This window comes from Barbus barbus (genome assembly GCF_936440315.1).
Source record: "Barbus barbus genome assembly, chromosome: 30".
Classification (NCBI taxonomy): domain Eukaryota; kingdom Metazoa; phylum Chordata; class Actinopteri; order Cypriniformes; family Cyprinidae; genus Barbus; species Barbus barbus.
Genome location: NC_136758.1, coordinates 27,112,455 through 27,239,330, shown reverse-complemented (window position 1 = coordinate 27,239,330; position 126,876 = coordinate 27,112,455). Strand labels below are relative to the sequence as shown.

Sequence of the window (126,876 nt, the reverse complement as noted above, 5' to 3'; positions counted from 1 at the left end):
AGAGACTGTGGGAGGGATGGGTGGAGTCCTTCACGATGCTGTTGGTTTTGCTGGAGCATCGTGTAAGGAAGATGTCCAGGATGGAGGGGAGAGGGGCACCGATGATCTTTGCAGCTGTGTTCACTGTCCGCTGGAGGGTCTTGCGGTCAGCAGCACTGCAGTTCCCGTATCAGACAGTGATGCAGCTGGTCAGCACACTCTCAATGGTGCCCCAGAATGTGGTGAGGATGGGTGGAGGGAGACTTGCTCTGATGAAGAACATGGACGGTAAGAGTATAGAGCTGTAAAATGAATGTGAAGCAGCTCACATCATTTGATCTTAGAAGAATTTGATGTGAAGAAATGTTTGCGTTTTTATAGAGCTCTCTGCTTTTGATTGTAGACCCTAGTATCAATTCTAAGCACAATGCTAAAGGAAATATTATCTTTTCCATGTAAGATTAAGCAAACCAGTTCTTCTACTCTGATTAACCTCTGAATGTTTTGGTGTGGGTTTTGTGATGCTGGATTTATGATCATTTTCACACTGATCAGACAGCAGCACTGTCTCTCCCTTCCTGGGCATCAGAGCGTCCATGTTCTTCATCAGACACATTCCTTCAGTCAAGTAAAGACTCTGACGAGACACAATGGATTGATGCATCAGGCCGTTACTGATAACAGGTTCCTGGCTGAACTCTGGGGCAGCATTCCATCTGCTGAACTCCACTGAGTGAAAAATTGACAGAAGAAGCTGTAAACAGACCCTGGAGAACAAAGTCCTGGAGTCGACAGTATCCAAATAAATAAAGAAATAAATAATGCTAGTGAATATTACTAACAACAACAATAAATAAACAACGTATGTTTACAAAAATAGAATAAAATAAAAGTAAAATAATATATATATATATAAATGCATATGAGAATGAATTGACATGTTTTGTAAGGTAATAAAATTATTTAACCCATTAAATGTTTTCTATAATATTATAAAGTCTACTATTAATCATAATAAATACTACTACTAATGAATAAAAATTTATATTTAAAAATATATAAATTATATGAAATATATTAAACATTGTAATAAATAATATACAAAAATGTTAAACGTTTCAGAAAACAAAGATGATGATTATGCATAATAATCATAAAAAAGAAACCATATATTTAAAATAAATTAAATTATATTTTATTGTATGTATATATATATGTATACACACACACTGTATATATACCCCAAAAATAAACAAATAATTATAGAAATATATATAGTAAATGGAATGCAAGTTTTGTAAACTGACAGTCCATATTTATATAAATATTTATACTAAAATATAGAAATTATATAAAATATATTCAATATTTATATAATAATAATGTAAGGTTGCTGCTTACCTTTTGGAAAACTTTTTCACGCCTGATCTCAAAATTTAAGAACAAAAGACAAAAAAGCTGCAATTGTTAAAAACATATATATGCTAAATACATGACATGCAAAATGCTAATACTGGAGAAACAGTTACTAGTGCGGTGTGAGGTTACAGCGCGAGCATTGTCACTGGAAACACAATATTCTGTGTGGTCTAGTCAGGATATGAAATACGGCCGTTTGAATAACATGACATTGTGTTCACCCCGTCATTCATCACAAACACACGTTGTGCTCTGAGGTTTCCCTCCTGATCTTCAGTTTCACAAACACAGGACGCAGAGAAGCCGTGCTCCATTATTCCTCAAGTGATGTAAGCTTCACCGTCATGATGTTTTTCAAACCTCACATTTCACTTGATATGAAAATATATTCTGTGTAATGGGGAATTTGACCGAATTGAGCCACAAAAAGCTCGTCTTTCACTGTTTACCTTCCCCTTCAAATTATGACTGTCACCCACCTCTCCCTAGAGGTCAAGTATGAGTTATATCTCATAATATCCGTAAATAATATCTTTCTGTACATATGCTGTATTGTCATTAAAATATTTTTAGAGGTTTTGTTGATATTTTTAAATTAGATTTTATTTTTAGCTTTCACTTTAATTTTAGTTAAAATTGTAGTTTGTTTTTGTCATTTTTATATATATATATGTCCATATAGTTTTTAATTCGTTTTAGTTATTTTAGGACTTCAAATGAAAGAAAATTAAAACCTTGGCAACTATCTGAAATAAAATAAGTTAATAAATTTCATTAATAAAATGATCAAATATTGGTTTAATGCAGAGTATTGTACATTTTGCTATTATTATTATTATTTCAGTTAGTTTATTTTTTTAGGTAATAATAATAACTCTGATATTTGACTATATATTAGTATATAGTGTAAATATCAGTCAATATATACATATACATAAATTTCATATCTTGTAATACCCAAGGATTTCAAATTAGTCTTCGAAAATTTGGCTTGGAGTTCATACTTGGAACGATTATAATAATTGATATTATGAATTAACTACAGGTTTACTGCATGCTATTGTTGACTTGATATTGGTTATGTTTAAAAGGAATAATGCATACTATACAGTACATACTATATCCTGCCTGCTATTTTCTAAAAATCATTTGATAAAAAAATACACAATATGCAAAGATGTAGCAAATGTTCAAAATGTAGCATGTTCCATCGTCGTCACGATCTCATTATTTTATTATGTGCATGTTGTGTACTTATAATCCATATAAATAAATATTACTTTGCACTTTTGAACCAGTTGTGTGTAAAAGGTTCTTTTGACCAATAAAATAATAAGAAAAGAAGAGCAAAAGTGCATACTGCATTCACTATTTTGCCAGTATGCATTTTTTCTCGCAGCACAATCCTTCAATCTTCAGTATGATGAATAAACTACAAACATATCACAATTTTAATATCTCTTTCCTGACTTATGACTTACTATATTGCCACAATTTTACACAAAATATTATTACTGGATTACTATTTACTTGCAAAAACAGTAGTTAGTATGGCATTCTGAACATACCCAGTGTCTTCAATGAGATATTAGTGTGTATCTCTATTACTAACCACCATATGAGAACCAGACCTGCAATGAAAGTAAATAAAGGCATAAGCTCAGTAAAATTACAGTATAAATAAGTATTGGTCATGCAAGTATATATCTGAGTGCTACAACACTGCAGTATTTGATGCAACCACATGTTGTTTAACGCTCAGAGAAACTCAAGCTGAAGAGAACCTCTCGAATCAATACGGAGAAGCTTCACTGCGTGATCTTTGGTTTGGATGTTTCTGAATGCTTTTATGGTTTACAGAGATGACTCTTCATCAGGCTTTGCCCCACATGCTCGGGGAATATTCATCTTCACCGTGTCTGTCTCCTTCATGAGCACTTCACATAATTACAGACTGAAGCTCTTCTAGACGTTACATCAATGCCACAAACAATCATCTCGTGTCTGGCCCCTCGTGGGTCATCTGTGAGGTGGATGAAGAAGATAACAACCTTTATCACTGCTAAACACATCAGTTACACAGACCATGATGTAGCGTTTAGCTGACCGGTGGAAAACGGCAATGAGCGGTTGCTGGAAAGACCCAAAATCATTCCTAATCATTCCCAGTGTTTTGATGTGATGAAGCTACACATTTGGCATGTGTTGCAATTATCTTGAGAAGCAAAGAGGTTGACTTACTGATTAGTTCCTGAGAGATTTTACATGAGCGGTGCTTGATTTCTGAACACATTATGATCTGTAAGCACAGCGTTTCCTGTAGAAACAATCATTAGGATGAAAATAAATACATTCTATCCATGTGTTTTGCAATCAATTAATGTTTGAGACTCACTTTAAAACATAAACTGTTACATTTATGGACAAACAGCAGCTGTGGTTGCCAGAAATCGAAAATATGGTGACAATGGTTCAGGTATTATGGAAAGGCATATTGGTGCTTGGATATTTCACAATTTATACACAACAAAACACACACGACTCTAAAACAAGGCTATAAATATGAACTAAATAACTTAAAATCACAAAACACAAATGTGCATTACTGAAAAATAAGTAACAAAACCATTTATATAAAATAAAATCATATGTAATGTGACTTTTAATAATGTTCTTTTCACTGTAAATTAAATGGTAATTCATAGTTTGTTTGTTTTTTTCTTGCAAAAACTATATTGGCAGTATTTTACATTAACATCACATACAATGCAATTTTAAAGGTTTTAGATTTGCTCACAATTTACTCATCCTCAGGCCATCCAAGATGTAGATGAGTTTGTTTCTTCATCAGATTTGGAGAAATGTAGCATTGCATCACTTGCTCACAAATAATTCCTCTGCAGTGAATGGGTGCCGTCAGAATGAGAGTCCAGACAGCTGATAAAAACATCACAATAATCCACACCACTCCAGTCCATCAGTGTCTCAGCAACAGATGCTCTGCAGTGAATGGGTGCCGTCAGAATGAGAGTCCAAACAGCTGATAAAAACATCACAATAATCCACACCACTCCAGTCCATCAATTAATGTACTGTGAAGAGAAAAGCTACTTGTTTGTAAGAAACAAATCCATCATTAAGATATTTATAACTTAAAACCATAGTCCATAATACATAATAACGCTTCCTCCAGTGAAAAAGTGTTCTGGTCTGAATCGGGAGAGAAATCTGCACAGATCAAGCAACACAGCTCCAAAACAGCTCGAAACAAATATGTGGCTGGATTTTGATGTGAGAGACAAAAGGAGATGATGTTTTCACTGGAGGAAGCGTCATTATGGATTCGTATTTTGGCTGGAAGCAACGGTTTGAGGTTAAAAACTTCTTGATGGATTTGTTTCTTACAAATATGTAGCTATTGTCTTCTCATGATGTTAACTGATGGACTGGAGTGGTGTGGATTACTTGTGGATTATTATGATGTTTTTATCAGCTGTTTGGACTCATTCTGACGGCACCCATTCACTGCAGAGGATCTTTTGCTCAAAGGCCTCAGCTACATTGATTCAACCAAATACACAAAAGCGACAAAGATATAGTTCTGTTTATCATCTCAAACCATCTCGAGTCTCAAACGGTGTATGCCTTAAAGGCAATAAACTATATGTTTGTTGTGCTAAAAGCTAGTCTGACAGGATTTACACTGCGTTTATCAATAATGCAGTGATTAAAAGGAACTGCTGAAAAGCAGCAGTTATCACTTTATCTACGAGAGGCCTGCTGAACGTCATCTGCATTTCCTCTGGCTGTTTGAGCAGCATGTCTTTGGGTGATCCAGACCACAACACACTATTAACAATGTGCAGAATCCCATCAGTCATACAGTTTTGACAAAAACCTTCCCCTTCCCCTTCCTCTCAATCTGTCACCGGAGGCCTGAAACCCTCACAAAGACCTGCTGAACATATGTCATGTTATGCTGAACGCTGTCTTTGTCCTTAAAACTAAAGACAAACATCTTATTGTTAGAAATAAAAGGTGCAAACTTGTAAGGTAAAGACAACACTGTTGACCTACACATCTTACCTAGTATGCAGTAATTCTGTCATAACTGCTGGTCGAGTGGAAACTGAGTGAATAATGCAAAACTGGCAACAAATGATTTGGTTGAAACACCTTTCTGTAGCTCAAACAATGCAAAGATCATGGGCTTAATTCACAGGAAATTCTCAAACCTCTCCAAATGAGTATTATTCTGTATGCAGATGTTTATTGTTTTTTAAACTCAAATAATTGCAACATGAGCCAAATGTGTAGCTTTATCAAACAGCGGTAAGGTCATGGGTTCGGTTCACAGGAAATGCATTAACTGATAAAATGTACACCTTAAATGCAATGCAAGTCACTTCAAATGCATACATGCAAATGTAACAACTTTATCATGACTTGCTGTTTAATGCAGAACTGGGAACAATTTTTTTTTTAAACGTATGTTTGTTGCTCAAACAATGCCAAGGTCATGGGTTTGATTCCCTGGAAATTATCATTAACTCTCCAAATGAATAATATTCTGTAAGCAGACATCCTTTTTTACTCAATTAACTGCAATACATAGCAAAATGTGTAGCTTCATCAAACAGCAGCTAGGTTGTGGGTTCGATTCCCAGGAAATGCATGAACAGATCAAATGTACACCTATAGTGCAATGTAAGTCACTTTGGATAAAAGCATCTATCAAATGTAACACCTTTATCATAATTTGCTGTTTAATGCAAAACTGGGAACAACAGATTTTATTTCCTTCAGCTCAAAAAATAGCATGGCTTGATTCCCTGCAAATTCTCATAATCTCTTCAAATTATTATTATTCTACATGCACTCAATTACACTCAATTAAAAGCAACACATGCCCCCATTCTGTAGCTTTATCAAACACTGGCAAGGTCATGGATTTGATTCCCAGTGATTGCATGAACTGATAAAATGTACATCTTCAATGCAAGTCACTTTGGATAAAAGCATCTGTCAAATGCATGCATGAAAATGTAAAATCTTTATCATAACCTGATTTTTCATGCAAAACTGGGAACAACTGATTGTGTACAAAAACACGTTAATGTAGCTCAAACAATGCCATGGATATGGGGTTGAAATTCTCATGAACTTTGCAAATGATTATTATTGGACGTGCAGATTTTTTTCTTTTTTTACTCAAATAATTGCAACACATGCAAAATATGTAGCTTCATCACACAGCGGCAAGGTAATGGGTTCGATTCCTAGGAAACACATGAGCTGATAAAATGTACACCTTCAATGCAACGCAAGACACTTCGTCTGCTAAATGCATGAATGCAATTGTAAAGTTTTGTTCATTGTAATTATAATTTGTTGTTTGAACCTAGTCTTTTAGGCTTACATACATTTTTGGGATTTGTTCACAACCATGAAGAAAAATGTAGCATATGATGGGTATAAAAGCTCTATAAATACTCAAATTTATGTCCATCAAAATTTTAAACCTAAAATAAATTATAATCACATTCCAAAAATAAACGAATCATTAAATTAATAATAAGTCCTATACTTATATAATATTATGTCCATCAATATTTTATTGAATATTCATGGACATACATAATTTATCCTGTTATCCAATGTGACTAATAGTGCATTATATATTGTACCAATTTTTTATATATTGTACCAATCAAACCTATGACTGTTGCGAGCACTATGCTTTACCAAGTGAGTTACAGGAAACCTATATAAAACGGACAGAAAACGACTAAAAATCAAATAAATAGAGCAGCTGTGTAGACAGAAATAAGGCCACTAACTTATATAAGACCAGCAGTGAACAAAATGTATGCTTTTAATGTAGCAAGACATATTTTGAGTACATGTGATTAAAATTATATATATTTTTAAATAAATTAAACAGATCACCACAGGTATTCTGTACTTTTTCTATTTTGTTAACCTTTGTTGTTTGTTCAAGTGCCTTTAGCATCATTCTGAGCTATTGTAAATGTACAGTAAGTAGTTTTCTGCTGCTGGAGCAGCATTATTTCCTACACAAACTCAATGAAGATCTTTCCCGCTGTTAGCATTGTGGGTAAGGGATGGAGGGAGTTGGACAGGCGGTCTTTATTTCAGCACGCTGGCACAGACGGCGGACCCCGGCCGCATCTGTCAATGTGTGTGACATTGATCTCTGTGGCTTGAGCTCAGCCTGACCAGTGGATTTTTGTGGATTTCTGTGCAACTTCCATTTATAGTTTTCCACCAGGAGTTTAGCTTTTCTACTACGACAGTTTCAGCTTTTAAATCTGGGTTAAATTAACGGTAAAATACTGGCAGCAGGGTTTCCAGCTGTGTACCGTAATTTTACATTTTCATTACCGTAATCTAAATTACAACTTCTCTGTAAATTAACAGTAAAATATTGGCAGCAGGGTTTCCAGCTGTGTACCCTAATTTGACATTTTCATTACCGTAATCTAAATTACAACTTCTCTGTAAATTAACAGTAAAATACTGGCAGCAGGGTTTCCAGCTGTGTACCGTAATTTTACATTTTCATTACCGTAATCTAAATTACAACTTCTCTGTAAATTAACGGTAAAATACCGGCAGCAGGGTTTCCAGCTGTGTACCGTAATTTGACATTTTCATTACCGTAATCTAAATTACAACTTCTCTGTAAATTAACGGTAAAATACCGGCAGCAGGGTTTCCAGCTGTGTACTGTAATTTTACATTTTCATTTCCGTAATCTAAATTACAACAACTCTGTAATTTAAGAATAAAATACTGGCAGCAGGGTTATAAATTATTCAAATTAGGGTAAAAGGAAGTATACTGTCTGTAGTATGATACATGGTTATTTACCTCACATCTTCTGGTCTCTAGATGTGGCTCAGGTCATTTGATGTGGGTCTCAGGGTTATTACAGTTAACTAAAACAAAACTTAAAGCTAAAGCCATAAAACACACACATTTTCATTAATTGAAATCACATAAATGTTGACTAAAATACAATAAAAAAGAAAATTGTATTTTAGCTACATTTCTCATTTTTATTTAGGTTAACTTAAGTAAAATAACTAAAACAAAATAAAAATAAATTATTAATATTTATTATGTATACGTAAACATTATATATATATATATATATATATATATATATTAAACAATTATATTCCTCATTTGTAAGTCGCTTTGGATAAAAGCGTAAAAAAGTCGCTTTGGATAAAAGCGTATAAAATTATAATAAAAATTATAAATTATAAAATTATAATTTAAAAATTATAAAAATATAATAGTATACAGTCCAGCAGGTAAAAAGGGTATAGCACATGATTTGAGGAATCATTCATGTCTGGATCCCAAAAAGCCACAGGTCGAATCACACATCAAAGTTGAACACTTAATCTTAGAGGTCTGATCCCATCACTAAGATTAAGTATGAGTAACAGATATAGATACACTTGCAGAAACACATGACTAATAATGACACGATGCTCTCTAGTAGATACAGCAGCTCAAGCTCTGCTCTTCTCATTAAACCGGACAGATGTTTTTCTGCGGTCTCTTTTGGGTAGGAAATGATCACAGATGATTGTGGCTACTGCTAAGAGTATCACAGTGTGTGAATTTGTCAAACATTTGCATCGGCAGAAACTGGAATTTCCTGCTCTTAGAGGAAAAATAAGCAAGATTTAATGGCATTCGAGCATGCATTGAGCCCATAATGCACTGCAGTGTCCTAAAATGACATGCAGTTATTAAAGAGATAATCTCAGTTTTATCATTTCTCATCATAAACCACTTCCCCTTTCCAGATAAACTGCATACAGCATCTAAAAATTCAAAAGCACAGTCTAGTTTTTTTTGTGCAGTAAATTATAATTAATATATGTTCAATAAACAGAGCAATAGATCAAATATAGACCCCATAGAGCACAAAATAAAAATTTTGACATGTTTTTGTTGTTAAATTAAAGGTGAAAATACAGGTAAAAAATATACATCCAGAAAATATGTTTAAATTATATTTTAATTATTTGTCCTGATAATGTTGTTTTGCATTAGAACGTGATTAGAGGTGAAACAAGGCAACATCAATATGATTATAGGTCAATGATTAATAAAAAGTATATTAAACCCATACAGCACAAAAAAAAAAAAAATTATATATATATATATATATATATATATATATATATATATATATATATATATATATATATATATGTATAAATGGCAATAGAAATAAATTTAAAATCAGGGTTCAATAAATATTTAAACTATTAAACCCATACAGTAATCAATCAATTTTTTTATGGTAAAATACAGGTGAAATATATTAAATGCATATATAAAATTAGTGCTGTCAAACGATTAATCACATTCAAAATAAAAGTTTTTGTTTACATAATATATATGTGTGTACTGTGTATATTTATTATGTATATATAAACACACACACACATACAGTATACATATTGAAAATATTTACATGTATATACATTTAGATATTTATATTCCTATATTTTATATTATATACAAATATATTTAATATATAAACATAACATATTTGACTTAAATACATGCATGTGTTTGTATTTATATATACATAAATATACACTATAAACATACATGTAAACAAAAACTTTTATTTTGGATGCGATTAATCGTTTGACAGCACTAATAAAAATTGTATTTTATTTGGATTTTTAATTGAATATATTAAGTCTTTTTTTAGCATTTATTGTATATTTTAAATATCAATGTGCAGTGAACTTTTAAACTAAAACCATACAGAACAAACTACATTTTATTTATATTTTTATGTTAAAATACAGGTATCATTATATTTAAATTACATTTTTATAAAGCCCATTGTAGCTGTTTCTTCTGCACATTTATTTATTTACAATGTATGAAACAAAAATACTGAAGCAAGAATATAAAACAGTTCACAATATTTATGCATACAGTATGTTGTTTCAACAAATTCTAAACTTGTATCGGATTCAAGTGGTGCATTTTATCATTATGAATCAACAGATACTTTCAGTTTTATCATGTCTCATCATAAAAGCTCCAGCACTTCCCCTTTCCTGATAAACCGCAGCGCTCAGAAACACTGTCACTTGCAGCCAAAGTCCTGCCTGGTGCTTTCTGCAGTAAATTATAATTATTATCTGTTTCAAAGGCTTTGAAAGAGCAGGAGGTTAATGAGTCAGAGAGCACTTTCATGTGGTGGAGGCTGAACACACGGTGTCCGGTGGACAGTATCTGCTGCATCTGGGTCCGGTGCAGCACACAGGGGCTGCAGAAGAGCATTGCAAACATTCCCTTCTAATTGTACACTTGTTGTCTTCAAAGGACAGAAGCTGTAGTCTAGATTCATGGAATCTGGGATACAACAATAAGCCACACATCCGTCCAGCCCAAAGCCGCAGGCTATTTAAAGATAAAGTAGGCTGTAGTTTTTTGCCACTAAATGAAGCACCCACCCTTCCGCCGCGCTACATATTGGAAACAGATGCCTTCGGTTGTGATGCTCAGCTAATTTTTGTGGATTGCGATTTTGTTTTTTTATTTTTTTTGCTGGATCTAGATTACAGTTGGTTGGCTAAGCCATTATAAACAATTCATTATTAATCACAGTTTAGCACTGATATAATGTGCAACAAACAGAACAACAAACATAATGACTGTTTTCAAACAGGTTCCATTAGTCCCGCCTCCAAACTCACACCATTGGTCAATGTTAGAATTTCAGTACTTAAAAAACAAAAGACACTTTTCTGTTAAGAAACACGAATTGATTAATATATTGTTTGAATGCCACTATTGTCCTACATTTAAGAGAGAATGTTTTGCACATGACAGATTAAGTCATGATTAGATTGTAGCTGAATAAGGTGAATTGTGGCAATAGCAATATGATATATATACACATACATACACACACACACACACACACACACACACACATATATATACACATATATATTTCAAAGAAAATATAAAAAATATTGACATGAGTGAGTGCTCCACCACGTAATATAGTTAATTGGGATAATTGTAATCTGTTTATTGACATGTTACAGCGGCTTTGAACGAAGCTCATCCAGCAGGATCTGGTGAACTCTCTCCTTAATAAACTGCTCACATGCATTAAGAGCATCAGGTTGAAACGCATGAGTGATCAGTCTATCAGCAGCAGCATTTCTCTTTCATTTGAGCTGACAGTGTAAGATCGATTCTCGGTGGTGTTTGATGTCTCAGCTGTGTTGTGAGACGCTCCCTACTTATACCATAATTACTGCATCTGCTCTGTATTTAACCTGTTAACCCGCATCGGCCCGCGGGCGGGCCGGAAGGGCGTGGTCGGGCGTGGTCGGACTTTTTATTACCTTTGTTTTAGAACAATATTCAATCAATTATCATTAACTATATATCATTTGAAAGCTAAAACACTCAAGATTAACGATGTGAGCTTGTTTTTGAAATCAATACACCAGAGAGGAAAGGGTTAACAGAAATGCTGAAAGACCGGCCATTTAAAATGAACAAAGCGAACCGCAGTACTCACGTTTGATCGCCAATAGCGCTGGTCAGCTCAGACTATTCCAAGACACACCAGCATACATTTCAAGAGAAGGGTCCACTCTTCAAAATGCATCCACTTTTTAATCCAAAACAACGAAAAAATAGGGGAAAACACGATAGATCCTCCTTTGTTTACATAAGCGATTCGAGTTATAGTTATCGATAGCGTCCATTTTCCAATAAATATCGATTATAATTCGTATTCCAGCTTTGAAACGCCATCTATTTCCAGCAGAATCGTCTCTTCCGAGTAAGAATAGCCCTCCCTCGTCTCTCTCCTTCAATCGCAGGAGCTGTTATAACCCGGGACAGTAAGCGCGTCCGTGAATGGGTCAGCGAGGTGTCAATCCGGACACATCACAATAGGGGTGTTTGAACCCAGCCAATGCCTCGCCAGCACAGTTTTGATGGATGGAAGTGTTAGCCAACCACAAGGACGTTTAAAGTGATTGACAGTTTGAATAGTTTACGTAAGATTGTTTAGAGAATAGCTCGGCGTATTGTCCGTGTGTTTTCGTGCGCTCTCGGGTTACGCATGAAGCGTACACATAATGGCGTCGCAGCGCTACACAGACTGGCTATCAGCGAACAGATGTTGTCCAAAGCTCACATCTGAATCTCTCCATCATGGATCTTCGACTTGAGAAGTGTTTCTGTGGCGTTTGGTGGTGTTTTGGAGGACGTGGGGAGAAAAATGGCTAATTTAGTAGCCGAATACGCGCTGAGATCGCTGGGAAGCGTGGATAGCATTAGCACGTAAGTGTCTCCACCCTCCTCTTGAATGTTTATGTGTCTTTATCATGTATTTGCAGCTTTTGTTTCATGTTAGCTGTTTTAGATTCTAAAAATGACAACGGAGAGGGATAATATGAGGGGATTACATGAGTTTTGTTCGTGTGGGTGGGTGGGTGTGTTTGTTTGTGGGTATGTCCCGGTTATTGTGTGTGTGTGCGTGCGCGCGTGTGTGTGTGTGTGTACAAAATGTAAACAGTGTTGCAAGTTTGATTTGTTTTGCTTACACACTTTCTCACTCTTTTTCTCTCACTCTTCCCTGTCTTTTCAGAGGTCTGGTGAATCCAGATGGTCAGAAAAAAAACCATTTTAGTGGCTGCTAGAGCGTCTTCCTCCACTGTAAATACTGTAAATAGTTTTTTTTTTTTATTATTTAGTAATATTAGTAATAGTAATCTATTACTATATTAGTAAAATAGTAATATTCATAATATTCACCATATAAAATAAATAAAAAATACAAATGTTGTAAAAACAATGTATTTTGCATGTTTTGTGTTTTCACTAGTTCAAAAATGATCAAATCTGTTTTGGTTCACTGTTTTCATTATTGGAATTGTTCAGAATAAAGACTGTTTAGTTATGTTCAAAATCTGAAATAGTTTTGTGTTTTTTTGTGGTTTCATTGGTAGAGCAGTTCTGAATTGATATACATATGTAGTATGCAGTGTCTTATGGAGTCTCTAAATAGCATTTTTGAAAGGATTCCTAGACTTTTCTTGAAATAAAATATCCAAATGACTTTTCCAAAGCTTTTCTTGAAATGAAATACCATAAAGATGTACTTTCTGTAAGTCTTTACCTATAAAAAATTTATTATTTCATATTTTATTTCAGGAAATATTTAGGCGTTTTTTTTCAAAAATGCCATTTGTAGACTAACCAAATGACTAAATGAGTCAGCACTACAAATGCTGTTCAGAAATAGTTTTTTATTGTGTGTTTTGGTGGGCAGAGCAGTTCTGAATTGATATACATATATGTATTATGTAGTTTTGACTCATTTGGACATTTGTTTACAAAGTGTCTATTTGGGGTCTCCAAATGGCTTTTTTGAAAGGACGCCTAGATTTTTTTTAAATAAAAGCTTACAGAAACTACATTTTTGGGAGTATCATCCTCAAATTTGAATCAAAACATGGTCAGATGTTCAGCTTTATCTTTATGGTGTTTTCAGGCCTTTGGCATGAAAGTCTCATCCATTTTTCCCTTAGTGAGCTTCATTAAAACATATCGCGAGTCAATTTCATGTATATTTTACCTTGTTTTACTCTATTGCTATACTAATTTTGAGTTATTATGACTCTAGAGTAACAAAGGATCAAGTGTCTAGTTTCAAACAACACCAGATTTTTAAATATAGACCTTAGGGTTCAAGAGCTACAGACATTTTTATTTGGTTATATCGTTTTTTACAAAATGCTCAAAAATAGGGGCGCAGGGTAACAGGTTAAAGACCTCCAACTCAATGTTTTGACAACTTTATAGCCACACTTAACTGTCAGCGAAAGATCTGACGTGTTCAGAGAAATGTTTAGGGGGACAACAATAAGTGACTGCATGTTTAAAGGCATCATACACACTATTTCATTGCACAGTGATTAATGGAAACTTTCAGATGAGAAATAGTTGTCATTTCCTAGATAGTGGTTGATAACTTTTCAAGTTATGAATCCTCATTAGAGTTTGAATGCATGTCATCCCTGTTCTGCAGAACCATATACTTACTGATGTTTTTGCTGCTGTTTTCCCACTAAAATGATGTCACTTCCTAAACCTAGAGGATGACGTCACTGAGGTTTGTCCTAGTTTTATGATACTTTCTAAAAACAATTTGTTATATATATATATATATATATATATATATATATATATATATATATATATATATATATATATATGATTAAATAAAAGAAAATATTTTTAAAAAATAATATATTATAATATTTTAACATGTAACATTAACATTTTAACATATTTTAAGTTTTTGTCAAGACAGCATTTCTCATTTTTGACTTGACATACTAAAATACTTAAAACTGAAATAAAAATGTATAGATTTTTGTTTTTTTTTAAATGATAAAAAATGACTAAAACATATTTTGATTGATGTTATGAAGGAAAAAATAAAGAAATCAGGGTTATTATAGTTAAAATAAAATATTTACAAAATTACCCATAAAAGCATATTGTAAAATATAATAAAAAATATCAATTATAATAAAAATCGTATAATTATATCATAAATTATATACATGTCGTAATTATAACATAAAATCTAATATAATAAAACAATATTTTATTTCAACATTTCTCATTTTTATTTCACTTCATTTGATGTACTAAAATAACTAACACTGAAATAAAAAAAATAGTAATAAAAAAAATAGAAAAGCCACCTGTGACAAACACAAGGATGAATCTTAATTTCGATGTTGTCAAATAATTAAGATTCATCCTTGTGTTTACTTAACTGTCATAAAATGCTGATATAATATAATAATGAACGGTGTGAAAATAGAAAAAAAGCTAAATAAGGACATCTCCGGTCATCTCATCACAGAGCAATCCGAAAAGTGTCAGGCTAATCAACTAAACGTCTATTTTTCAGAATCGCTGCATTCCTTCACACGAGGTTTCTACAATCAGTCCAGAATTATCTTGTTGTAAAAGGTTGAAAGGGAAGATCTGAATGAAAGGCAAGGATATAATCATCGCTGCATGTGATGCAACCCATCCGAGGATTTACAGGCCGACATGTGAGGGCAAGCGTTTTACACCGACAGAAGAAAAGAAAAAGCGTGAGGAGGACATGCCGGACTCTAAAACAAAAAGACAAGCATCCATTGTGTCCAAACCAACACGTCCCAATGCATCCTGGGACACGCAATGTGGGCAAGGTGTGTAAACACATCAGGGCACGCTGTCATGGCTTTCAAGTGCTGCTGATGAATACATTATTAAAATAGCGGAGGGAAAGTACATCTCCTGAATGGGCCGCTAACATGCAGAAGCTTGAATCACGCAGTGCCACTGTACACACACGTCCCGCTTAGGACCACAGGCAGGTGTCTGCGGCCGGAGGGCTTTGGGAGAGCTGCCAGATGATTTTGTTTAGAAAGACAATAAGAGCGCTGAGGTTTCCAGTTTCTGAGGATGCAAACTAAGACACCGGCGCGTCTGAGCTGCAGAAGTTGGGAGTTTTGCCCATTGTGCCCATAAAGAATAACTGTTAGCCAAACAATACGCTTATTATGGAGAATGTGTGTGTTTTCCTGCTGCGTTCGGTCACAGCTGGTTCGCAGAGGGAAGTTATATTTAATTGTGGTGTTCTTCTCTTCCTGAAGGCTGCTTCTGAGAAATATACAGTATTGTTCAAAAGAAGTCGGTGAGACATCAAGTTATTTGATTAAAAATACAGTAAAAACAGAAAAAATGTGAAATGTTATTTACATTTAAAATAGCTGTTTTCTATTTGGATACATTTTAAGATGGAATTTATTGCTGTGATGCAAAGCTGAATTTTCAGCATCATTACTCTTAAGTGTCACATGATCTTTCAGAAATCATTCTAATATACTGATGTGCTGCTTCATATTTTTGTGGAAACCATGAATTCAAATAGAAAATAGCTATTTTAAATTGTAATCATGTTTCACAGTTCTGTTTTTATGTATTTTTGATTAAATAAATGCAACCTGAAATTTTTTTTTTCAAAAAAGTAGCACATATGAGTTGTGCATTATATTCCATGTCTTCTGAAGTCATACAATAGCTTTACATGGGAAAATTTGTCATTATTTGCAGAAATGCTTTTGAAATTCACATTTGAACATCTTAAGATGACAAGATGATGCACCAGTAACTGTCCTTCATAACAAGCACTAATTACCTGACTAATATTACAGCTGAGGTTGAAGAGTTGAAGGTGAGCGTGAACTCTGGCTCAGGTCAGGAGGTGAGCGTTTCTGCTTGTAAGCGTGTGAGTGGGCATGCAGATGTTTGTGGATGTGGTTATGATTAAGCAGGTCCAATGAGTGAGCACTGTGCAAAAAATAAAATGACCATATTCACCATAGCTACCGCCAAAACACTACAGTATTGTTTACTGTCAAACCACAAATTAAAAAGGATCTCCTTTATACCACATTAGACACATTCAGAACTTTTTGTAGGAATATTATAACCACTAATTGTGTTAGCAACTAATACACTACAGCTGAAATAATTTGATATTGACATTATGGATTAACATACACCAAAACTTATAAATCACTATGACATAAACAAATACAGTAGATTCTGCATTTACAAAAGAGCACAATTGTATTGAATGCACACAAATGTATACACAGTGAGTTAAATGAAGAAGAGAAGGTCTGCCAAAATTAAGCAAAATGAAGTGATGCTGCCCTCTGTTGAGCAAAGAACACTGACCATAAACAGACCTCCAACTGACATTACTGGATTATGAAATGAAAGTTATATAATAAAGAGCTATTGAGTTATGTTTTTATTCAAAGGGTGGACTCTTGAATTACCCTTAAATATGCCTGAACGTTTTTTTTATATAATGTAATTAATTTAATAATTATTAATTGACAGCTTTATTTGTGAAGCATTATGTTCAGTGATAAGAAAACAAAACAATATTATATTATATTATATTATTGTTACATCCCTAGGATGTATGCATTTAAAAATTCATTGTTGAAGTGTGTTTTCCCACCCCTTTGGGTGTGGTTATGTTTCCCCTGTGTGCTCTCTCTCTCTCGTTCTCTCTCTCTCTCTCTCTCTCTCTCTCTCTCACTCTCTCTCTCACTCTCTCTCTCTCTCTCTCTCTCTGATTGCTTGGCAGTTGCAAATTGCCCACAGGTGGTGATCATCAGAGAGACACTGCTGGGAGAGGTTCACTTCTTCTCTGCTCCAGATTTGTGTTGGGTGTTGTCTAAGTCTTTGTCTGTTGAGTGTGGTGCAAACTTTCATCATTTATCCTTGAAATAGCTTTTGATTGCTACAAGTATATTCCTGTTGTTTAGCAGTGTTGGACTGATACTAGACAGGTGTGTCTACATTTACTTAGGTTCTGTGTTAATTGCCTTTGTTTGTTTATTTGCTTTATGATTAAGGGGGAAGCTGTAAGGAGAGGGTGTTATTTTAGCAGGAAAAGCTTTTGTTGATTTCTTTTCTTTTACCTGAATAGGTTATTTAGTACTCCTCCTGTTAGTTATCTGCTGTTTTGTTTCTTATTTTGGCCAGGCCCTCTCCTGAAGACATTTATTGCTTCCATGATTCTTGCTTTTCTAAATAAATTGTTTATGTTTGTCAAAGCAAAGTCGTTATTGCATTTCTGGGGCAGAGGACTGGGATGATTCCTCCTCGTTTTATTCATTTCTTCCTTAATAGTTTTAGTTAAACCTGTTACTCCCACTCCCAACCCTAGACTGGGGAACGGGAACGTAACATTATATATGATATTTTTCAAATGTTATTACACTAGAAATTATGCACTATACAAATTATGCATATGATTACATACAAATTATGCATGACCTATACATGAACAAATAAGTTTTGGGCTACTGTATGCTTGTATTACTCATTAAGCGGCATTCTTTCAATGCAAGTGAATGTAAATTAATCTGAAATGTCTATAAAAACAAACAAAAAATAAATACTACTACTATTATAAATATGCATTTTTAAAGTATTTTTTATTTTGTACTGAGGATATGAAGATATATTATTTTGAATTGTAATTTTTGACAAAACTCAAAAAATTAAGGGAAGGGATGGGGGGGCGGTCTAAAACCTCAAAAATCTAACTTTACCAGAACCACATGCCTCCAAATCAGCAGCCGAAAATTATGAGTCAAACCTTTAATGCCTCTCGTTAAATCTATCATACCACTGTTTTATCAGGTGATGTAAAACTTTGCTTCATGTGCTAACATCTCAAAACTGATAAAGATTTAATATTACTACATAAAAGTACACCAAAGGTCATTTTAAGGGTCAGATCGGGTAGAAACAGCTCCTTAAGATCACAGCTGCACACTTTCACTCTTTGCATTCTATTTATACAATGACCATTTTCCCCAAAAACACGATGTAAAATCACCCACAGTGGGAAAGAGAATCCTGTCATCACAGCACTCATCAGTCAAGTGTTATCAGGGAGACTGTCAGTGAAAAATGCAGGAGGAAAGATGTCTGTGCGGGCTGAGCATGGTGCAGGGTCACACTCTCACAAAACAGCTCGATTTTAATTTCCCGATGACACCTTCAATCAAGTATTTTAATCAGTAATCTTTTACAGCTCATCAGACTTTTAACAGAAATGCAGTTGTTGAACAATGAACAGACATGAGACAGAGGGAAACTATCATCTGGTCAAACGTGTGAAACCTCATCAGATATTAGCCGAATTCAACTGGTCAACATCCTCCCACTCGATCTCTGCATTCCTCGACTCGTCCTGAGAAGCTCACGCTTAAACACGGCTGTTTCTGATGCTTTATGCATTATAAAATCCTGAATCGGAGGCTGAATTTCTCCGCTGCGAAGGATGAAGATTTGTGTGAGTAGATAGAGACTTTATCGTGTTCATATGTGCAATATAATGAATATGTAATTAATATAAAGCAATGAAGTATGTGTCTGAACTGAAGTGGATGGTGGACAGTCCCTCTATTATGCATCTGTTTTTAAAGAACATTTATGATGCTGAGAATAGAAATTACAAAGAAAACTAGGTTTTTACTGAATACAAGTGTAACTAATCTGTGAATGGCGAAAACAGAACACTTTTAAATTTTGTAACTTGCAGAAAGTTGCTTGGTTTATTAAAAAGCATCTAAATGATGCCACCTATGTTTAGATGCTCAAAAATGCATTAAATACAGTACACAGTGTTATTTATGTTTAGGTTTATTTAAAAATGTCTATAGTTTTTATTTTTATTTAAATTTAATATAAACTATTTAACTAATATATATATATATATATATATATATACACACACACACACATACAGATATACATACATATATATAAATAGTTCATTTATTTTTTATTATATTTCAAGCAAGATTTTGTTTTTATTTATTTTTACATGGTTTTAGTTTTAGGTAACTATAGGTATGCATTGTCCCAAAAGCATTATGAGAAACACAGTAAACAGCACATAGTGGCTTTCAGCTTGAAATATTGAGTCATTTTTGTCTGACTCACTGACCTTGAATTTCACACGTGAGTCATATTTCAAAGACAATGTTGGTGGCACCACTATAACCTGTGGATGAAATCAGTTAGAGAGAAAAAAAAAAAAAATTCTTAAAGAAAAAAAAAAAAAAAAAAACTTTAGTGCAGTTACTGATGAAAATGGATAAATCTGAAATAATCTGATCTGGTCAACAGATGATGCAGGTGACGTCACACTACGTTGTGATTTTGTTCTGGACTGTTGTGTGTGTGACAACGCAAGATCGTCCAGCATTAAACTCCAGCAGCGCTGAGGACATCAACACTAATGCAACACCACCACTGTGTCTTCCCATCGGAGACAACCCGGACCCTACATGCTGTATGAAAATATATGATTTCTATTCATTTATATATATATATATAGAGAGAGAGAGAGAGAGAGAGAGAGAGCTACTACTATTCAAAAGATTGAGATTAGTATGTTTGTTTGATGAATGAATGCATGCTTTTTTTTTTTTAGCAAGGACACATTATTTTGGCCAATAGACAGTAAAGGTATTTATAATGCCACAAAAGATTTATCTTTCTCATAAACGCTGTTGTTTTGAACTTCCTATTCATCCATGAATCCTGAAAAATAAGATATCAAAGTTGCCATAAAAATATGAAGCAGCACAACTGTGTTCAATGATAAGAAGAATGTTTGTTGAGCAGTAAATCGGTATATTAGAATGATTTCTGAATGATCATGTGACACTGAAGACTGGAATAATGATGATGAAAATTCAGCTTTGAATCATACACAGCAAAAAAGCCAGTGTACATTTAACTCAATTTGAGTCAAATTTAACACTCCTGAAATGTATATATGACTCCCTCCATTGTGGAGTTAAAATAACACTTTCAAAAGTGTGAAATATATGCATTACTTTCAGAGTACATTTAAACTCTTATGGTGTTAGTAATGTACATATTTCACACTTTTGAAAGTGTTATTTTAACTCCACAATGGAGGGAGTCATATATACTTCAGGAGTGTCAAATTTGACTCAAATTGAGTTCATTGTGTGGTCCGTGTTCAGGTAAAAAAAATAATCCACAAAACAATGCATGTCTACATTTATTTATTTGAATTGAAACATTGCAAATCTTGTTCCCTGCACCAAAATGTCTTCACATTCAGTGTTTTCAATAAATGTAAAGAACATGTTCTTACAACAATTAAAACGTAATGTCAGCAAATCAATGCAAAGGCACAAAATACATTCTTTTCCTGATCCATATGTATCCTGAATGTCACTGGGTTTATAGTGCTTACATTTATCTGCTTAAACAGCAGCATCTCATTCATTACCATCAACGCTGAATGTATGTTAGTGCTCACTGAACAGAGTCTGTGCCAACTGTGTTTGGACCTCCTTGGAGTGGTCTCTTTCTTATTTTCAGCACGACAAGATGTGGATCTCTGCAGTTTTCAGCCAAGCAAGAAATCCACTCCTAATTACAGCATCGCAAAAGTGCTTCTGTGAAATAGGGGAAGGGTGGGGGGCAGAATCATATCAAAACTATTAACAGGTGAAATATCAGAGACAAGTATCAATTACAATAATAGTTCACTCAAAACATTTACCAAAAAATTCTGTCTTTTTTATTTTTATCCTAATGTGATTCCAAACCTGTTTGGCATCCATGTCCTGTGGAACAGCTTGAGTATACGTAAAGAACAACTCAGATGAACAATTTGTATTTGGGATAGTTCACCCAAAAAGATCATTATTTATTTACCTTTTTTCTTGTTCTAATGCCGTGACCACCTTCCTTTTTCGGAACATGAAAAGCTACTTTTTTTTTTTTTTTTATGTCCCACATGTGCTTCTTCATATAATGGCAGTATGGCGATTAACATCAAGCTTTTTCATTTTAATTTTTTTATGTTACATTTTTATTAATCTTGATTTTTTTACAAGTTGAGCAATTCAGAGTGAACTGAAATAATAGTGTCTCATGAACACGCAGTCATGCACAGAGACCAACAATCAGGTTAGGATATTTGTTAAATAATATGTAAAATTTCAGTTTGTTCACACCACCTTATTGTATACCTGCAGCACATGATGCATAAGACCACTCTACTATACTTTTGATTCTATTTTAAAAGCTTAATGTTAATCGCCATAGACTGACATTAGATGGACAAGCACAATCGGGATATTTTATTTTACTCTCCTTTTGTGGTCCGAAAAAGAAAGAGGGACATACGTATACATATTTTTTTGTAAAAGGAAAGTCAGTCTTACTGGAAAATGGGTCGCAATTCCTGAATTTGATGCTGATCTCACTGCACTGAGGCAGGGCTCCGCCTATCAAAATTAACGCACACAAATGGGACAGCACATAAATAAATGACAGTAAAAGTACCAAAAACTCATATCTGATCAGTAGTTCATGCTACTCATGTGTCATAATCCAAGTCTTGTGATGGCACAAATTCACTTTGAATGGTGAACAATTTAACTCACTCAGTATAGAGAGTTTGAGTATGTTGAAAAGTTATATACATATGAATATATAAAACATACACATACACACAAATATGAAATATGTGGGAAAATCACTCAAATCCAATATAGTGACACATCAACATTATGAAAACTCATTCAATTAATGCTTAACATAAAATTTGGTCAGTAGACACAAGAAACAATTACTGATAACAATTACCAGTGAGAAACATTTCGGATCATTTAGGCACGCACAGCATATAAATACCATTATTAAATAATATTATTTTATAAAATACATATAGTAAATGAAGTAAAACACTTACTTTTGATGTGTTCCTTGTTTAAAACCATTGTTCCCCATCTGTTCCGCATCGTGAGTGAAAGAAAATATCTCTCTGAGGAAAGTGCAGGAGAGCACAGCACATAAATATAGCAATAAATAAATATGATGTTATAAAATACATATTAAATTAGATAAAAACACTTAGTTTCGGATTTCCCTTGTAGAAAAGAAACGACGTCCTCGTCTGTTCCGCATCAGGAGTGAAAGGAAATGTCATTTATGCGCACAGCAAATATGTTAAATATCTGTTAGCTGCTGTTAATCCTCTAAAATTCAATTATTAAGTCTCATTAGGCGCATGCCCCGACACGGTCAGCACGTGGGGGCCGTGCAAACTACTGAGTACCATTTGGACTACCCTGCTGCATCATTTTTTCACTTCGATCATTTTCATTTCCATCAAACGTTATGGCATCCTTTCATTCCTAACACATTACCCAGTCCATATCAGTATAGATATCCAGCATGATATTTTTCCCCATTGAAATCTGATGTGTTTTCCTTTCATTTTTTGAGCAGTGTATTATATTGTACCTACGGTATATATATAATAACAGGTTATGTCATTACTAACATGCACACAACAATTCAATCCATGAGTATTTTGTTTTGCTTGAAAATGAAAAAATGTAAAGCATTAAGAACAAATGGTTTGTGTTTACAGATAAAGATGACATCTTAAACTCCAGTATGATAAACACCACCATCCCAACGACATCGAGTGTAGTTACCGAATCAGTCCTGGCTACAATCTCAACCACAACAGTTTTAACTCCAACAAACTGCGCCTTTGACCCCTGCGTTGACCTCCAAGACACCTGCTTCAACCAACCCGACCCAACATGCATCTGTCCCGGGGTGACCTCAGTCTCCCAGCCTCCAGACAGACCGACCTCGCTCTCGGTCACGGCGGTCACTCACAGCGTAGTGCTGCTTAAGTGGTGTGCGCCTTACTCCCCGGTACTGGAGTACTTGTTAGTCGTCAGACATGAAGGTTTAGTGCAGAAGAACCTGAGCATCAGCTCTGCAGTCCGTCAGATGTTTATATCAGATCTGATGGCTGATCACATTTATCACATCTGCGTGCAGGCCATGAACGGCGCAGGATCATCCGGCCCTAAATGCACGTCGATCTGGATGGGTTTAAACACAGAGGTGTATTTGTACAGTTTGTTTGCGGTGTGCGGAGTCCTGATGGTGATTGTGGCAACACTGAGCTTCTGTCTGTATAAACAGTGTAAGAAAACACCAGTGGAGAACCCACATCTCACCCGCTTAATCTCCATCCCCAATCCAGCGTTCTTCAACCCATAGGAAAGATCACAAGGAATGGAGGAACTTACCTCTTCATATGCAGCTGCATGCGAGAAGACTTTTTCTTATACAGAGGAAATGAATGGAAATGCTCTCTAAATAAGAGTTTTTAGATATTTAGCTGAAATTATTTCACCTAAGTAGGCTAATAGTTCTAACAGACATTCTTAAAACTTACCTGCATAGTTGGCGGGTGACACTCTTTGAAGTATATATACATTCATACAATTTTTTTATTTTGTACTAAAATGTCAAATATATAAAAATTCTAAATATTCATTTAAAAAGCCATTTTAAAAATATATATATATATTTTAAATTCTCTCTCTCTCTCTCTCTCTATAATAATATATTATAAATATAAAAAAAAAAAAAAAAGTAATATATACAAATGTTAAAATATTAATTAAAAAGTACATATAAATCATTAAAATAACACCGTCAGTACATCAGTTAAACAGAGATGGAACACAATGGAATTAATGAAGAGTCGCATGATTTTTAAAGTATATATGATTTCCTCAAAAAGTTGAAAAAAGGATTGTAAATGTTCAAAAAATTAATAAATAACAGTAGTGCATCAAAAACTATTTGTTAGTGTGAAAAGTAGAAGTTTAATACAGTTACAAATTGCATTTAAATATTTAATGACTACTTAAATACTCATTATTTACATTTTTAAGGTCAGTCTAAATCTACTACTTCAATAGAAAAGCAGATTACTTTTCTATTTCTCTTTATTACTTCTGTTTTTTTTACTTTGCAATTCACAGTCTTATGCAATTTGGAATTTAATCTTAGCTAACATTCATAAATACTTCACCTAATCATTGTTTAGACTATTTGCTATTTTTTTAGACTTTTTTTTTTTTATTTCTCCTCAAAAGAAACAGAGTTGCACGCTGCAAATGTGTTGAATGGATTGGTAAGAAAAGAAAGAAATCTGTTGCGCCGACTGAAAAAGCTAGAAGTCTGGTCAAGTTTTTAGAAATCACATGAGCACAAATGTGTATTTTTATTCTGAAAATTTACCCAACGTTCATTAAAAGTGATTTAAAATAAGTTTCCTGTGGAGTTGAAAACCATATACTGATCAAAAATGAAACCCCATGAATTTAATATTGTAAGCAAAAAAATTATAATTTGACTTTATATAGACTAAAGTATCTTAATTACAAAAGTAAGATGTGGCATCAATTTCCATCCTGCACAGAGACTGATTATCCAAATGTCTTGGTCAAAGCTCAATCTCAGATGACTGGACAACTACTTAGTGTTGTTCAGCACCTCCACAGTCTTTTTACCGTAATGATAGTAGCTGTAACCGGATGCTGCGGTCGTCAGTGCGGTAATGTACCTGCAAACAAACACAATTCACATCCATTTAACTGGATTCAATCATTACAATATGAGTCAATGACACATGACAGATGTGTGGATGTGACTGGAGCAGTGAAACCTCACCACAGTGACTGCAGTAAAACACTGTCAGTGTAGTGAAACACAGGCGCAGCCAGAGACGCCGCCACCAGAAACAACTGCACCGCCGTGTTGATCTGAAACACGCACACATGCTTTTCCTATTTTAACAATACCTTTTTTACACAAAACAATAGATTTATAATACTAGCCATCACAATGGTTACCCTTGGCCATAAAATAAAAAATAATCTGCTATCATGCATTAATAACATTTCTATATGAATGCATTCCTAGTTCAGAGTCATTCAAATCTGATATCTATTATAAATACAAACCAAAACTTTACTAAAACTGTTAAAAATACATATTTTAGGGCCTAATAATTTATGCTGACAAAAATGTATTACTATTGTACAGTATAATGTGTTTCTTAAAGTAATAATAAAAATGATCATATTAAAACAGTTAAGGAATATCACAGAAATTAGTGTTAAATTTCATTTGATTACATTTTGACAGATTTAATTCTTAACATTTTTTTGTCTTCATTTGCCAACGTTTTTGATAATGTGTATTAAATATTAAAATCAAAACACAAAAAAACTATTTAATTAATACAATTTAACTAATAATTTATAACAAATTTGACAATAATAGGGCCCTATGAAGATGCAGCGTAACATTTTAAATAAACTTATTGTGTTAAAATAATAGCTTTTAAAGTATTAAATGTTAAAGTTCTATGAATTTAACTGATTAGACATTTTGTGATTACTTATATTTATTTAAAATGTCAAAATGAGGAAAATGAAATTCAGAAAAAAAATAATGGAAAAAAAATAAAACTACATATGGAAAAAAAACTTTTTTTTTTAAATAATATAGTGCCTTAATATATACATTACAACAAGATTTTAATGAAAAGAGAAATATTTATGGTTTGCTAAAAAGACTGAATGGTCCACCTTGCTGATGAGTGTTGGTTTCAGCCGGGCAGTGGTGTAACACGGGTTGAAGAATTTACTGAGTGTTACCTGAACAGAAAATAAGATAAATAACATGGCAATGATTCATTACACAGCAATAATAATTCAGGTGCTTTTAAGTTCTAGCATGTGAAAAATTGTTATCTCATGACCTGTAAAACACTTATATCAGAGCACACAGATCCACATAAAATAACCCTAATAATAATAAATAATAATACAAATTCAGTGGCCTTGGATGCAGAATAATATAAATATATTTTTTCTATGATTATTTAAAAATTTAGACCGATGACTTGCATGCATTTGATTTTTACTTTTGCTCTCCATTTGGGTTTCTTTTAAATAGCTGATCATAGTGTGAGAATAGTTAAAGTTGAAGACTTACTGGAGGTGGAACTGTTTTATAGCGCACATAGAAAACAGCAGCAATCAGTGCTACATCTCTGCAAATGATCAGTGCTGTCAGTGGAGCTGTGAGGAAACACAAGAGCACTCGTGAGTGAGAGACGCGTCTGATACTGCTGAATAATTATCAACAACTGATTTATTATAATATAAACAGCTATTTGATTTATCTGTTCTAATGCACTGTGTTTTCTGAGATCTTGAATTACTAAATATGGACTAGTTGTGGGCTGGTAAGCGAAAAGCTGTTCAAACCTCATAAAGGGAAATAAAAGAACACCACTAAACCAAGACTGTGACACTTAACCGCAGCTTCCTGTTCTGAGTGTATGATGTGTTCTGCTGAATTAAATATTAACATTTTCTGTTCATTTACTCACTCTCAGGTCATCCAAGATATAGGTGTTTTTTCAGTAGAACAATAAAGAAGATTTTAAGATGAAACTGCGGTCCATGGTGATTCATCAAATGCAAAAAAAAAAAAAGTGAAAAAAAAAAGCATATCAGGCAACACAGAATTAATACCCCTGACTCCTGATGATATATTTTGGAGGTCTTTGCAAAAAACTAAAAATGTTTACAACATTATTACCTGTAATCCAGAGCCTCAGGCACATGAAGAAATCTGATTCTTTCAGACAGTGTTTTAATGAACTGGTTCAAATAACAGATTCTCCAGTTTGTTTACGTAATCATGCAATGACATTGCATATACACAATTATATTATTAAATCACCTGATAATGATGTGAAACGTGGATGTTTTACATGTTTAAGGTTCAGCTCTCCTCTTTACATGAACAATGAGAAATCATAAAAACCTTCATTTAGTCCCTTCCTTTTAGTGTTGGGTTCACACATGCTCATAGGTCTCCGGTCCGAGTTGATCTGTTTGCTCAGTTCAGTCACTGTTGGAGGAACTAGAGCACTGAATGATTCATTCCTTATAGGATCAGATACGCCAATAATTTGGCTCATTTCCAGGCGTCTGAAAGCGAGTTTTGATTTAGTTCTCCAGCTGTTAACTGTTTCAGATGCTTCAGTCTGATTTGGTGAACTGGTTCAACCAGATGATTCGTTCACAAACCAGACTTCACTCCAGACCATTTGCCTCAGGCTCTGGATTACAGGTAATAATGTTGTAAAAAATGATCGGTTTCTTGCACAGACTGATCGTTTCGCTTCATAAGACCTCAATATATCGCCAGGAGTCACAGGTATTAATTTTGTGTTGCCTGATATGCTTTATTTGACTCAACTTCTGACTTGCATTTTATGAATCACCAAGGACCACAGTTTCAGCTAAAAATATTCCTTATTGTTCTACTGAAGAAAAAGTCACTTACATCTTGGGTGACCTGAGAGTGAAATTCTCATTTTTGGGTGAACTGTCCCTTTAAATCTGGGTCTTCTGGTCAATAGATAATGGCAGAAATGTAATTTTTGTATGATCTATTCATCACACCTGGGATGAGTTGTGCATATGTCAGACTGACGTAAAGAACACTGATGAGAATCTTATCAGCCAATGGATCCAGAGCGCTGCCCAGAGCTGACTTCTGATTGGGCCAATTACGTGCAATGTAGCCGTCCAACTGTAAGAGAAACCAATGATCAATAAAACAACATCAGCTTAAGGACAGATTATTAAGAACCACAGATCATGCTTTCTTTAATTTACCAAGTCTGTTGCTCCAGCCAGTACAAAAAGCCCCAGAGAGACGTGGAAGTACTGCTCCATGATTAAGTATCCCAGCACAGGAGACAGAACGATCCGGGCCACGCAGAGGTAATTAGGGATCGTCCATGGATTCTCATACTGCCAATAAATGACGTTACATGGCGTTATGAATATGCAAGAAGAAAACATTTTATTCACACTTTCCTTGGGCAACAGAAATATGAAATCAGATATTCTTTATCAGTATTTTTGTCATATTCCAGTACAAATATCTAGACAATCATGTGAACTATGAACATGATCCACTAGTATCTGACATCCACAAAGTGAAACAATTATCTTTTTCCAACAAAACATCTGTTGATTTATCATTTCAAACTGTACAAATTATTCTTGCCAAATAATTTGTGCATCTTTCACTGCAAACAAATATGCAGAATGACATAAAACACAAAGTCTTGTTTTATTAAAAAAAACATCAAAATTAAGCAGTTTTATCCTTAAAAACTTCTATACTTAGTTATATATCATATAAAATATACAATTTCGTACAAAAAAAGTAAGAAAATTATTTTTTGCAGTAAAGGTTGCACACTTTACAAACAACATATTTGGCAAAAATACATTTTTGTGATTCAAAATGATAACAGATGTTGAAAATAAAGACAAAAAGTAACTAAAATGTACTGATTTAATTGACTGATTTGGTAAACTATATATTAAACCCATTTAAAATATTTATATTTGGAGGGAAAAAAAAGTTTTGCAAGTTGGATAAAAGTTGTTTTTACTATACTGATATATTTATTTATTTATTTTTTAGTTATATTATTACATTATATTACTGTTAATTATTTATGCATTTAATTCATTTTATTATACATACATCTATTTTCACATTTTTACACTGCTCTTCTCTGACCTTGCGGACCCCTGGAGGTCCCCGGACCCCAATTTGAAAACCCTTGCTGTAATTTAATTAGACCCAAGATCAAAACAAGTGTGTAAAGGGTGTAAAAGTTTAAATAATAAGCCTGATTCACTCACCAGCTCTTTAAACTGGAAATGTCCCTCATTAGCTGCTGCTGAAGAGCCTGCTTGATCTTCACCTTGTCCCCTTGAATCCTTTTCCTCCAAAACTGGCTTTCTAGACGCTTCAGTACAAAACCCATTTGTACCATACAGACTGAAACTACTGCAGTGATGTTTAGACAGTTGTGATCTACATATAAGAGAGAAGAGAGGGTCTGATCTCTGTCTGACTTCTCTGAGAAGCTCCAGATCTGGTCTACAGCTCAGAGGTGAGGCGCTCCAGCACCTGGTCTTCAGTCTCTGAAGCCATCTGAGTTGTGAAGTAGTGTTTTTCAGCGGTAAGTCTGCAGATGTTTTGTCGTAACAGCAGGTGGAAGCAGTGCTGACTGTCAGTCTGTGTGTGTGTCCTTTAGCACAGCTCAACCAGATCTTCCTACAAGCCGCCAAAAACATGTCAGCGGCTTTATCTCAGCAAAACTAGACGATAGATAACCCTGAACTGTCTAACTGTCTCTTTCCCAATTAATTCGTTCATAATACTTTTTATTTGAGACATTCATATCTGTCGATCCACATGTTTCTGTCCTGCCGTGTTCCGATCTGGATGTTTGCGACAGTTGTCAAAAGGGGGCGGGGAATTAAAGGGAACGCGCTCTAATATGAGATATAAAAAATAAATTAAATTAATTGAACGCTGTCTACAAAATGCGACATAAGTTATATAATATATTTTTTGATGCTGGTGACAGCGCATACCAATTTACCACATTTTTACTGTAGTAAAAACATCTTTAATTGTAACATTATCTTTTATATTCACAAAACTGCAATTCAGTTTATCAGCTAATAAATATAGTTAAACCATTTGATATATAATTATATACTTTATTAGCTAATAAATGCAATATATATCATAATAGTTAATAGTAATTAACATAGGACATTTTTTTAGCATCTATCATTTTGATTGTTTTTTTTTGTTTTTAGATGGTTTTTTGCAACTTTTTTATGGAAAACAGCATTTATATGCATTTGAATGTTCTTTTATATTTAATCGATTGCAATTAAATTCATCAGCTGCACATCTGTAGGTTCTTATACGGTTACTGATAATAGTATAAACAGACATAAACGTTCAATATTGAACAGGAGAATCTGCTGAAAGGACACAGCTAACATCATAAAATACTAAACTACTTAAACATTCATTAATGTGGTTACTGTTTGATTTTGTGCATATTATATACAGGAAAATACTATTTAAAACATGTATGAGTCTATTTATGTACATGAAAACAATGTAGTTAATAACATAAATACTGAAGCATTTGTGTAAACATACATCACACTGTATGTTATAAATATAATATCTGTTGCATTAAAAAACAAACACAACAATGACACGAGAGTGTAAAACATCGTAAGAGATGGCTGATTCATATGGTTTGAAGCTGATAGGTCCTGTGCCCTTTCTTCAGAAGATAGCCCTGCTCATTGAGTGCACCGATGAAGCCCTCAAAATCCACAACCTGAGAAAGCAGAAGTGGAAAGAGCACTAAAACAAAACTGAATGCATCATCTGACAGCGTGCTCTGTAATGTAGATGATGTTCACCTGTATTTGCAGATCTTTGGCGAGCTGTCGTAGCTCCTGGAACTCAAACATGCTTTTGTTTGTGCGTTCTGAGAGTCTGTTTAGCGCTGTGACAAATTTCTTGACTTTGGAGCGGTTACTCATCCCAGAGCCCAGCTGAGAGCGGTCAAAATCCAGACGGCCAAATTCATCAGAGTAAGTGTCGGCCAAGCTGATCGTGGAAGAACATGAACACTTTTTGTTGCATGAAAGAACAATTAACCATTTTTAAATCAATTAAACTATTGAGGAAATATAATCTGAGACTGACATATAAATGTTTTTTTTTTTTTTTTTTTTTGATATACAGGTAGATACAACACAGATGTCAATGAAGACAGTTAGTTAGATTTTGTTTTCATGGGGTGTTATGATTGTTACTTAATAATGCAGATTTAGACCCATAACTACATAAAGTGCAGTGTTTGTGAGTCACCTGTGTTTCATGATCTCCACAACATCCTCCGCATCACTTTGCGTAGCTTTTTCTCTGAGCTCAACACGAGCTCTGGCCTGCAGAGATAGAGAGAGAGAGCGAGAGAGAGAGAAAAAGAGAGAGAGAGCGAGAGAGAGAGAAAAAGAGAGAGAAAAAGAGAGAGAGAGAGAGAGAGAGAAAAAAAAGACTGTCATGCAGAGACCCTGAAATTATTATTTAGACCCCATGAAATCAAAATGTTATTTATTTATCAAAGACCTTTAGTGCATGTCTATAGAAAGTTTGCAACCAAAAATATTAACACCTCTTGGAATTATTAAGATCTTATGTCTCTCTTGCTGACTAAGGCTGCATTTATTTGATCAGAAAGTAAAAACAGTAATATTGTAAAATACTTATACAATTTAAAATTACTTTTGTCTATTTGAATTCATGGTTTCCACAATAATATAAACATTTTCAACATTGGTAATAATCAGAAATGTTTCTTGAGCAGCAAATCAGTATATTAGAATGATTTCTGAAGGATCATGTGACACTAAAGACGGGAGTAATGATGCTGAAAATTCAGCTTTGCATCACAGGAATAAATTACATTTTAAATGTATTAACATAGGGAAAAAGTTATTTTAAATTGTAAAGTTTTTTTCTGTGTTTTCCACCTCTGTGAGTCGGATGAGGGACTCCAGCTGGCGGGTGGTGATGGGTGTGCTGTCGGCCGTCTGGTTCTGTTTGCGCAGCTCCAGATAGAAGTCCTGCAGCACCTGCGCAGCTTCTGCAGAGAGAGTGGGGTGAACGTAGTGCCGGGCGTAACCCACGTACTTCCGCAGGAGCTGGTGAGGGATGGGGTCAAAGGCCTCTCCAGGAACCACCTACAGACAAAAAAAGAAATCAACATTAGCATAGATGTACTTTACTGTACTGTATCAACAAGTAGTAGTAGATGCGTTAATAATATATTGCACAGCATTAACTGCCAATAATTAACATATGATGTTTAATAGATGAGTAGCTGTTGTACATTCAGACAGGTGCAATAGTAATAGAGATACTTGTTTAAACAATAACTACTAATGTTAGTTAATGTTAGGTAACAATACATTACATTTCTTAGTTGTGCATTATCTAACATGAATTTACAATGAGCAATATTTTACAGCATTTATTATTTTAATTTTTTTGTCAAAGAATATAATTATTCTTTGTTTATGCTAATTTATAGTGCATTCACTAATGTTGACGGATACAACTTTTGATTTAAAAAAATATCACTAAGATTAATAAATGCTAAAGTATTGTTCATTGTTAATAAAGTAGTTAACTCATTTTAAAAGAAATTAATTAATTGTAAAGTGTTACCAAGAGTTTATGAATAGATAAACTAAATCAAATTAAATAAACTAAAATGATGCTGAACAGATTATTTGTTACACATTCAAGAATGTAAGAGCAATAGTAAGTGATAATTGCAAACACCATAATGTTAGTTAATTTTATTAATAAAAGCTATTACAAAGTTGTTAGTTAATAAAAATACAACTAATAAAAATATGCAACTTTTGATTTTAATAATGCATTTAGTAAATGAAGAAATGAACTTTAATTGAGATAAATATATGCTTTAAAACTGTTCTTCATTGTTTGTTCATGTCAGTTTAGGCCATTAACTAATATTAAAAGATACAAATTTTGATTGTATTTAGTGAACACTGAAATTAGACCATTTTTTCATTGATAATGATAACTAACTTTAACAAATGTAAACTTATTGTTAAGTGTTATGATAAAGGGTTTTCAGTAGAATTGGTTAAGAAATAAAATCATGAACTCAGTGAAGTGGCATTACTTTGAGTGTGTCTGCGAGGGGTTTCTCTGAGGACACCTCCAGAATGGAGATGCTGGACTCCTGTGTGCTGTAGCGTGTGACAGCAGCACTGCTGACCGCACCGTTCTTTCCTGCACGCATGGCCATCACGTGTTCGGACAGCAGGTGGTCGTGGTCCTCGTTAGGGGTGTCCAACAAGATGAAGACCAGATCGAACCTGGACAGCAGCGCGCTTCCCATTCTAGAGGGACACACGCAACACTTTTAACACTGAAGGCATGTTATGGAAGCAGAAAAGCCCCCCCAAAAAAACAATAAAACAAAAAATTCGGCCTGTTGTTGTTTAAGCACATCAATCTGATGTTCGATGTTGTAAAAAAGACAAAATATGCATATCAATTATTAGACTTATAAACTATGTTACTTGGCAGAAGAAGTGTTGATTATAAATTCACTGAACATTATCATATCAGGCTTATTGGTCTGTTACACAGACTATTTGTTGCTTATTGCTGTATCTGTAATCCTCTCTATATTCAAGGTAGTAGTATATTTAGTAGTCTTTAGTAGTAGTAAAAATCATTAGTAGTATCTCAGGCATACACTCACTTCAGGTTCTCAGAGACAGTCTTGGCTTTATTGTAATGCCCTCCGACCGGATTGGCCGCTGCAATGATGGAGGTTCGAGCAGGAAGTGTGCAGACAATCCCAGCTTTAGCCAGACTGATGCTCTGCTGCTCCATGGCCTCCAGAAGAGCCTGATGCTGGCTGCCCATCTTATCAAACTCATCAATACAACAGATTCCTGGTGAAAATATTTCATATTAAACATCACATTCCCAAGAATCAGCCTTCCATGTTTGTATCCTGAATTGATTTAGATGTCGATGTTGTAGGTTAAATACCTTGATCTCCCAGCACCAGTGCTCCAGCCTCAAGAGCGTAATCTCCCGATCCGCTGTCCCGGGACAGAGATACAGTCAGTCCTGAAGTGGTGGTTGTGTTTCCACACACATATACACCCCTTGGAGCCACGTTACATACGGCCTGGACACATACAATAATAACAACAGCACACATATGTCATTTTAATAAAATTCAAATCATCTGACTGGGTGATAAATGCATTGGGACTCATGAGATCATGTACCTGTAACATCTGACTTTTACCAAGTCCAGGGTCTCCAACGATAAGAATATGTGGGTCTCCTCTTATTGGGATACGATTTTTATCATCAACATACTTCTGACAGCCACCAAACAGAGCCAGAGCCAGTCCTGCTTTGACAAGCTGAGAAATCACAGAGATATCACGGACAAATTAAAGGAGGCATATTTTGTTTGTTTATCGCTTCATTTATTAAATCTAAGCTTCAAAAACAACAAAAAAAAAAGAGCGAGAAATCACAGGAACAAATTCAAGTTACATAAGAACACAATATTTGGACACTTACCAAATGGCCATAAATGGCAGGACAAAGAGAGCTGCAATTAAACGAAAGTCAAATTAGCTTCTTCATTTGTAACATGTCATGATTGGCTTTGTGTTCACTACATGTTACTCACTTCACTATGAGTTTGAATAAGTCCTCTTGAGCTTGAATTTCTTGGATGGCGTAGAGATCTTTGATGGAGAACTCCACTGAAGGTCCCTGGCCCTCAGAATCAGCCGCCGCTTTGCTTTTCTGACCCTTCGAGTTGCTGACAGAATTCGCCTGAATGTACAAGAGGAACATACACTTGTCCTTCTTGTTTCTGCCATTTCCTGAAGAAAGAATTAATCAAAAATCAGAAACAGGAAAGAAATGTCTTGAATAAAATAAGGTTTTAATCTGTTGATCCTGAACACTATCATTATTAACTATCATTATTGGACAAAATAATATTGGACATTCTCTAATCAAAGATAGTACACTAAGTGTAAATAGCAAAAATAAAGGGTAAAAGTATTGTAAATAGTAGTTATATGCTATTTGCACTACGGCAGGATATTTGCATTTAGTGCAAATAGGCACTCCAATAAATAAATATATGGATATAGTACATTAATTTCAGTCTAAATAATTATACTATGTGAGAGCTATAACAGCTCGGCACAAAGAGCCTCTCTGCACAGTGAATGTGACCATCATGTAAAAACCGAATGAGACAGAAGGCCACCCGAGGCGGTCCTGTTTGTACAGCCCATTGGGGCCAGATGCAAAAATAGCACTAGCAGAACTTTGCCGGACTGTAATATGATTGTTTCAGTTAAGTCCTTGTTACTGAGAAGCTAAATGAATGAGAATCAATCAACTGTTAATAAAAAAAGCACCTTATCAGAATCTACCAGCTTTCTAAAGATCGTTACACTGACAGTGTGGACAATGTCTCGTACCCTCTTCATTGGACACTTTAATGACCCCTGTGATGGTGACCATGTCTCCAGGCACACAGCTGTCCACGAGGTCCTGTGTGAGCTCACATTCAATGGTGCGTGGGATTCGACCGGACTCACGCTGGTCACCTGACATCAGCTCCTGAACCCTGTGAAGAGCACAGCACAAGAAACCAATGAGGGGATCATGGTGTTCTCTAAAACATCTCACACCAGGGCTGTTACTGTTCACATTTTTTGTTGTTTTAATTTTTTTTTTTATAAAAATAGAAATAAAGCTAAAATTAAATGTTACTATTATATAAGAAATTAAACAAAAACAAATGAAAACTAGAAATGTTCCATTTGCAACTAACTGAAATTAAATTACTTTAAGTTAAAGTACTACAATTACTAAAAATAAATTAAAATAAATAATATTTCTATATAGAAATATTACAAAATAATAATGTCAAAAAACAAAAATATTAATAAAAACTAATCCAAAATATTAATACATTATATAATAGTATATAAATAATACTAAATCAACAATGGGCAAACACTCACCAGAATAATAGAAATTAATTAAAAACATAAATGCTTTAGAAAAGATAGCTGAATATATTTATTTGATGATGAGAATATTCACTGAAGCATTTACGCTGAACGCTAAAAAAAACAACTGTATAAAAAAAGGAACAAGATATTTTTCTGCTCAGATAAATGTTGTTTCATACAATTATATATTTACATACTTTATTGTCTGCCAGTCAACAGTGAGTGTTAAAGGTGAACTTCTGTTTGGAGTGAACGACCGACCACGACATTCAGTCTGTAAACACTGAAAGGGAAAAAAAATATATTAAACATCACTTAATACAGCAAACCTTTGTTACAGTTACTACTTACTATTTGCAATAAATCTAATTTTATGTGCATTGTTTACAGATTATCCTTTGTTCTATATGTAATTTGCTCTGTAGACCTAGTGAAATGAGCTTTTATTCCACTGCATTAATATATATATGGGTGAAACTGCACAAAACTTTACTAACATTATTTAGTAAACAAGTAATGCTTGTCTGAAGCTGGAAGCATGCGGTACCTTAGTGGGTATGGTGTATTTCCCATCAGGCAGTGAGATGCTCTGTGTGTCTCCACAGCTGTTACAGACGAACGCCAGCTTACCGCAGAGCGGTTTAATGTTACTCACTCTCACCACGGTGCCTCTGATCGCAACAAACTTGCCGTATAAATTCGCTCTCAGACTTTTCAAAGGAGTCAGTGGCTCGTAGTTATACACCCTAAAAGAGAGAAATAAACAAAAAACTAAATGAAAACATTTTTAGAGTTTTTTTTTTTTTTTTTTTGCAAAATGTAACTATATTAATCACCCAACTCTTAATACATAAGTATGTCCAACTTTATCCGCATGGATAAAGTTTATTGACGTAGGGCTATACAGACAATCTCAACTACTTGTTTGATTGTATTTTTGCAGAATGTAAACAATATTATCACCCATCTAATCTGCTAAATGCAATTTAAAGCATGAAAATAAATATGAATTTCTGTAAAGCTGATTTGAAAAAATGTGTATTGTGAAAAGCGTATGTAAATAAATTAGATTTGACTTTCATATAGTCAAGTTAACAGTCTCACCTGGCGCTGATATGAGGGATGTTGCTTATGGGCCGCAGACCAGCAGGAAGCTCTTCCTGTCCCTGCAGTTCTGCTGCATGTCTCTCCAGATCCACAGTCAGCACCTGTGGAGAAAAAAAAATCTATTATTTTAGCTTGATAGTTAGAGATTCTGACTTCGACTAAAAGCAGTCAGTGACAAACGCACATTTATGTAAATGCATAACACAAAACCCACCTGATGAATTGCGACACCTAAGCAGTCCAGTATCTTCTCAGGCATCTCTTTAAGATCTTTGGCAAGATCAGGTAGTGTGTGAGAAATCAGTTTGTTAGACAGAAGGTCTTTGTAGTCCACCAAAATGCTGCCTTTCCTTTCAATCTCATCCTGGGAGATGAAAAAAAATATATATAAATAAATGAAGAATTAAAATGAGGGAATTAGGGAAAACCATGCTATGAATTCTGATACCTTATCATAAAGATCAATCTGCGATGTGAAGTACTGCTCAAACACTTTAATCTTCTCAACATATGGTGAACTTTCGACAAATCCTGGAAAAGGAACGCACAGAATATTTTAAGACATGTTTTTAACAGGTCAATAACAAATGTTTAAACATAATAGGAAATGTGAAAATATCACACCTTCAGAAAAATAGAGTCGCCATCCTTTGTATGGACACATGATGTCAAGGGTTGCTTGACTAACTTGTGGAGTAAATCCTGTTCAACAAAAAAAAAACATGTAAAACATAAATAATCGACAAATAATCAAACAATAGTTTATCAAGTGGGACAGGGTTTCTGCAGTTTTATGAAGGTAAATTTAAGAAATAGATTAGATATTATTAGATATTTGAATTCAAAAACATAAATACTCAAAAAGATTTTATTTTCTGCAAAGCATGCAACATTTAATTCCTTTTGAATTGAATTGAATTGAAGTCTTTTTGAACTGAACTCTGATTCAAGACTTTTAAGGCCTTCATTTGTGGAAGTGCAAAATAAATCCCTGGTGGAAAATGTCAGTGTAACAAACAAAAATCAGTAATAGATTATCATTTCTTAAATACAAAATATATATTTCCTAGAAAACCTGACCTTGTGTGCTACGAATAGTGTAGGTTCTGTTAATAATTGCTTAGTAGCTTTGGATAAATGCATCTGCTAAATGCATAAATGTACAAGTAAACTACATAATTTATTATTTTGCCTATAAAAAAGCTATTATCTAACTGACAAGACAGTTACCATGTTGTGTATTGTTGGTGGAACGGTTCCCCCCTCCTCCTCCTCCTCCTCTGCTCCATTGACGGCCTGTCCAGCCTCTGTACTGACCATTATTCCATCCTCTTCCTCCTCTCCACCCTCCTCCTCTTCCTCCAGCTGAGTTGCTTCCACCCCTCCATGACCCTCGAGCAGAACCCTGACTGCTCATCCTTCACCCTCTGAAGATCACACAGCTATCAATGTGGCACAGAAACACAATCGTCCTGATAGAGATAAACATCAACGATATCAATACAGAGCCTCTGTTTCTTTACAGACACTCTCTCATCAGCAGGGACCGGTTACATAAACTACTTACACTAGTCTTAAAAAGTTACTCATCTTATTTGTTTTCTACAAGACTTGTCATAACTTTTTAAAACCAGTTAGAAAAAGGTAAACCGGTCTAATTTGAATCAGAAAAGCAAGACTGGTTAGCACTAACTGGTCGTCACACATAGAGGCTATGTTTATACAACTGGTTTATTAAAATAACCGAACATGAATTATATTGTACTATGTGATATTCTAATAACCTAACAATTAAGAGACTAAAATAAATCTATATCAGTGAAATATGTGCTAGAATGCGCCAAATTAATGAAGCAGATAAAGAATATCTCTCTATGTTAATGTTTCTTACTTTACAACGGCTCGAATTAACGTTATAAGAATTAACACGCAAAAAACAACATAAACTGAGAGAACTTGACACATATTTTATTAAAGAAAGATATCTTTCTGACAAAAGTACTTACTACAGCCACCGTTTGTTTACTTCCTCAGTCAGTGACATCCGGCGAGGCTTCAAGTTTGGCGCTAATATGACGCCACTTCCGTCCATGCGCAGAGCCGAAAATATCGAGTAAAGATTATTATTATTTGTTTGTTTGTTAGTTTAGCTTACTTTACTAAGCTACATTTAAATGCCATTTAATTTCAGAAAATTCATGTTATAATAATAAATTGATTTCCAATTGTATGTATACGTGTTTTACCCATTTGTTTATTTTTTCGTACTATTTTTCAAATTTGTTCATTTATATATTATATGATTTAAATATTATATGAATGTATAATTATATATTTATAGCCTATATACATTTTCGTAATTTAAATATTTCCGTATTTTTTATTTTATTTATTATTTTATTTTTTTTACAGTTTATGGTTTCTTGCTGGGTGTATGATAATAAGAGGGCGTGGCCACGTCTCTCAGCCAAATAGTGTCGCAGTTTCTCCCTGAAGAACGCGCATCATCAGCATCACCCGACAGCAGCGAGAGGAGGAGGAGGAGGAGAGCATCCTTCATGATTCTGCATTAAAGCAGCACTCTATATCAACAAACCCCGGGCCTACACGGATCCAGTCGCGGCTCTGAAGAACACCACACACTCAATCATGGATAATTCCGGGAAAGAGAAGGAAGCCATGCAGCTGATGGCAGAGGCGGACAAAAAAGTCAAATCATCGGGTTCATTTCTCGGAGGGATGTTCGGGTGAGTGATGCTGGTCACGATCTGACATTCAAAGACATCCAATATCCTGTAGTCTTTTCAAATAGCACATGTCTATATCGTGTAAATACTCTATTATTTGTCTATTCTTTACCATACAACGTTTAAAAATGAGTATATAGAGCCCGAATCCAATCAGTATCTCCAATGTCAAATATTTCCGTGATGCGACATGCGCAATGCAATCTAGTAACTGCTCTGTATGTTATGCACAGGGGCATTTATTGCACTATATTGATTTTGAAATTGCATTAAATCAGAAATGTCGATGTTTTCACAGGGGAAATCATAAGGTTGAGGATGCATGTGAAATGTATGCCAGAGCTGCCAACATGTTCAAGATGGCCAAAAACTGGAGTGGTATGCATAATCAATTCATATGTAAAACGCTAGAATACTTAATTTAATGCTGAATATTTAGTTGGACTGTTACAATATATTCAGTTAAAGGCATCATTTAAACTCATTTTTTTTAAGTGATCTAACAGCATTGCACTTTTACTGTCATCACTGTGCTTTGATTTGTATTTTGTCTATTTTAAGCATTCGCCCTGCCTCTGTGTCATTATTATGGTTGATCTAACGATGTGTTTTGTCGCTGTAGCTGCAGGCAGTGCTTTCTGCCAAGCTGCAAGACTTCACATGCAGATGCAGAACAAACTGGACTCGGCCACCAGCTTCGTTGATGCTGGAAATGCTTATAAGAAGGCAGATCCTCAAGGTGAGAGAGTTGCTTTAATCACTGCAAAAAAAAAAAGGCAATAACAATGTTATCAATTTTCGTGTTATAATCAGGGTTATTATAAAACTAAAACTATAAAATGACAAAAATAAAAAAAAATTTGTTCCTTGAAATAAAGTAAAAGTTAAATGCAATTAAAAAAGGCATCAGCTTTTTTTTTTCTAGTAAATTTCACAAAACAGCAAGGAAAACATGAAGCATTTTAAACATAAAGCAGAACAACTGAAAAAGTATTTTATGTAAAATAATTACAGCTTTGAAAAGTCATTTTTTACAGTGTTGAAGTACTAAAATATCTAACTGAAATACAAATTAATAAATACTATGTAGACAGATTTAGATGAGTTTTTTATAGATAAAAAAACACTAATAAAATGACTATAAATGACAATAAAAATAGTAAAATAACACTGACTTCAATAATAAAAAAAAAAGCTGTACTACATTGAACCCAGAATGTGAATTCCTTGCATAAAGTTTTGTTGCTTGATTTAATAATTGAGGTTATGGGTAAAGCTGACCTCCTGATGAGCTGTTTTGTAAGCATCACGTTTGGCTCACTGCTGATATTTTGTTTCCTTCTGTTTAAATGAATCACACAGAGGCTATCAACTGTTTAAACGCAGCCATCGATATTTATACAGACATGGTAAGAGGCTAGGATTTTGCTTTCATATATAAATGTACATGATGCATAAAATTAATGTATATGGTTTGTTAACCTGAATGTGCATGTTTATTAAATATGTAAATGTTACATTACATTTAATCTCTCATTTGTGTGTGTGATTGACAGGGAAGGTTCACGATCGCTGCAAAGCATCACATGACTATTGCGGAGATCTATGAATCTGAGCTAGTGGATATTGAAAAGGTGCCGTTTGCCTTCAAACATCTATTAGATGCCATTTTATGTGTTATTTTCCAAAAGTGCTATTGGATGTCATTGTAACTGGGCAGTGATGTTGTTTTAGGCCATCGCCCATTACGAGCAGGCCGCGGACTATTACAAAGGCGAAGAGTCAAACAGGTTTGTATTTTCATTGTGTGTCTGTGTACAAATCAGAATGCCATTCAATATTTATAATCTTCCGTTTCCTTTTATTGTGGGTTGTAGATGCTCATTTGTATTGCTTTATGTGTTCTCGTTAAGCTCTGCTAATAAGTGTCTGCTGAAGGTGGGCTCGTACAGCGCTCAGCTCGAGCTGTATCCCAAAGCCATCGAGATCTATGAGCAGGTTAGTGGGACACACTCAACCCTTCTTTTATTATTACTTATTTAGTTTGATTAAACATGTCAAAATAAATAATTAGTCTATTAAACAGTGTTAAACTAGAGTTTCCTTGGCAGTTAGTTGAAATAAAATATGTTTGCATTTTTGTTACATTTTATTTCAGTTAACGTTTATTTAACACAACAATATGGTTTTGGTTGCTATAATGTAAAATAAAAATTAAATTAAGAAACAAAAATGCAATAATGTAATGGAACGGAAACAAAAATGTTTTCCAAGTATTTTTTACATAATGTTTTTTACTGTATAATTATAAAAATGTGTAGTTTCCTTTTAAATGTATTAGATTTAATAATGGATTTGAAAGGTTCTAAACGAGTTTACACCATAGATTAGTGATTGCATGTGTTATTGAGTAAGTGAGTTAGCTTTTGCACAAATGTGGGAGAAATGAGAGCGAGAACAAAAAGTTAAATATCTGCTGACCAGCGACAGGTAATGAAGTGGCTTATTAACCAAAAGCAAATCGAATCATATCTTCTCCTCTCTGTAAATGAACACAGAGGGAATGAAAGTTAAAGGTCTCTTCACATTCAGGTTGCAAGCAGCACGATGGACAACCCTCTGCTGAAATACAACGCTAAAGAGTACTTCTGGAAAGCAGCTCTCTGCCACTTCATAGTGGATGAATTAAACGCAAAGGTCAGTCGTTTTCAAGTCAAATGTTTAGTCACTTACAGTAACAATCCCTCTTAATAATGTCCCTAAAGGAGTGTTTTGAGCTGGATGATATTGCAGTTTGTCTTGTCTTGCACTGACACCTAGTGGCATTAATGCAGCAAATATTCAGTTACCAATTCCATTGTAGAAATGTGCTGCTCCCAGACAGACATGATGAGTTCAGTAACAGCTCATCTCATGTGAATGTTCTGCTTGTTTTCTTTCAGCTTGCCATTGAAAAGTATGAAGGGATGTTTCCAGCATTCTCTGATTCAAGAGAATGCAAGCTGTTGAAAGTAAGTGCATTTGTTGAATTTGATTAGTAGTAAATATAAACAGTATAAGGCGGTTAGTCAGTATGCATACTAAATTGAGCAGTACATACTATGTGATTGTTGCAGCACTTGCATTGATAGTTTTGTTTTTCCGTACAGAAACTATTGGAGGCTCACGAGGAGCAGAACAGCGAGGCGTTCACTGAAGCCGTAAGTTTAATACGTTTCAAATGAACAGTGCTTTGGATGATCGTGCGGTAATCGACCGGGGCTAGTTGTCACATATTATATCTCAAAAACTGTTAGGTTCTCAATCAAAAGTCCAATTACAAAAAAAAACAAATGTTTCTATAAAAATAGATTTCTAACCCTTTAATACATTTTGGGTGATAATGATATTTGTGTCTTACCTTTTACATTATTGCCGTTGTGTTTACTAATTAGTTTGTCTTGCATAATAGTTTTAATTTTGCTGAAAAGACTGGCTTTCTTATTAATAATTTGTATAAATGTTTATATTTTCTCTTATTGTCATTTTTATAATTTTGTCATTTTTTTATTAGTTTATGATTTTAAATCTCTTTTTAAAAGTCTATTTAATTATTTTAGTTTTAGTTATTTTAGTACAAGTTGAACTAAATTAAAATTAGCTAACATAAAACTTTTTTCATTTCATTTCAATCAGTTTTTTTATTTCAAGTTAAAAAAATGTTTTTTTTTTAGGGTTTAATTTTAGCTAATAACTCTGGAACATGTGTCTCAAAATCACTATACAAATGCGTAGAAAACAAATCAAATGCAGCTCACATATTTGACTATTTTGACATTGCATCTCTAAATCTCCAGGTGAAGGAGTTTGATTCGATCTCCCGTCTCGACCAGTGGCAGACCACCATGTTGCTGCGTATCAAGAAGACCATCCAGGGTGATAGCGGGGACCTGAAGTGATGTGTCCCAGAAAAATACCGTGGCATCATATCTAGTTTAATTTCTTACCGTATCGTATGTGTGTGACAATCTGGTTGAACATTTCTGTAGTGATACTAGCTCAAATGTAAGCCGTTTCTTGGAAAGTTCAAATGCAACTTGCATTGCATTTGAGAAAACAGAAGGATATAGAATATTAATATGGATAAAGGCATTTCTCTATCCCTTTACTTCACCATGAGGAAATCTTTCCCGTACACCGTTGTTTGTACTTGTGCGTGTGGCATGCGAGACCCCATAGAGCTGTTCTCTTTCTAATGTTCACCTCAGTGTTGTCACTGGCATTGTCATGCATGATAAATGTTTAAAGTGTGTTTATGTGCTGTAGAATATCAAGTTTTTGTGAGTGCACTTTATTTCTGCTGTCTGTTTGGATTGAAAACACATCGCCTTTTGCATTTTCGTGCCATTGGCCTGTAAAATGCCTCCTCACGTCGTCTTTGTCGATATGGCAGTGTCAGTTGTGTCGGAGTATTTGCTTTAGTGGTTGAATTAAGCGTTGCACATGTTTCATAATCAGTAGAATAGCGTCTCTTGCTCGCTGATGGTGGTGAAGTGCTCAGCTCAAGTATTTTTCACAGTGTGATATTACAGACAGCTTTGATTTTCTAATGCAGATCAGGTTGTTGAATATGTAAGTTTTGATTTATTCTGGTATTAGTTGTAATTTTATGTTTAATCTGTTGTGGTTTCACATGGATACAGGGCATTTGTTGTTTTGGGCATTCATTTATGAATTATAATTTTAGTTTAAGTGCTTTATACTTGTTTTTTTGAAGTTCTTCACACTGTTGTCAATACTTTAGTGGAGAATAAAGAGCTTTACACTTTGTGTCAGCAATTATATTATGTTAATTGAATCTTATATTAAACCATCTAATATGTTGTATGACTGACAGGGAATCAAAAATGTATGATAGATGGCAAGTCTTATTGATATTGATTTTATTAAATGTTTTACCTAATTATTCAAAGAAAAATGAATAAATTATCACCCATACCATGTCTGAAGTTTTTGGTATCAGTGTCATATTTTATATGAATCTCTGGACTTATATCAGTTAAAATAGCAAAAATCTGCTCTAATATAATGTTATTTTTCTCTGACAGGTGTATTTGATTTCAAATGCTGTAAGGGGGTAAAGTAAATCTATATTGTAGTGAAGAGTGGAGAAATGTCATGCATTACAATTTTCTACAATTAAATAAATGATATAGAGATACCCTGCGTTAATGTCAGCACATATTTCCCACCAAATAACATTCAGTCCACTACACAGAAAGATTCAGCAAGAAATGATCAGAAGCAATGAAGGAATTCCCATGGAAGCCTGTATAGGACGAATACAAAAAAAATAATAATAATAATTTCACAATTCTGACATTTTCATTGTAATTCCAAGTTCATCTCTCTCTCTCTCTCACACACGCACGCGCGCACACACACACACACACACACACACACACGCACGCGCGCGCACACACACACACACACATACAAAGTCAGAGATAAAAAGTCACTATTTATTTATTCTGTGCTGGAAACAGGCTGCCATAGAATTCACATACATGTGCCTAAAATAAGTTAAGATTGAAACTAGTCAGTCAGTTTACAATCCCATTAAAGAAAGCTTTAAGAGACTTTAAGAAAAAGTTTTTGGAAAGAACGGTTTACTTTGTAAACAGGACATTTGTTGTTGCATTTTTGCTCTGTCACTTCTTGCATACAAAATTTTGTAAATACCCCTTGCCAGTTTTGAAGATCAACTCTGAATCCTTAGTTGAATTTTTTCTTACAAACACACAAGATGTTAACTGATGGACTGGAGTGGTGTGGATTATTGTGATGTTTTTATCAGCTGTTTGGACTCTCATTCTGACGGCACCCATTCACTGCAGAGCATCCATTGGTGAGACAGTGATGCAATGCTACAGTACATTTCCCCAAAACTGTTCCAATGAAGAAACTATTCCTTAAGTTTAAAGTGCACGATCCAACACGTTTTTTTTTTTTTAACTGCATTTACTCATATTGTATGGCATGCTGTGATGTTTCTCAGGAAGTTTCAGTGTGCATCCTCGTTCGAATGTCAGATATCCACTGAAGGTCGATCAGTCACCGTCAGACTCGTCTTCTGATGTCTCTAAAGAGTCTCGATCCACCACGTACTGTGTGACATCAGGTAACCCGGATATCACACAGCAGTTCACAGCACTGCGGGAAATGCTCATGCTGCAGACTTCATCCCTTTGCAGAAAAAGGTAGATAAAGTTGCATAAAGACACTTTTTTTACACAGATAAAATCCTGTCCTTTTTCTCTGATATAACATCTCCTTTGTCTAAAAAAAAAAAAAACACATTATGAAGGATAGGCATTCAAAAACAATCAAAGCTCTCCGTTTGATCAATTAAAAAAATATATATATTTCTTGTTCTTTTTTTGCACAATTAGGTCATTATTAACTTGTAGGCATAATACCATCAAGTGTAAAATGATCAGTGAGCTGCAGTGTTTGTGAATGTTACCAATCATTCGTCATCCGGTCATAACTCTCCACATCCCGGCAGGTGCCGACTCCATTAAACCCCCCGACAACAAGCAGCTGATCGTCCACCACCTGCAGTTTATCCAATTAAATAACTGTATGTATCATGGACAGTACCGATGAGGAGCTTCAAAAACAGCAATTCCAGCAGAATTCACATTAATTGTCTTTGTCTCACCTCAATGCCGAAGTTGCTGCGTGGGTTTATCATAGACCGTACATCATGCCAGGTGTCATTAAGAGGGTTGTAGGCCTCGGCACTTCGCAAACGAGCGGCACCATCAAAACCACCGACCTTTAAATATAAATGTGCATTTATCTGTTAATATGAAATGCTTCGCACCCATACATACATTTTTGAGTATGCATATTTGAAAAGTCAATATTGTGAGACATTTAAACACCATAATTTGTATTTTCATAGTTCTGTACAGGTGTGTAACCAGTGTTGGGGAAAGTTACTTTTAAAGTTAATGCATAATAATATTGAGTTACTCCCTAAAAAAGTAACTAATTACGTTACTTTTTTTATGGAAAGTAATGCGTTTCGTTACTTTAGCGTTACTGCAGGGCTTGATTGTTTTTAATACAAGAAGTTCTAATTATAGCAAATATAAAAGCCCTTTCACACCAAAAAGTGTAATGAATAAACCTCAGGCTGAAGGAAAGGTAAATTCACGTCTGTACAGTAGAACGCAGGAGAAGAAGGTTCAACACTCTTCAACAATAAAAAAAACAATGAAGCACAATTGTTAGTTTATCTAAAGTCATTTTTGCTTATTAGTATGGTTGAACTGGATCATCAAAGGTCAGCAGCAAAGACATCGGTTAATAAAATGGGATTAGATGCATTTGTGAACATATTTAATTATTGAAGGTTTGCCTCATATTCTGAGTTTGCATTTGCGTTTTAATTCATTTTGATGAATACTAAATCTGTTTTTTGAGAGTGGGATGAATTAATGCACATTCACATTTAGTCTAGAACTACAGTAACAGCATGACAGCGCACTGTCAGTCAATAAATGGGGAAAAAGTAACTGGCGTTACTCATAGGGCTTGTGTATTATAACTAAATTGAAACTTAATTAAAACCAATAACAAAAACATTTGCATTACTTCAAATCAAATGAACTGAAATACATTATAACTTTTAAAAGCAACATTTTAATTTAGTTTAAGTTTCCACCTCCGAACACCATGTTTTTATGCGTTTAATACTCAGCAGGGTTATTATAAACTAACAAAACAAAACTTAATTCAATTAAACCAATTAAAACTAAAAACTAAAACCATAAATAAAACATTTTCATTCCTTGAAATAGATTAAACATTAACTGAATGTTCATTTCTGCACGTGTTTATAATACTCGCCTGGGTTGTTACAAACTAAACTAAACCAAAAATAAAATAAAAAAACAAAATAAATATATTACATGTATACATATATATACATATTCAAAAATAAAACTAATAATAATGACACCAAAAATTACAAAGAAGTTAGCTAAAATTAAAACATACAATTTTTAAATAAAAATTTTAAAAGCAAATTAAAAAATATATAAAAGTATATCCATTGATACACAATTAACAGTGGTACTCACAGCATAAACTAGATTTCCATAAGTGATCACACCGACTCCACTGCGGCGGCTTCTCATGGGAGCGATGAGGCTCCACTGGTTCGTTTCAGGGTTAAAGCTCTCAGCTGAGAAGAGACACTCCACCCCAGTAAAACCACCACAGATATAAACCTGACAAACACACACACATACAGTATGACACACTGACAGTGTCTGACATGTTTTCTACAATACTTATTCTCAACAGTAGAGTGTGGAGAGTCATGATGTGCTTACCTTGCCCTGCAGTGAGGTGGCGTTTGCATCACTCCTCCGTTCATTCATGGGTGCCATCATTGTCCACTGGTTGGTGTTTGTATCGTAGCGTTCTGTTGTTTTTAGCCGTCCATATCCATTAAAACCTCCAATGGCATAAATGAGACCGTCCAGGACAGCAACGCTAACATAACATCGCCGTTCATACATGGGAGCCACCTGTTATCCACACATTATTTGACTGGTTATTTTTCCTACATATCATGACTGTGATCAAAACAAAGGATGCTGCCTATATTAACAGCATTATTGGGCAATACTGTAGTTAGGTAGCTCGTCAGATTTTGAAACACAGCTCATGTTTTGATAGCACTGTTATTTAAAAAGCCATGTCTTTACTCCAAATCAGTTATTTTTGTATTAAGACACTATTACAGTTTTATGAATTATTATTATTATTATCAATGATTAAAATTGTTTTTAATGTTCCATTTTCATTTTAAATTTTAGTTTTAGTATAATTTTGTTGCGTTTTGTCCTTTTGTTTTAAATAATTTTTATTCAGTATTTTTCTATTAGTTATGTTTTTTAGTACATTAAGTAAATTTAAATGATAACTCATGCCTTGGCAACTACCTGAAATAAACCAAATTAATTTACAATAGTTGTTTGAACACACAAAAAATTTTTTTTTTTTTTTGGATATTATATTGTGGTAATATACCAAGATTTTGTTGTTGTTGTTGTTAAAAATGTACCATGGTATTACCATACTTTTTCACACATCCTTAAAGTCCCTTACATTACCAATTGAATACCATATAAATAGGTTAACCAAGTGACAAGTGTATCGAAGTTCTATAGCATTGCCATCTGATACTCTGGTACCATCCCATTCATTTTGGGCTGTTCTTCAAATCCTAGTGTGCTGCTATAGCCTAAACAACTTTTTTGGTGTTCAAATGCACCCATAATGCCCAGAAATGATGTCTAGGTAGGCGACTTACTAGATTTTAAAACACCACCCAAGTTATTATAACACTTTATTCCCAACCCCATTCAGCCCAAGCACATACACCATCCATAGTCACCATAACTGTCAATGATAAAATCAAACTAACTAAATGAGAAACAATGCTCACCTCTTGCCAAGTTTGAGTGATGGGATTGAATTTCCTCACACTGCTGAAATAATTCTCGCTGTCAAATCCGCCAAGGCAGTAGACGTACCCATCCAGGACCACTGAGCCATGATAGGCTCTGGGAAGCTCATCCTCTTGAGTCACGTTGACCCAGCAGTCCGCCCTTGCATCATATGCCTCGATCTCATTGGTGGGATTGCTTATGCTCCATCCTCCGATGGCCAATAGGATCTCATAGGGCAAACGTGGGCGTGTCAGTTGATTTACGAGCTCTGAGCTGGCGGGTTCCTCCATGTGGAGGTCAAAAATGACCTTCATTGCATTGATGACAATGTCCGAACATGCTTCGCTCTCCAACACCAATGCATTGTTTCTGACGTCGGTCATGAAGTAGTCTGGTGACATCAAGCCCATTCGAACCTGGAGCAAAGTGAATGAAGAGTTAAAACCAAATGTGGCCTTTTTAATCTCTGTCTAATTATGGAAAATCTATATGCATAAACATAAAATGGGCTTTGGTCTTGGGGTCTTGGTTTAAAAAAACAGTAAAGCATAATGCACAAAGTCTATGCAAAGTTTTAATGATGTTTCATACCATTTTTTCTTTTCCTATTTGTTGTATATCTCAGCCATGTTATACTGTATTTTGATATGCAAATGATTATTATAAAGTTTATTGATTATTCTTTGATTGGCAAAAAGTACAATGGTGGAGGAAGAGAAAATTATGATTAACATGATGAATTTGAGTCTGTCTTGCCTTTGAAAGAAGCACAGCAATGTGTTTTCTCCTGTTTTCAGGTGCATGACCAATCCAGCGAACGATGGCCTCAAAAACCATCTCCTCCTGTTTGACGTTCAGCTCATCCTGAGCAATCATCTGCTCTATATGTCCCAGCGGGAGTTCCAGGAACTCCTCAGATACTCGCAGCACCTCCTCAAAGTGTTGCAGGACGTAAAGCCTTGCTTTATGATGGAGCATTGAGCAGGAGGGGAAACACTCTGTTAACATGCAGGTGCCAATGCAGTTCTCTGGGCATAAGTTTGCCTCCAGAAACCGGCAGCAGGCATCTAATAGATCTGAGATTAAAAACTGATCAGCAGCTGCTAAGAGCTCTGGCACGTTCTCTTCAGTAATGAGGACTGGTCTTGCATATGCGTATTGAATAACAAGAGATATGGTGTCTGAGGACATTCCTGGAATATCGTAGGATTGTTCCTCCATGTTGGTCCATTGGGTGGAGAAAAGCGTCCTGTGGAGCAAATTTAAAGATGAAACACTTTTCTGAAAATTATAACTATATATAAAGCATTGTTAAGTGTCTGTCCTCACCTAAAATAAGGGCTGCAGCCACAAAGGATGATCTTGTGCACTTTAAAATGTGTGTCCTGAACCTTGATGATGACGTCAGTGTGTTCGCCCTGTAAGCGAACTTCATCAAACACGTTAAAAGCTGTGTCACTTATTTTGTGCTCCATGTCCTCTAGCCCAAAATCACAGCTCAAACTCTGACTGAAGTAATCTGATGTTTAGTGAACTCTGTGGAGAGCCAGTGCTGATGAGAATTGAAGAATCTTTGTGACATCATAGTTGAGAACTTGTTGCTCAACATTCTAAATTAGAATTTCTAATCTGGATTAGTTTTTTTTTCAAATCCTCATAGCTTTTAATAAAAAGTTACTTCAAAAGTAAACAAATTATTATCTTTTCATTAGCCCACAAACCCCCTGCAGCTCCCTCATGAAACTAAACTAGATCATACACTAACTTGTATTATAACTTTCATATGCATATTTTTTTTTTTTATGAATAACAATATCACCAATGTCGAGCCATGAATAGGCTACCTAACATCGGTGATTTAAAGCAAATATGCATCGATAACGCACAGGTAACAAACACAGCAACATTTTGGCCTTATGCGTATGGCCTGCGTGTTTTTAGACATAATTACTACTATTAGGTTTTTCATTTATATATATTTATTTGTATGTGTATAACATGTACTACAAATACCAAATTTTTTACCATTCTGATGATTTTTTTTTTTAAACATATATTTTCTATTTAAAATGACTGAAGATCACCAAAGGGTTAACAACTGTAAAAGGCCTGTTTCAATGGAAAAAGTTGAAAACATCAGGAAAGAACATATGTCTGAATAAACAGAATAGTAAAGTGAATGAATTTTGTTTTTAATGTTCAGTTCTGATGCAGGGTTTATGTGGATCTTAATTTTCCCTTTTAAAAGGGCTTAAATCGGAGCAGAAAGTGCCAATAAAGGTTGAATACACTGCAAAATAATATTTTTCTCAGTGTTTTTGTCTTGTTTTCCAATACAAATATCTTAACACCCTTAAATCAAGATGTATTTACTTTAAATGTGAAATGAAGATGATAAGACTTGTTTTATGAAAAAATAAATGAAATTAATTGAGTTTCCCTTTGAATCGTTACTTAACAATTAACAATTTATAGAACATATTGACATATTGTGTTCCTAGTCAATTTATTCTATTTTTCTTTCTTTCATAAAACCAGTAAGAGTAGTGATGACCGTATGTTTGTCCTTCTACAGCATTTCTCTCTCTCTGTCTCTCTCTCTGTCACACACACACACACACATTATGAAATAATGCTCACATTACCTCTCTCTGTCTAGATGTTTCACACTTTAATGTGTACATAGAAAATGTGTTGCTTTGGCTTTGTTGATCTTATGATCTTAATTATGCTTGTCTGTCTTATTAGCAAATTTATGTCTGACAGAATAAGGTTCATTCGTCAAACATTTGTTAAACATGATCGACAGATTGGTAGTGTTTTCATGTACATACACGGAGCAGGTTTATGAGCAATAAAACAGGTGAAAGTACAAAATGGTATAGCTGCAGTATAGCCTATGTGTAGCCTGCACAGCTATGCTTGTGTTTCTCAAGTAATCTATGAAGCAAAACTCTGACATTCATAATGTGGATTCATGAACACACAACTATTCATATATTCAGTTTTTGTTGTAAAACATTGAATGTTTTGTGGCTACATCTTTCTATTATTTGAACTTTTTTTGTTGTTATTATTATTTAATGGTATTCTTCATTATGTCTTGATATGGTCACCATTCAGTCCATTTCCATTCCCTATTGGCCAGGGAAAAAGCCAGTAAATAGGCTATTAATAAATGAATATAATATTTTTTTTATGATTTCATGTTTTATTTGTTTAGGGCATTATCTGTGACTGTGTAGAATCTGTCAAGATGGCTTTGATTTCTTGATTTGATTTTCTGATGCGTCTTCCTGATGAGCACCTGAGAAATTAAAGAGCTGATGTTTGTTGGTTGATGGGTCCTAAGGTTATCTGATTTTCTTTATTTCAATATTTAATCGGAATTTAATTAGTTCTTTGCTTAGTCTTGGTTATATTATAGCTAAATGGCCCAACATTGACTTTACACTTCTGTCTGTATCTTATGGTTAAATTTTAACTGAGCAGCTTGTAAAAATGTAAACCTGTTCAGAGTCCATTTAAGAAAATCGCAAGAGAAATGTGTTAATAATGTGATCAGCTTTCAGTTAAAACGGCGCTTTCTAGAGGTTAATGCTTCTAGTAGCAGTGTTTCCAAGTATTGAACTTGGAGTTTTGTTGGACTGAAAAAGGCATCTGATTTCGACTGGTAATTATTCAAATCTTTTTTGCTTACAGATATAAAGACGCTTCTAAATAAACAGAACCATGACACTCATTCTGTATATTTAATACACAAAGGATAGTTGTTGTGGTGTGTGTGTATATTTTTGTGTTGATTAGTGTTACATGTTAACAATGCACTTTATAGGCCACCAAAGAGTTACATGTTTTTAACATTCCTTGTATATATTTTAAGTAATTTGTTACATAATCTTGTTCTGGGAGTTCCTGGACGGTTGCCTCTACAATGAGTGTCAATGAGAGAAGAGAGAGGAGGGTGCTGTTTAAAGCAGTTACTCCAAAACCCTGTCTTGAGTCTATGAAGAGCTTCGAATCCATTGGCAGTCCTCCTAATATTATTGATTCCAATTCCAGCAACGCCTTTAGTAAGAAAAGCTTGTTTATATCTTCCTTACATTCTGGGTCATATCAGGTTTTAAAGATGGCAGTAGATTGAAGTGTCCTGTGTTCTGACTGTTGTTTTCTCCATGTCTTTGTAGAAGAGGAGGGTGCTGTTCAGACACATAAAGCAGCATCTCTAAAACATGGTCTTGTGTCTATGAAGAGCTTTGAGTCCATTGGCAGCCCCCCTAATATTAGAGATTCCAACAATTCCTTTAGTAAGAAATGTTACTAAAGTTTTGCTACTTGTTACTATTGTTGTTTTATTGTTCATGTCACATTTTGGTTCATGTGAGGGATTAAAGATAGCATTACAGTAGTTTGGAGTGTCTTGGGTTCTAGGAGTTTTCACCATGTATCTTTGCAGTGGAGGAGGATGCTGTTCAGAAATGTAAAGCAGCATCTCCAGAACCCAGCTGTGTTTCTATGAAGAGTAATGAAACTGTTGGAAATCCCCCTAATATTAGCAATGGAGCAGTGAATTCTGACCCTGAGTGAGTATAAACATGATTTAATGGCTGCAGTGAATCGTTCAATGAGATATTATTTCAACTACAACAAAATACATGAGGTTTTGAGGTGAAAATATTGAAGTGGTGATGAATTAAGTTACAATTATTGTGTTTTTGTATTGTTATATTGGATTACTTGTAGTTGATCAAGTAGCCCTGGGACAACAATTCATTACACAGTTTAGGGTAATTATAGAGAAATATTTTACAGCAAAACTAAGGTGTTTAGAATTTACCTTTATTGTTTTTAATTCATTATTATTATTATTATTTATTTTATGTTTTTTATTTAGCAAGCAGCCTGTCCAAGCAGCAGTCCAGCAGAGAGACACGCTGCTTGAGGAGACTGATGGCATGGAGAACAATTCTCTCCAACCAGTGGATGATGGCTTGCAGAGAGTCAAAGACCAACACAAAACCAGCATGAAGAACAAGTATGAGAGATTGTTTGAAGGAATCAAACTAGAAAAGAATCAAACCCTCCTGAACAGGATCTACACACAGCTCTACATCATAGAGGGAGAGAGTGAAGGAGTGAATGAAGAACATGAGGTTTTGCAGTTGGAGAAAAGACCTACAACACAAGACACTCCAATCTACTGCAATGAGATCTTTAACCCTTTACAACAGCCAGGATATGAGGAGAAAAATAAAATCAACACTGTTCTTACTAAAGGCATCGCTGGAATTGGAAAAACCGTCTCTGTGCAGAAGTTCATTCTGGACTGGACCGAGAAAAAAGCCAATCAGGATGTAGATTTCATGTTTGTGCTTCCATTTCGAGAGCTGAACTTGATTAAAGATCACCAGTACAGTCTTCACAGACTTCTGCTGGACTTTCATCCTGAACTTAAAGATCTGGACTCAAAGATTTATGAGGAGTGTAAAGTTGTGTTCATCTTTGATGGTCTGGATGAAAGCAGAATTACACTGTTTTCAGATGATGAGAAGGTTTGTGATGTTAATGAGTCTTCATCAGTGGGTGTGTTGATGTCAAACCTCATCAGAGGAGAGCTGCTTCCCTCTGCTCTCATCTGGATCACCTCCAGACCAGCAGCAGCCAATCAGATCCCCTCAAAATACATCAACCGTGTGACAGAAATTCAGGGATTCAATGAGCCTCAGAAGGTGGAATATTTCAGAAAGAGAATCAGTGATGAGCATCAAGCCAGCAGAATCATCTCACACATTAGAAGATCAAGAAGCCTCCACATCATGTGTCATATCCCCGTCTTCTGCTGGATCTCAGCCACTGTGCTTCAAAACCTCCTGAAACAAGATGAGAGTGCAGAAATCCCTCAAACTCTGACTGAAATGTACATCCACTTCCTGCTGACTCAGATCAACATGAAGAGTCAGAAGTATGATGAGAAAAATCCAGAGAAACCCCTAAAGTCCAACAGAGATGTGATTGTGAAACTTGCTGAGCTGGCTTTCAGACAGCTGATGAAGGGCAATGTGATGTTCTATGAAGAGGACCTGATTGAGAGCGGCATAGATGTCACTGACGCCGCAGTGTATTCTGGGATTTGCACTGAGATCTTTAAGGAGGAATCTGTGATTCATCAGAGGAAAGTCTACTGCTTCATTCATCTGAGCTTTCAGGAGTTTCTAGCGGCTTTCTTTGTATTCTACTGCCATGTTGTTGAGAACATGAAATTACTTAAGTTCTTTATGGAAACGTGGTACAGGTTCAATGAAATCTCTCTGTATGAGCTGCTACAAGCAGCAGTTGATAAATCTTTATACAGTAAAAATGGACACCTGGATCTTTTCCTGCGGTTCCTGCTGGGCGTCTCACTGAAGTCCAATCAGAGACTTTTACAGGATCTACTGACACAGAGAGTGAACAGTTCAGAGACCATCAAGAAAATCACACAGTACATAAAAGACTCAATCAGGGGTGATCAACATTTCTCAGCTGACAGATGCATCAATTTGTTCCTCTGTCTGCTGGAAATGAAGGACCAGACTCTGTACAAAGAGATTCAGGAGTTTGTAAAATCAGAGAATCACTCAGTGAGGAAACTCTCTCCCTCTCAATGCTCAACAGTTGCCTACATGCTTCAGATATCAGAGGAGGTGCTGGATGAGTTTGATCCGAGGAAATACAACACATCAGATGAGGGCAGAAGGAGACTGATACAAGCTGTGGTGAACTGCAGAAAAGCCCTGTGAGTATTTAAGTTACTGTAGATGAAACTGAATTTTAGTTAAAGTGAAAAAGTTCTTCCTTTCATGAACACCTATGCAAATGTGTCGGTTTAGTAAAGGTTGTAGCTGAGTTTCCCATTAACATTTGCACCCTCTCACTCTAACAGTTGAACAGGCAGTTTTTGAACAGTTGAAAAACAGTTCTTAGACCTTATATAGCCTATATAGTCTTCCTTTTTTTTTCTTTTACAAAATTGAAAAATGGGGAATAAAAAGAAAATCATGCCTTCTTTTTCATATAAATTCAGTCCATTTCCAGGAATACATAATTCTTTAAATTAATAGAAAAGGTGACCTTTTTCGTAATTTAAATCACTATGGTCACATCCATTCAGTGATCTCATTGGCCTTTCTTGTTTTAACCATTTACATGTAATTGCCTACTTACTGGCTTATAAAAAACTAAAATAAAGTCATTTGTCTTCATTGCCTGTATTTATTTCCTGTATTCTTGAATATGTAGACACTCACAAAAAATATATGACATTTTGGAGCGTTAATACTATAATTAGCCATTTGGATTGGTGTCATAACATATCTAATGTTTTTCCAACACACTATTCCTTCCAATTTATTGAGCTTGTCAATGTACATTGCCAGATATATGTAGTAACCATTGTAAAAGCAATAAGCCCTTTGAAGCTGTTGTTTACAGTGCTTGAAAACAGCTATGGAGTGTTTCCACATTGTACCTAACAACCTCAAAATGTATTGCTTTTTAAAAACAATTACCATATATGTATCTGTCAGGGTTCAGCAACAACTTACCATCTCTTTATTGAACCATATTTCATCCTATGTCATAGATTTGCTTACTGTAATCTCACTGATCAGTGCTGTGAAAGATTGTCTACATCTCTACAATCATCAAACTCACTGAGAGAGCTGGACCTGAGTCACAATGACCTGCAGGATTCAGGAGTGAAGCTTCTGTCTAATGGACTGAAGAGTTCACACTGTCAACTCAACATACTGAGGTCAGTGATTTTCAGTAAAATGTTCTATCCAGATGCAGCAGGGGTGTCCAAACTCAGTCCTGGAGGGCCACTGTCCTGAGTTTAGCTCCAACTTGCCTTAACACACCTGTCTGGAAGTTTCTAGTTTGCCTAGTAAGAGCTTGATTAGCTGGTTCAGGTGTGGGTGGTGATGGCGCAGTGGATAAGACGCATGCCTTTGGTGTGAGAGACCCGGGTTCGAATCCACTGTGAGACACCAATGTGTCCCTGAGCAAGACACTTAACCCCTAGTTGCTCCAGAGGCGTGCGACCTCTGACATATATAGCAATTGTAAGTCGCTTTGGATAAAAGCGTCAGCTAAATGAATAAATGTAAATGTGTTTAATTGGGGTTGGAGCTAAACTCTGCAGGACTTCGGCCCCCAGGACTGAGTTTGGAATCCCTTGAGATACAGTAAATTGACATATCAAAAAAACATGAAAAAACACTAATGAATTGCATGTTTTGGAAAGATACACGAGAATAATTGTGCTTTGTTCAATTTAGGTTGCCGTGTTGTAACCTCACTGATCAGTGCTGTGAAAGTTTGTCTTCATCTCTACAATCATCAAACTCACTGAGAGAGCTGGACCTGAGTAACAATGACCTGCAGGATTCAGGAGTAAAGCTGTTCTCTGATGGACTGAAGAGTTCACACTGTCAACTCAACATACTGAGGTAAGAAAAACAGATAAAGGTTCACTTGGTTATGAAATTTAAGATGCTCCCTGTTCTGGTCCTGATTTCTTGGGTCAGCAGTGTGTCTGTTGCTCAAACCTGTTTGAAAATTATTGCACCATATACAGGCATCATTTGTCTCTCTCAATTTACGATCACAGCAAAAATAATACTAGCCTAACTAATTTAAAGTTCAGGCATTAAAGGCATGTAAACAGTCAATAATCAAATTTACTTTAACCCTATCCTTAAACAAATAAACCAATTACAAGCAATAACACAATTACAGAACAAAGATACAAATTAAACAGTACTTTACAGTGCCTTTTAAGACTAAATTACTGTAAGAAGTAAATATACACATAACTATTAAAGCTATAGAAGTTACTTAGTTAAGAGCAGTGAATGATTCTCTTTCTTTTGCTTTTTGATTAAAGTAAACATAGATAACAGAAGGTATATGAGGCAGTTGTCATTCTAAGACCCAATGTATTGACCTGTTCTATTGACACACATTTGATATTTTCTTAACTGTTTATGTTCACACGACATATTTGCAAAAGAGGACTCAATTCAGTACTCACTGTCTGAGAGGTGGCTTTCTGTGTGTGCACACTTCAGGTGTTGCACACACAGAAATGATTAATCAGTGTACTACTCCCACACTGAGTTCTCATTTGCGGTGTCTTACGCTTGAATGGCTTAAAATCAATCAATGTTTAAATTAATGTTAAAACTGACAAGACTTAACACTTGAAAATAATAAACTTTCTTGAAGAAGCAGCAATGGCCCAATCATTCAGATAGGTGATTATATATGAACACTACAGTTTAAGCAAGAACAACAATCATAAACCAAATAACAACTTTAAAGAAATAGAAACAAATTAAGAAAAGCTATATATAATAATGATACTTGAATGACAAAATAAAAGGACAAAAAAGTATGAATTGTGTTGAGTGGCAACGAACAATTACAGAGATCATTTCTCGTTCAACACTTTGACATAGTGCTTCTTTCAGAACCCAGAGTGACTCCAGCTGAGATGAACCTGTAATTAATGATCTGTGGATAAAAGTGCTACATCACTTTATTCAAAGTGACCATAAACAACACAGGTTAATGAAAAAAAATACATTTAAAAAAATTACACAAGGAGTACATCCAAGTAAATTAAATTACCTTAAAATGACAAAGATAAGATGTTAAAAACTGATTTCATGTGATTTTGAGTTTGTGTTTATTTGTAGATTATCTGGCTGTATGGTGACAGAGGAAGGCTGTCGTTTTCTGGCTTCAGCTCTGAGTTCAAACCCCTCACACCTGAGAGAACTGGATCTGAGCTACAATCATCCAGGGCAATCATTAGTCAAACTGCTCTTTGATCCAAACTACAGACTGAACAAACTCAAGTATGTTCAACTGTATTTCTGATGTTCTCTCACAATTCCAAGTTTATATCACGCAATTCTGAGAAAAGAAGTCTGAATTGTGAGATGTAAACTTGCAATGGCGAGGAAAAAAGTATTTTTATTAATTTATGCAATGCTTCTATAAAATGCAGAGAAACAAGTGTTTTAGGACTTTTCGTTTTAAGTGTTAAGAAGAGGATCTTGAGGATCTCTCAAGGAATCATAAGAGACTGCCTGAGGTTGGAGATGTAGTTCACCCAAAACAGTAATTTACCTCCAATATGATTTTATTTTGGAGCTCTGCAAAATAAAGTGTGAGAGAAAACGAATTTCAAATTTAATTTTTGTATTTTGATTTGATTTCAGGATAGCAGTTTTTAAAGTATTTGTTAATTTTTAAGTTTATATAAAATGATTCTCACCTCTTGTGTTTTTGTAGTGTGGATCATGGAGGAGAGATCAGGATTAAACCAGGACTACAGAAATGTAGGTCACAAACAGAGAGAGTCTTCTATTATTTTTATATTGAGCAAACAATATTGTCTATAACCCAACACAACACTACCTCTGAACACTGAATCCTTTTGGATTGTTAGGTTAATTAAATCATTATATAGTCATTAAGCCGTTTGAATCCCAACACCAAGACGAGTTCCTTGTGTGTGTAAACACACTTGGCAATAACCTTTAAGGAGTCAATTGCACAACTTAATCAGTGAGCATGTTTTCATGTATATGCATTCATGCACATTTATACTCAATAAGCCAACATTGCATGTGGTCATGTAGACGCGTTAACTCAGTTTTCTTCAATACAGCTAGGCTTTTGTGCATTACCCCGGTTTCGCCTGCATTCTGTTGGCTTAAGTGTGCATGCCTGACTATATGACAGGAAAGCGTCATTAGCCTCCTCCGGATCCCAGCAGCCAGAGCAAGCGTTTCACTTTACGGAAGAAGGAAATATAATTCTTGGGTCAAGAAAGATAACAATATAATAAAGTATTCTATCATGTGCAGCCGAAGTATAAATGCTGCACCTGTAGAAACTGGATGAGAGAAGAATCTCTAAATTTGTATGTTTTGGCATCACTACCATGGAATAACCAGTTTTTTTGTTTGCTTTTCTAAAAAAAAAAAAAAAAAATCTCATAGGTACGATTTACTAGTATTACCCTGTTGTTAGTGTTTTTTTTTTCCTTCGGTGTTCTTAGTATACTAACATGTTAGCTAACGTTTCTCTTGTGTTCAGATGCATGTGATCTCACTGTGGATCCAAACACAGCAAACACTCATCTCGCTCTGTCTGAGAGGAACAGAAAGGTGACACGTTTGAGAGACAAGCAGCCATATCTTGATCATCCAGAGAGATTTGATGAGTGTCTTCAGGTTCTGTGTAGAGAGAGTCTGACTGGACGCTGCTACTGGGAGGTTAAATGGAACAGTGGTCATATTTTTATATCAATGGCATATAAAAGAATCAAGAGGAAAAGAACGGATGACTGTTGGTTTGGACATAATGAAATATCCTGGTGTCTGTACTGTGCAATGAACAGATTCATTGTCAAACACAATAGTGAGAGCAGATTGTTACCTCTCAGTTTAAAATGCTCTAACAGAGTAGGAGTGTATCTGGACTGGTCGGCCGGTACTCTGTCCTTCTACAACATCTCTGACACACACACACTCACACACATACACACATTCAACACCACATTCACTGAACCCCTCTATGCTGGATTTGGGGTTGATTATGATAGTTCAGTGTCTCTGTGTGAGATCAGTCAACCTCTTCAGAGAAACAACTGAGATACAGTTGAGTGAAAAACACACATTATTTCTCTCTTTAACTCACACAGCTGTAAACTCTTTCTCTCTTCTAATCCTAATTTCAGTGTGTGTGCAGAAACATACACACTTTGACTTCAATCTAAATGAGACAGATCACAGTTTTTTTTTTTTTTTTCTAAAACTGTTGAATTTTGAATTGACAATTGAGTTTCTGAGGTCCACCTGGTGGAAGATTTAGTTTCTCGCTCATAGGAAGCAGTTGGTAAATTCATGTTCTATTGAAACTAAACACACTTCTGAAAAGTACCTTCAAAGCAGTTTCAAAGAGAATTGTGTCCTACAAATATAGGCCTGATCTGTTTTTTATATGTGACCCTGGAGTACAAAACCAGTCTTAAGTAGCACGGGTATATTTGTAGTAATAGCCAAAAGTATGGGTCAAAATTATAGATTTTTCTTTTATGCCAAAAATCATTAGGATATTAGGTAAAGATCATGTTCCATGAAGATATTTTGTCAATTTCCCACCGTAAATATATCAAAACTTATTTTTTTATTTTATTTATTTATTTATTTAGTTTGCACCCTCAGATTCCAGATTTTCAAATAGTTGTATCTCAGCCAAATATTGTCCTATCATAACAAACCATGCAGCAATGGAAATCTGTGTAAATCTCAGTTTCAAAAAAATTGACTGGTTTTGTGGTCCAGGGTCACATATTTAAATGTGTATATTGTGATTTGATATACCTCCTCTTATTCTAAATAATTTGTATTATACTTTGGAGGTTTTTGCATGTGTAAATATGTGCAACAGCATATAAAAAGCAAATATTGTCACATACTGTAATTACGTTTTTCCAAGGCACACTAGTCATTATGAACAATTGTATGAATGAATTAATTTCTGGCTTATAATTGGAGGGTGAATTAAATTGGATGAGTTTCTGTCATTTCATACTTGGTTAGTATAATATAATGTAATATATTTAAAAATAATAGTACTTTTTTTTCTAATATCTCGACTTGAGAAAAGCAAACTTATTTTTATTTATTAAACCTATCAGTAAAATCTTTATGAAGATGTTGAAGATTCTTATGAACATCAGTTCTTATGTTAACTAATGATAAACAGCACAGATAAAATGAGAGTGTTTCTGTAAACATGCTATTTGGATTTGGATTAGATGTGGACTTTAAAAAATATCTTTTTGATCTTTGCGCACTGTCCAACATTATAACATTCTGTATCACACTGCTGAGCAAACTCAACAGAAATACAGATGAAGAACAAATGCAAACTGGTAAAAGACAGATTAAATAATTGAATGCTCCTGAATTGTAAAGTTTAATTTGCTTTGAATGTCATGTGAAAACTATGAGTTGCATATGAGATTCCATATTTAGTTGTTTTTTAATTTTAGATAATAATAATCAACCCTCAAATAAACAGTGAGTTGTTTACAAACAAAAACCAAGAATGTGAACATTCCCATAAACACGGTTTTGGTGGGCTACATGTTTACAAACTAATGGACGAGTCGACATTATTTTCTGTGGTACTCAACAGCAGTCCACCAATAGTACGGTGGCCGAGAAGTGCAAAGCAAACCACGATTCTGAAAACAAAATAACAAATTACAAATGCAAATCTAAAAAACAAAATAACAATTCAGAAAACACAACAACAATTCCGAAAACATAACAATAAGAAAACACAATGACAAATCCGAAAACAAATTAACAAATCCAAAAACAAATTAACAAGTCAGAAAACAAATTAACAAGTCAGAAAACAAATTAACAAATCAGATATAGTTAGGTATAGTTTGAGACAGCGCCATTGGTTTGGGAATAGATTACTCATCGCTGATTGGACAAGATATCTGTCAATCAAGGTGTACAGGAAGAACGAGAAGAAGAAGACTTTGTGCTATGTATACTACTTGTTGCAAATAGTAGCAATTATCTGCACCTCAGTATTGTAGTAAAAAAAACAGTATGCAATAATAACGTATTGAGTGTAAATTATCATTTTAATTCAAATTGATGCCACCTTATTGGTACAATAAAGCTCTCCCTACACCTACCTGATACTTTATTTTCAACTTTTGGATTATTTCCTTAATTTTTATTGTAAATAAATGCCTTTCCGATGCGATACGAGATTTGAAAAGGAAGAAAAAAAAAAGTTTGGCAAAAGGTGGACTCGAACTCTGGTCGATTGCGTCCAAAAACACAATGACACATGCTCTACCATCTGTTCTTCTTCTCGTTCTTCCTGTACACATTGATTGACAGATATCTTGTCCAATCAGCGATGAGTAATCTATTCCCAATCCAATGGCGCTGTCTCAAACTATACCTACCTCTTCCGTTTTGTCTGATTTGTTAATTTGTTTTCTGATTTGTCATTATGTTTTCTTATTGTTATAATGTTTTCTGAATTGTTGTTGTGTTTTCTGAATTGTTATTTTGTTTTTTAGATTTGCGTTTGTAATTTGTTATTTTGTTTTCAGAATCGTGATTTGTTTTGCACTTCTCGGCCACCGTACTTTTGGTCACATTTTCAGAAATTTTTTGGAGAGTTTCGAAAGTGAAACTATTTCAACATTATCTTTTCTGACACGTAGAACATGAACAACATCAACAGAGAAAAGCTGTTTGGGAATAATGTTTAGGAACAGATCAATTTAATGCTGCTGTCTGGAGACAGAATGAACTGAATGACGTTTGTGTTTGTTCTTCATTATTGAGAAAGAGGTTTGAACAAACACATTCTCATTGATTGGTAAACCAATCTGCATGAGTAAATAATTGTATTTTTATCCTATTCTAATGTAAAATTTGTCTAAGTCTTTCTAAGGGCAGCCTTTAATTACCTGTTGATCAAATTTAGTCTGGCTTTTGCAGTCACATGGTATTATAGTAATGAAAACAGAACTATCCTGCGACAGTTTAGTAAAGCCATAAATAATTCGAATCAAGGTTGTATTTAATCAAAAGATCACAATTGATTCACATTGATTCTAGGAGCCATTTCTGAATTTCTTGAACAGTCATTCTCCATTGTCTGTCTTACAATCACAGTCAAAGTGATTGTTCAATAGAGTTAAAGATGTGGATCAAACTCGTGTTAGATTTAGTCTTGCAGAGACTCAGTAATCAGGAGGATTTGAGAATATCTTTGCAATTAATTATTGTAACATTCAATTTTTAATAAAAGTCTGATTCCTAACAAAAAATTGTTTCATGTTTGGTACTTAATATGATTCAACACTGTTATATTAAAAGTTAAAAGTATCAAGTATTAATTATAACACTTTTACAAGTTTTGCCATGTTTCCATTTGGTTTTGTTCTCTCTCCGTCGCGTTTCCACACTTGTCTCTAATCTCAGGAGTTTACGCTACGTCATCTGCCGTAATGGCTTCCACCTACGACAGTTACCAAAAGTGAGAAAAAGGTGTTTATATCATTTTAAATATGGATATTTGTCTTACAATAATGCATCTATTCGCTACAAGAGGCCTTTATTCACATTTTAATATGGATGGATGTGCTTTATTTGACTACTTTTGGACTGTTGAACAAAAACACCCATCTAATGCCATTATAAAGCTTGGAAGAGCCAGGATAATTTCTTAATATAACTCCAAATGGAATCATCTGAAAGAAGAAAGTCATATACACCTAGGATACTTTGAGGGTGAGTAAAACATGGGTTATTTTTCATTTTGGGTGAACTAATCCTTTAAGTATGGGTAATTTTGCAATTCAGTATGCCATTTCAAAGAGTTGTTTAATAGACCGAAACTATAGGCTGTAAATTAATTTCTGTATATTGTGATATGAATCATTTACAAGCTGACTTCATTCATGCCATTGTGAACCAGTTAAAACATAGCATTTTGGCTTTCCCAACCATTAACCACTTCTTTTCTCTTGATGTCAGTGAAGATACTGACATTCTCTGCTCCACCTGAATATCCAGCCTTAATAAATCTGTCTTCTCACCACTGGTCCAGTACAAGATCACAAGATCTTATGGTATTCCATTAGTCAATGATGTTGATGAGTGCCACTTTGTGACTGTGATTTACTAAGACTGTTATGTGAACAGGTAAGTTCAAACACCAAAGTAAAACTTTTGGTTTAAATGGGAAGCATTATTATACTTTGGGAGGCAGCTTTAGCTTTGTTGCTTAGCATGTTGTTGTCATCTTACTGCAGGTAAAGTGAGGGCACTACAGGAAACACAGGTTTGTGTTTATATTTGGATTAGATGTGGTGTTACAGCCACTGATCAGAGTTCCAGTCTGTTGGGCAGAGACTCCTCCTTGGTTGATGGGACTGCTCTACTAACAAATGGGCAGCACCTGTGGGAACCTTTTTAAGAAACTCCTGGATTTTGCTTCACTCTATCTCATTCTTGTAAAGTTTCTCTGGTTGAAGAGTGGGTTTGGGGGACTTTTTATCCCATATTGCTTCCACAGTTTTCCATACCCCCCTTCCAACATTTGCACAGTTATGTTGGTGTTTATTTTTTTTTATTTATGTTTTGCCCTGTACATGTTTTGTTTGACTTTAAATAAATGTATATTTCCTGTATTGAAACTATGTTGTGACTGGCATATTCAGAAAGGAACTGGTTGACCTGTTTTACATATGCTCAACGTTGTTTTCAGTGTTTATCTCTCTTACAGGTAAACAGACAAACCAGTTGAACCAGTTTAAGTCAAAAGTGAAAGATTCAATTCGGTGAAAAGAAGAACATGGACAACACCAAGAGAAAAAAAAGCTGTTTAAGGATTTAGAGGCAGAAAGAACTTAATGAAGTTTATGATTGATGTTTGTCTTTGTTGAGACAAAGGTAGGTTTGAACAAACACATTTCTGGATTCATTCACATGCATTAAATCATGCATTAAATCAAGATAAATTTGATGTGTAATGTATATAATGTATAATTCTACAGTAATGTATATTTACAGTTGCTTTAGTCTCTGATGAGTTTTTCTTACTCTTGGTAGCCTTTAGGTACTTGCTGATCAAAAGAGCTAACCTTTGATTATGTGTCTGAATTAACAGTTTATTAAAGTTATAAATTACTTATTTGTACAATAAGTGATATACATGTAAAGAGTGATTTCTATTGATCAGGGTGGCTGCAGCTCTACTGACTGAGAATCTTAGCTGTTCACAAAATCAAGGTTGTATTGTGGAATCAGGAAGTGAAAATTTTAGAAGAGTTGAAGTTCAAGTGAACACAATCCTGACAGTCAACAATGAGTTTATGAAACTGTTGCACTGAGAATTGAGTTGAACATCTGCTGACAATGTATTATTCATTCAAAGCTTTGTGGTTCAGATTATGTGTATTTGTGAGGCTGGCAGGACAGTATGGTTTGTTTCCGTATATCTTTTTATGTTGTATGGTATAAGAATTCAGGAAGTTTATTATTATTATTATTGTTTGTCTAGTTCAAATGTATGTTATTGTCAACTCCTACAGCACTGCCTGTGAAATGAGTCTCTATGAGAAGAGAGAAGAGGAGGAGGAGGAGGAGGATGTTCAGACACATAAATCAGCATCTCCAGGACCCAGCTGTGTGTCTGTGAAGAGTGATGAGTCTTTCAGGAGACTCCGCCCTGATCTCAGCGATGAAGCATCGACCTCTAACCCTGAGTGAGTATAAACTTGATTTAACTGCTGTTGTGAAACTTTTAATGAGTTGTTTTCAAGATATTGAATATTGAGACTTTGTGTAATGTTTTCTTTTGAATATTTGTAAATAGAAGATGACTTATAAACACTCATTGTTTTTCTTCATAACAATAGCACACCTGCAACTCGAAAGAGGAAAAAAACAGAAGAGGAGACAAATCCCTCTACAAGGTTGTTTTATGTTTTTTTTTAAATATTGAAGATACATTTCTGTGACATGTATTTCTGTGACTGACTTCCATCTGTGTTAAATGTCTGTAAAATAATAGAACATCAGAAAAAAAGGGCAATTAGTCAAGTGTTGTGCAGGGAGAGGTGAGGACTTGGGACAGAGTTTAAATTGGCTTTACTGGAGGTCCAAAAACAAAACCTGTAGTGGAGACCACTGCCACATACACTATAGGTCAAACTGACTGGGCTGGAAAATACAAAACATAACATAGATGCAAACATACAGCGAGGTAAATGAAACCAAAGTTATACACTTACTAAAAGACACAGGGTCAGGAATGAAACAAATTATGTGCTGAGACACAAAAGCATAACAGAAGTGCCAAGATCCTGTCACCAATGACCAGAAATAAACTCACAGGAGTGCCAAGATTGTGACAGATAGAGGCTAATTTAGTTTTTCTGCTCCTCTGTAAGTATTCAAAGAGATAAAGACAAAATAAACTGCTCCAACCAGTTATTAAAAAATTTATTTTGTTTGATTTTCAGTTCATTGCTTCTCGATTTTTCTGTTGGTCTCACTGTTTCTGCAGAGTAAAAAAGCACAAAGAGACCATATCAATGATGCCCCGTCTGACCTGCACTGACTCTGACTGTCAGACCCTCGTCAGACAGAGAGTCAAAGACCAACACAAAACCAGCATGAAGAAGAGGTATGAGAGATTATTTGAGGGAATCAAACTAGAGGAGAATCAAACCATCTTGAAGAGGATCTACACACAGCTCTACATCATAGAGGGGGAAAGTGAGGGAATGAATGAAGAACATGAGATTTTACAGATGGAGAAAAAAGCCAGAACACAAGACACTCCAATCTGCTGCAATGACATCTTTAACCCCTTACATCAATCAGGATGTGAGGAGAAAGACAAAATCAAGACTGTTCTTACCAAAGGCATCGCTGGAATTGGAAAAACCGTCTCTGTGCAGAAGTTCATTCTGGACTGGACCGAGGGCAAAGCCAATCAGGATGTAGATTTCATGTTTGTGCTTCCATTTCGACAGATGAACTTGATTAAAGATCACCAGTACAGCCTTCACAGACTTCTGCTGGACTTTCTTCCTGAACCTCGAGATCTGGACTCCAAGACTTATGAGGAGTGTAAAGCTGTGTTCATCTTTGATGGTCTGGATGAAAGCAGAATTACACTGTTTTCAGATGATGAGAAGGTTTGTGATGTGAATAAATCTTCATCAGTGGGTGTGTTGATGTCAAACCTCATCAGAGGAGAGCTGCTTCCCTCTGCTCTCATCTGGATCACCTCCAGACCAGCAGCAGCCAATCAGATCCCCTCAAAATACATCAACCGTGTGACAGAAATTCAGGGATTCAATGAGCCTCAGAAGGAGGAATATTTCAGAAAGACAATCAGTGATGAGCATCAAGCCAGCAGAATCATCTCACACATTAGAAGATCAAGAAGCCTCAACATCATGTGTCATATCCCCGTCTTCTGCTGGATCTCAGCCACTGTGCTTCAAAACCTCCTGAAACAAGATGACAGTGCAGGAATCCCTCAAACTCTGACTGAAATGTACATCCACTTCCTGCTGACTCAGATCAACACGAGGAATCAGAAGTATGATGACAGTGATCCAAAAATTATCCTGCAGTCTAACAGAGACATGATTGTGAAACTTGCTGAGCTGGCTTTCAAACAGCTGATGAAGGGCAATGTGATGTTCTATGAGGAGGACCTGATTGAGAGCGGCATAGATGTCACTGATGCCGCAGTGTATTCTGGGATTTGCACTGAGATCTTTAAGGAGGAATCTGTGATTCATCAGAGGAAAGTCTACTGCTTCATTCATCTAAGCTTTCAGGAGTTTCTAGCTGCTTTATATGTTATTTACTGCTGTGTCACCAAGAACAAAGAATCACTGAAGTCATTTCTGAATAAAAAATATAAGCAGTACAGTCTGGAAAAATCTCTGTATGAGCTATTAACAACAGCAGTTAATAAATCCTTACAGAGTAAAAATGGACACCTGGATCTTTTCCTGCGGTTCCTGCTGGGCGTCTCACTGGAGTCCAATCAGAGACTCTTACAGGATCTGCTGACACAAATAGTGAACAGCTCAGAGACCATCATGAGAATCACACAGTACATTAAAGACAAAATCAAGGGTGATGTACATCTCTCAACTGACAGATGCATCAATCTATTCCTCTGTCTGCTGGAAATGAAGGATCAGACTCTGTACAGAGAGATTCAGGAGTTTGTAAAATCAGAGACTCGCTCTGTCAGTGTACTCTCTCCCGGTCACTGCTCAACGATCGCCTACATGCTTCAAATATCAGAGGAGGTGCTTGATGAGTTTGATCTGAAGAAATACAACACATCAGATGAGGGTAGAAGGAGACTGATATCAGCTGTACTGAACTGCAGAAAAGCTCTGTGAGTATTAATTTATGTGACTGGAGATTAAATCCGAACATGTTTTTTTGTTTGTTTGTTTTTTACACAGAAACACTATAATTCCTCCAAATCATGACACTGTTGTTTTTGACATGATGATAATGTAAAGGAAAATCAGAAGCTGTTTGAAGAGGACAATATTTTAATGTCAGAATTATTTAGTCTCTTCCGATTCACTCCAAACATCAGACTCCTGGAACACAATTGTAGATATTTCTTAAATATTCTTTGTCATTTTTCTATCCATTGAAAGTATAGGCACATTTATAAAGAATATCAAAAATAGTAAACGGAAGCTCAAATGCGCTTGCTTGACAAGCAGGAGCCAATGAGGTTTACTCTCATGTGTCAGCTAGGCACAATTGAGCTTCATCCTGGTGAAGAATAGAATATGTGTCGTGTTCAGTATATAATCAGTACCATGGGTAGCACACAAAAAATAATGTTTTAACCCACCATCTTCTCTTTATTGAACCGTGTTACTGTACATCTTTTGTTATAGACTTTCTGACTGTAATCTCACTGATCAGTGCTGTGAAAGTTTGTCTTCATTTCTACAATCATCAAACTCACTGAGAGATCTGGACCTGAGTCACAATGACCTGCAGGATTCAGGAGTGGAGCTTCTGTCTAATGGACTGAAGAGTTCACACTGTCAACTCTACATACTGAGGTAAGAAAAACAGATAAAGATTCACTTGGTTATGAAATTATAGGTCCCCTCTGGTCTAGGCATGATTACCTGGGGGATTGTAATATATTTGCAGACCTATAGGCTATTGTCATTTTCTAAACCAGTATGTATCAGATGGTCAGTAAACAATGTGATCACTTGAAGCTGAGATTAGTTATTACATCTAGTGACATATTGTGTGTTTGTATGTACACATTCAAAAATACTGCATAGAAAAATAAAATGTGCCTTGAAATCGGTGACAAGTGGGCAGATGTTCTAATATCAGCTTTGTTTATATTTATTCATTTGGCAAATAATTTTAGTAAATTACAGTGCTAATTGTTTTCTACATTTTATTACTATGTGTGTTCTCTGGGAATTGAACCCTCCACTTTGGTGTTTTAGTGCCATATAAGTCACATGAATTCATGTATCATGTTAAAATTACTCTTATTACTTTTATAAAGGACTAATTAATACTAGTTTAGGCTGAATGTCAGTCCAGATGCAGAATATTTCTCCTGATAAAAATATTAATCATGCCATGTATTCAGTACCATGTACAGAAAACCCTACTTTAACACAATATATCCACTTTATTTAACCATATTTCATCCTGTTTTGTAGACTTGCTGGCTGTAATCTCACTGATCAGTGCTGTGAAAGTTTGTCTTCATTTCTACACTCATCAAACTCCCTGAGAGAGCTGGACCTGAGTCACAATGACCTGCAGGATTCAGGAGTGAAGCTTCTGTCTGATGGACTGGAGAGTTCACACTGTCAACTCAACATACTGAGGTTAAAATAAATAAATAAAGATTCACTTGGATATGAAATTAAAAAAGCCCTCTGCTCTAATCCTGATCTCCTGGGTGTTTGTAATATATTATCAAACTCCAGTGAGTCTTTATTTGGTCCAGCTTGTTGTTTAAAAATAAACTTTTTTTAACTACTACATTATATATGGCTTTCCAATTTATTCTGTATTCCTTCTATATCAGATTTATTTATGGGTGATACTGTGCATTCAGTATGTGTGTTCTCTGTGAACCCATGACTTTGGGTGTTGTTAGGGCCAAGTCATTTACAGGAATCCATATGTTGTTGTTGTGGTATAAGATATTTTATATAAACTAAGGTTCATAGTAACACACTAATTTAAACATATTTGAGCTGATTATCAATTAAATATTCAGAGTTCATCTGCTGATGGAAATTATAATATCACTTATGTGAGCAATATGTAAACAATGTCATTTCTGCACAGAAAACACTATTTTAACACAGTAAAAAATCTTTAACCCACCATCTTCTCTTTAATTAACTGTGTTGTACTGTACATCTTTTGTTATAGGCTTGCTGGCTGTAACCTCACTGATCAGTGCTGTCAAAGTTTGTCTTCATCTCTACAATCATCAAACTCACTGAGAGATCTGGACCTGAGTCACAATGACCTGCAGGATTCAGGAGTGAAGCTTCTGTCTGATAAATTGAAGACTTCACACTGTCAACTCAACATACTGAGGTAAGAAAAAAACAGATATAGATTATTTTGACTATGAAATTGTTATGTCCCAGATGTAAGGGTCAAGGGTAAGGGAGTAACAGAGAAAAGTAAAAATAAAATTGGTTGGTCAAAACAAAAGAAATGTAACAACAGAAATATACGCTAACTCACTAAGCAAAAACAAGTGAAAAAGATTCACAGAAATAAAATGGCACCCACCTCCCTACAGCTTCCAACACAGAGAAACACATAGCACAACAAGAATGCTAATTAGGCTACTTATTCTGAAGGCTACAATAAGCTGTAACTTGAGTAAGTTTTACACTGTATCAATCTCTGACAAAACTACAAGAGCAACACAAGGCAGGCAAGAGGTACAGGACTCTGGCAGTCAAGCTTCAGTGTGTTAAGCCCTAAACACACTGCACGATTTTCAGCTGTCCCAGACAAAAGATTGGCATCGTGAAACAATCGTGGCCAATCAGAAATCGCCGCGAGTCTTTCATCTGCGACAGCTGAAAATCGTGCAGTGTATCTCAGGCTTTAGGCATGTTGAAAAACTTTTGAGCAGTGCTGCCAACTGCAAGTAGCTTAAACTGGTAGCTAAATATCACTAAATGACATCACAATAGCAAATTCACTGATCTATATTAAAATGAATAAAGATCAGTGGGCAAGATGAGAGACACAGAAAGAGAGAGAGAGAAAGAGCACACAGCAGCACGTAGCATCCAACAATATTATATGAATAAACACGGAACATAACAAAATTAAAGATGCCCTCTGATCCGGTCCTGATCTCCTGTGTGTTTGTAATACAGTGGTGTGAAAAAGTGTTGGCCCCCTTCCTGATTTTGAATTTTATTGCATGTTTGTCACACTTTAATGTTTCAGATCATCAAACTAATTTAAATATTAATCAAAGATAACACAAGTAAACACAACATGCAGTTTTTAAATGAAGGGGTTTTTTTTATGAAAGGAAAACAAAATCCAAACCCACATGGCCCTGTGTGAAAAAGTATATATATATATACACAGGCAATATATTTCTGTCCATTGATTTTTCTGCTAGAAATGACAAGTTATATGATGCGCAATAAAAATGTGGTTTTCAATAGAAATCAAAATATATCCTTTATTTCAGAAATCATAATATGCTTCTCTCAATTTATTGATTCATAACACAAATTAAACTATATTGACTGTTTTTTTTCCCCAAGACACTAAAAGAGACAAATAAAACGTGATGTTGTTTGTGTGTGTGTTTGTGTCTGTGTGTGTGTGTGTGTGTGTGTGTGTGTGTGTGTGTTTGTAGATTATCTGGCTGTATGGTGACAGAGGAAGGCTGTCGTTTTCTGGCTTCAGCTCTGAGTTCAAACCCCTCACACCTGAGAGAGCTGGATCTGAGCTACAATCACCCAGGACAATCATTAGTCAAGCTGCTCTCTGATCCAAACTGTACACTGGACAAACTCAAGTATGTTCAACACTAACAATCATCCTGTCAAGTGTGTTTGTACATGTGTGAGCTATAAAGTAATTGAAAACCCATATGTACATAGATCCTGCATACAGCACGTACACTCATATACATACTGCACAGGAAAATAAGGACATGTCTTGAACTCTTGACTGAAGTTCAAACAGACTCAAGTCTCTGATCCTACTTCAAACATCTCATCTTTGCAATTTCAAATTTAAATTTTAATTGTAATTAGTTTTCATTATAATTTTTTCTGTTTATGATAAAAATGTAAACAAATGTTTATATTCATATTTTATGGGTTTTTTTTTCATAATCTCCTGTTTGCATAGTGTGGATCATTGTGGAGAGTTCCGGATTATAGCAGGACCACAGAAATGTAAGACACACACAAACACACACACACACACACACACACACAAAACCCATCATGGTTCTGAAAATGTTTTGATAAAAAAAAAAAAGTACAAATTTAGGAGTGCTTTTGCCAAATTCTTGGGGGGATTTTTGCACTTTAAGTTAAACTAAACAAGAATTGAAATCTTGTCTTATTGACTTAAATAAAATATTTTTTTAATTAAAAAAAAATATTATTTTTAATATATCAAATTAATCAATGTTTTTAAATGCTATAATGGGGATTTTTAATATGTCTAAATATAAATCCAAAATCAAAATTTGTGAAAAGAACTATATTCAGAAGTGCAACTGGCAGATGAGCTGATGATTGGTCCTCTGCAGCCAATCTACTGACTATAGTGGTAATTTCATGTCATTGTGTTTTCCACCATGAGACAGAAATCTTACACAAATTCATGGCATATTTTCACTGGTTTCAGAACACACACTGCACTGGATATTACCTGCCATTCATTCTCATTTAAATGTATTTGATTAATGGCTTCAAAAGCTGAATGCCAGCGCATTGGAGATTTAGATATGATCACTGACAAATGAGCGTGGACAGTTCACTCACACCACATGTGTCAATATCATATATGCATAGATCATAAAATTTGAAGTCATAATTGGTTGTGTTATTAATGTTATAATCTCTCTTCTTGTGTTCAGATGCGTGTGATCTCACACTGGATTTAGACACAGCAAACAATTTTCTAACTCTGTCTGAGAATAACAGAAAGGTGACACATGTGAAAGAAAAGCAGCCGTATCATCATCATCTAAACAGATTCGAGTGTCATCAGATTCTGTGTCAAGAGAGTCTGTCTGGACGCTGTTACTGGGAGGCTGAATGGAGTGGCAACAAAGTTTATGTGTCAGTGGCATATAAAGGAATTAAAAGGGAAGGATGGAGTGATGACTGTTTGTTTGGAAACAATGAAAACTCCTGGAGTCTGGACTGTTTTAATGGCAGTTTCACTGTCAGACACAATAATAAGAGCACAGAAATATCTGTCCCTTCACGTCGCTCTAACAGAGTAGGAGTGTATCTGGACTGGTCGGCCGGTACTCTGTCCTTCTACAGCGTCTCTGAGACACACACACTCACACACATACACACATTCAACAGTACATTCTCTGAACCCCTCTATGCTGGATTTATGCTTTATTCTTGCAGTTCAGTGTCTCTGTGTGAGATTAAACAACATCTGCAGAGAAACAACTGAGACACACAGTTGAGTAAAAGAAACACACATTTTCTCTCTTTAACTCACACAGCTGTAAACTCTTTCTCTCTTATAATCTTATTTTTAGTGTGTACATACAGTAGAAACACACACACATTGACTTTGATCTAAATGAGAAACACCACAGACTTCTATTGTTTTTATGAAGACATTTGAACGCAGCTCAACCGGAGTTTTGTCTTTCTGAGTCTCTGAGCATCACCTGGAGGAAGATTTAGTTTCACACTCACAGGAAACAGTTCTTAGCAACAGCTTGCTCTGTTACTATGGTAACTGAGTGTCAGAGCTCATCTTCTAAACACAGGCACAATTGTTAAAGTCTATGGAGCTCATCTTATGCTCCACGTGGAAGGTTGACATCTCTTCCTGATCACTCATGCTTACAATCACAGTCAAACTGATTGCTCAATAGAACTGAAGATGTGGACAAACTCAAGCCAGATTCAGTCTTTGTAGTGACTCAATGAGTTTGAGAATCTCTCATAGTTGTAGAACTTGAATACATTCAGTGATCAGCTTGTGTCTTGAGCTCAACATTATTTATAGGCTGATATTTATCCTCAGATTATGTATTTTCACCTGTTGCTTCCAAATCTTTAGCGTCATTTAACAGAACGTTTTCATTAACAATTTAATTAACCATTAGAATATCATAATATATAAATATTGTCATTTTTAATAATTATATATTAATAATTCAACAATTCTTGTAATCAATATTCAGTAAAAGTCTGTTTTCATGTCTGTTTATCACTCAATATCACCTGTCACTCAAACAATGTTAGATAAATAGTAATGTGTCTTATATTTATTAAGCATTTAAAAGTCTAGCAGTTTTACTGTTAAAATAAAAACTAATGCAAGGTGAAGTTGTGGAGCATTTTTTCTCTTTTCTCAAGAATCAGTGATAGGATGGTTTTGCTATTTTAACCCTCAAAGACCCAAATAGAAAAAAAAAATGTGAAAAATTCTTTCAGCTTTTAAATGTTGTTGAGGCCTTTAATAAAGAAACAAAAGGGTTTTTACGTTTTTGAAATGTCAGTTTTTAGGAAAATGTTGGGTAGCAGAATTTCAGTGATTTTTTTCTCACTGTCTCAACAAATGTAGAGAACATCAGAAGGTTCATTTGCAGGGTGTAAAGCTTCTGTAACCCTGTAATAATAGTCCATATGTATACACACTAATAATCACACAATAATGATCAAATAAATCATTTTTTATATAAAAATACATTGTTAAAATATGTTCAGATTATATTTACAAAACCTGATTAACTGATTAAAAGCTTTAAAACGTTCATAATGACTTGACTTTAAAACATTCATCAGTTATATCAGAATCCATCTCAAAGTCACTGTTCCCATTTGGATGGCATCAGTGATATATCATAAACATATGATCAGATGGTCTTTCTTGGTTGAAATGTGAAATTTTGAAATGCAAAAAAAAAACAAAAAAACTTTTCAGGCTACAAAAATCAGTGCAAATTAATCCCAATCATACTTAAACATTTTAGAGAATTCACCCATTCACAGAATTCACACAATACCGTGTGATAGCTTATTGTACCCTTTACTTATGGGGGCAGTCGTGGCCTAATGGTTAGAGAGTCGGACTTGTAACCCGAAGGTCTCGGTTTCGAGTCTCAGGTCCGACAGTGTGGATTGTAGATGGGGGGCTGCTCCTGGTGTGTGTGTGTATATGTATGTTTATGTGGTTTATGAGGACACAAATTTGTATAATGACATGGGTATGACAGAGGTATTACAATATGAAGGTGGTTTAAGAGGACACTGCCTATGTCCCCGTAATTCAAAAGGCTTAAAAAACATAGTAAATGGTGTTTTTTTGAAAATCTAAAAATGCACAAAGTCTCCTGTGAGGCTAAGTTTAGGTGTATGTAAGGGAACTGTTGTGTGTCTGTCATGTGTTCATGCCTCTTGTGCCCATATTTGGTTTGTTTCCTGTTCTCGTTTCATGTAATTAGTAGTTTATTCGTGTCCAGCCGTGTTCGTTAATTTACTTGTATATTTATAGTCCTGTCTGTGTAGTGCCAGTTGGTCTGGTCTACTCGTTACTCCCTGGTGTTCCTGTCAGTGTCTGCCTTGTCTTGCCCTGCCTGATGTCTAGTAAATATGTTATTTGAGTTTCATCCTCGTTTCCTGTGTCCTCCCTGCTGTGTGCACCGTGACAGTGTAGGGTTGGTGTAGGGCAATAGCACACACAGTTTGTTCAGTATAAAAACCATTACGCCTATGGAGAGTCCCCATAAACCACAAAAACCAACGTGTGTGTGTGTCTGTAAACATCTGGACCAGTATTGCTACACAAATACTTTAAAATTATCCAAGAAATTATTTATTCTTCAACTTAAACTTATCATTCAAATGAAATGAGTGTTATACTTTCACTGAATTTTCTGTGTCCACATTAAAATAATGTGTAAATTATTGAACACTAATATGCTACAAAATTCAATATTCACAATATAAAATATATTCACAATAAAAAATATATTCATTATGTGACAGCTGAACTATTGATAATATTAGACAATATCTGTGTAATCTATTCAGATTATAAATAAATGAACACAGAACCTTGCTAATAAAAAGTTGACATTTTAGAGAGGTTTATATGATAAAGACCTGATCTACTGTATATAGACTGTATGTTTTGAATTTCTGTAAACTGTAACAAACGAGTTTACAAGCTAACGTCATTCCTGCCTTTGTAGGCATGGTCAAAACTTTTAATTTTAGCTTTGATTAAAACATGGATTTAATAAGAAACACGGCGACTCCTTTAGCTCTCTCTACTGACTTCATTTCCTTCTACAACCCTTGTCCAGCTGTGTGGGATGGAGGAACAGGTTTACTCATTCCCAGCATCTAAGCTCGCTCCTCTCTCTTCTCTCTGCACCTACATTTCCTTTGAATATCACACCATTACTTTTACTGATACTGCCAAATTAATATTGTCACTTCCATCCTCCATGTCAAGGCATGCTGTTGTCTTCTTTCCCAGAGGTTGAAACACTGCTGGTAATCCTTGGTGACTTCAACAGTCACCTAGTCGAACCTCAAGCAGGTGATTTTCTTGCTCTTCTGGCATTGTTGGACCTCACAATAAATTAAACCCTGCGACACATAAAGCAGGCAAACAACTAGACCCCATCCTCACACATAACCGAATCACTGACAATCACCTTGTTGTCTCTGTCACTTCTCTGTCACTCTCTCTTCATGCTCAACGATGACTCCTCTGATCTCCTTTTACTATAGTCTTTGCTCTGTCTCCTCTACAAGCTTCTCCTTTGTGGTGTCACATCTCTCCCCACCATTAACCTCTTCTCTTCTCTTCTCTTCTCTTCTCTTCTCTTCTCTTCTCTTCTCTTCTCTTCTCTTCTCTTCTCTTCTCTTCTCTTCTCTTCTCTTCTCTTCTCTTCTCTTCTCTTCTCTTCCCTTTGATTTTTGAAGGATGATGCGAGACTGAAGACTGGACTTATAATGCTAACATTCAGCTTTGCCATCATTTTAAAAATAAATAAATAAAAAAAATAAAGTTATTTTAAATAAAATTTCACAATGTATTTTTCGTTACATTGTTGTACCAGTGGTTGGCGACAATGGACCACATTGTCATAAAGTGAATACTCGAATCCTTCATTCAATCACATTGATTCATTGAGGAATCAAACACTACAATTCTGTGGTTCTAGGAGACTTTCAGACTTGAACATACATCTTGTGAGGAACATTATACAATTTTAAGAAACATTAGCACTAGCTTAGGATTTTGTTGATTCTCTTCTCTCATTACCCATCAGTCGAAAGTGAAACTTTTAAAGTGAAACTGTTTCAAGAGACAGGAAGGACGAACCGCGTGATAGAAAAGCTGTTTGAGAATAATGTGAATCATTTAAGAATCTAGAGACAGAAATCATGAACTGAATGAAACTTTTGTTTGATGTTGTTCATTGTCGAGACAGAGGTACGTTTGGACAAACATTTCTGGATACATTCTCATGAATAAATCAATCAGTGTGAATCTGCATGTGTAAATACTTATATTTCTGCCGTAATTTAAGAGTATTTTCAGATGCTTAAGTATCTTTAGTCTCTACTGAAAGTGTTTCTAGCTCACATTGATTCTTCGAGTTTTTCTGAATGTAGGCTATTGAACTAGAAATTGAGTTGTGCTTTTGACTGGTGATTCATCCAGAGCTTTGTTTTCATATATGCTTTAATATTGTGTGGCAGAGATTTCATTATTCCTCTTGTATGTCTAAAGAAGTTCATTTGGTTGCATATTTGTGTATTTTTCTGCAGCACTGCCTGTAAATGAATCTCTATGAGAAGAGAGAGGAGGAGGAGGATGTTCAGACACATAAAGCAGCATCTCCAGAACCCAGCTGTGTATCTATGAAGAGTGACAGATCCATGGGAATCCCTCCTCTTCTCAGTGAAGGAGCAGTGATCTCTGACCCTGAGTGAGTATAAACATGGGCTTCGTTCCACTCCACGTTTAGACAAACACTCACAAACTTCCCTAAGTATACTTCCCCTCTGGGGAATCCCGCTGCCATTTTGAAGTGAGTTCCACTTCGTGAAGTGGACGAGGTAAGTTTATATGGACAGACCCTCAACCCCTCGATTTTGACCGAGGGAACGAGTCTGCTTCATATGCACACTTTAGGCCACTCCACAGACTTTTAAAACCTTTTAGTTTGGCTTTTTAAACCAAACTAAATTAGACTCAAGACACTTAAAAAAAAAAACGAATTCTCATTCAAAAGTGTGCCAACTAGCCCCAATTATCACATAATTAAAAAAAAAAAAAATCATATCATATTTGTATAAATGTAATTTGTGATTTATTTGATATTAAATTATCTGTCCATGTGGTAAATATTAGGAATGCACTGACACCACTTTTTCCAGAATGAGTCCAATACAATACTTTTTCTTTCGTACTTGCCAATACTGATACCCAGAGCCATCGCAAGGGCTGTTCCAAGTGTGCGAAAGCACAGGGCCTTGTCCTCATGGCAAAATAAAGTGACAGACTTGATAGGTTTAAAGTTCACGTTTTTGTCATTTGAAAGACTATAATAGCTAAAAGTTAGCGTGTAACCGTGTTTCTTGGTACATTCGTGTCAGTGAGCACGTCTAGCAAAAGAGCTTTATAAGTGCATTTTTAATTCTAATTTTGGCCGCCTCTGAAATGGGTCAGACAACCCCCCACCCCAACCCCTAAAGAGGACCTCACACCTCAACTGCATGATGGCATTTAGTGTGTGGAATAAGGACCACCCACAGCAGTGCTAACGAGACATGCTGTGAGTGAGTTGCAAGTTTTCTGAGTTAAAAATCAGTTAAAAGTGTTTGAAACACTCAGTTTTATTGTGGATTTATCCTGTGGGTAACTTGTTGGGCAGCTGTTAATATATGTTTGGCATTGAATGTGTTGTTTTATGTTGAGTTATTTTGACTTTGACTAACCCACAATCGTAATTAATGTGTGTGTTGTCTTGTGATTTATGTAGAACTGATTAATTCTCAATGCAATGAAATCCTTACATCCATGTGTTGTATCCATTGTGCAGGTATGGTGTAGAAATGTTTTAATGTGTTTAATGAATTAATTGTTTCATTAGTAGAGTTGCACGTGTTTGCAACTAGGTGGGGATGCTGTCCCTTAACATCTGAATTTAATTTAATTGTTCTGCATTTGCCTGAAAATATTGTATTTGTTTAATTATTTTAATTGATTTGTGATTAATTCATTGAAAATGTTTATTATAAATCCACTTGGTAAAGAGGCTGCTCAGGCAAGACCATCACACTCGCACACTCAATACCTGTACTTTCATTGAATTCGTCATTTAAAAACCCCAGAAACAAATAATAATAATAAATAATTACAATAACTGAATATGAATCATGTTTGTTGGCTTCATTTAGTAAACAGATAGTTCCTTCAGTTATTTGCACACTTAATTATACCTGTTAAAATGTATTGTACAAGAAAATATAATGTGCTTACATAGTGTGTGGCATACTAGCCATGTTGAATACACGATTCAGCTGATACAATGATACAAGGCTGAACCCATGGTTAAAGCTGAAACAGTTTCTAGTGGCTTTAGATGATGAAATAATGTGAAAAATGTGAAAGAATATTACTGTAAGTGATGTTGTTTGATATTGTGTGATATTTGGGAGTGACTAATGCAGTGTGATTAAATGGTGAAAACATAAGTAATGTGTATTTCTGGCTAAAGAGATGAGTCTTTAGTTTAGACTTAAGCTGGAAGAGTCTCAGTCTTGAACATTGCCAGGAAATCTGTTGCAGAGTGAAATTGGAAAAGGCTCTACCTCTGTTTGTGGATTTTGATATTCACAATATTTAGCTATATTACATATTCAGTGATTATAGCGTGAGAATATTGCTCAGATACTGAGGTGTTGGAGCAGTCAGTGTCCTCCAATAAATGGACTTTTTCCATTTATTTCTCATATACAAATTACAACATTATTTGAAGCATAAACACATTTGAAAACCTGACAAAAAGAGAAAGGTGCTTAAAACATTTGCGTTGCTTCATAAAAATGGGTGGAGCTAAAGAGCTCTTTTGGTGCAATACATTTTTTCACCTCGAATTCCACTATTAAATGATTATCTTTAAAATAAGTTGAAATAATGCAGGCTGACGGCTTCAACAAATAATAAACTATATAAACTACTGATTAAGTACTGGTTATTTGTCATTTTATGTTTGTTAGTTGTCTTTCACCAAACAGAGAAGGTTTGTGTGGCGTTAGTGTGATTAACATTCATTTAGAAACAGAAATTTAAAACAGCACATCCAAGAGGAATATTTTAGTGATTCTCTTTTTTTATTTTTTATTATTTCTCCTCTGTTCCTTCTGGTTTTCTACAGCATGGACTGTAAAATGAGTCTGTGTGAGACGAGAGCGGAGGATGTTCAGACACATAAAGCAGCATCTCCAGAACCCAGCTGTGTGTCTGTGAAGAGTGACAGATCCAAGGGAGTCCCTCCTCTTCTGAGTGATGGAGCAGTGACCTCTGACCCTGAGTGAGTGTAAAAACTGATAAACAAGGATGTAGACCTAGAAACACGTTTAAACCATGTTCTGCAATATAAGTCCATTATCCATATCATCTGTCCCTCAGATGTCTGCAGCACATCATATATGGTAAAGGTGTTGTTTAAACAAAGAACTGTAATGATTACATTAGTTTTTAAAGTCAATTCTAAATTTTCTAAAGTGATGTAGTGGTCAGTTACGTGTCTCTCTATCTGACTGATGTAATATGTAGTTTGTCAGTCATAATTCTGAAACTTACATAGCTGAACCTGTGGACTCTAGGATGATGAAAAATGTGAAAAAGTGTTATAATAATGAAATAATGTTCCGCATTAATGTATCAGTGTAAAGTGCATCATTCAGAATTCCGGAAATGTTGGGACGTTTTTTACATTTGAATAAAATGAAAACTAAAAGACTTTCAAATCACATGCCAACTTTTTTGAGACATGTAGCAGGCATCAAATTTTGAAATGAGCTCATTTTGTGCATAAAATTATAAAATTTCTCAGTTTAAACATTTATGTTATCTATGTTCTATTGTGAATAAAATATTGGCTCATGTGATTTGAAATTCTTTTAGTTTTCATTTTATTCAAATTAAAAAAAAACGTCGTTGTAAGGTTGCACATTATACCAGTGCTATGGTACTATCATCAATGCTAACATTTTTTACTGAAGATATTATTTAAAGACACATTTAAGTTTCAGCTTTAAAAAGCCTCCCTTTATTTTTTTTATTAAACTGCTTTGCGATTCTGTGGGAAAGTGAAGAAATTAAAATACATTCAGAACTGTTATTTTGTGTAATTATATTCCAATTTTCGCCATTATAAAATATTGTGCTGTCTTCACTGTAGCATTCACACACACACACACACAGACAGATAGCCACATTCGGGAGCACAGCACCTTGTTGTCAGTGCTTCAGTTTTTATATTCTTATGCATTTCACAGTTTTCCCTGTTCATCTCAATGTTTCTGCAGAGTAAGAAGAGGCAATGTGAGCAGACCAGGGACATCCCTTCTGACTCACTTTGTCTACTACTCTCAGAATCTCTTCAGGAAGAATAACAAAAAAACAGCCCTGCAGACAAACACACAGAAGACACACATGCAGGAGACTGCAGACCTGCAGCACATTTCTATCGGACTACAGAGAGTCAAAGACCAACACAAAACCAGCATGAAGAAGAGGTATGAGAGATTATTTGAGGGAATCAAACTAGAAGAGAATCAAACCCTCCTAAACAGTATCTACACACAGCTCTACATCATAGAGGGAGAGAGTGAAGGAGTGAATGAAGAACATGAGGTTTTGCAGTTGGAGAAAAGACCCAGAACACAAGACACTCCAATCTGCTGCAATGACATCTTTAAACCCTTACATCAACCAGGATGTGAGGAGAAAGACAAAATCAAGACTGTTCTTACCAAAGGCATCGCTGGAATTGGAAAAACCGTCTCTGTGCAGAAGTTCATTCTGGACTGGACCGAGGGCAAAGCCAATCAGGATGTAGATTTCATGTTTGTGCTTCCATTTCGAGAGCTGAACTTGGTTAAAGATCATCAGTACAGTCTTCACAGACTTCTGCTGGACTTTAACCCTAAACTTCAGGATCTGGGCTTAAAGATTTATGAGGAGTATAAAGTTGTGTTCATCTTTGATGGTCTGGATGAAAGCAGAATTACACTGTTTTCAGATGATGAGAAGGTTTGTGATGTTAATGAGTCTTCATCAGTGGGTGTGTTGATGTCAAACCTCATCAGAGGAGAGTTGCTTCCCTCTGCTCTCATCTGGATCACCTCCAGACCAGCAGCTGCCAATCAGATCCCCTCAAAATACATCAACCGTGTGACAGAAATTCAGGGATTCAATGAGCCTCAGAAGGAGGAATATTTCAGAAAGAGAATCAGTGATGAGCATCAAGCCAGCAGAATCATCTCACACATTAGAAGATCAAGAAGCCTCAACATCATGTGTCATATCCCCGTCTTCTGCTGGATCTCAGCCACTGTGCTTCAAAACCTCCTGAAACAAGATGACAGTGCAGGAATCCCTCAAACTCTGACTGAAATGTACATCCATTTCCTGCTGACTCAGATCAACATGAGGAATCATAAGTATGTTGAGAAAAAAACAAAGAAACTCTTGAACTCCAACAGAGACATGATTGTGAAACTTGCTGAGCTGGCTTTCAAACAGTTGATGAAGGGCAATGTGATGTTCTATGAAGAGGACCTGACTGAGAGCGGCATAGATGTCACTGATGCCGCAGTGTATTCTGGGATTTGCACTGAGATCTTTAAGGAGGAATCTGTGATTCATCAGAGGAAAGTCTACTGCTTCATTCATCTGAGCTTTCAGGAGTTTCTAGCGGCGTTCTTTGTATTTTACTGCCATGTCATCAAGGACAAAGAATCACTGAAGTCATTTCTGAATAAAACATGGCAGCAGTCCAGTCTCTCTCTGTATGATCTACTAAAGTCAGTAGTTGATGAAGCCTTACAGAGTGAAAATGGAAAACTGGATCTTTTCCTGCGGTTCCTGCTGGGCGTCTCACTAAAGTCCAATCAGAGACTCTTACAGGATCTACTGACACACACAGTGAACAGCTCAAAGACCATCAAGAGATTCATACAAGACATTAAAGATACAATCAAGAGTGATGTTGGTCTCTCAGCTGACAGATGCATCAATCTGTTCCTCTGTCTTCTGGAAATGAAGGATCAGACTCTGTTCAGAGAGATTCAGGAGTTTGTAAAATCAGAGAATCAACTATCTCCATCTCACTGCTCAACAATCGCCTATATGCTTCAGATATCAGAGGTGGTGCTGGATGAGTTGGATCTGAAGAAATACAACACATCAGATGAAGGTAGAAGGAGACTGATACAAGCTGTGGTGAACTGCAGAAAAGCTCTGTGAGTATTTATGTGATTAAACATGAAACTGAATGTATGTTTTGTTGAGACACAGTAACGTTCAAATTTCTCCATCAAATCATGACTCTGTTTTCTTTAATATTTTTATTTTATAGTAGTTTATCTTTTGAAATGTTATTAATATAGTTTATCTTTTGAAATGTCACAATGTGTTGTTAGTTGTATACTACCTGGAGTAACAGTAATAGCTATATTTTTTGGCGTTTATCTGTCCTACTTCCTCCTTATTACTTTACTGTGACTCTGAAGCCACATGTTTTTGAACACTGAAAACGTGTTGCTAAGATAAACACATTTCATCCGGTGTTGTAGACTTGCTGACTGTAATCTCACTGATCAGTGCTGTGAAAGTTTGTCTTCATCTCTACACTCATCAAACTCACTGAGAGAGCTGGACCTGAGTAACAATGACCTGCAGGATTCAGGAGTGACGCTTCTGTCTAATGGACTGAAGAGTTCACACTGTCAACTCAACATACTGAGGTAAGAAAACCTAAGGTTCTCTTGGTTATGAAATTAAAGATGTCCTCTGTTCTGGTCCTATTATCTTGGGATAATACTTTGACTTTGTAATTGCTCCAGCTTGTTGTTTTAAAAATATTTTTTTGTTTCTTGAAGCAACAACAAAACAATTAACAACAAAAAAATTGCAAATATCCAAGTATAGAGGAGTGGACATTTCTGCTACATGATTTTTTGCACGTATTTCCAGTTATATATCAGATTATAAAATATTTATCCCACCATGTCTTTTTTATTGAATTGTATTTCATTCTGTGTTTTAGACTTGCTTGCTGTAATCTCACTGATCAGTGCTGTGAAAGATTGTCTTCATCTCTACAATCATCAAACTCACTGAGAGAGCTGGACCTGAGTCACAATGACCTGCAGGATTCAGGAGTGAAGCTTCTGTCTGATGGACTAAAGAGTTCACACTGTCAACTCAACATACTGAGGTAAGAAAAACAGATAAAGTTTTACTTGGTTATGAAATTAAAGATGCCATCTGCTCTGGGCCAGATCTCAAGGGTCTTTGTAATATACCAGTGTGTCTGTCTGAAACCTGTTGTTTTTAAAAATTATTTATTCACTGAGTAACTTCTTACGTTTGTGAGGAGTGGAGACGAACAGAAACTGTTATTGAGATCAATTCTGTTCCATCAACACTGTGTCACTGAGTAAAATGCTGAAATGAACCTGTAATCAGTGATCTGTGTACACTGAATCAATCAGAATTACAGTAATCGGTTTAAGATGATCTCCAATCCCAAATGATGTGATGTTGAGTGTTTGTGTGTGTTTGTAGATTATCTGGCTGTATGGTGACAGAAGAAGGCTTTGGTTTTCTGGCTTCAGCTCTGAGTTCAAACCCCTCACACCTGAGAGAGCTAGATCTGAGCTACAATCATCCAGGACAATCATCATTATTCAAACTGCTCTCTGATCCAAACTGTACACTGGACAAACTCAAGTATGTTCAACACTAACAATCATCCTATCATGTGTGTTTGTACGTGAATGCACTACAAACTCACATGTACAGCTGCAATCAAAAGTATGTAAGCCCTTTGACCTGAAAGACATTTTGCTGCTGAGAACTAAGTAACAAATGCATCAGTAAACCCAATTTACTTTAAACATTGAAACAATGTTTAGAGTAAATCTAATTTATGCTAAACATTGATGTACAAAATTACTCAACACTCAAAAGTCAAATTTTGTGCAGAATCTTTTAGACTTTATAACCTCTTCTTCTTGGTCAAGAGTGGTATTTCTTGGTTGAGGTGTCCTGTCATGAAGGCCATGATTGTTTAGTGTTCTTCTTGTGCTCTACAATTAAATAAATGTCTCTGGGAACCTTTGTGCCCTACTATATAAATAAGTGGTTTAAAAACAACAATGCTGAATGGTGACATTATCACGTTTAATATGCCACTAAACTATAGATACGCTTTTTAAAAAGCTCTGTATCTTCAGAAAAGCATACATTTGTAGATTATTACAGTCTTGAATAATTTTGATTGGAGCTGAATATAGATCCATGCATACAGCACATATATAAACATACAGTACATACTGCACAGGAAAATAATGTGTTTGAACCATGTGATTGAAGATGACCTTATAGGATTATAATAACAAAGTATAAATTCTTTATAATTAAGTAAAATTTTTGATATTTCTACTTTACTGACATATTGTTTGTTAACTTTTATTTAACTGATTTGTAATAGAAAATGAATGTGTCAAAGTCAAATAATAGAATACACTCAACATTCATTTAACAGAGGTGTCGTGTATGAATCAGTATTAACTAGGTGTACTGAAGAATGTCTAAAAAACGTAATGCCGTGTGATATATAACACAAGTAACAGTAATAAGTAACTTTTAATACATATAGTTGCATACAGACCCAAGTCAAAAGAGTTCATCCCCAAATCTCTATGATGTCTGTTCTGTATATAGTTTGCTTTGTATTTGTAGTAGGACACTTTCTCTGTGAATTGTTCAGCAGTTCTTGAGCGAGAGTTCATCTGAAAAAAAAATGTCATGATTAACTCACCCTAATGATGTTTCCAACCTGTATTCAGTTCTTTCTTCTGTGGAACATAAAGCAAATTTAAAAATATTTAAGTTTCCTTTAACTTTCATTGCATGAACAAAAAACTTGTTCTTCAAAACATATTATGTTTTGCAAAGGAGGAAATTCATACAGGTTTGCAACAATATGAGGGTGAGTAAATGATGAACAATTGTAATCTTTGGGTGAAGTATACTTTGACTCTTACACATTTGCATGCTTTATACAACACTGCTTGATTCAGTTCAACAGCTTCTTGTGATAACAGCAGCATCTGAGAAACAGACTCAAGTCTCTGATCCCAAAAACACCAATTCAAAGCTTGCGGCTTCTCTAGAAAGTAATCATTGCTGTTTGAGACATGAAGCAAAAAGGGATTGAAGATACACAGAAATCATAGACTAAATGAGAAAAAATATGTTTTATTATGTTATAATATAGATACAGATGATCACTTTTATTTTATTGTTATTATAGTGTGGATCATGGAGGAGAGTTCAGGATTACAGCAGGACTGCAGAAATGTAGGTCCCTCTCATTCACTCTCTCTCTCACACACACAGACACACAAATACCTTTGATCATAGTTTTTAGTTTTTTTTGGTGTGTGTGTTATAAATGTAATAATCTCTCTTGTGTTCAGATGCATGCAATCTCACACTGGATCCAAACACAGCATACACTCATCTCGCTCTGTCTGAGAGGAACAGAAAGGTGACACGTGTGAGAGACAAGCAGCCATATCTTGATCATCCAGAGAGATTTGATGAGTGTCATCAGGTTCTGTGTAGAGAGAGTCTGACTGGACGCTGCTACTGGGAGGCTGAATGGAGGGGTGCGGGGGTTAATATATCAGTGGCATATAAAGGAATCAACAGGAAAGGACATGGTGAAAACTTGTGGTTTGGATACAGTGAAATGTCATGGAGTCTGAACTGCTCATATAACAGTTTTACTTTGTGGCACAATAATAAGAAAACAAACAAATCAGTCCCTTCGCATCGCCCTAATAGAGTAGGAGTGTATCTGGACTGGTCAGCCGACCGTCTGTCCTTCTACAGCGTCTCTGACACACACACACTCACACACTTACACACATTCAACAGCACATTCACTGAACCCCTCTATGCTGGATTTAGATTGTATTATTCTGATACCTCAGTGTCTCTGTGTGAGTTAAAACATCTTCCTGTGAGAAACAACTGAGACACAATTGAGTGAAAGAAACACTCACATTATCTCTCTCTTTAACTCTCACAACTGTAAACATTTTCCCTCTTGCTTTCTCTTAATTTCAGTATGTATAGAGAAACACAGGTTGTCTTCAGTCTAAATGAGACATACCACAGACTTCTACTGTGCGCAAGGCAGCAGCCTTATGCTCCGGTCTCGCAAAGTCAACATAGTTATATGTGCCTGACTCGCTTATATCTGACTGATAATGAGTGTTTATTACTGTTAGGAGAGGATAATATGAGTAAGAGCAAAAAAAAAAGATTTTGAATTATGTCTTGCTCGTATCTGACAGCTATCACAATACATTCAATGACCAGCTTGTGTCTTGAGCTCATCATTATTATGGGCTGATACTTTATCCTCAAATTTTGTATTTTACCCTGTTGTTTCCTAATACTTAAAGCCATTATTAGAAAATCATTAAATATACAATTAACTATCATTATTATTGTAGTTTTCAGTCAATACAATAAAAAATAATTTTTAGTTGTTTTTTCATGTGCATTTTTATCACTCAGTAGGTTAGATTACAAATACTTAATTTGTCATTTATTATAAACATTTACTAATCTAGTATTTTTTTTTCACAGATATTTGTCCACTTGATATTTGCTCTTCTCCGATATAGAAATGAGTCTAAAAAAACTAGATTTGTGCCGACTTTTTTCATGTCCACTACAATGGACTCCAGAACTGAAGCAACATAAAAATCCTCATATTTTAACCATACATAATAAGTAGAGTTTGTGTACTAGAGTTGAACTAGTTGAACTATCCACTATGGCTGTTTCTCACTAAAACCAATAAAAAAAAAATAGATTGACAGGCTATGGACACTTTGAAAACATAAAGTAAATCATATTAATAATATCCAACATCAGTGTTCATAAAACATTAACATTAGAATGTGTGGCTCTGTATTTTAGCCTCGAAATGCTTCCACAAATTATACAACTAATTTATGAGGTTACTGCTGATATCTTTCAAAACCAGATGTCCATTGTGATGGATATTACTTCTTTTTTTTTTTAATCCTGTGTTCTGCAAGTCTGAAGGATCACTTGATAGTCTTAATTTTTGTTGATGAGGCTACCATGAACATAAATCTGCATATAAAAGTTAAAAAGTGGTCTTCCTCCTCTTCTTGTCATGTCTCTCTTTTGTGATGCCTGTCAATCAGATTAAGTTAGGAGTCATATCTTCATTGTGGGTAGTTGATCAGGGACCAATCAGTGACCAGGCATTACTTATATTATAAAAACATAACATTTTATTGGTTTAAACAATGGGCACAGGGTCTGAAGAGGTTAATAAAAAAATTGCAGGTGAAGAGATGTGTGAAATTCAAGATTCGCTGATTTTCTATAGTAGCTTTTTTGACCTTGTTGGACCTCACAAGAAAACAAACTTCTGTGACACAACTCAACCTCATCCTCACACGTTCTGTATCACTGACAACCACCTTGTTACTCCATTAAATAACTGTCTCATCTTTCTCCAGTTCTCTGCCACACTCTTTTCATGCTCACCAATGACTCTTCTGTTCTCTGTGCACCTTTGCTTTGATCACTGGGGTTCTTTAAAGTTCAGCGCCCACTCCTCTTCGTTTCTCTGTTTACACAATGGGCTCGATCATACTGGCACACAGCTGCTTCTACCACTGCTATGCAGATGATACAGCTCTATCTGTAATTTCAACAAAAGAGCAACAACGTGCAAGTGCTATTACACGTCTTGGTTAGCCTAACACAGTACAGATTATTATTATTTTTTTAAATAAAAAGACAGATAGATAAAATAAAACTAGAATAGAGAGTGCTAGAGTTAGAGGGTCAAGTAAAGATGCAACAGATGAGTTTTTAACCGTTTCTTGAAGATGGGTAAGGATTCAGCTGCTGGGATTGAGTTGGGCAGGTCATTCCACCAGATGGGAACAGTTAATGAAAAAGTCTGTGAAAGTTTTTTTGTGCGTCTTTAGGGTGACAATAATGTGTCGTTCACTTGAAGAACGCAAGCTTCTAGAGGCACATAAGTCTGAAGAACTGGATTTAGGTGAAGGGGTGCAGAGCCAGTGGTGGTTCTGTAGGCAAACATTGCCTTGAATTTAATGCGAGCAGCTATTGGTAGCCAGTGCAAACTGATGAACAGAGCCGTGACGTGCGTTCTTTTCGGCTCATTGAAGATTAATCTTGCAGCGGCATTTTGGATTAATTGTAGAGGTTTAATAGAATTGGCTGGAAGACCTGCCAAGAGAGCATTGTAATTGTCAAGTCTGGACAGAACAAGAGCCTGAACAAGGAATAAATGAAATAATCTTAACTAAAGGACATTTAAAGCATGTATTTCTGTACATTTCGAAATAAGGTGCATTAAAAGTCAACAAATTCTTGCTTAGTATTAATTAAAAACATATCGCCGTGTATTTAATCTTTTAAATAACAGCAGAGTGAAAAAATAAATAAATTAAGTAATTTTTCATAATTACATCTCCAGCCATTCATAAATGTCCATGTATATATCTACATACTTTATTTCTTGCATCTGCATTACATAACTACACAGCCTGAACTCTCTTCCATTATTCACACTGTTGAAAAAGAGAGAGATTTCACACTCATTTTACAAAAATTAAGATTTTGTATTATAGCTGTTGTGAAGGACCAGACTGGGTTGGATCCATTTGCAGCTTTATTTAGATTGGTCAAACAGGCAGGGTCAAACACCAGCAAACTGAACAATCGAGGCAAGGCAGAGACAGAGTCGAGAAGCAGGCAAAAGGTCGAGGCAGGCAGGGATAATCAAGGGTCCAGTAAACAAATCCAAGTCAGGGAAGGCAGAGAACAATCAGTAACGTTAAACAGTCCAAGGGTCGAGACGTACAACACAAACACGGGTAATAATGCTCAGAAATGACAGCCAGGGCAAATCAAGACTTCGCAGTGTGGTGCTGTGTGTGAATGGTTTATATGTGTGTATGTTAATGATGTGGAGTGCAATCAGTCCCAGGTATGAGGCATGATGGGAATTGGAGTTCATGAGAGTGCTAATATTCGGGCAATGGCTCCCTCTGGTGGTGCGAGGGAGGCGGTACAGGAACCTCTTCCATAACAATATCTTATTACATTTAAGATGGACCTCTAAATGCATCTAAATGCTCATGTTATTTTTTTATCATAAACAGATTAAATTAAGTACACATTTAAAGTACACACATACAGTATATATTTTGAAAATATTTACATGTGTATAATTATATTCATATAATATATAAATATTTTATATATATATATATATATATATATATATATATATATATATATATATATATATGTAACATATTTTTCTTAAATATATACATGCAGGTCTGTATTTATATATACATAATAAAGATAGACAGTACATACATATATTATGTGAACTAAAACTTTTATTTTTGATGCGATTAATCGTTTGACAGCACTAGTAGATTCTGAAATCAAATTAATATAATTCTCCATGTCTCTTTAAAAAACCCCCAAAGACAGGTTTACAATTTGAGAATTTGCATTTGTGAACAAATGAAAATAGTTTTTGGTTTCATATCCCCAGTCAAATATTTATGAAATTAGGAGGTATCCATTTTTCCTTAGATGCGATTATGTTAACAACTGTTCCTTTTGATCAAATTGTACGGAACATCTTTTTTATGATTGTAAATTTGCCTGTGCCTTTTGGGAAGATTTGCATTACTTTTTTTATTGAATGCATGAAAAAAAAAACCCCAATAAAAATAGTCATCGTCAAATCACAACAACAGTCCAGGGTCATTCAGTTTTTCAGTCCAGAGGAAGTGCGAAGTTTAAACCAATTTTAAAAAAAAAGAGATTTGTGTTTATACAGTAGATTCTTGTTATTCCAGATTAGATACGAGAGAGGTGTAAAATTGTGTTTAAAAATGAGGGACCAAGCCAACAACATTTGTCTATGAAAAGAGATAATTTAACAGGGATTTTCATGATGTTATAGTTACAGATTAATAAGAAACTTAAACCACCTAGTTTGGAAAAAACATTAGGGATCAGATTCCATATAGATGAGGGCTTATTGATACACTTTTTTATCCAATTTATTTTAAAGGTGTTGTTTAAAGTGGTGAAATCAACCCTTTATCAATGGTGTTCATAAATACAGGTTTTCTAATAAAATGAGTTTTATTCTTCCAAACAAAGTTGAGAAGCATTGCATCAATTTTTTTTTAAGAATGGCAGTGTCAACATTCAAAGAGAGAGCAGCATATGTTAACCTTGACAAACCTTCAGCTTTAGTAAGATTAGCATTACTGGTTATTTCCTAAATTTGAAGATTTACATGCTTTTTTCAGGCTTCTGATTGGCCAACATGGCTTAGTGGTTAGGGATATATCGCCACCTGTTGCTTAATAGCTTGTTTTTGTGTTTTCATGTGGACGAGATTTTTATTATTATTATTATTATTTAAATGATGGAGGAAAAACTCCCCGTGTACCTTCTTTACACTGCAGGCGAATATTTCAATTTTGTTTAAAAATCGCTCCGCTTTATAACTTAATGATCACGTAACATATGATACTAAACCAGTACGGACTTCCTTCCTTTTTCAGTCACTCCTGACACATTGCTGAAAACACAAAACTTTTATTCAGATTCTGAATCGTTTATAGAAAGCGAGTAAAAAGCGCTTCTGTATAATCACTAAAAAGCTGTCACTCACTTCAATTTATTACAATCTCACAATGTTCCTTTATAATCAATGAAGCTCTCTGAACTGCAAATAATATCTTATTTACGCTGAATGCTTGAGAGTTAGATTATGTATTATTATATCTTATATTAACCATTTGCACACACGAGCATTATCCTGACCGCAGACACAGGTTTACAAGCCACTTTTTACAGCGTTTTTCAGTCAATTTCTTGACTTTTCCTCCCTTATGAACAACACATAAATTACACGATAAATTATCCTTGTGTTTTCTCAGTTTGACCGATTTGAGCATCCATAAACAACGCAAAACACAGGCAACTTTAGTTTCTGCTACTGATTCCTATGGAGAAAAATTATTGCGCCACAGCAATGACGTCATGAATCAAAGACCGGAAATGTCCGTTTTATAGACATTTATTTAGAATGCTTCTGAAAGTACTAAAAAAATATTTGTGTTGGCATATGATATCATCCTCATTTGTCGTTGCGTGCATAACACTTTACTGCAGGGATTTTTGACATTTTCTGTAACCAGTGATTATATTTCCCAGTTGAAGCGGTTCAAGTCAAAAGTGAAACTATTTCAAAAGGAACACGAACAACATCAGGAGAGAAAAACTGTTTGTGAATAATGTGAATCATTTTAAAAACAAGTTTAATACTGCTATCTAGATAAAGAATGGATTTATTAACTGAATGAAGTTTGTGTTTGATGTTCCTCATTGTTGAGACAGAGGTAGGTTTGAAGCAACGCATTTCTGGATTCATTATCACGCATTTAATATTTAATAGCATCTGTAAATAGTTAGTTTTTATTTCTGTTGATAGCCTTGTATACCAAATACCAGCTGATAAAACACAGTATGTCTTTGTCGTAAAAATGGAAATGAAGCTTTGCTGAAATGTGTTTGTTTCTCAGGACAGCCATAAATTGATTCATACACCAGTAGTTTCTTAAACCGTTGAACTGTAAGTTGGACTGAAATAAATAATCAAATAGCTTGTTGTATTTGCACAGTAAAGGATACTTTCTACTCTTTTAGCATTGTGTGGATAAATGTGTTTAAAGAAGAATTCACCGCCACGAAACTGATATTATTACATCCAAGACGTTCATTTATATTAAACGTTGGTTTCATTCTGTATGTCTAAAGGTGTAAGTTGATGTACACTTATGTTCTGAGCCTGCATCTAAAATCTCATATTTTTCATACTATATAGTGGGTGAAACAGTAGGGGAAGAGTATCTGGATAACCTACTACTTCCAGCTGGAGTGTGCATCCAATGTACACATTACTATCACATAAAGCCACAGTTTCATACTGTATAGAACATTGTTTTTTAATGTTTGCGAAGTAATTTAATATTTTAAATAATTACCCTTGTGCCTGTGTGTTTTAACAGCACTTCCTGTAATATGAGTCTCTCTGAGCAGAGAAAGGAGGGGCTTTCTGCTCAGAAATGCAAAGCAGCATCTCCGGAACCCAGCTGCGTGTCTATGAAGAGTGACACATCCATGAACCCTCCCCCTAAACTTAGTGATGGAGTAGTGACCTCTGACCTTGAGTGAGTATAATGTGATTTCACTGCTGGAGACATTTTAAGGAGATTTTAAGATATTGCATTTTGTAGTTTTATTGTTCAGTGCTTTTTAAAATATATAATCTTTCTAAGCCATTTTTACCTATCTTCAAATAGGAATGTAATTAGGTGGCATGGCAATGGAGTAAGACGTGCCTAGCTCGGGCTCCCGCCGAATTCCTGTTTTATAAAGTAAATAAGTGACCTGTAACAAAACATTGGGTGGAATCTGTTTTGAATGCGTTTCTAAAACAAGAAAATAGTTGATATGTGGGCCAATGGCGGAAAAACTACGCAAATATAAATACGACGCATCATCTGGTACTAGGCCTAACACTGCCTCGACTTCGAGTTCCACCGTCACCTGATCGCGAATGACCCCACCCTCGCTGGACAGCCCAGAGAAGATGGACGCGACAGCCTTGAAATCAGAAATTCTTTGCTCGCTAAAACCGGACATTTCGGGGGTGATTAAATCCGAACTGAAAAGTGCACTTGCTGATGATTTCAGTTCTCTTAAAAACTAAATACAAGCGGTAAAAACGGAAATAATACGGCGGCGATTCACTCTGAGATAGACCAAATGAAGGCTACGATCAAGGAAGTGGAAGGCGGGCTGTCAGCGTGGTCAGACGAAGTGACAACCTTGCAATCTGCAAATCCTAAGACATGGAAGGACGGATGAGAAGGTGCAACATCAGGATACTGGGGGTGGCTGAGACGGATGGATCAAGCTCTACTGTGTCGGTTTCGAGGCTGCTGAGAGAATCGCTACAGCTGGAAAAGGATGTACTTGTGGACCGTTCGCACAGAAGTCTTGCACCAAGAGGTCCGGATGGAAACCCACGTGCCATCGTGGCTAAACTTCACCGCTGAGATTTAATGGGGATTCAATCGCCATTTTTCCAGACTACACTGCAAGCCTTGCTAAGGCCAGGGCTTCGTTCACGGAGGTTCGGAAACTGTTGTGTAACCGCCAGGGCGTCCGGTTTGGTCTCCTATTTCCAGCCCGACTACGCATCTCTCATGATGGTAAAGAAAAAGAATTCACTGATGCAGATGAAGCGATGAGATACGTCAAGAAGAACATCATACCTACAGAGACTCGAAAGTGACTGTGAGACTGAGTTCTGTGTATGTACGTTATTTCAACTTAAAACTTACCCCAATGGAGTAATAATTTGTTTCAATTTTATTATTATTATTATTATTTTTAGCTCTTGCCATGGGGGTAAAATTGTGTTACTCAGTCATAAGCAACGGATGTTCTGATTAATCCCAAGGTCAACATTGACAGGACAATATTAATTTAAATGGTTTTGCTGCAGATGTTAATATCACCAGTTAGTGTTGTAAGTGCACTGTTAAAGCTTCCTGTCCTCCTCTAATCTATTTGTCTTTCTTGAAAGATAATTTTGGTCACCTTTTAGATTTGAGCTTGTGATCCTCTGCCACAACATCTTGAGGGAAGCGTATAATATTGTCATTGTTTTTGCCATTGTCATCAGGCTCTTTTTTTCTACTGTCTTATACAGCAGAGTTTATGTTATAATAGCGCGCGGTTTGAGTTGCCTTGACATGGAGGGTTTGGCGAGAGCCCGAGCTGTTGTCTCTAAAGAGTTCCCTAACACAAACACTTAATGTGTGGATTTGTTTTGGAGGGGTATTGTGCTCACCTTGTTCTTGTGGGTGTTAAAGGGGGGGATTATCATTTTTGTTTAACTACCAGATTTATTCTGACAGATGTCCATTTTAATTTTCATTTGATGTCATGTTGTGACGTTTATAGGTTTCATATACATAAATATTTCTCCTTAACATGAGTAACACTAATTCTTCCAGAGGGATGAAGGGCTGCTCAGTCAACTTCATGAGTTGGAATGTTAAATCACTTAACCACCCAGTGAAACGTAAAAAGGTGTTTGCACATTTAAAACAACTTTATGTAGATATCGCATACCTCCAAGAGACCCATCTATGTAAAACGGATCATTTTCGACTTAGAGGGTGTTGGACAGGACAGATATATCACTCCAATTTTCATTCGAAAGCTAGACGGGTAGCCATGCTTATTAATAAAAACACACCATTTACTATGACTAGTGTAGAGGCAGACCCATTAGGGCGTTATGTTATTGTGGTGGGGCAGCTTTATTCTTTACCAGTCATCTTGGCTAACATTTATGCACCAAACTGGGACAACCCCGTATTCTTTTCAATTCTTTTTTCTCGTTTGCCAAATATGTCATCACACCACCTTATTCTTGGTGGTGACACAATTTGTATACTTTCCCCTGTCTTAGACCGTAGTTCACCCAAAAATACCTCCCTGTCTAAATCAGCGCGTTCGATTAATTTATTTCTTAAATCCTATGGCATAGCTGACATATGGCGGTTTCGCAATCCTACCTCGATAGAATATTCTTTCTTCTCCTCTGTCCGTAAGACCTACTCCCGTATAGATAATTTCTTCCTGGATAAAAGACTCCTTCCCCTCGTTACCAGGTGTGATTACGGAACTATAATAATTTCAGATCATGGTCCTCTAATTATGAAAATGTGTATCCCTAATATACAGTCCAGTTACCGCCCTTGGAGACTCAACTCTCTGCTCCTTTTGGAAGAAGCTTTTTACTAAATTCATCTCTTCTGAGATTACATTATTTCTTGAGATCAATCAAACGCCCGGGATGTCTTTAACTATATGGGAGTCGCTAAAGGCATACTTACGGGCCAGATAATCTCTTATTGTACAAATAAAAATAAAAACAATTCTACACGCCTTAAAGAGCTGATGGACGAAATACTGAAGCTAGACAGGCTAAATAGTCATACGCCCTCTGCAGAAATAATGAAAAAGCGTATTTTACTGCAGACCGAGTTTGATCTTCTGTCAACGTGCCAGGCTGAGTATCTCATCTCTAAGTCTCGCCATGTGTGTTATGAACACGGAGAAAAGGCTAGACGAATACTTGCTCATCAGCTGAGGTAAAGGACTGCCAATCAGACCATTCCTGCAATCAATGATGAGCTGGGCTCAAAAAATACTAATAGTTTAAAAAATAATTCCTGTTTCCAAAATTTCTATCAGTCACTGTACAGCTCTGATGTAATTGAGGAGGACTCCTCGCTGGAGGTTTTTTTTTTGAAAATGTACAGGTCCCCTCCATAGAACCAGAGTTGACTGCTGAATTAGAGAAGGCCCTTACGGTTGAAGAGATTACATCAGCAATTAGATTTGGCCACAAGTTTTATCTTGGATAAAACTTTTATATACATCTCCATTGGCCGCTGTACGCACTAACAATAATATATCCGCTTACTTTGAGCTTCAACGCGGCACGAGACAGGGTTGTCCTTTGTCCCCACTTTTATTTGCAGTTGCAATGGAACCACTTGCTCTAGCTTTGAGATAAAGATCTGACATTAAGGGTAATCAGCAGGCAGGATTGGAACATAAGGTCTCGCTGTATGCGGATGATATATTATTATACCTGTCTCATCCCCTCTCAAGTCTCCCCAAACTGTTGAATCTACTTAAAGAATTTGGCAAAATATCTGGCTACAAAGTCAATATTCAGAAGAGTGAATTAATGCCTGTTGGTGACTGGGCCAGTCTATCATCTTTAGGTTCAGTTCCCTTTAAAATTAGCCCTAAGAAATTCAAGTACCTTGGAGTTTGGGTTACACATAACTATAAAGATTTATACGTGGCCAATTATCAGCCTCTCTTATCCAATTTGAAGCAAGAGCTTGAACGCTGGGACCACCTGCCTCTGTCATTGGGTGGAAGAATTAATACGGTAAAGATGAATGTTCTGCCCAAGTTTTTGTATATTTTTGCAGTGTCTTCCGTTTTTTTTTAACAAAATCTTTCTTCTTCAAACTAAATAATCAGATATCGGCCTTTATTTGGAACAAAAAAACACCAAGGATAAAAAGAAGTATACTGCACAGGCCTCGTGCAAAGGGAGGGATGGCACTCCCAAACTTCATGTATTACTATTGGGCAGCCAACATAAGAGCATTGTTATACTGGATACATAATGACACCTCTGCCCCTGTATGGTTAATTCTGGAGGGGGCTTCAGTTGGGCCCACCTCACTGGCAGCCTTATTGTGTTCTAGACTACCATTTGCACAGCCCATCTCTAGCTTGATTTCTAATCCGGTTGTTATACATTCAATTAAAATATGGAATCAGATTAGACTTTTCCCTTAAAGATATATTGCAAGCTGCACCAATCATAAAAAATTACATGTTTGCCCCATCAATGATGGACAAAGCTTTTGATGCTTGGGCTAGAAAGGGTGTGATCTCACTGTCTGATCTTTATATGGATGGAAACTTCGCCTCTGAACAGCTGGTACAGAAATATGACATACCCAAAGCGCAGTTCTATAGGTACTTGCAGCTCTGGAATTTTTTAGCATTGAATTCTAACGATTTTCCATCGTGCCCTCCCATTTCATTAATAGACTCAATCTTTGAATGTAAATCAGTCAAGAAACCGACTATAAGTAAGATTTACGAACTACTCAACATGTATGATTCAACACCCTTAGACCTACTTAAAAATAAATGGGAGACAGATTTAAATGAACCGATCTCAGAGGAAGTTTGGCACAAAATAATACAAGGAATTTTTTCATCATCTATATGCCTTAGACATGCTGTAATACAATTCAAAATTGTTCATCGTCTGCACTGGTCTAAGGTCAGACTTTCTAAGATTAGGGCTGACATAGATCCCGTATGCGATCGATGTAGGCAGGCTCCCGCCACTTTGCTGCACATGTTCTGGACGTGTCCAAGGCTTTACATGTTCTGGATAAATTTTTTGAGACCCTTTCTGGGATATTTGGTGAGGTAGTAGAACCATCCCCATTTCTTGCATTGTTTGGTGTGGCCCCTGAAAACACTCTTTTCAACACAAGAGAAATCAACATGTTGGCCTTTGGCTCTCTTTTGGCTAGGAGACTGATATTGTTTAAATGGAAGGACCCTATTCCACCGATACACATAACCACTGGATAAGAGAAGTCATGGGTCATCTTAAGTTGGAGAAAATCAGACATACAATCAGAGGGTCTGTTGGGATATTCTATAATATCTGGCAGCCTTTTTTAACTTTTATGGAGGAAATGGAAGCACACAATATAGCAATGTAAAAGAAAGGCAACCTGTATTATATCTTTACTTCATGCATTTTTTTTTTCTTTATGGATGATTGATTATATATATATTGTCTTTAGGTCTGGTGTTTGGGGAAGGGGGGTTAGTTACTTGTGTTTTTCTAGTCTGTATAATGTGAACACAAATAAAAAAAAACCTTGAACAAAAAAAAATAATCTATGACTGTCTAGTATTTTGTTTTATTTATTTATTTTGGAAAATGAACTTGTTCAAGCTGTTTGCAGAAAGGGCAGATCTGCCACCACTAATGATTAGGGCTGGGTATTGCCACCTATTGCTAAGATGTTTAGGTAGACAAAGAAATCATACTCAAGAATTTCAGTTTTGAATTTTGCACACTGCTCAGTCTGTTATCGTCAGTGTGTTATTGTACTTTGGTACTAGGGTAAAATTGACCTTTGAAGTCATTGGGTGTGATAATGGTACTGGCAATTGGCAAACAAATGAGAACGGGTCAAAATAAGAAAACTCAAAACACTGTCGTCTAGTGGCCATTAGTTCAACTTCCTCTTGTTCTACCTGTAGGCATCACTTCATTGATAGGGGCCCAGAGCAAAACCACATTACCAACACTTGCAAAACTGATTCAGATTTTCAGTTAGACATTTTTATTTTTGACGACTGTGGTCCTAAATGAAGTATATTTCTGTTCTGTGTGTTTCAGTAGTTCTGCCTGTAACATGAGTCTCTATGAGCGGAGAAAGGAGGGGGTTACCATTCAGAAACATAAAGCAGCATCTCCAGAACCCAGCTGTGTGTCTATGAAGAGTGACAGATCCATAAACCCTCCCCCTAAACTTAGTGATGGAGTAGTGACCTCTGACCTTGAGTGAGTATAATGTGATTTCACTGCTGGAGACATTTTAAGGAGATTTTAAGATATTGCATTTTGTAGTTTTATTGTTCAGTGCTTTTTTAAATATATAATCTTTCTAGGCCATTTTTACCTATCTTCATATAGGAATGTAACGTACTTTAGATTTTGAGTCACCGTTCAGTATTTTTTGATAGAGCAGGGGGGGAACAAAAAAAGTTAAACAATGGTTTACTAGACAAACTATGACTGTCTAGTATTTTGTTTTATTTATATATTTTGTAAAATGAACTTGTCCAAGCTGTTTGCAGAAAGGGCAGATCTGCCACCACTAATGATTAGGGCTGGGTATTGCCACCTATTGCTAAGATGTTTAGGTAGACAAAGAAATCATACTCAAGAATTTCAGTTTTGCATTTTGCACACTGCTCAGTCTGTTATCGTCAGTGTGTTATTGTACTTTGGTACTAGGGTAAAATTGACCTTTGAAGTCATTGGGTGTGATAATGGTACTGGCAATTGGCAAACAAATGAGAACGGGTCAAAATAAGAAAACTCAAAACACTGTCGTCTAGTGGCCATTAGTTCAACTTCCTCTTGTTCTACCTGTAGGCATCACTTCATTGATAGGGGCCCAGAGCAAAACCATATTACCAACACTTACAAAACTGATTCAGATTTTCAGTTAGACATTTTTATTTTTGACGACTGTGGTCCTAAATGAAGTATATTTCTGTTCTGTGTGTTTCAGTAGTTCTGCCTGTAATATGAGTCTCTATGAGCGGAGAAAGGAGGGGGTTACCATTCAGAAACATAAAGCAGCATCTCCAGAACCCAGCTGCGTGTCTATGAAGAGATACAGATTCATGATTGACCCTCCTGAACTCAGTGATGGAGCAGTGACCTCTGACTCTGAGTGAGTATCAGTGTGTAGAAGTCCGTACTTCATAGAGTGGGGGAACTCTGACGTCACTTTGTATGCGGATCAGCTGTTAGCATCGCACTAGATCCCTCGACAAAAAGCCAATGGGATTTTTCCATAGGCTTTTGGATTATTGCAAAAAATAAACTCTGTGTTCAATCATAGTCCATGAAACTTACACGTTTTGTCCATCAAGATAATCTTCACAAAAATATATACGTTTTATGAATTATGAAGCCAAAATAAAAGCGCCAGATCTTAAAAGCTAAACTTAGGCTATAAACTAACTACAAACTTATTTTTAACATTCAGTGAAAAGGATTTACTCTGTATTAGGGGTGGGCGATATTGCAAAAATATCATATCATGATTTTTTTTTGAAATATCACGATTTCACGAGTTTATCACGATTCTTTGTCATGTTGGTTTTACTATTTTGTCTGAGCAGTACAGCCAAACTAATTTCCCTATTATAAAGCCTTTCAAGGTTACAAAATATAAAAAAGACTGGTGGATATTTAGGCTAAAGTGGGCGAAGATAAAAATCTTTGTCATTATTCTATCTTTGTTATTAAAAATAAGAACAAAGATACACATTACAAATACATAATATATAAGTAAAACAAACAGTGCTTTATTTTCAGGCATATATAGCAGGCGCATTCAAGAACTTGAATGAATAAATATAAAAATAAAACACTGTAGATTGATTCCTTTTAAAGCAACTGTATTATTTTTTTCAGTCAAGAGTAGTGAGTTATTTTTTTTTCCTCTTTGTGTTTTGTTGTTTTAACATTAAAGAATACAAATTCTGTCATCTGTCTGTTGATTCTGTCGTAGTGTTTTATATTTATACCATCATTTACTCACTCAAAATTAGTTTTAAACTTGAATGAGTTTCTTTCTTCTGCTGAACATAAATGCTATTTTGAAGAATGTGGAAAACCAAACAGTTGCTTGTCCTCAGTGACTTCCATAGTATTTTTTTTCCTGCTATCAAATTCATGTGGACCAGCAACTGATTGGTTACCCACGTTCTTTAAAATATCTTATTTTGGGTTCAGCACAAGAAAGAAATGAATGCAGGTTTGCAACAACATGTGAGTGAGTAAATAATGACAGAAATTTAATTTTAGGGTGAACTATCCCTTTAATGACAATGGGCAGCATGTTTAGTACTGTAAAACATGTAACACCTACATTTCACTGCTGGTTATACCCTGTATAATTGCGTATGTGACAAATAAAAATCTTGAATACTGTCCCTTTAAGACCTGCACACATTTAATATACAGGCTGTTTTTCTTTCAACTGTTTACTTTCATTTTAGACATAACCAACTGAGTCTGTATGTAAACCGTGTGTGTTTTGACAGTATTAGCTCAAAAGACAACTTAGTTGAGTAATCAGGCGCTATTAGACATACTTTTTAGTGTGTGCGCGCTTCAGGTGTACAGGCTCAGAAAAAGCGCGTGAATGAAACGTTTAACTGGCAAGGCTTTAAAACACATGCAAATATTGTACTTTTGTGATTGCAAATAAGTGCAGTGTCCCGTGACAGTTATTCCACCGCTGCGTTAACACTGATATGAATGTATGTGGCGTTGTACAGTATCTTGATATGGCGGCGCCATAACTGCAGCTGATATAATGTGTGCTGTACCTCGATACTACGATATTTCTTCAAAAGCAGATTGTGGAGACATTTTTATTGTCCACGATCAAAAATAGTCATATCGCACACCACTACTCTGTATATGAATTTTAATCAATGCTACATGAACCTTTTCATACAAACTGGAATAAATACAAAACTAGGGCCAAACTAAAACTGAAATGAGACATTAGTAATAAATAGTATTGTGAATAAATGAAATAATCATAACTAAAGGACATATGAAAGCACATATTTCTGTACATTTTGAAATAAGGTGCATTAAAAGTCAATAAATCCTTGATTAATATGAATATTTTAATTAAAACGGTGCCTTCACATACTATTCAATAAAATTGAATACAACAGAGTGAGCGAGTTTTTGGATGTTAAGATTAAATTTATTTTAGTGAATAAAGTACCACATTTCAGATATCGTTTTGTTAGGATTGGTACACAAAATGTTATTTTATCCTTGCTTCTAGAAAATCCTCAATCTATATGCTTTCTAGCAGCTTCTTGTGGCCATAAACATTTCATTTTAACGTGGCTTTAAGTTCTATGCATCGTTAAAGTTTAATTTTCACAGTGACTAAGCTGGTAAATGTGGTGTTTACATGGAATAATTGTATGAGTTTACCTATATGGTATGAGAGTCTCCGTATCAGTAAGCGATAAAACGAGCTTCTTCCATCCAAAGACTTGTGTTGCATTTCGGGGAAAAGCAAAAAAACATTGTCGAACAACAATATAAAATGCGGTAAACTATTAATTGTGCAATTAATTGTACTATAAATTATACTACAATTGGAAAATACTGTAAATTGATAAACTGTTCGGCGTCATGACGTTGTCTCCGATAGCGCCTGTAGTCCCATTTAGCCTTTTTTAAGAAACGTAACAGTTTAACAAAAATCACGAGTGGGGTGTAACTGGTGTGTTTTATGTCGCAGAATAAAACGTGAAAGTATCTTAAGCTTGTGTGAACCACGGACCTTATTTTAGGGTATTTAACTAAACTCCCATTCGAAAAAAACATAGACTCTGGGACGATGGAACCGGAAGTGATAAAATGCTTACTCGCTTTCGGGTTTTTGCCTACAAAGTGACATCATAGTTCCACCACTCTATTCAGTTGCATCATTTGTTCTTAAAGGGATAGTTCAAACAAAAATGAAAATTCTGTCATTAAAGGGGTCATATGATGCGATTTCAAGTTTTCCTTTCTCTTTGGAGTGTTACAAGCTGATGTTGCATGAGTTGCAAAAACTAAAGTCTCAAAACCAAAGAGATATTCTTTTTCAAAGTTAAGACTCTGCCACGCCCCCCTAAAACAGCTCATTCAAACACGCCCCCACATGTCTACATCACGATGTGGAAATATTTGCGTAATGCCGCCCAAATGTTCACGCAAAGAAAGAAGGCATGGTTTCAGTAACTGCGGTAGTGTTGATGCAGCCATGTCAGGGAGACGCTGTGTGTTTCTAGGCGAAAGCAAAAGCACTTTATGTGGCCTTCCGAAAGTAGATGCATTTAGGAATCGTTAAGATTACTTACAACATAACAGCAATGCATTTTATGGACAGTTTCGTGAACCTAGGAGAGGAGGTAATTCTGACTTTGCTATGACAATCTGGCGCTTCTGAATCAGAGACTGTATGTTTTGTTATTAGTTTAAGTATTTGCTATTGACTGCTCAAATGCGGAGTTTTGCGCATTGTGTGTGTGTGTGTGCTCGTGTGTGTGTGTGAGAGAGAGGGAGACATGGTCACACAACCGCGGCTTTTGTGCAAACACATACGAGCTTCATCACTGTGTCTGTCACTCGACTCTGTTCCCCTCTCGGGCTTGAACTGATGGTAAAACTTAATAAGGACATTATTAACTGTCTTTACATTTAATTTGAAATCTAAAGATCGCAATTATGGAAAGGGGCGTTACATTTCCGACTCATGCTTATGGTGTTCGGCCAGTCACAGTGCACTGGGTCAGTTGGCCAATCAGAGCAGACTGCACTTGTCAGAAGGAGGGAATTTGTAGAAAACTACGTGTTTGAGCGAGGCGGGGCATAGAGGACATACAATAATGTACAGTATTTGAAAATGTGTTTTTTGAACATTAAAACATGCCAACATATTCTGTTACACCAAATACACAAAATAATGATCTTTAAAAAAGCATCATATAACCCCTTTAATTACTCACCCTCATGTCATTCCAAACCCCTAAAACCTTTGTTTATCTTCGGAACACAAATTCAGATATTTTTGATATTTCAGATAATCCACAAGCTCATATGTAATTCAGTCAGCCTGCCATTACTGTATATTCCAGTCATTATTCTTGGTCAGAGATTCAGCATCTGTATGGTAATCATAACAGCAGCTACAGATGTTCTGAATATGAAAGTAGTTTGTTAAACTGAAACCAAGTATGGGATAAAATTAGATCTTGGGATTTTGGCCATTTAGACAAGAAAAGAGTAACTGTAATAACTGAAATTTGTAATATGCACTAGGGCTGTCGCGATTCGTCGATTTTAGTCGACTAGTCGCTTTTTAAAAATCATCGACTTCATTTTGCTCGCGTCGACCACCCGGCAAAATACCGGAAGTGGCGCATTTCACAGACGAGAATCCATAAAACACATTATTAGACTATTTTCCAAGGCTGCATGATATATTAAACCCATTTTAAAATCATAATTAAGCATAATTGTGAATTCACAAACGCTATGATTTAAATAATTAGATGTGATGCAGTTCTAATACAGTATCTGCGCTTTAATTATTTACATGCGTGTAGTTAAGCACGTGCGTCACACCGCGGCGCAGTAGTTCCGCAGAAACTTATCATTTACATGTGGAGCGACTCAAACCTCATCTCTGCATGTTGTGAGTTTGGGTTTATTATAACGTTCATCTGGGAATGCAACGTGCGCCATTTCATCACATTTGTAAGGTAAATCATTTATAAATCTACACAAACACAGGAGAACACATCACGATTTCAAAATAAAAGCTCAACCCCTCACTCTGAGTTTACACGTTTTGATGTCCACATATTCATTTAATTACAGTGGCTATTGTTATAAACGCGGATCAAACCACACAGACGCCTGATCATCTTTACTCCTCACTAGGGATGGGCGGATCGATCCTAAAGATACTGGTGTTGTATCAAAAGGATCGCTCCTCACATAAAAATATTGATTCTAAAGTGCATTTTTTTTTAAACCACTCATTTTATTTATCAAGAAACTCATTCCGGAATCTCATTAGTCACTCAATAGCATAGTCTCTAAGTCTTTCAGGCAATTTGATTTGTCGCTGAGGCCTGCATGATTTAGGGGTTTGTTCCTCTCTCCGAATTGTTTCACAGTCCATTTTGCATTCCTCTGCAATTCCTTTTTGTTCCCCTTCTGAACTTGGCTCGTGAGCACATTTCATATCACGATTCACTGTTGGTGTTTCCATTGAATCAAACTTCTTGATGAAGGTTGTGTTCCGAGCATATTTCGCTCCAGTGGGTGACTGAACAATAACACTGTTACCTTCTCTGTGTATGACTTTGTGAGGTGTCCTGTGAAATGTTCTTGTGAACTTGTCTGTTTTGTCTTGCCTCACAAGCACTCAATCTCCAACCTCTATGTCAGATGTCTTAGCATTCCGTCTGTTGTCTGTGTATATTTCGGCTTTTCCTTTTTGCTCTGCGTCCCTGTCCCGAGCTTCCAGGTCACTGTGGGGTGTTACAATGTCTGGTAACTTTCCTCTTATCTTCCTCTGGAAAAGACGTTCTGCTGGACTTTTGCCCGTTGTGGAGTGTTGTATGGATCTGTAAACAGTCACATACTTGCGTAGCTCTCTTTTCCAGTCCTGGCCTTCAGCTTGAGCAATCTGTACTCGTTTCATCAGTGATGCATTTTATTTCCACTTCCCTATTTGCTTGCGCCCACTTTGGGGTTGTTTTAATGTGGTAGATTCGTGACAAACGTTTGAAACTGACTGGACTTGAATTGCGGCTCACAATCTGACCTGATTGTTAAGGGAAGTCCATGTCGACTGAAAATGTCCTCCAAACTGTCAATCACTTTTTCTGCAGTTGTGGATTTGAGGATTGCATATTCCTAGTGCCTACTGAAATAGTCAACAACGACCAGGATTGAATGTCCATCGGGTAAAGGACCAAGCAAGTCTGTGGCTAAGTTTTGCCATGGCCCTTCAGGCATCACTGTGGGAGACAGTGGTTCTGGAACATCTGGTCTCGCTACCAGCTGACAAACATGACATGTCCTCACAAACCTTTCTGCGGCCCTGTCCATTCTGGGCCACCAAACATTTGTTCTCAGGTGTTGTTTTGTTCCTATTACACTAAGATGACCCTCATGAGCCAACTGTAACGCTCTTCTACGCAGCGACTGTGGCAAAACAATTATTGTCCCTCTTGAGTATTATTTGGGCAATGACACACAGCTCACCTGCAATATGTCTGTATGCAGGGCAGTCATCGAAACAACCTGTTTGAATGGCAGTTTTCAGTCACTGTAATTCCACATAATTTGCAGAGATCTGCTCAACTTCTTTGGTGGTCAGGGTGCTTGGTGTCGTGCAAACAGCTATGAATCTCACATATTCCTCTGCTTTATGTGCATGGGTCGCACCTTTGGCTGATGGCCCCAGCAGGCGTGACAAAGAATCTGCAATGTTGTGCGTTCCGGGTATATGAATCACCCGAAAATCATAGGGCTGTAATCTCAAGACCCACTTTTCGATTCGTGCACATGGTTTTGAACGAGGGCTGTAAATTGCCTCTAATGCCTTGTGGTCTGTGACCAGATCAAACTTCCGACCATACACCATACCGACCATATGGGTGCAGTCGTTCACATGCCCACACCAGCGCAAGGGTTTTGTGCTCTGTTTGCGAATATCTCTGTTCACATTTTGTCAATTCTCCTACTCACATAGCAGACAGGAACCATTTCTCCTCTTTGGTCCTGTACTAGTACTTCTCTGATGCCCTTTGGTCCAGCATCAGCAATGACTTTCGTTGGAGCATCCTTGTCGAAATAAGCCAGTGTTGTGGCTTCAGCCAACTTATCTTTGAGAATTTTGAACGCTTTCTGTTGCTCTGCCCCAAAATGAAATTTGGCGTCCTTCCTTGTCAGTCTGCGCAGAGGTTCCGAGATACTTGCGAATTGAGGAATGAAATGGCTGCTATAGCCAGCTAAACCGAGAAAACTTCTCACCTCTGAAGCATTTTCAGGTTCCCTTGTCTCCACGACTGCTCTCACACTTTCTGCTGTAGGGCCAATGCTTTTCTCTGACAACAGCATGCCCATAAACACTAACTTGTCCATGTTAAACTGGCACTTCTCTGCATTCAGAGTCAAGTCACAGTTTTCCAGTCTCCTTAGTACTGCATGCAATCTTTCATCATGAGACTTTTTGTCAGGTGCATGGATGATTATGTCATCAGATATGTTCTCTACACCTTCAATGCCAGCCAGAACCGCTGCTATTTCGTGTTGGTACAGCTCACTTGCAGAGGAAACTCCAAATATCAATTTTTGAACCTATATATGCCATAATGAATGGCAAAGGTCATGATGTCTCTTGACTCAGGGGTCAATTTTAACTGATGGTACCCCCACTTCAGGTCTAGTTTGCTGAATATGGCTGATCCATTCATTCCCTGCAACAGTTCATCCACTGTGGGAATTGGAAACCTCCCACGAATGATTGCAGCATTCGCCTGCCTCATGTGAAAGCACATCCTTATTTCTGCATTCTCTTTGGGCACAATGACACCTTATTTCTGGTTTACCCAGGGAGTTGCTCCATCAACTTTCTCAATAATGTCCATGTTAAGCAGTTCATAAATTTTTTTCTCAACAGACTCTCTGAGGTGGAATGGAACGCGCCTCAGGGACTGTGCAATTGGTGTCACTGTGCTGTCTATATGTAGGCTGATTTGTTTTGTGTTTAATCTGCCTACTCCGTTGAACAATTTGGGGTATTGCTGTCGAATCATGGACTTCAAATCACTCACTGCCGCAATGTTAGCTCCAATCCTCAGAACTCCTAATTTAACTGCTGTGTCCTTTCCGAGCAGTGGCTCCCCACGCCCACAAATAACTGTAAACTCCGCCGTTGTGCTGCGTTTTCCAATTCCTACCTCACACCAGAAAATTCCTTTCACTGGCAAGGGTTCACTTGACGAGTATGCATACAGTTTCTTGTCTGACCTGGCTGAATCACATTTGATCTTCTTTTCTTTTAGCATTTCCCATGTTCTTTCATCTACTATGTTGCTTGTTGCTCCTGAGTCAACTAACATTGGTAGTTTGATGCCCCCTACTGAGAAAGTTATTCTGTCCATATTGCTCTCTTCTTTTACAACAAATGCAAATTCTTGATTCTTTTCTTCAGAGTCAACTCTTTTTATTGTCTGTTTTGAACTGTCTTTTGTTTTACACATTTTTGCGAAATGATCTTTCCCATTGCATCTCCTGCATGATTTTCCACGTGCGGGGCATTTATAATCTTTCGCAAAATTACCTGTCTGTCTGCATCTGTAACAAGTCTTATCCGAATATATTCCTCCTTTACTGTATTGCATAAGTTTTTTCTGAACTCTCGTTCCTTTTTTGGACACAAGGCTCACCGTCTCTTTTATCTCAGAGTCTGGAGAGACGTGCAACGCTGCCATCTGCAGTTCAACACGTTCACACTGCTCTGCAATTTCTAGGGTGTGAGCAAGCGTCAAATCAGTGCCTTCTTCCAGCAGCTTTCTACGCACATATTCAGAATTGCATCGGCTCAAAACAGCACCGTCTTTGTCAGCGCCAAACTCACGATCCTTGGCTGCTTTATATTATGGAGCGGTAGTACTTACCACACATTTCACAAGATCAGATGCTTGAAGTGAAGTGACATTCAGCCAAGTATGGTGACCCATACTCGGAATTCGTGCTCTGCATTTAACCCATCCAACGTGCACACACATAGCAGTGAACACACACACACCGTGAACACACACCCGGAGCAGTGGGCAGCCATTTTATGCTGCAGCGCCCGGGGAGCAGTTGGGGGTTCGGTGCCTTGCTCAAGGGCACCTCAGTCGTGGTATTGAGGGTGGAGAGAGCGCTGGACATTCACTCCCCCCACCTACAATTCCTGCCGGCCCGAGACTCGAACCCGCAACCTTCGGATTACAAGTCCGACTCTCTAACCATTAGGCCACGACTTCCCCATACTTCCACCCTTTGTCAGTGGTGCTCAGGATCTGTAAATCATTCGCCATCATCCTCATCTCTCCTTGCTGTTTATGTGGTAAGTGAAATCTCATGTACTGCAGTGTAACAGGCTACAGCTTGCAACTGTCCCTTTAGTGGCTTGCGTTATTTTAGTAGATCGCGTTATTTGCTTTCCGTGCCTTTCTGAATAAAGATGCCAACCCATCCCTGCACTTCACTTTCCCTGCACAGCCTGGAACATAACATTTATTTCCATGGTCTGCCATTTTCGCTGTTGTCCGTTCTTGTTTATTTACAATACCTGCAGAACTTCTGATGGTTCAGCTGGCGGCTGGCCTAGAACAAGGGCAGGTTTATGCAAATGTTGGGGGCGTATGTTTGCGTATGCGCAGTTGGTTTTCTGTTTCGCAGTTATGTTCTGATTCGCCTGTTTTTCAGTGGTCTTTTTTAATCATGAGATTTACATAAGAAGGAGGAAACTATGGTGTTTGAGGCTCACTGCATGTCATTTCCATGTACAGAACTGTTATTATTTAACTATGCCAAGGTAAAGACAATTTTTCATTCTATGGCACCTTTAATAAACTTTCTCTAATACTTTACTGATAACTTTGTTGAATTGATTTTTTTTCTTTTCATTTTCATTTTACTGTTTCTGCAGAGTGAAAAGAGTCAAAGACCAGCATAAAACCAACATGAAGAACAAGTATGAGAGATTATTTGAGGGAATCATACAACAAGAGAATCAAACCCTCCTGAACAAGATCTACACACAGCTCTACATCATAGAGGGAGAGAGTGAAGGAGTGAATGAAGAGCATGAGATATTACAGATGGAGAATACAGCCAGAACACACGATACTCTAATCTACTGCAATGACATCTTTAAACCCTTACAACAACCAGGATATGAGGAGAAAGACAAAATCAAGACTGTTCTTACTAAAGGCATCGCTGGAATTGGAAAAACCGTCTCTGTGCAGAAGTTCATTCTGGACTGGACCGAGGGCAAAGCCAATCAGGATGTAGAGTTCATGTTTGTGCTTCCATTTCGAGAGCTGAACTTGATTAAAGATCTTCAGTACAGTCTTCACAGACTTCTACTGGACTTTCATCCTGAACTACAAGATCTGAACTCAAAGATTTATGAGGAGTGTAAAGCTGTGTTCATCTTTGATGGTCTGGATGAAAGCAGAATTACACTGTTTTCAGATAATGAGAAGGTTTGTGATGTGAATAAATCTTCATCAGTGGGTGTGTTGATGTCAAACCTCATCAGAGGAGAGTTGCTTCCCTCTGCTCTCATCTGGATCACCTCCAGACCAGCAGCTGCCACTCAAATCCCCTCAAAATACATAAACCGTGTGACAGAAATTCAGGGATTCAATGAGCTTCAGAAGGAGGAATATTTCAGGAAGAGAATCACTGATAAGCATCAAGCCAGCAGAATCATCTCACACATTAGAAGATCAAGAAGCCTCAACATCATGTGTCATATCCCCGTCTTCTGCTGGATCTCAGCCACTGTGCTTCAAAACCTCCTGAAACAATATGACAGTGCAGAAATCCCTCAAACTCTGACTGAAATGTACATCCACTTCCTGCTGACTCAGATCAACATGAAGAGTCAGAAGTATGATGAGAAAAATCCAGAGAAACCCCTGAAGTCCAACAGAGATGTTATTGTGAAACTTGCTAAACTGGCTTTCAGACAGCTGATGAAGGGCAATGTGATGTTCTATGAGGAGGACCTGATTGAGAGCGGCATAGACGTCACTGATGCCGCAGTATATTCTGGGAGATCTTTAAGGAGGAATCTGTGATTCATCAGAGGAAAGTATACTGCTTCGTTCATCTGAGCTTTCAGGAGTTTTTGGCTGCTTTCTATGAGTTTTATTCCCACATAGCCAAGAAAATGAAATTACAGAAGTCATTTCTGGATAATCAATATCAGTTGTACAGTCAGGAATTCGATTTATATGAGCCAATAAAAACAGCAGTTAATAACTCCTTGCAGAGTAAAAATGGACACCTGGATCTTTTCCTGCGGTTCCTGCTGGGCATCTCACTGGAGTCCAATCAGAGACTCTTACAGGATCTACTGACACGCACAGTAAACAACTCAGAGACCATCAACAGAATCACACAGTACATTAAAGCCACAATCAAAGGTGATGACCGTCTCTCAGCTGACAGATGCATCAATCTGTTTCTCTGTCTGCTGGAAATGAAGAATCAGACTCTGTACAAAGAGATTCAGAAGTTTGTGAAATCAGAGACTCGCTCAGTCAATCTACTCTCTCCCGGTCACTGCTCAACAATCGTCTACATGCTTCAAATATCAGAGGAGGTGCTGGATGAGTTTGATCTAAAGAAGTACAACACATCAGATGAGGGTAGGAGGAGACTGATACCAGCTGTTGTGAACTGCAGAAAAGCTCTGTGAGTATTAATTTGTTAAGGTAGAAGATAAATCATGACACTGTTTTCTTTGACATGACAATGATTTAAAGGGAAATCAAAAGTCATTTGAAATGGACAAAACTCTTTTAATGTTAGAAGTGTTAGTTCCTTATAAAAAACATGTGTTAGACTCAGAAGGAGAATCATGAGCATGTGCAGGTTTAGAAATGTATTATAAAACGACTAAACATTTGTTCATAATTGTATTTTCCCTACACCTCCAGTGCTGCTTATACTTCATACCTGGGTGGCAAATACTGTTCCTAGAGATTTACGTACCAGAGTTCAGTTACAGCCATAGGCATAACGGGACATGTCCCACCATTTTGTGAAAGAAAAAAAAAACTGGGTCAGCATGCAGAATTCTTATAATACAGTAACACAAGTAAAAGTATTTCTAATCCTTTGTTCTTCATCATTTAATTCATTCATGTAACAAAAAAATACACTAAACAAAATTATTAACACAACACTTGTTTTTGCCCCCATTTTTAATGAGCTGAACTCAAATATCTAAGACTTTTTCTATGTACACAAAAGACCTATTTCTCTCAAATATTGTTCACAAATCTGTCCAACTCTTTGTTAGTGAGCACTTCTCCTTTGCTGAGATAATCCATCCACCTCACAGGTGTGGCATATCAAGATGCTGATTAGACAGCATGATTATTGCACAGGTGTGCCTTGGGCTGGCCACAATAAAAAGCCACCATTTGCCGCACAAAGTGCAACACATCTCCTTCACATAGAGTTGATCAGGTTGTCTACACGTCTGGTGAGTATGCTTGCCATGCAAGAACTGGGATGTTTTCAGCTTCCAGGAATTATGTACAGATCCTTGCATCATGGGTCCGTGCATTTTCATGCTGCAACATGAGGTGATGGTCGTGCATGACTGGCACAACAATGGGCCTCAGGATCTCGTCACAGTATCTCTGTGCATTCAAAATGCCATCAATAAAATGCACCTGTGTTCGTTGTCCATAACATACGCCTGCCCATACCATAACCCCACCGCCACCATGGGCCACTCGATCCACAACATTGACATCAGCAAACCGTTCACCCACACGACGCCGACGCCATACACGCTCTTTGCCATCTGCCCTGTACAGTGAAAACCGGGATTTGATCTGATGTGAGGCCAGTTGGATGTATTGCCAAATTCTCTGAAACGCCTTTGGAGACGGCTTATGGTAGAGAAATGAACATTCAATTCATGGGCAACAGCTCTGGTGGACATTCCTGCAGTCAGCATGCCAATTGCACGCTCCCTCAAAACTTGCGACATCTGTGGCATTGTGCTGTGTGATAAAACTGCACATTTTAGAGTGGCCTTTTATTGTGGCCAGCCTAAGGCACACCTGTGCAATAATCATGCTGTCTAATCAGCATCTTGATATGCCACATCTGTGAGGTGGATGGATTATCTCGGCAAAGGAGAGGTGCTCACTAACACAGATTTAGACAGATTTGTGAACAATATTTGAGAGAAATAGGCCTTTGTGTACATAGAATAAGTCTTAGAGTTTTGAGTTCAGCTTATGAAAAATGGGGCAAAAACAAAAGTGTTGCGTTTATAATTTTGTTCAGTGTAAATTTGCACCAGTCAGACAGGCTTGGTCTATAAACCTCATGCTCATACCAGGATTTATAAACAGTGTATATGTGCAGTGCAGTGCACACTCCAGACTGTATGCACACTTTTACTTTGAGATTGAAGAGATGAAGTAAACTTTCCATTTACACATTTAGATTAAATATGCCACTCTAAAGAATGGATTTAAGCGCACAAAATACCAGAGTTGTAAAATACTTGTTGAATTTTACATGATAACTGTACTTAAGTATTATTTTTAGGGGATTAGTACTTTATTCAAGTACAATTTAAACTGACTTGTTAATTATTAATTATTATATTATAATTAATATATATAAATAATTATAATATTTATTTTTGAAATAAGTTTAGCTATTTTTAATTTAATTGTATTTTTTTGTAATAAATTTGATATAAAACAAATTGCGGTCTACATAATTGTACGATTATGAAATCGAAGATATCGTTCGCGATAATGACAGCTGTTTCTGTAGCTTCAGATGGAGATTTACTTCTGATCACAGAACTGTGCTTCACTGACAAGATGTGAATTACAATCGCAGCTTTTGCCTAATCGGGATTACGATTTCATTTCAATTTATCGTGCAGCCCTAGCAAAGAGTCTACTTTTATTTGTGTATAGTCATAATAATAACAAAATGTTGTGCTTTTGTAAAGAAAACAAACAGGGTGCGCTCTCTGCCGTCTCTGTCAACTTTCCTCGCAGATGTGTAAATAAAACAACCTGAATCTCAGCGAATATTTGCCTTAAATACATGATAAATATATGTATAGAAAGCTTGAAGTGTATAATGTTAAATGAAGTAAGTCATGTTAAAACAAATATTCTCTGATAAAGTAATCCGTATTAAACCAACGAGAGGTACAGTTTTTCACGTCTGAGCTTATTACATTACATTACCTGTAATGTGACCACGCCCACGAGCCGATCACGCCATTCAAAATTTCAAATTATAAACATGCACGTAAGATGCGCGAACATAAATATTAGATATTTTCTGGGATTTTATCGATAACGATAATTTAATGATGTTTTGTGTTATTGTGCTGGCACATTAAGGACTGCCGTGGACAGCTGACTCCTAAAGTTTTTGATTTTCTTTATATTCTGTGTGGTGGTCAGTTCACTCTGAGAGAAAGTAATCTTTTCCAATAAGTTTAAACTGATTTTTACACTTTATGGGCATGTTTACCTTTATAAAGACATTTTTCTAAAATAGTTTGAATCAAATTCTTGCATTCAATCAGTCAATTAGAATAAGACATTTGGGTTGTTACCAAGCAAATTAAATTAAATCAGTATCAACAAAATTCATCTTTGCAATGCAGAGGAAACACAGAAGCTGCATCTGAAGTGGCATTTTGATGTATTTACACACTGTTTAATGCAAGACATGAATGTATTTATCCTGTAATTACAAATGCATTAATAATGTTTTGATATTAAACATAAACATTGAATACTGATATTTGAAATTATTTAAAGGTTCCATAGAATGCATTGATACAGTATTTTAAATTGTTCTCTGAAATCTACATAAAAGGTATGTGGCTTAGGTAAGGGCAAAAAATCTCCAGAAACGATTTTACATGTCCATTTACAACCCTAGGATTTCTCCCTAGAATGAAACGGTCTGTCATTGGTTTATTTGGCAGGGTCATGAATAATAATGAGATCTGCTCTGATTGGCTGTTTCACAGAGCTGCTCAATGTTGAGCTCTGCTCTGATTGGCTGTTTCACAGTGCTGCTCATTTCTGTATAACTCGCAGCAAGAAGGAAACACAGGGAGGAAAATATATATTTATAATACTTTGTCTTGCAGTTATATCGTCGGGTAATTATACTGTATATAAAATGCGGGCATCAGAAGCCTCTTCTAAAGATGATGCACAAGAAAGCCCGCAAACAGTTTGCTGAAGACAAGCAGACTAAGGACATGGACTCAAGGTGAGGAATACAAAGACAAGTGTGTCTTGCCTACAGTCAAGCATGGTGGTGGGAGTGTCATGGTTTGGGGCTGCATGAGTGCTGCCAGCACCGGGGAGCTACAGTTCATTGAGGGAACCATGAATGCCAACATGTACTGTGACATACTGAAGCAGAGACTGGGCCGCAGGGCAGTATTCCAACATGATAACGACCCCAAACACACCTCCAAGACGACCACTGCCTTGCTAAAGAAGCTGAGGGTAAAGGTGATGGACTGGCTAAGCATGTCTCCAGACCTAAACCCTATTGAGCATCTGTGGGGCATCCTCAAACAGGAGGTGGAGGAGCGCAATGTCTCACATCCACCAGCTCCGTTATGTTGTCATGGAGGAGTGGAAGAGGACTCCAGTGGCAACCTGTGAAGCTCTGGTGAACTCCATGCCCAAGAGGGTTAAGGCAGTGCTGGAAAATAATGGTGGCCACACAAAATATTGACACTTTGGGCCCAATTTGGACATTTTCACTTAGGGGTGTACTCACTTTTGTGGCCAGCGGTTTAGACATTAATGGCTGTGTGTTGAGTTATTTTGAGGGGACAGCAAATTTACACTGTTATACAAGCCGTGCACTCACTACTTTACATTGTAGCAAAGTGTCATTTCTTCAGTGTTGTCACATGAAAAGATATAATATAATATTTACAAAAATGTGAGGGGTGTACTCACTTCTGTGAGATACTCTATAAATATACACAATACACACTCCTATATTATGTAAAAAAAAAGTTTTATTTTGGATGTGATTAATCGCGATTAATCATTTGACAGCACTACAATTTATATATAATTAATTATTGCAAAGAATTAAAAGTAAATATAGCTCGAAAACATAGGCTACAAGCAAATATAAAGTAATAAAGGGGGAAAAAAACAATTACAAGTGATAAACAAAAAGCACTTTCAGTATCTGGGAGTGCTTTAAGTATCCGAAAGTTTACAGACAATCATAGTTATGGGTTTTTATTTTTTCCTCCACATTATTGGCATTTGATTATTACTGACAAGATCATAGACAATGGCAGTTTTAATAGGCTACATTCACACTAAATCACAAATCTATTTCGACAAATCAGATGTTTTGGCCTGTTCTGAAAACATAACTGGCTGTGTTTACATCAATTCTGTATCATAAAAGTAGATGCAAGTGCAATTAACCGCAGCTGCGAGCTTCAGGACAAACAAACAAACACAAAGTGCACATGAAAGTCTGTCAGTACGTGAGTTTTGTGCATCTAATACGTACTGCATTCCAAATGGCAGAAATGAAAGCATATCTAAAGTAAAATGCTGAAATAGCAGCGAGTGGAAGCACTGCAATCCGCGCATGTCTCACAGTGCATAATCTGTGCAATGAAGACCGCCGCGATTGTCTCTAGTGCACACACGTGCTATATGCAGGAAAAAGCCAAGTTCAGATTTTAAAATAGAGAGTGCATTTTTAATGCTCGCGTGACAAGCACGTATGCAAATGACGTCAATAGGCTATAATGAATTATGGTCTGTTACTGCAGTCCTGTTACTGCAGTTAATCCATGTCCGCATCTCGATGCAACGATTAATTTTGACACCCCTACAGGAAATATGGTGTCTAAAATGTAAGTCTCTAATTAACTTCTTGTTTATTGAACTGATGTAAAAAGTCAATATTACATTTGTAATCATGGTAATTTTTGGAGAAAAAAACAGCACTCTTTGTGTGAAATTGATTAACTATATAAACTGGTATAAATATGTAGCCTATATTTTCTGCCCCCATGTCTAGAATTTGTGATCATTATAAATGCACTGAATCACGCAGTGAAAGAACATGTTTTGATTATACTATGTTGTAAATAAAATACAAATAATCAAATCCATAAGCAAAACCCATTATTTTACTCTCCTCACAGTCTTTGTTACCTGCCTCACAGACACATTACTGACTGATGGCTCATTAGGGGAGGGCCCTTTGTCTCTCAGGTGTGAATCACTAAATATTCATGGGTGTTGTCATACGGCCTTTCTAACACAAAGCATGTCTTACAAATAGTGGTGCAACAGATCTGAAACTCACAGTTCAGATCATATTACGGATAAGCAAAGAAAACAAACAAACAAACAAAAGTTAGATTTTTATTAATTACTGAAAGCTTACTTTAAGTACTTCTATACCACAGCAAAAACTACTAGCTGAGCTAATAAAGTCAGTAATAAAACAAGAACAATACACAAAATGCAAGCGTAAATGAATACATCAAATGAATCTATCTATCTCTGACAGACTGTATTGCCTGAAAAACTACTTTAAACTTTTTCAGACTTAAAACTTTTTAAACCTTTCAAACTTTTTCAAACTTTCTGGTCCGGCTTTCTCAAGCCAACTTAAAGTTTGTCTCGACAAATGTTTTTTATCTAGTTTAAATATGTTTCACAATTGTCAGTCAATATTTAGTTTACCTTCTGATAAAAAAAATACAATATTAGTCATGTGATCAATATACAATCAATACCATATTCAGAACACAGAAGTATTATTTTAATAAACCAACCATGTCCTCTTAATTGAACCATATTTCATCCTGTGTTACAGATTTGCTTGCTGTAATCTCACAGTTCTATGCTGTAAACGTTTGTCTTCATCTCTACAATCATCAAACTCACTGAGAGATCTGGACCTGAGTAACAATGACCTGCAGGATTCAGGAGTGAAGCTGCTCTCTGATGGACTGAAGAGTTCACAATGTCAACTCAACATACTGAGGTTTGGAATTTTCTGTAGATGTAATTTTGTCCAGACAATAAATTGGCATACAAGAGTTTGCTAGATACTTTTCACACAGTATTATTTTGCAGTAGCTAATATGAGGCGAAGTGGGAAAATATTCAGGAATCACATGTTTTGGGAAGATACATCCGCGTATATGTACTTTGTTCTGTTTAGATTGACCAGCTGTAATCTCACTGATCAGTGCTGTGAAAGTTTGTCTTCATCTCTACACTCATCAAATTCACTAAGAGAGTTGGACTTGAGTAACAATGACCTTCAGGATTCAGGAGTGAAGCTTCTGTCTAATGGACTGAAGAGTTCACACTGTCAAATCTACATACTGAGGTAAGAAAAACATAAATGTTCAATTGCTTATAAAATTAAAGATGCCCTCTGCTCTGGTCCTGATCTCCTGAGTGTTTAATATATCAGCAGACCGCAGTGTGTCTGAAGGCTTTGGGGTTGTATTTGCTTCAGCCTGATGTCTTTGAAAATTATTTATTCACTGATTAAAATGTGAAACTTTTTAGGAGTGGAGATGAGCAGAAACTGTTACTAGATCAATTCTGGTCCATCAACACAGAACCTAGAGTGTCTCCAGCTGAACTGATCCAGTAATCAGTGATCTTTGGGGAAAAAAGTGACACATTAAATCAATGAATCATTTGATTTAAAACGGAGTTACAGGAATCTGTGTGTGGAGCAGTTTAAGGTGATCTCCAGTCCCAGAGGATGTGATGTTAAGTGTTTGTGTGTGTTTGTAGATTATCTGGCTGTATGGTGACAAAGGAAGGCTGTTGTTTTCTGGCTTCAGCTCTGAGTTCAAACCCTTCACACCTGAGAGAGCTGGATCTGAGCTACAATCACCCAGGACAATCATTAGTCAAACTGCTCTCTGATCCAAACTACAGACTGGACAAACTCAAGTATGTTCAGCACTAACAATCATCCTGTCATGTGTTTGTACGCGTGCACTATAAAACCACTGAAAACTTCTATGTACATAGATCCCTGCATACAGCATATACACATACTGCATAGGGAAATAGGGATGTCTTGAACTCTGTGATTGAAGATGATCTTGATTCAGCTCAACAGCTGCTTGTGACTCATAACAGCAGCATCTCGAAAACACATTTAAGTCCAAAACATCAATGGGAAGTTTGTCGCTGCTGTAGAGTAAATTCTCATTACTTTCAGAGTCATAAAGCAAAAACTGATCCAGTATACATAATCAGAGATCAAAGTCTAAGGGTGTACTCACATTAGGCCCAGTTGCCTTATACCAAGCGCGATTGCACCTGCCAGCCTGCACTCACATGGCACTTATGTTCCAGGCCAGAGAATGCATTCGATGCAACTTTTGTTTTGAGTAAACCGCAAGAAAAGCACTTTTGCTTATAGGCTGTCTAAAAGATTATATTTTTTGAGATGCAGTGATTTTCATTTAACTGTGCTCATTTATCAGAACATTGTTAGATGATATTCTTATTATTATCAGAACATTGTTAGATGACATGGCAGATGATATTGATGGAGGAATTGGCAGCTTTACTCACTATAATTACTGTCAATTATATTAATAAATTGACAATTACATAAGTAAGGTGAGAACCATACCTGCCATAAACCTAAGTATGTTTAAATAGGGCTTGGTGATAAAACAATAATGATAATTATCATTATATAATCTTCCTTGATAAAATGATAACAAGAGTTCGATAAATGTTCAATAATAATGTTTATGCACCAAAAGCAGAATGAAACTGCACTACTCATTTGAACCGTGTCGCACGGACCAGTTACCCACTTGGCACAAAATTCAAATGGCAGCGCAGCACTGTAGTATTCTTATGTTTGGCTCAGCCAATCATATGTCAGAAGCAACATAGTCTCTGTTCCTATTGGCTGTATTCACTGTCAGTCTAGGTAATGCAAATTAGTCAAAGGTTGGTTGTGTTCATTGCTGCTGAGAAGTTAGCCAGCACTCATGTTGCGTAGTTGAACAGTGTTAATAAAAGCTATGTTAAAGCTGATTATGCGTGCATTCAGTCAGAGCCTTCATCTACATGTAATCGTAGAGAAAACACGACAAGCACTAGCTTACTAGAGCAGATGTGTTTACTCGCTGACAAGTCTCACGCGAGCACTAAACAGCACTGTGAGATCCAGTGTGAAGCGCATGAATTCAGCAAAGAACACAAATGATTTAAACTAGTTTAAAGCCTGATAAAACAGTGCTGACAAACAGGAGAAACACTGTGTGCAACGATGCAGTCAGAAGGCTTTTCATTCTATAAATCGCCATCATTTACCATGAATTTATTGTAGTAACACTAACTGCACCATGGTATTATGCAAAAAATGTGGGCTATTGAATTTGCATTTATACTAAATGGATTTAGATGATTTTTATACAAATACCATAAACCAAATAGTTACATTTTATCATGGTATTGAGGTACTATGTGTGTGGTTTTTATCATGATCTAAATGTATGATATTATGGAAGACCAATGGTTAATTTTAATAAAACTCAAACTATTAGAATAATTACATTTCACCATATAAAAATTTGGTTGCTACAATTTTATAATGAACATAAACTTACATCTACATCCTAACTCAAGCTTCTTCTACTATCAACTCAAGATACTGTCAAAGAAGCATTTCTAAGACACAAAATACAAAAAATATTAATAATATTAATATTGTAGCCTGCACTGCAAACTGTGATGAAGACAAAGTTAAAGTCAGGCAACATAAACCGGTTTCATTAATTGAAACTGTATCATTCATTAACTTAAAAGCAAAAATCTGCCTTTAAACTTGAAAGAAATAAAGATTTTAAATATATTGTGATAATTATTGATATTGACTGATATGGAAAATTGTATTGTGACCATTTTTTTTGGGACATATCACCCAGCCCTATGTTCAAATTAATTGAAACGTGTTCTATCCAAGCAGTAATATGGAATATGTTTGTTGTCATAATAATGACAGTATAGAGCACACAAAAGTAGTGCCTCTTCTGTGCTCCGGAGCCCAATCCACCCTTCGCCGGGAGTTTGATTGACAGACAGGAGAGTAGATTAATGTCAGTGGACTTGCAATTGTAAAATGGTGTGTATTGATGTATTGCTGCAGTTGAAACAAGATACCTTCTGATGTTCATTCGTGTTTATTTTCATGCTATTTCATGTCCTATGGTGTGACAGCAAAAATGTAGAAAAAAAACTTAACATACAAATAACATGAGAAAAATGTATCTTCATTCTTAGTTACAAATAGCATGAGAGAGGTTTAAAAGTTAGAGTTTTTTTGTTTTTTTTTACATTTTTCTGTCACACCATAGGACACATTGATACGTCAACTACCCTTGTACACCTTTTCTTATAGTGTGGATCACGGAGGAGAGATCAGGATTATAACAGGACCACAGAAATGTAGGTCACACACAAACACACCTAGATTGTTGTTTTGTTGTGTTATAAATGTTATAATTACTCATTTTGTGTTCAGATGCATGTGATCTCACACTGGATTTAAACACAGCAAACACTCGTCTCATTCTGTCTGAGAGGAACAGAAAGGCAACATATGTGAGAGAGAAGCAACCATATCCTGATCATCCAGAGAGATTTGATGAATGTCTTCAAGTTCTGTGTAGAGAGAGTCTGTCTGGATGCTGTTACTGGGAGGCTGAATGGAGTGGGAACGTTTGTATATCAGTGACGTATACAGGAATCCGCAGGAAAGAATGGAGGAATAAGTTTGGATACAGTGAAGAGTCCTGGAGTCTAAACTGTTCTACTGGCAGTTTCTTTGTCATACACAATAATAAGCGCACAGACATATCTGTCCCTTCATGTGGCTCTAACAGAGTAGGAGTGTATCTGAACTGGTCGGCCGGCACTCTGTCCTTCTACAGCGTCTCTGTCACACACACACTCACGCACTTACACACATTCAACACCACATTCATTGAACCCCTCTGTGCTGGATTTGGATTTGATTATGGTTCCTCAGTGTCTCTGTGTGAGATTAAACAGCTTCCTGTGAGAAACAACCAAGACACAGTAAAGAAACACACTTACATTTTATCTCTCTTTAACTCTCACTCTCTTCTAATCTGAATTTCAGTGTGTATAGAAACACACACACACATTGACTACGGTCTAAATGAGACACACTACAGACTTATGTTGTGTTTTTCTAAAGACATTTGAATGCGGCTCAACAGTTTTGTCTTTGTGAGTCTCTGAGCTCTACCTGGAGGAAGGTTTAGTTTCTTGCTCATAGGAAACAGTTCTTAGCAACCGCTTGCTCTGTTAGTATCGTAACTGAGGGTTGGTCAGAGCTAATCTTATACTTCACACTTCATTACAAATGTTAAAGTCTGTAAAGCTCATCTTAAGGTTGACGTCTCTTCCTGATCACTCATTCTCAACTGTCTGTTTTTCAATCACACTCAAACTGACTGTGGATTAAACTCATGTCAGATCCTCAAATTTATCCTCAAATTATTTTAACCTGTTGCTTCCTAATACATAGTCATTTAATAGAAATGTATCACTAACCATATAATTAACTGTCATTAATTTGTAATTTTCAATTAATTACATTTTCATGTGTGTTCATCATTCAGTATGGGTTTGCTAGATAACACTGTGAGATAAAAGTGATGTAATAAATAATTACAGATTATACGATTTAGAAATGTTGAATTAAATTAAATGATTGTATTTTTAAAAAGAATTGATTGGATGGTTTGTTAATTACAAGGTCAACAGCGTGTGTGAATCAAGTGCAGTACATTCATCTCACCACCAGAGGTCTTGTATTGACATTGACAATAATACCGACATAATTTAATATTTATTCATGACCTAATAGTTGAAGTATTGCTATGGAAATTCAGCATCTCTGTTAATCTATTCAGATTATTCAAATATGATCATATGTGACACAAGAGTTTACAATCTGACTTCATTCCTGCCTTTGCCAGCCAGTAAAAACCTACCATTTTGGCTTTGACTGAAACATGGATCTCAGCAGAAACACAGCGACTCCTTCAGCTCTCTCTACTGACTTAATTTTCTACTACAAGCCTTGTCCATCTTTGTGAGTTGGAGGAACAGGTTTACGCATTTCCAACACCTAGAAATTCACTCCTCTCTCATCTCTCTGCACTTATGTTTGAATATCATGCCATTACTGTTATTAATCTTGACAAAATTAATCTTGTCAACATCTGTCCTCCAGGTCAAGACATACTGCTGTCTTCTTTCCCAGAGCATCAAACACTGTAATGCTGTAATCCTTGGTGACTTTAGCATTAACCATGTCAAACCTCAAGCAGTTGATTTTCTAGCACTTCTGGCCTTGTTTGATCTCACAAGAAAACAGACTCCTGCAACACACAAAGAAGGCAAACAACTACAGTAGACCTCATCCTCAAATTGTAACTGCATGACTGTTGATCCTGTCCTGCTGCAGTTGTTGAAACTCTTCATCTGGCAAGAGTGAACTCTAAATCACCTGTCATTATCTCAGTTTATCTTTCTGCTGCCTTTGACACTGTAAACCAGCAGACTGTCATTATTTACAAGAAACACTTAACAGTAATCACAGGATGGTTTGGTATTTCAAGCTGAAATGAGTGTGTGAATCTACCGCAGCAAGTTCATCTCACCACCATAACTCTGCCACCCACTAATTGAAATGGAGTCAATAATTTGAAATAATTAAGTATTCACACAATTTAATATTTATTCAATGCATCACAATCAGTTACAGTCCTGAGCACCAATATCTGTGTTAATCTATTAAGTTTATGATTATACAAATATTTATTTTCTGAAAAGTACTTGCGATTTCAAAGGTTTTATTATAATTTTTTTTTTAAATAAAAGTGTGTTGTAACCATGACAATTTTCATTCATACTTTCTGTAGTTACGCCAGTAGGTGGCTGCATCGAGAGCATCATTGAACCCACTGATCTATAATAGAGAATTATATTGAGATCAGTGGTTGAATAACTGAACCATTAAGTCGATTCAATTGATTCTTTCAACCTTATTGATTCTTTCGCAACTGCGTGATGCTCTGAGACATGCAAATGTTTTGGCTGTATGTGGAAAATTTTTGTTGATTGAGCAAAAATCTGCAACTGTCCCTGTACGTCAATAACTAAGAGTCATCTTGGGTCGAGGAAAAGCACGACGAGTGTGGTCCACATACAGGGTCACAACAGTTTCAGCTGTACAAATCAGTCTTGCAGGTTTTGTTTTGTGGGAAGACAGTATTCCCATTAAACGCTGGAAAGCAGAGAATATTCCTGAGTCACCATGAAGATCATCATCTTGTTGATCGAACTGATTAGTCTAGGCTGGATCATCGGTTATTTTGGCCAAGTGCCTGGGGTAGAGGTTCGATCAAACTCAGCGCACGCCGAAGAGCTGCGGGACCTCGGTCTGCTCCGAAAGCCCACTCCATCACCGACCCCCACTACTGCATCTCGCCCACAGCGGAGGCGCTACAAGCGGCGTGAGAGGAAGCAGAAGAGGGGTAAGCGCGGAGGTATCCGAGCTAGGCTAGCGGCCAACCCACACAAGCCAGCTATCCCCACCATCGTACTGGCGAACGTACGCTCTTTGGACAATAAACTGGACTACATCCGACTAGTTCACTCTATTCAGTGGACTGTAAGAGACTTTTGTGTTTATGGAAACATGGCTTAACAGCGT

General features: G+C 36.1%; 7 protein-coding genes and 1 pseudogene across 12 annotated transcripts; 5 read left to right on the top strand and 3 right to left on the bottom strand.

Moving 5' to 3' along the window:
• Nucleotides 1-24,782: 24,782 nt before the first annotated feature.
• Nucleotides 24,783-30,320, bottom strand: crls1 (cardiolipin synthase 1). 3 transcript variants are annotated; one of them, XM_079386529.1, is made up of 9 exons: nt 30,255-30,304; nt 30,001-30,147; nt 29,730-29,904; nt 28,683-28,820; nt 28,467-28,596; nt 26,983-27,068; nt 26,574-26,642; nt 25,651-25,742; nt 24,783-25,543 (listed from the first exon to the last, which is right to left on the bottom strand). In XM_079386529.1, the coding sequence occupies exons 1-9, from the start codon at nt 30,272-30,274 to the stop codon at nt 25,453-25,455; spliced, it is 948 nt and encodes a 315-aa protein (XP_079242655.1). In that variant the 5' UTR covers nt 30,275-30,304; the 3' UTR covers nt 24,783-25,452. The 3 variants fall into 3 exon arrangements, with proteins under 3 accessions (XP_079242655.1, XP_079242654.1, XP_079242653.1); XM_079386528.1 differs by having other exon boundaries at nt 29,730-30,147; nt 30,255-30,320; XM_079386527.1 differs by having other exon boundaries at nt 29,730-30,305.
• Nucleotides 30,321-30,699: 379 nt separating this feature from the next.
• Nucleotides 30,700-39,688, bottom strand: mcm8 (minichromosome maintenance 8 homologous recombination repair factor). Of its 3 annotated transcripts, none has more exons than XM_079386524.1 (19): nt 39,638-39,688; nt 38,862-39,103; nt 38,256-38,333; nt 38,080-38,162; nt 37,846-37,995; nt 37,629-37,732; nt 37,072-37,270; nt 36,722-36,807; nt 35,985-36,133; nt 35,174-35,372; nt 35,062-35,092; nt 34,758-34,898; nt 34,513-34,654; nt 34,217-34,412; nt 33,629-33,848; nt 32,445-32,654; nt 31,783-31,859; nt 31,329-31,518; nt 30,700-31,243 (listed from the first exon to the last, which is right to left on the bottom strand). In XM_079386524.1, the coding sequence occupies exons 2-19, from the start codon at nt 39,046-39,048 to the stop codon at nt 31,151-31,153; spliced, it is 2,535 nt and encodes an 844-aa protein (XP_079242650.1). In that variant the 5' UTR covers nt 39,049-39,103; nt 39,638-39,688; the 3' UTR covers nt 30,700-31,150. The 3 variants fall into 3 exon arrangements, with proteins under 3 accessions (XP_079242650.1, XP_079242652.1, XP_079242651.1); XM_079386526.1 differs by having other exon boundaries at nt 38,862-39,073; XM_079386525.1 differs by having other exon boundaries at nt 38,862-39,058; nt 39,638-39,685.
• Nucleotides 39,689-40,110: 422 nt separating this feature from the next.
• Nucleotides 40,111-45,577, top strand: napba (N-ethylmaleimide-sensitive factor attachment protein, beta a). The gene is made up of 11 exons (XM_079385509.1): nt 40,111-40,378; nt 40,677-40,756; nt 41,001-41,117; nt 41,741-41,787; nt 41,935-42,012; nt 42,113-42,168; nt 42,292-42,376; nt 42,971-43,075; nt 43,321-43,389; nt 43,528-43,578; nt 44,215-45,577. Exons 1-11 carry the CDS (start codon nt 40,281-40,283, stop codon nt 44,314-44,316), a joined length of 888 nt encoding a protein of 295 aa, XP_079241635.1. The 5' UTR covers nt 40,111-40,280; the 3' UTR covers nt 44,317-45,577.
• A 793-nt stretch (nt 45,578-46,370) lies between these two features.
• On the bottom strand, nt 46,371-51,425 carry klhl10a (kelch-like family member 10a). Its single transcript, XM_079385989.1, has 9 exons — nt 51,220-51,425; nt 50,647-51,139; nt 49,887-50,306; nt 48,766-48,963; nt 48,511-48,660; nt 47,556-47,621; nt 47,082-47,198; nt 46,884-46,975; nt 46,371-46,603 (listed from the first exon to the last, which is right to left on the bottom strand). Exons 1-9 carry the CDS (start codon nt 51,363-51,365, stop codon nt 46,468-46,470), a joined length of 1,818 nt encoding a protein of 605 aa, XP_079242115.1. The 5' UTR covers nt 51,366-51,425; the 3' UTR covers nt 46,371-46,467.
• A 2,384-nt stretch (nt 51,426-53,809) lies between these two features.
• On the top strand, nt 53,810-62,290 carry LOC306850684 (NACHT, LRR and PYD domains-containing protein 3-like). Its single transcript, XM_079386473.1, has 9 exons — nt 53,810-53,963; nt 54,078-54,197; nt 54,347-54,473; nt 54,785-56,665; nt 57,512-57,682; nt 58,209-58,379; nt 59,631-59,792; nt 60,232-60,278; nt 61,042-62,290. The coding sequence occupies exons 1-9, from the start codon at nt 53,825-53,827 to the stop codon at nt 61,596-61,598; spliced, it is 3,375 nt and encodes a 1,124-aa protein (XP_079242599.1). The 5' UTR covers nt 53,810-53,824; the 3' UTR covers nt 61,599-62,290.
• A 3,709-nt stretch (nt 62,291-65,999) lies between these two features.
• On the top strand, nt 66,000-76,569 carry LOC306850685 (NACHT, LRR and PYD domains-containing protein 3-like). Its single transcript, XM_079386474.1, has 10 exons — nt 66,000-66,452; nt 67,094-67,267; nt 67,421-67,477; nt 68,071-69,936; nt 70,460-70,630; nt 71,261-71,431; nt 71,988-72,158; nt 73,459-73,620; nt 73,959-74,005; nt 74,698-76,569. The coding sequence occupies exons 2-10, from the start codon at nt 67,107-67,109 to the stop codon at nt 75,252-75,254; spliced, it is 3,363 nt and encodes a 1,120-aa protein (XP_079242600.1). The 5' UTR covers nt 66,000-66,452; nt 67,094-67,106; the 3' UTR covers nt 75,255-76,569.
• Nucleotides 76,570-83,470: 6,901 nt separating this feature from the next.
• Nucleotides 83,471-90,293, top strand: LOC306850687 (NACHT, LRR and PYD domains-containing protein 3-like). The gene is made up of 6 exons (XM_079386477.1): nt 83,471-85,315; nt 85,649-85,819; nt 86,122-86,292; nt 86,643-86,807; nt 88,396-88,442; nt 88,562-90,293. Exons 1-6 carry the CDS (start codon nt 83,505-83,507, stop codon nt 89,122-89,124), a joined length of 2,928 nt encoding a protein of 975 aa, XP_079242603.1. The 5' UTR covers nt 83,471-83,504; the 3' UTR covers nt 89,125-90,293.
• Nucleotides 90,294-95,219: 4,926 nt separating this feature from the next.
• On the top strand, nt 95,220-126,050 carry LOC306850683 (NACHT, LRR and PYD domains-containing protein 3-like; annotated as a pseudogene). Its single transcript, XR_013786035.1, has 9 exons — nt 95,220-95,443; nt 101,320-101,484; nt 102,221-102,385; nt 111,965-113,745; nt 119,947-120,117; nt 120,298-120,468; nt 120,888-121,049; nt 123,526-123,572; nt 123,649-126,050. The product of XR_013786035.1 is annotated as an NACHT, LRR and PYD domains-containing protein 3-like (transcript).
• Nucleotides 126,051-126,876: the final 826 nt, after the last annotated feature.

Coding starts and splice junctions, on each gene's coding strand:
- crls1 (XM_079386528.1), bottom strand. CDS start 30,274: ATGAATGTCTCAAATAAAAA. Junction 28,821..29,729: donor ATTTCCAGTTTAAAGAGCTG/GTGAGTGAATCA, acceptor ATTTATTGGCAG/TATGAGAATCCATGGACGAT. Junction 25,743..26,573: donor AACCAACACTCATCAGCAAG/GTGGACCATTCA, acceptor TGCGTGTTTCAG/ATCAACACGGCGGTGCAGTT.
- mcm8 (XM_079386524.1), bottom strand. CDS start 39,048: ATGAGCAGTCAGGGTTCTGCTCGAGGGTCATGGAGGGGTGGAAGCAAC. Junction 34,899..35,061: donor CTGCCATTTATGGCCATTTG/GTAAGTGTCCAA, acceptor GTGATTTCTCAG/CTTGTCAAAGCAGGACTGGC. Junction 31,519..31,782: donor GTGGAGATCATGAAACACAG/GTGACTCACAAA, acceptor TTCCACGATCAG/CTTGGCCGACACTTACTCTG.
- napba (XM_079385509.1), top strand. CDS start 40,281: ATGGATAATTCCGGGAAAGAGAAGGAAGCCATGCAGCTGATGGCAGAG. Junction 41,788..41,934: donor TCGATATTTATACAGACATG/GTAAGAGGCTAG, acceptor TGTGATTGACAG/GGAAGGTTCACGATCGCTGC. Junction 42,013..42,112: donor AGCTAGTGGATATTGAAAAG/GTGCCGTTTGCC, acceptor ATGTTGTTTTAG/GCCATCGCCCATTACGAGCA.
- klhl10a (XM_079385989.1), bottom strand. CDS start 51,365: ATGGAGCACAAAATAAGTGACACAGCTTTTAACGTGTTTGATGAAGTT. Junction 47,622..48,510: donor ATGGAAATCTAGTTTATGCT/GTGAGTACCACT, acceptor TTATTGTTGAAG/AGTGTTGAACCTTCTTCTCC. Junction 47,199..47,555: donor TACCTTTCCTTCAGCCTGAG/GTTTATTCATTA, acceptor TTATATTTAAAG/GTCGGTGGTTTTGATGGTGC.
- LOC306850684 (XM_079386473.1), top strand. CDS start 53,825: ATGAGTGTCAATGAGAGAAGAGAGAGGAGGGTGCTGTTTAAAGCAGTT. Junction 53,964..54,077: donor CAATTCCAGCAACGCCTTTA/GTAAGAAAAGCT, acceptor ATGTCTTTGTAG/AAGAGGAGGGTGCTGTTCAG. Junction 59,793..60,231: donor TACAGACTGAACAAACTCAA/GTATGTTCAACT, acceptor GTGTTTTTGTAG/TGTGGATCATGGAGGAGAGA.
- LOC306850685 (XM_079386474.1), top strand. CDS start 67,107: ATGAGTCTCTATGAGAAGAGAGAAGAGGAGGAGGAGGAGGAGGATGTT. Junction 67,478..68,070: donor GAGACAAATCCCTCTACAAG/GTTGTTTTATGT, acceptor CTGTTTCTGCAG/AGTAAAAAAGCACAAAGAGA. Junction 70,631..71,260: donor TGTCAACTCTACATACTGAG/GTAAGAAAAACA, acceptor CCTGTTTTGTAG/ACTTGCTGGCTGTAATCTCA.
- LOC306850687 (XM_079386477.1), top strand. CDS start 83,505: ATGCAGGAGACTGCAGACCTGCAGCACATTTCTATCGGACTACAGAGA. Junction 85,316..85,648: donor GTGAACTGCAGAAAAGCTCT/GTGAGTATTTAT, acceptor CCGGTGTTGTAG/ACTTGCTGACTGTAATCTCA. Junction 88,443..88,561: donor TACAGCAGGACTGCAGAAAT/GTAGGTCCCTCT, acceptor TCTTGTGTTCAG/ATGCATGCAATCTCACACTG.